At 46.3% G+C, this 129,824-nt stretch overlaps 3 protein-coding genes across 3 annotated transcripts; all 3 read right to left on the reverse strand.

Moving 5' to 3' along the window:
* Positions 1-13,712: 13,712 nt before the first annotated feature.
* GORAB (golgin, RAB6 interacting) lies at positions 13,713-22,768 on the reverse strand. The gene is made up of 5 exons (XM_014874815.2): positions 22,612-22,768; positions 21,227-21,572; positions 19,747-19,848; positions 17,899-18,039; positions 13,713-15,425 (listed from the first exon to the last, which is right to left on the reverse strand). Exons 1-5 carry the CDS (start codon positions 22,673-22,675, stop codon positions 14,972-14,974), a joined length of 1,107 nt encoding a protein of 368 aa, XP_014730301.2. The 5' UTR covers positions 22,676-22,768; the 3' UTR covers positions 13,713-14,971.
* Positions 22,769-43,255: 20,487 nt separating this feature from the next.
* LOC148222875 (uncharacterized) lies at positions 43,256-95,680 on the reverse strand. The gene is given in 9 exon segments (XM_088170383.1): positions 43,256-43,291; positions 43,348-43,377; positions 72,336-72,434; positions 72,437-72,597; positions 75,529-75,663; positions 76,104-76,165; positions 76,824-76,885; positions 92,665-92,782; positions 95,634-95,680. Coding segments are annotated over 9 exon segments (750 nt in total).
* Positions 95,681-99,006: 3,326 nt separating this feature from the next.
* Positions 99,007-117,910, reverse strand: NTMT2 (N-terminal Xaa-Pro-Lys N-methyltransferase 2). Its single transcript, XM_014874842.2, has 4 exons — positions 117,623-117,910; positions 110,109-110,284; positions 104,534-104,783; positions 99,007-102,286 (listed from the first exon to the last, which is right to left on the reverse strand). The coding sequence occupies exons 1-4, from the start codon at positions 117,864-117,866 to the stop codon at positions 102,021-102,023; spliced, it is 936 nt and encodes a 311-aa protein (XP_014730328.2). The 5' UTR covers positions 117,867-117,910; the 3' UTR covers positions 99,007-102,020.
* Between the last annotated feature and the right edge of the window lie 11,914 nt (positions 117,911-129,824).

Here is a 129,824-nt window from a genome sequence, read left to right on the forward strand (position 1 = left end):
GACAGAAACACCATTTCTTTAGGACAGAAGACAATGGAAATGTTTCCACTGATTCCAACAGGTTCTGAGTCAGCGGCTGCAACCAATTTTCCTCCTAAATGGACTTCCATATGTCTAAAAGAGTCTCACAAGTGCTGGAATTTGTTACAGAACAAACCTGTACTTTATTACTCTGCTCCCTGATTCCCAGCGTTTCTCCCTTTAAATTCCTTGGTCAGCCATTTCTGGGCTTCGGGGTTCTCTTCTGAGAAATGCATTCACTTCCAAAGCCAACATTTTCCACGGAACAGACACAGTGAAGTCTCCCCACCTCTGCTCCCAGATTTCACTTTGCTTTGCTGGCAACTTGTGCCTTCAGGTTCATCAGGAAATAGGTGACTCTCTGTGCAGAGGTGAGGAAATCAGCTCATCAGACCTGAAACCTTCTATACTTTACAGGTTGCTTCTGAAACATAGATATTTGGGCAAAAGTTGAGCAAAGCTGGTTTTTACCAGAAATTTTCCGTTTGCCGCATCTCTTAAAATAGAAGAGGTTTTGCCCTCTTTGTGGCAGGAATCTTTAAAGATTTTTCTATTTCCTTATTTCATTCGTTCAAAACAAAAATTGGCAAAATGGACTTTTTCCTTTTCATCAAAGGCTGCTTGTTATGGAAAGAGAGTCACTTTCCTGCCCATGACAGCATTGACTACATTTAAGGGGATTTAGGAACCATTGGACCATTTTCAGTAGTGGCTTAGGGACTACATGGGACACTTACATGACCTGCTTCATATGCAGATTTGAGTGCTATCAGTAAAGGTTAAGCAGTTAAAGAGCTTTTATCTCATCCTGAGGTGTCAATGAAAGACAGGCTTTCTACAATGTCTTGAAAATATGGCTCAAGTTTGATTAAGTTCCTTAAACTGAATATAATTTTCAAACTGCTAATGCTACACTGAAATGACCATAAACATTATAGTTTTCAAATTCATCTATTTAAGCAAAAATATTTTCTATTTCCTTGTGGGAACAAAAACACAGGAAGAAACTTTCAAATCAACTCCCCCAAGAACATCCCTAAGGCCCCGTTTAATTCAAAATTTAAAGAAGTTTCTCGGTTTCCCAAGTTTTTTTTTAGTTCATGTTAACATTAGTTTAAGGGTGTTGGTTCAAAATGAAATCTCAAAACTTTTCATTAGAAAACAAAGCCAAAACGCTTGGACTTCTTTTTCTTCCTTTGCCAAAACAGTTCGTCAAGCTGATGTGAATTCCCAAACATTTTCAGCCAACCTAAAGCACAATCTTTGGCAAATACATAATTTGCCTAAAAAAAGAAGCAATTGTCCCGTTCTAAGAGCAAGGATAAAATCCATCCGTGATTTTAAGTGCTCGGGCTGAACAATGATGGAGTATTTGCCCTGATGATAGGAAAAAAAAAATAAAAATAAATTTTGCTTATTACTTTACATATATATTTATATGTTTCTGAAATTTATATACACGCACGGCCCTTTCCGTCCAACATGAATATTTTCAACACAGAAAAAGTAAAGAGAAGAGATTTAGTGCTGATTAGAACAAAAGTCGCACTGTACCTTACAGATTTCAGCATGTCTCATTAAAACTGGGCTTGAAATATACATATCCTTTAATAAATAAAGCTTAAGGTACATAAACACTGCAGCGGATATAAATTATTTTAACCAAAGTATGTAGGGAAAAAAAAATTACTGGAACACCATGATCCAGGGCATTTTACAGTAAATTGGACTTCATCAGCGGTTTTGCATTTTTATTTGATTTTGGAGTTCCTCCACTAAAGCTGTAAGTTTTGTAGAGTTTATTTCACACCTTGTAATTTAAAACGTTACACTCCATCGAAATTCCTCTCAAAAAAAGGACCCGAGTAATTAATGTCTTTGGGTTCAACGTTCATTATATCCCACTAGTGTGAAAATTCATAAAAATAAGACATGGGATTAGGAGCTTAACAGCCTCACACATTTGCAGAGCTGCTGCATTGGCAAATATTTCCCTGCCCTTTCGGAGCAGAGCACTCTCCTGGCTGCTCTCATTTGTTTCACTGGATCATCCAAGTCATTAGGAAGTGCCTGAAAAGAAACTTCCATGTCTCACACTTGTATTTTTTTTCTTGGAAGCAGATAAATAAGATGGGTCTTAAAAATAAATTTCTTCCCGTGCTCTTCTCCTTTCTCCATTTGGCGTTTTCTTCATTTCACGTTTTAACTCCTCATGGAGACAATGGGAATTTTGGCCACGTGGAGCCAGGGGACTCCAGATGCCCTTGGAAAGGAAGCAAGAGCTGGGCTTTGATTGCTGAGAGCTGAATCCTTTCCTTTGTGCAAAAATCCTGGGTTCTCCTCCCTGGTTCCAACAGCTCTGGGTTGAATCACAGGCTCCGTTTTGCCCTGGGCAGATCCACAGATCCACTGGGTGAATTTGTGCAGCAAACAGTAATTTTGAGCAGAGTTTAATTTTGGAGGGACATAAACCACTCACGAAAGTTGGGCTGAATTTGACAAGCACCTTTTTTCCAAAAAACCAAACAAAACCAACCAGCCTAATACAGGAGGCTCTTTTTTAAACTTCAAAACATTTCATTCCAAAGTGTTTTCAAAGCAAAGGGGTTGACTTCATGTAGGTGTTTCTGAAATGAGCCTTTTGGAGCTTTTATTGAAAAACCCGACTTTAGAAAAAAAAATGAAATTAAACTCTAAAATGGAACATTGTGTTTCGGATCAAACACCATGTCCTAAGTTGACTCAGTATTTCTCGGTTTTGGTTGGTTTTTTTTTTTTTTTTTGTGACTGTTTTGGTTCAAAACAAACAGAATTGCTTCATTCCCTGCTCTCCTCCCCCAGGTATCTGAATCTGACCATGGCACAAATAATCCTTTATCCACCCAGGTCGCTGTCATTCACCCCAGAACACGCTGGCCAGAAACCCTAAGGAGCAGATTAGCCTGGCTTTCCCTGCAGCCAGGGCTGCACAATTCCCTTCCAAACCGGGCAATTCCCATTGTGCTGAAGTTCCTGCCACATCCCAGCCTCTCATCACGGCTCCCTCTATGCATGACAGTGAGAAATTCCAGCCCAGCATCCTCAGGACCAGCCACACTCTGATGTTCCAGAGAACCAAGCTGTCCAGTTTGGACTTGGAGATGTTTTAATCGAGGGGATTTGAATTCTGCAATGGATATGTTCTTGAGCAGAAATTATCAGTGGAAATTGCAGCTTTCATTGCTGCACGTGGCTGTGCAAAGGAAAAATCTTTGTCCAGGATCTATCAGCTATTGCATCTGTCCTGGAAATTGATCTGGAGACCTGCAGCAGCATTCAAGTGCTTCCCTGCTGGCTGACACGTTGGATTTACCTTTCTGCCAATATGCTCTCTGGCTCCAAGACACTGCATGGTCACCAATCCAAGGCAGGGGTTTTCAGGAAGTTCTCCAAAGAAGAAAGAGCATGCCAAAGGAAAGGCCCCTTAGATTTTACTCTGTACATTTTTAAGCAATGCAATTCACTTCTAGTATCCTAACTCAGGTTTGCACGTTTTGCCCCATGAGCAGTTCTTCTAACTGAATGTAGTTAACATACACTTTCAAAAAAATTTTAAATGACCCATGTTCTTTGAGCTTAAGGAAAAAGCTCCTATCTTCAAGCTTGATCTGGAGGATCTGCTGAAGTCTCCCTTTGCTCTTAATCCCTAAAGAGCTGTTCTGCCCTCAGAGCAACCCATCTTTGCAGCCAAAGGGCAAAGGGATTCTGAGGAAACATCAGGGCTCCTCAGATGGGTGAAAACTGGGAGATCTCTCAGCAAAGTTATTCTCTGGTTCGATCAAAAAAACCTGTCATCATATGCTGGGGCTGGTAAAGAGGTGATAAAATCATTCAGCTTTGGGACACGAGAACTTCTCTCAAATTTAAATCAGATGGAAATGGAGTCAATTTGTTTGGAGAAGTAGTTCAGCTCTCAGTAAGGATAATGACTCTAATAATTTTCCTGTAGCTGAAAACGGAGCGTGTTTCAGAGCAGTAAACAACCACCATACTTTCCTTATGAACTTATCTTGCATCATAGCCCTGTCCCCTCATGAGGACAAACCAGCAGGAACCTGGTGCTGTTTTCTGTGTGAGCAGAGCCTTGCTCGCTCTGAGGATCTCTCCATGAGCTGACGCACAAGCACGAAGATGAGTCACAGATGGCTCGGTTGCTGTTGGAATCTCAACTGATCTGAGCGAGTTTGGGATGCTTCCCACCACGAATTCTTCACTCCCTGCCTCACTGCAGAGCCTGCTGTGCAAGTGCTTTAAAGGGTGACACAGAGAAAGGGCTGTGCCTTGGGAAGAGAAAAACCATTCTCCTCAAACACAGTTAATGGGGAGAGAAGGGCCAGGTTCAAGTGCAGCTGTGGAGTTTCCAGTTAGACCTTGGGTTCTACTCAGCTTCCACTGCTGAGAGACAGATTCTTCATCCCTGCAGGAGACAGGAACTATCAGACAATTGCCAGTCAGGACACACAGGGTGGACTTGGTTGTGGCTATGAGTTAGAGGACGTGTTGAGATCCTTTCCAGTTCTGTCACTCCAGAACAGGAGATCACCCCAGCTACACCTTAATCTTGCTTGGAAGGTACACCCTGAAAAGACACAGGCTACAGGTCAAGTCCATGCACAGCAGCTGCTGAAGTAGCAGTGTGAGAAATAATCTTTCAGCAGGAGCAGAGTCATATTTTTCAGGGAAACATCATAAGCATAACAAATACCTGCAAAGCTGGGCTGTACTGAGACACAAAAGTTTGTTTGAGGGCACCCAGGACATGATTAAAACTGTTGTGATACCATGCAGCAAAATACTGATGGTCATACCACTCTGCCTGGTCCAATTTGTCCTCTGAATTGTCACAGGGTAACTGTGGTCCAACAGGATTTATGCCAGATGGGGTATAATATGTCTTCCTGCAGTCAGTGTAAAATGCAAAGCCAATAAAAACACTATATACCATGTTCTAGCTAATTGAACACAAAGACCAGTGCACACATGAGATGTGGAGCAGATTTGTCCTGCCAGGTGATTTTGCAATAAACAGCCTGAGTGTTATTGAGGTGGAATCCTAGCCCCATCTATTGTCCTGACAAATCCTCACCTTGTGTTTCCTGCTGAAAGAACTCTCCTGTCAGTTCAAGCTCATGTGCAGCATTCAGGGACATTAACACTGCTCTGACAGTGAGAGCCAAAATCTCTAAATGCAGCCTGTAGGGAAATCAGCAGAGATGGAAGAAGGAATACTGATGTTTGCTTTGTTAAGCTTTGGGCTTAACACCAGAGACTCTCCTCATGCCTCTTGGCCTTGAGATAAAGGAAAGGCCTAGAGCTGCCATGGCCCCATCTCCTCAAGGCAGTGCAATTATCAGCTGAAGGCTTGACTATGCTTGACTAAATTTCCACAGCAGGAGAGTGGCAGTGGCATGCTAGACCTTCCTTACACAGAAACACATCCCAAATGCACAGTCACTGGCACAAAAAATGAGTGGCCACTCATTTTAGGGTTAGCTGGTCATTTCTACCACAGAAATGACTGTGTCAGCATCTGCAAGTATTTAAAATTCTCAGGCTTTCTTGTTTTTTCTGCCTTCTGGGTTTTTTGAGGCTTTATGTCAGATGGTGCTGAGTTTTCAAGCTTTTCTCCACAGGGACGAGGCCATTGGGTGATCCACAGAGTGCAGAGCCAGACCCTAACCCTAAACCTAACCCTAAAACTGGGGAGTTGTGATGTGAGCAGATACAGTGTGGGGAGAAAGTCGCAGGAGGAAGAGGGAAGACATGGCTGGAGGGGGTTTAAAATGACCCTGAGAACATCTCTACATTTAAAGTTTGTCATAATGAAGGGTTGGAGGGGAAGGAAAACGTTAGACAAGAGGAGGAGGAGATCTGCCTTTGTGTCTGAAGAGACCACCTGAGCAGAGATGGAGTGGAGATGATACCTGAGCAGACACACTGGAGGACAGTGCAGCAGGTTTCCATCTGGGCTGTACCTGATCACCAAAACCCCACTATCAGCAAAACAAGGAGGCACAAATTTAGCAGAGGAGCCTGGGGAAGTATTGTCAGTATTGTATGCTAACAATGGCCCTGACAGGAAGTTTGGCATCTTTTCTTTCTGACATAGGTGAGAAAAGCAAACAGAAGAAACCCAAAGAAACGTCAGCTGTTCTTCAGCTCCAAAGCAGAAGCAGGAATCTACGAGGCCAAGCAGGACTGGGAAACAAAAGCTCTGAGTTGAATTAGCTCTGTACCAGTTGGTGCTGTGAGAGAAGCCAAGCTCCTACCTTGCACGGACTCCCTGTGCTCTGGTGTGCAGCTGAGCCCCGGCCGTCCACAGGGTGGATGTTTTAGTGCCTGGCTCTTTTTAACTGGCACATGTTAAGAGCTTTGAATTAACAGGTGCATAAAAACTGTCAAAAAACACTTAGCTCTCAAGACAGTCTGTCGGTTGTATTAAAAATATGGTTTTATGTAACCACATTCTCTCAACACTTGCTGGGTATTACGGCATGGGAAAGTCACTCGCCCTTTCCAAATGAAAGCAGAGATGTTTAAACTCTCCTGCAAGAAAAAAAAAAAGAAAAAAAAGAAAAAAAAAGAAAGAAAATGAAAAAGACTACAGTTCCTCTGATCTTTCCAGGGATTTGCTCCTGTTTTAAACACTAAAGGTCGATTTCTTCCAGCAGAACACGACCAGCCTAAAGCTCCAGACTAGGGGCAAGCACCCCAGCAGGTCAAAGGCCAGTGTCTTTCAGGCTTAGTGAGGTGGAAATGAGGAGGTTTTGACAACTGAATGGGAAGATGTCTCACTTGCTGACTGTGGAGGTGGTATTTACTGTAAGCATAGCCTGGGTTTTTAAAAAACCCCCGAGTTTAACAGGGGTTTAGAGCTAGGAAAAAAAGCCAAACTATTTGTGCCCATATTTCAGAAGAGGTTTAGAAATAGTTTTAGTTCTCCATCTTCCCTCAGTCATGAATCCAGAACATCTGGGAAACAAAAGCATCAGGTTTCCAGAGTGGAAAGAGCTCTAAGACACAGGTCCAGAAGAATTTTTAAAACTCTCGAAAGCATTTCTGAAATCAGTTCCTTTTCAAATATGTGGCAAACAGATTAAAGTGGGCTTTGGATTAGTTTTACTGCCTCTTGATAAAAGCCATTCGCACCTTTGATGTGTTTGAGGATAGCAGCCATCCCAAATGCCTTCCCCAGGAAGTCTCCTTCTGGCTCTTGCCAGGAATGCCCAGCTGGGTTATCATTTGTCACCTCCCCAGAGGTGACCAACTCAAACCAGCCACCTCTGGGGTTGCAGACATGGTAGGTGAAAGCAATGATTTCTGAGTGCAAGTGTTTAGGGTGTAGCAGTGAACATGGACAACTCCAAACCTGGAAAGAACAGCAGGGACATGAGCTTCTAAAACTGGCTGTGAGTTTAATTCTACTGAGTTTTAGTTCTATGAATTAAAGCATTTCCAGTATCACTCTGTGCTCACCCACCTACTGCTCAGCCTGGTGGCTCTGGGGTTATTTGCCTGGTTATTTGCCTGGCCTGGAGGACAGATGGCTCCATGAAGTTTCTCAGCAGCTGCTGGAAGTAGAAAGGGAAACCGTTTGAAAGACAGAAGGAGAAAACTGGTGGCTTGGAAGGGTGCAAGTAATGAAAGGCTCCAGTGTGGCAGGCAACTGGGGCAGAGGAGACTGACTAGTCCTTGAAAAGCAAATGGTGACTCCCTTCTCTGAAAAGCAGACAGAGCTTTGTTCATGTTGAGGCCAGAAGGAACACCATGAGGGCCCAAGTGCAACTTGCCAGGCCAAGGAAAGTATGTTCCAACAGCTTCTCAAGTTCTGCCAGCAAAAGCATCATCCCTGAGAGACTCACAGAGGGACTGTCACTGACAGTACCAGATACTGTCCAGGAGTGGAGCCTGCCTGCTTGGCAGTGCTGTTTTCCTGCAGAACTGGTTAATGTCAGTGAGACTGATGAACACTCCACAGTAGTTAAGGGATGCAGTGGGATGTCATGGAGAAAAGTCCACTGCTAAATATTTTGATTTGAGGAATGAAGAAAAGAAAACAACTGGCATTTTAGCAGATGGGGGAAAAGAGATCTGGAAGCAAGAAGAAAATCCTGCAGAGAATGAGGCATGACTTTTTAAAACAGCTGCAGGATGTTCTTCTTGGAGGCTCAGACAAGCACGTTAAGAAAACTCTGGAATGGACCTGGTTCTTCATGAGCACATCCTCACGCCAAAGAGCATCATCTTCTCCATGGAGCAAACCACCAAAACGTGGGAGCAGCTGCAGCTCACACAACAGCCAAGCCAGAGACACAACTTCTAGGAGAACATCAGCACCACAGACAATGAAATCTGCACCATCAGCAGCCAGAATCATCACCTAAACAGCTACAGAGCTATTTAAGACGTGATGCGGGTTTGGGTGATGCTCAGAAACCTACTCCACATGCAAACTGGGAAACTTTGAAGAAAATTATGTCTGAATTGGATTAACCCTGCCTTGGGACAGGGACAGAGTCTACACTGGAATGGGGAAAGTGACTTAAGCCTGCAAAGGCAGAGCTGTACCTAGCCCATGTGCCCAAGGCAGTGAGTGTACTCAGCAGAGATTTTGGCAGAGGCTCACAGCATGGCTCTGCCAGGAGTTTGTTGCCCAAGCTAACAATCCAAGGGACAGGCAGTTTGTGACTCTTAAATGCAGTCAACCCGCACATCTAGTGAGGTATCCTTGATGGGCGGATGTCTCATGACTTCCTAGGGCAGTGGCAGTACAAACGACTTACCTCCCACATGGAAAAAGGAAGGGAGCAAGGAAACATGGAGACACCATCTGCAGGATCCTACCTGTGAAGGAGTCACACCAGCAGGGAGGTGCTGGTACCTGCTGCCTAGGAATGACTCCCAGAGCTCTCCATCCCTTCACTTCTCCTGGGGATACAGTGGTCCACTGGAGGCAATGGCCAAGGTGGTCAGCTGCCCTTTAGCTCCATGGCAGGCAGCTGAAGGGCTCCCATTTCTGTCACTGCTGGACTTAGGAGTGCAGAGCAGCTACAGCCTCACTTGGTATCCATCACCAGCCAGATTGCTAAGCTTGTAGTTCATGGAGTGACTCTGTCCTTTGCTCTACTCCTCCTTTACTGGCTCGATGAAGGAGGAAGCTGTGGAGGTGAAACAACTCAGTGGGGTTTCCTTCAGGACAGTTAGGGACTAATGCAGAAGCAACAGAAGGTTCAACAACTGTGCATTTAGAGCTGCTCTGCAGCTGTTCCATTACAAATCCATTCACAAAGTATTTGAGGGCTCCCAAGCCACGGCAAGTTCAGAGCAATGCCTTCCCAGGCTGAGATTTGGGGCTCAATTTAGCCCTGCATAATCAGGAAACACCAGCAAACCAGAACAAAGACCAATTACTGCAGAGAAAAATGTCAGACATTTGAAGGGTGAGATTCAGCCCTGATAACATGAACACAAGAAGATCACATCAGATGATGTTCAGATACATCACCAGCACTTACCAACTGCTTCAGTAAAGAAACCTTGTGTGGGGAAGTTAAAAAGGCCCATCACTCAGGGATTTATTTATGACACGTTTCACTTTTATTACCCACAAAGTGTTTTTTTTTTTGTGGTTGGGTATTTTTGTCTTACTCACCTCTAGCCCTTGAAAGCTGACAGGGAGGGCCACGGCTTCAGCTTGTGCATGGTCTGGGGGAAGTGACACTGTTCCTTCATTCTGCCACATCCTCCCAATTCTCAACAGTGTAAGAGACTGAAGGGATATCCCCAACACTGCAGCTTTCCCTTGGAAGCTGACACTTCCATGGCATCACAAGTCATGAAATGGGTTCTTTCATCTCTCAGGGTTTCATTCTTTGCTGTGAGGAACCTCCAAGCTTTTCTGCCTGCAGAAATGGATCCCAAGGCTCCACCAGAGCACTGGGCTGAACTGGGTACAGGGCAACATATCCCATCCCAAATTTCCATCAGTCTCCTGAAAACAGCACAGTCCTTACATGGTGGAGCCAAGGAAAAGAAGTCATGTGTTCCATTACCCAGCTCCAGAGCTGCAGCTGCAATGTGTGCTTTCCAGTCCCAGATATCACATCCCTGCTGCTGCTGGACTTTCTGCACTCATGCCACCACCTACCCCTGCCCATTCAATAGGACACCATTCCCAGCCCCTGAAGGACAGCGTGCCTTGGAGTGCTGAGACTCTTGACTCTCTGCCACACCTAGGAGGTGTTTTACCTGCTTGCCCAAGAGCAATTTCTCCCCTCTTGCACTCATGTGCCAGGTGTGAAAACCAGTTCAGACATCAAAACCCACTGCTCAGCACTGGCAGCATGGAAAATTAAAATCACTGGCTGATCAGCCAAACAAGCAGGTGGGAGTGGTAAGGACAGAGGCAGGAGAGACAAGGTACTAAACCTGCCCAGTGCTCCCAAGTGCCTCGTTAGACTGATTTATGTTTAGCTAATTGAGAAAACGACCCTAACTACACAATCCAGGCCCTAATTCAGAAAGGCTCAAGCTTTTTAGTGTCTCTACCTGAGCCTTAAAAGGCATGATTTAAACCCTGTAACTAACAGGCTGCCAAAGGCAAGGATTTGAAGGATCTGATGTCCTATCATGCCGAGGGGGTGAGCGAGGCTTGGCTCCCTTCTCTGGTTACTTGGTCTTTCCCCACTGACGTCCGAGTTCTCTGCTGGGACATAAATCAGGGAAGCCATGAAGGAAACCAGTCTCGTGCCCCATCAAAGGAGCCAACACTCGCTTTAATGGGACCATGCAGACCAGCCTAAATAGGGCACTTAACAAGCATGTGGTTTCTATAATACCAGCCCACGTCCCTACACCCTGCTTGCACTGCCACTGGCAAAACCTTTTGTCCATTACATGCCACACCTGCTGATAGCCATGGAGTTAGGAAAGGGATCGCTATATAACACCAAAGTGCCGAACTTAGGATTTCTGGGATGGATCAGGCCTGCAGAAAAAGATTCAGCTATCTCTCAGCAACTGCATGAACCCTTATACCCAGCTATGGCATGTGCAGGAGAGGAGCACAGATACCCAAGACACTGTTACACAGAACCCCACTGAAGTACCAAGCTCGGTCCAGGTCATGCAGATGCTCAAAGATCCCACATAAGGTGCATCTGGTGAGGTTCCAGGCCCCAGGTGTGGGTGCTTAATCCAAACTTGAACCTTGACAGAAGGAAGTTAGAACTGTAAGTCTTGAGATCCTGCTGTCCTGAGCAGATAATACAGACTAGACAGAATCCCAGCAAAGGAGGGAATTTGACAGTGCTTTGCCCCTTTCTTGGGCTCCAGAACTTCCCCAGAGGTTAAGCTGCCATGAGCATTCCTCTTTAGCATGTTCCTAATGCAGCTGATCAGGAAACACAGTACCTCCAATCACTCTAGGCCAGTCTCTACATTTCTCTCTTGCTAGTTTTTCCTCATTCGGTTCAGATGGGATCCAGGCCCAAAGGAAAGACTCTACTGCATCACAGAAGGTATTAGGAAGAAAAATGGCTGATGGAGAACCCGGGTCCCTCCCCAGAAAGCTCCCCTAAGCTCAAACCTCTTGAGAGCCCAGCTTCATTTGGCTGGATGTACAATCAGATTGGGGGTTGTCCAAGTGTTTTACACCATGCTCCACACATCCATGGGAACCCCAGGCTGAGTCATGACCATCTGTGCTCATTTAAACATTTCTTGACAGAGGAGGGAGTGCTAATCCTGACATCCTGGCCAAAATGCAACACGGATAATTGTACTGTGCTTTGTAACATTCTCAGTGGTGTACATTGGTGTTTTCCAGTTCTTCCCATAATGGTAATGTGGTGATCCAGCACAGAAATTGCCACGTTGCCAGAGGAGAGTCCCCCGTGCCAAGCCCTGCAGTGTTACTGTCAGACATCACACATCTCTATTTTCCATGCCCCTGTAGGTGTTCAACCCCAGCGCGCTTCACACTCAGACTTTTACCTCCACCTGTGCAAGAGGTCCTCACTAAAAATCTGCCCACTCATTGCTGAGCTGTGCTGAGCTTTCCATTTTCCCCGTTCTTTTGAAGAGATACAAAAGTGGACAGCACACCTGCTCTTGGTGCACACCTGGGACAGCAGGACAAACATGGTAACATCAGCTACTACAAAGGTAGAAATGGATTTGCTTGAAGACCCTCAATTCCAACAGTTCTCTTTCCTTCAAGGAGAAACAAGAAAAAACCTCCAAGCCTTTTTGTTGCACCAAAATCATCTCCTGGCATTTCTGACCAGCACACATGTTGTTACAATTAGGACTGGACTGCTTGGCTCCGGCACAGGGGGAATTTTAAACCGGCACACTGGCACCCATCAAAACATTCGTGAACTTCCAAAGTGGAACTGACACCACGGTAGTGGTTTATATCACACGTCAGAGAAAGGCTTCACAACTGAGATCAAACAAGTTAACTCTTCAGCTCCCTGGCCAGCAAGAGCAGCCTGGTGCTGGGCTGCTATTGTTATTCCACAGGGCTGTTTCACGTGGCTTCCAGCCAGTCCACTTCACCTCGCAGGCTCAGAAGTTAAAGACAGACAGAACTGGCCAGAACTTCAACAAGGGACTTGTAAGAGAACAGGAACTGCTGATTGTAACAGCATCTTCCCTCTCAGGCAGCAACAGCTCCAGTGCTATCACAATGGTACACAAAAATGTTTCAGCCTTTGAACAGTTTTGTTGCATATAAACTTACTCCCTTCTAGGAAACTCTTAATCTTAAGCAGTTGTCAAAAAAAATCTTTGGACTTGGAATTTTTTGAACACCGTTTTCAGAGTTTAAACAATAATCTTACCTGTGACAACAAGGTGCAGGAATATTCTAACCACATGTTAGCCTACCAGAGAACCATAAATTATATGCAAAATGGTGTCTGTGTGATTTCTGTAAATACCATTTGCAATTCAACCCTTCTGTCAGAAGCTCTTCTGTGTGTCCCCGACGAGCTGAACACAACTGTAATGAGGAACAGACCTATCCTCTAGGCCTTTGAATCTCTTGAGGAACAACTGGGGACAGCTGCAGAGGATGGAAATGAGAATGGTACAATTAAATTATTACTGCACTTACTGGTATCCCATCCTGAAAACTATCAGCAGGTTGCTACAAGGTGTCCTGCAATAGCAGCGAAGGAAGTCAGTCACAATTTTCTCACAGTACCATGGAATCATCTGCTTTTAGGTTAGATTTTCCAGCAAAATAACAGGGAATGCAGTGTACCAGCAACAACACAGCAATGCTTCATATGCATTTCTAATACTACTTTGGAGTTACAATCTAACTCCAATTAGCCCAAATTATGAGCGGCTGCTCTAGGAGACATATTTATGCCACTTTCTCCTGTGTATGGAAGGCACCAGGAGAGATTTTCCACTGCTGCCCCAAGCCAGTTAGCTGAAAAGATTCCTGCCAAGCTCTATCCTGCCATGTCTTTACTTCATGCATTTCCATCTTTTGCAACAGCCTTTTTTGAGGTTTTATTTTCATACAGCGGAAAGTTGCCAAAGGACGTATCTGATTCTACCATTTATCATCTCCTGTGGAAAAAACAGGCTTGGATCCCTAAATTCGTCTCAGATATCACAACTGAAAGTAAACACACTGCGTACAAGATGCACTGATTTATTAATAGAATAAAACTGAAATGTAGTGACATGTTTTTCCACTGTTCAAGCCATAGAGACAATCACTGTCCCATTTATAGACTCGGCGGCGTCATCCGGCAACTCATTCATAAACTCAGACCCAACACGTCCAGGTCAGGTATTCCAGGAACCATTCCCATACTTCCCTGGTACCAAGAGGTTAACTGTGAGTGCAGTCCCCACGGTTTGCAGCTGCAATCAGTCTATGGGAGATTCTCCTATGTTCTCTTTTAATTCCTGAGGCTTTCTCCACCTGGAATAGCTTTTTAAAGCTTTTCAACAGCAATAGAGCAAACCAGCCGAACTTTTGTGGGGTACTAACCTGCTCTTCAGGCAAGAAAATGCATTAAATGTTCTACAAAAATAGGCTCGTTTCCAATATACTGTGGGGGATTATTCATTACAAGATGAATTATTGGCTAATTATGGCTAATTATTGGCACTTCGAGGCAACTACACAGAGAAAATCTCTGCCATGGAACAGTTTTAAATGTAACACACTCTCTTTTGTGTTTCTACTTCTACATTCTGCAATGTCTTAAACTGTAACCCATCATTTTTGTTGAACCCTAGCAACTGTGATTTCATAGCTAATAGTGTTATCAATGTACAGCCTCATGATTCAGCATTGTCTGAAAGGAACAGGCAAAGTGATAAATACGAGGTATTACAACTGACTCTGCAGTTTGCCTCAATATGCAAATTGTCCTTAAATCAGGAAAGAGTAATCTCTACAAAGGCAATTAATGTAAGCACTTGGGTTTCACAGCATGAGAAACCGTTGGAAACTAATCCCTTATGGATACAAAGGAAGACAAACATCCTACTGCAGTTGTCACAATATGTTCTGAAGCAGACCAAGGTTTCTCCTGTAGGTATCTTTGTCCTGCACACTGCTCAGAACAGGCATCCACGGCTACCAAAAAGCTGAAAATCTTTGGACAAACCCTACTGTTCACTTCCAAGTGTCCTGTTTCAGGAAGGTACAAAAGCCCATGAAGAGCTGGGCAGTAGAACACGAATGTACACCAAAATGATGATAGATAATGAACCCCAAATGCGTCTTGTGGAAAGAAAAGACCCTTTAAAATTTGAAAAGAATAAAAGAGAAATGAAGTGCATATTACTGGCACTGCTGAAGCCCAGATACAACATACAGCCACAAGCTTGCAGAGAGTACCTCATCCATAACCACGGGCTTGTCTGCATCCAGCAGTCATGTGGCAGAACAAGCTGGGGAGCTTCCTGAGGTCACATTTACTGCCTGAGTTTGGCTGTCCACGTTGGAGAGGGATTTGGTCCTGGGGTTTTGAGACTGTTCAGAAACTGGAGGAGAAGCAGCAGCAGCATGGTTGGGCTGCTGGCTCTCCTGCCCTGCAGCACTGGGAGCAGGGTTCTCCTGGGCTGTCCTAGCCTGGCTGCATTGTCTCCCTCCTTCTGCCTCCTGCTGCTGCAGCATCTGTTCCACCTCGATCTCGAGCTCCAGATTCTCCTCGTCTGCCTCCACGTCCAGCTGCTGCATTAACTCCTGCAGCTTCCTGGCCTTGCGCAGCTCGTTCTGCTGGATGATGGTGCACAGGTGCTCTGTCAGGTGCTCCTTGATCTCTGTCTTGTGCTGCAGGTCCAGCTTGGCCGCCACGTACTCGGACTCGGCCTTGTCGTAACGCTTCCTGTAAAACCACCAGCATTTCTGGAGGGTTAATTCTCACAGCACCTCACACCCTGACACAGGGACTTTAAGAACCCCTGGAGTGCAATGTGCTCTGCAATGCATTGTGCCAGCTGCTCGTGACACGCTGCCACAAGAGGGAAGAAAATAAGAAAATAAGAGTGAATTGATCGAAACTTCTCTGGACACGGGGGCTCTCCCGTTGTGTATTCCAAGAGTTAACATGCTCAGATTGAATCACAAACACCCATTTTTACTGCCTGTTTGAAGAGATGCATCACTGGCAGCAGAAAGAAGCCATCAGAAATTACAGTGTTTTCACACTTCTAATAAACACCCACTCAGGGAACTGAAACACCACAAAGCAGTCGGGTGTTTTTCTAACCAACCACCCCCCCACAGATACAGATGCTCGATGGAGCACGATGACATTTGGATCATGTGCTTTTCTGGCCACTCATATCCATGTTCAGAAAATCAGGGGCAGGACAGACTGATACAGCACATGACATCAGCACAGATGTAGGATTTTATTGCAAGCATCCGTCCCGACACTCACCTCCTGCCAATTTGCACTTCCTCTCACGACAAATACAGCCAAAAGGGAATATTCTAAGTATTTATTGAGTTAACACACTGAGACTACCTAGCACCTTAATGGCTGGTGTCCACATTAATGATGCATCTTTCACTATAGCAGTGAACCTGTGTATTAATTCTAATTAAAAGAGAGATGCAATCTTGCTCATCAGGAAAAGGGAACACAAAAGCTTTTGCAGCCTGACTAGCCTCATAAAACTACTATTAGTAAGGTGGTTTAATAAAGAATCCAGCTCTTTAATAAAACCAGATTCCATTACCTGCTTAAACAAAACAGAAAGGCAGGAGAGGTCCTTTGCTTAGTGAAACAGTAGGACTTAGAAAAGCCTCCTCAAATATTTTTTTTATGTAATAACCACACGACTTTTACCCAGCTGTAAAGGCTATGTCTGCAGTGGGCAAAAGATGCCCACTTATGCTTCCCTCTCAAAAAAGTCAAGATTTCTCTGGGTCAGATACCTGTAATGTTATGTTGCAAACATCTGCACAGCTAAACCTTTAGGCTGAATTCCCTCCTATCAGCCACACTGATATTTACAAAAATTCTATTCCACAGCAATTGTCAAATGTTGCTAACTAGGTATGTGCTCAGGACTATTGAATATTGCACTTTTTGCCCCACTGAAATGCTTTGTGTTTTAGCCCTAAAACAGAAGGCAAATAGTAAGAAATTGCTTAAAAAGACTCCACTTAAAAGTAAATTTGGCTGATATTGCATAAAAACTACAACACTGGAAGTATCTACCTCACATTGCCAAATCCCTCCCTCAAGAAAACATCTAACACATTAATAAAAGTCATTAAGATTTTGATGAAATTTACCCACATGTCCTAATTGCATCTCCTTTTCTATTGTCATTAAAAACTGCTTTTCTAATGTCAAGAGCTGCTTGTGCTCTTTAGCCAGTGAGCATTTCAAATAAATACATTATTCCAAAACTTGAGTGAGAAGATTTCAGGAGCATTTAATGTTTTTAGAAACCAGATTAGACCTAAAATCCATTGAAATGTTTTTCCTCTTGAGGACATGCAATCAGCTATGCAAACTAGTTAGACATTTCAAATTATAATTACACCAAAGAAATCTTAATTTTTTTTAGCTACTACTGCTATTTTTTTCCAGACTAATTACCAGCTTTATTGGCCTGTGGTCATGATATGGCAGAAGTCAGAAGGAGAAATGAGCATTTAATACATTGAATGGTGAACCAAAAACCACGGGTGAACATTTCTGCTTTATGAACTGGCTGCACAAACACGCTGCTGTTTATCTACTGATGTTGTGGTTTACCCACAGCTAATGGGGTGTTCCCATTAATTTCTTGCCTTTAAGGAACTCATCACACCCAGAGTGATTAAAGGCACATTGTGGAAGGTCAAAAGCTTCCCTCTTCCTTCAGTTTTTGGTCCTAGTTGCAAAAATACTTCGGCAGGATTATGTGTTTTAAGCTTAACTGGTCCCATTGGTTCCAGCAGGACCAGAGCTGTCATGAGCCGGCAAATTTCCCTGAACAGGATTTTCATTTCAGGACTTTTCAAGAAAAAACCTCTTTACCCCTGAGAAGAAGTAAACAACCTTGAAACAATAAAGCAGGGCTTATGGACAACTGCACACTTAAAGCAGGACCTGTGTCTTGTGACAGCAGTCTCCGTTCAGAAAATCTGCTTCAGTTCCCAGATTCCAAGGGAAAAAATTAGGAAATAAAAAGCATACTTTTACTTCCAGATCTGAAAGCCCCCCAGACTGTGACCGCTTCAACTACACATTATTACAGTGACAGGACTTCATTAGTGCTGCAGCGAGAGGAAACAGCATTTTCCCCTCCCCTCAGGCAGGGCTGCTCCCTGTCCCCTCCTCCCCGGGTGTCACTCACCGGGCATAGGAGTAGTCCAGGCTGGCCTGGTCGATGCGGTTCCTCAGGATGCCGATGTCAGCAGACACCATGTCATCCAGAGCCTGCAGCTCCTTCTGGATCCTCTTCAGTTTCACCGTTTCAGCTTGAGTTCTTTTGGATCTGCAAAAGGAAGATGATTTTTTTGTTTAATCTCCTTTTCAAGCCTCTCTTCTCGATACACTGGGCCCCATTTCACTTGCAGAACAACTGACTTCTTTAGGACCTATTCAGAAGGTTTCTCATTTATGGTGTAGGGCTTTTGATCTTTTTTAGCATCCACAGGGATCTAAAATGCCTGCTATTAAAGGACTACGGCAAAATTACGTAATGACTATAATCAAAGTGCCTAAAGTGGATTGTGTTTCTTCACTGTGGAAACACACAAGAAGCTGCTGTATCTAAGTAGTTCTCAGTGTAAGGAAACAGGAAATGGCTTGGGGGGGAAGCGAGAGGGGGAAGGGTTTTTAGCCCTGCAAATATCCCCTTTCAAAGAAGCCCAGTTAGTAGGGGCCAAAAAGTCACCTAACCTAAGCTTGATTTCCATTTTGTAAAATTATTCCCAAAAGGCCCAGCCAAATCCCAATGAAGTGAATGGAAAGTTTTACATCAAACACAAAGGATTTCAATCAAGCCTTATGAAACCTTTTTCAACTAGGCCATTCATTCCTAAGTCCTGAAAACGAAATGTTACTATGGGCAACAAGCTTTGATGGATTTCACTCCCAAGCAAGCCAAGTGTCTTTCCACCACGTCACTTTGCCATCATTCATCACCACCAGCAGAATGATGCTTCTCAGGCTCTGCTTTACACCCAAGGCAGGTCCCTGAAAGCAAGACTAGGTGTGCAGGCAGTGCCAGCACCTCTCCTTCGACCAGCTGATGCAGGTGGAGGGTAACAGACATCCTGTGGTATTGCTGGGAGCCCGAGGAAGCCCTTTGAGTGACACAAGTAACTCCTCAACCGTCACCTTCTATTGTCTTGGCTGTCCTCAGGCTTTGTTTCCAGGAGGAAAACCAAACCTGGTGGCCACACCCATGTTTGATGTCCTGCAGTGACTCAGAATAAAGGTGCACGTGTTTTACCTCTGCCTGGCAAAGGAAAATGAAATTTTCAGGACTTTAGCACAGCACAGGCTATGTTCAGCTGTGCTACCCAAGGGCTCTGATGGGCAGAACATAACACAGGCTTGGGAGAGCACTGCAAGGCTGAAAACTTCACACCACTGTCCTTGACCCAGTGCTGTCAGCTGTTCCAACATCTTTCCTTACAAACTTTGCCTTCCCTGGAGTCTTAAACTATCTTGGTGCCATAAAGCCTGGTTCCCTGAGGAGCAAGAGCTAACAGCTGTGAGAATATGTGCAATTTTAGAATTTCTAGTCATCCAGTGGTGGTAAAACAGTACCTTCTTAAAGCTGATCATCTTCTCAACATTTTCACACACTAAGGAGCCAAAAGTCCAGAAAGAAATAGCATCTCCTCACAGGTTACAAATCAAATAAACTTCCCTTACATCCAGCAAAAACAAATTGGGACCAGAACACGGACAAGCAGCTGAGCACCCCAACTTCCAACATGACCTCACTAACAAATTTCAGGACTTCAGCTAATCCTCCAGTTGTGTAATAACTTTTCCATCTGTGCACAGAGCTGCAGCTTGGGAAGTGTGAAAAGCTTAGTCACAACTTCTTAGCAAGCACTTGTCATCCCAGGGAAACGTCCATCACAGCTGCTCACAGAGCACAGAGAAGAGGAGAAAGTGAAGTTTCATTCGAGATATGAAACTGGTTGCAGATGAAGAGTAAGCCCTTGCCCAGGCTCAGCCCCACCTCTCAGCAATGGCTCTGGCCAGGAGTGCCTTCTTGCGTTTATTCTTCTCTTCTATCAGCCGCTGCTCCTGCTGGAGGATTTCCCATCGGGATTTCTCCTGCCTGCTCATTGACAAGAACATCACAATGAATAGAAAGTTCATTTCTCTCCCTGCTGCCCCATTGACAAGAACATCACAATGAATAGAAAGTTCATCTCTCTCCCTGCTGCCCGTACTGTAACACAAATATTCACCCTCAGATATTCTGGAGCAAACTCTTAAAAAAGTCGAATGAAAAATAAAGAGGTTTTGGCTCTGAGGAAAGAAAAATCATCTGCAAGAAGCCATTCAGACCAATAAAACATTTCTAGATGAAATCTGCTGATCAGAAGTAAAATATGCATAACCAAATAAGCTGCATGGAGCACTTTCTCAGAAATGGGTGGAATTTTTCATTAAAAAAATGAAAATGTGCTTCCCTATCAGGTAGAAGCAGTATCAGGTTTCTTACTGGCTGCTTCAAGTTCAGCCTCTTTTTTGGAAATGTTTTTCCCCATTAAACAATTCTTTCACACGTCTGCTTTACAGTACAGCTCCCAAATAATTAAATGGATACAAATGAAAGGTTGGTATGAGGTATAATAAAAACAAGCAGCAAGGAAGAACAAGAATTCACTTTTGCCACCAGTGAAAGACTGATATCGATTCCATTTCCTGGGCTACATCTCCTAAGAGATACAACCATCCCAAAGGATGGAGGGCCAGGTCTCAGGTGAGGAGGCACAACCTGTGGCAGGATTTAGGAGAAACAAGGAACTGTTTGCTGCTTTCCACCCCACCATGTTCTTCATGCTCTCACTCAAGGAGCCCGAATTTAAAACTAGAGCTATAAAGAAACGTTTCTGCACATCTCTTCAGATTTGTCCTCATCACTCTATTCCTAAAACCTCACATACAGAAATATTTTTAGTAAGATTTAAATTCAAGCACCCAGGCTGGGAAGAATCCAGTAGATTCAGGAGGTGACTTTTGCAGCTAAATGTCATTTGCTTTCACCAGTGTGAAAAAATTCTCAGTGAAGCTCCAGCTGTTTTCACCCCAAACAGGCAGTGTCTGTGTTTTTCCCCATCACAGAAATGAGATGAGCAGGCAGTACTGCTGGTGAGCTGCACCCACAGGAGGAATCTGAGCTCTCAAAGTGCTGCTGTCCTGGTGCAGGAAGTGCAGGCAGGTGATCCCAGGAAATCACAGGCAGCACAACCACCAGCCACAGCCTCTCAAGGCCCATCTCTGAAAAACAGAACCTCCTGGAGCCTTCTGAGTTTAAAATTTGAGAGAAGCCACATGCTGCTTCTCCACACAGATGCTACCTCATGGAAAATGGAATGATTTGATCTCTCAGAGCTGCCTATCAGACACACAAAAGTTGACTTCACAACCAAAGAATGAATCGATACAGAACAACAAACTCCACCCCTTGATTTTACCAACTTACTAACAATTCCACTTTCTTTCTCTCCACTTGGCTGTTGGGCTTTGTAGGGCGGGGCTGGGCACTGTCCCTGCCATTACAAGACTCTGCCGGTGTCACTCCCTCCTGCTGCTCTTGGCTGTCCCTTTGCCTCTGATCCCCAGCTGCTGGCCCGGGCTGCTGGGGGTGACAAGGTTTGGGTTGTGGTGCAGAAAGCAGCTGCTCTGGAGTGACAGAGGCTGCTCCTCCCTGCAGCCCCAGCTTCTGGCTTTGCTGCTGGAGGGCTTTTTCCCGCTGCAATTGCTTCCGAGTCTTGGGCACAGCCTGGGGGCGAGGCTGCTGCTGCTGCTGCGGCGGCGAGGGCTCGTACAAATCTGTCGGTGGAGAAACAGGATTAAAAACAAATCTCGGTATCAAATACAGGCTCTGACAGAGCTGTTCTGGGCAAGCAAAAACCAAAATAAGGCAAACACAGGGTGTCACGGGAAGGCAATGTGGGAGAAACCTTAGGAAGCTGTGAATGTTTTGCTAGCCTAAGATTCAGGGATTTTCAATGATACCGCTATCCCTAAGTGAGGAGAGGGAGGAATAAGAGGCCTGGACTGCAGGCCTAAAAGAGAAATCGTAGGTGGGAGTGAGGTGACTCTTGGGATAATCATGACGAGGCAGATCTGGGGCTAAGGAAGGGTCCCTGCCAACCTGGTGGGCAAAGGGAGGTTACAAAGAGGAGCCTGGGAACATGAGGGGGGCGTTGGGCAGAGACCTGGGAGCAGGACAAGGGGCTGGAGAGCCCGGGATTTCTGGGATTTTTGTCGGAGAAGCTGCGTGTGGAGAGAGGGGCTGGATGAGGGCAACAGGGGGAGATGGCGCTGGATTGGAGGGACCGAGGGGCTGCCGGGGACAGCGCAGGCGTTTGATACGGGGATGGAGCGGCTGAGCTGAGGGCATGGATGGCCAGAGGTGTGCAGGGGCTGAGGGGCGGGATAGAAGGGAGAATGGAGGGGCTGAGGGGCAGGATGGAAGTGTGGATGGAGGGGCTGAGGGAAGGGATGGGGGTGTGAATGGAACGGCTGAGAGGAGGGACAGAGATGCGGGAGGGGATGAGAGTAATGGCAGAGGTGTGGATGGACAGGCTGAGGGGAAGGACGGAGGTGCGGATGGAGGGGCTAAGGGGAAGGACAGAGGTGTGGATAGACAAGCTGAGGGGAAAGACAGAGGTGCGGATGGAGGGGCTGAGGGGAAGGACAGAGGTGCAGATGGAGGGGCTGCGGAGATGAGGCGCTGAGGGGCGACAGGAGGCAGGTGCAGCTGCGGGGGCTAACGGGGTGCCGAGGCCCAGGCTCTTCCTCCGCGCCGCTCCGGGCCCCACTGTCCCCCGCTCCCCGGGCGCTCCCGGCGCGGTCCGGTCCGTACCTGGGCGCTGCCCCCGCAGCCGCCGCAGCTCCTCCTGCGAGAAGCCGGCCCAGGCCTCGGCCATGGCGCTGCCCGCTCCTCCCGCCGCGCCACCGCCGCAGGCAAACGCCGCGGTCAGCCCGCCGGGGGCCTCGCGCCGCCGCGTCACCGCCGCAGGCGAACGCCGAGGACAGCACAGCCGGGGACCTCGAGCCGCCCCGGCGCTGGGGCGGGGCGGGCAAGATGGCGGCGTGAGGCGGGGGTAGCAGGGAGGCGTGGGGAATGGCCGTGCTCCGGGGAAAGCTGCCCTGGCTGGCACATTCCCGCGAAGCTAGTGCCGTAAAGAATCACGGAGTCAATTAGCTTGGAAAAGACTTCTGAGCTCATCGAGTCCAGCCTGTGAGTGAGCAGGGCTCAGTGGATCCCGGCTAAGGAGGCTGAAGTGGAGAGGGTGTGATAATTGATATAAGATTTGTGTTAATCACAAAAACATTGGGGTTTGTATAATCCAGAATACTAAGCTCTGAAGTGAAGCATGGACACTAGATAAAGGAAATTATACGATAAAATAATTCTGTTCAAAATCACCTTGTTATGGTATGTTATTTTATGTTACAATATATTATGTTATATTATGTTATGTTTTCCAAATAAGTTGTATGAGCTACCAGCTTGCAAAATCAGACTTCCCTATAGCCCTTCCTGCCTTTGTTTGATCAATACTGCTTATCTCAAGGACCAAACTTCCAGAACTTCTCTGGTGGTTATCTACAAGGATGTTTATTCAACCACCACTGCTTATGACTACAAACAACCAAAAAATATTGATTACAACGAGAACCCACAGTATAAGAAGAGGCTGCAAACCAAGGTTGGGTGGAGCGTGGAGTGGGCGGTGACCCCTCACGTTCCCCAGCGCTGCTTGCTCTGTCTATATCAAATACAGCAATCTAAATTTTGCTGAATATCGAGACTTTTGTCTCTCATTTATAACGAGGGGAAGCCACTCCCGAAGAAAGCAAACAAACTATAAGGAAGATGACACGTATCCCCATGCAATTTATAATTTGTAATTAGGTAGTTGTAAGCAGGTGAGATCCTGCTCCAGCGTGTCTAGTAAGTTAGGATGACAACACTGTGAGGAAATCAGGGATTCCCTGAATGCTTTAGGTTGCAAAGGACTTTAAAGTTCAACCAGTTGCAAACCCCTGTGATGGGCAGGGATATCTTCCACTATCCCAGGTTGCTCCAAGCCCTGTCCAGCCTGGACTCAAGCATTTCCAGGGATGGAGCATCCACAACTTCTCTGAGCAGCCAGTGCCTCACCCCCCTCACAAGAAGGAACTTCTTCCTAATATAATATCTAGACTCAGTCTCTCCTCTTTTAGTTTAAAACTGCTCCCTCTTGTCACATCACAATCTGCCCATGTAAAAAGTTACTGTCCCTCTTTTCTCTATAAGCACTGGGAGGCTCTCAGGGAAAAATATTATTTTGCCCATAGTGGTGTTAATTTTAAGATCTGCCTTGACCATTGTGCACAAGAGTGCACACACTCACTTTCACCCTTAGGTACAAACTGAAAAGACCCTACAATTTGCAGCGTTATCCCTCAGTATCCATGAAAAGAAACATTTTCCTGCCTGTCCTCAACTCTTGTGGCTGCTGCAAGCCTGTCAGAGGCCCTATGGATGAGTTCACCTCCCACTGGGGCACAGCCCATGGGACCAAAGGCACGAGCCCCCAGCTTAGCCAGGGGCCTGGAGGCTTAAATAATATACTTAAATAATGCTCCCTAAATTAATTATGGGCTGTAAACGGGCATGTTTTCAGTGCCACATCCCTGCCCCACTCCAATCTGGGAGGGATTAGTCAAGCTCCAAAGCACTGCTGCCTCCCCGAGCAAATCCATGACTCCAGAATCTGTGTAGGATTCTGCAATTCACGCTGCTTCCAGCAGCTCCCGTGACTAACTCTTCCCATAAACACTGCTCAGGGGGGAATATTCCCTGAGCTGGCAGGCATTCCGTGTTTCTGATGGGATTTGAGTGCCTTAGGAGAACATGAGTGCCACCATTTTTCACCTGCAGCTTAGCCTTGGTGCCAAGCAGAGATGCTGATCCAGCAAAGAAGGAGAGTGTGGTTATCTCATGCAGGAAGTCCTTCCTGGGTAAGCCTGGGAAGCCTTTCCTGGCTTCTCTGGGAAATCTGACCAAGCACAGGAGACATCTGAATGAGAACCATAATCCAACCTTGACTAAAACACTCTCAAACTCTGGGGAATCCAGATGGCAGAACCAGGTGTCAGCTTGAATTTTACAATGGAACAGTGTTGGCCAGCTCTACAAGGCTTGGCTTACAACAAGGTATAGGCACCTAATTCCCTTGGAGATGACTATATAAGAATCATGAATCTAAATCTGGTGTCTAAATCATAGTAATGGGCTGTACCAAACCCAGAGATATCGACTGATTGTGCTTCACCAAGTACAAACACCAGATCTCACCTTGAACCTCAGCTGTTCTTTCTTCTTGCAAGTTTTAGCACTACAAACGAAAGTGAAGCACCATATCCACTTTATTGCTGCAGATATTCCAGGCACAAAGCTCCCACATGTTTTATAGAAAAAGTAGAAAGAGTTTGGAGTTGTTAACTCCGATGCTATGGGCAAAGCAGCAATCCCTGTTAACAGTTTCCATCAGCCCAAGGTTTAATTGCCAGCCCTTGGGCCAGCTTGCTCCAGGAACAATTACAGTGAAGTCATTTCACGGAGCATTTACCAACAGCAGGCTCAGAAAACAGAGGCTGGTCATGCTCAGAAAACAGAGGCTAGCCCTGCTCTCTGGCTGATTAAAATCCTGTGAGCAGAACATGGCACTGAACGTTTGCCATCTAGCAATGAAGTTTTTTCCAGCACAGGCAAGATGAGGAGAAAATAGCAACTTTTCCCACCTTCTGGGCTGATATCCCCAGGAAGAACACAAACCTTCCTTTTACATCTGGAGCTGGATTTGAGTCCTGTGTCTTTTTGTGCTTCAAGAGCTGCTCTCTCACGAGCAGGCTGTGAGACCTCCGTGACTGCTGCATCCGTTTTCTCTTGGCCTAATTGCCCTGGAGTCTGGTGAGTAGAAGCAGCCAGCACCAACAGATCACAAAAACATCTTTTCTTGTGCAGCTCCCAAATCAGCGTGGAAATGTCATCACGGGCTGGCAAATTGGACTGCCCAGGTCAGAGCTCAGGGTCAGACCTCAGATGACATTTCAACCCAGGACAGGAGCAATTTGTACCAGGGCATAACATCAATTTGCATCGGTTTCATATTCAAAACTTGTGGGGTTTTTAGGAGCCAAACAAGATCTTTTATCAGGGAGCTCCCTGAATTAGATGTGTATTTAAAACTTCATTATTGCACTGCTCTGAACGCTGCCACCATCACACACCAAGCAACATTTTCCCAGTAAAGGACTGAGCCCGAATGTGAGAAAGGGAAAGGCTTGCTTAGGGAGGGAGAGTTTCCTTTCTGTTTCCATTTCAGACCCTATCATGAGCTGCCAAGGACTCTGGCATGTCATTCAAGAGATCTAGGGGAAAAAAAAATCCTGAAAATAAGAGAGCCAAAGATTCCTAAATGGATTTAACCCTTTTTCTAACAAGAAAAGATCTATCAAACTGTATCCATGTCAACACTACCCCATCCTTTACCAGATCTTAACACAGGCTGGCTTAGGAAGAATCACCATGTCTGATAAGCTGTGGTACTGTATGAGCAAGGAGCAAGTCTTTTTTTGTGATAATAACTCAGGATTTAATTTGTCCTTTAAAATCACTTTTGAGATCCATGAAAATTTATGTTGCTGATTTTCTGCTGGACTGTCTCAGACTTCAAAGCCTGAGATGAAGAATTTAATTTCTTAGCAGGAGACTAAATTAAAAAGTACAGCATTATTCCTTCTCCTCAGTTTCTGTTCTTTTTACTGCCTAGTAAGTGGGATTAAGTCAGCACTGTCATTTCTGGGACCAAGGCAATCTTTTGGTTTTGTAAGAATTTCATAGAGGGAAACCAAAATCCGCTTATCTAAAGAGCTACTGAGTGAAAAAAAGTGACATAAAACTCCCTGGTTTTTAAACAAGATAAACCAAAAGGTTTTCAACATCTTTTGATTTGTGGATCTGTACACATTTTCTAGGGAAGAGGCAAACTTCCCAAGGGTACTCTGGGCTGTCAGCAGCCAAATTGGTGGGAGATGTTCCCACAGGAACCCCAGCATTGCAGGGCTGAACCTGCTCCTCTCTGCATCCCGTGCAGAGCTGGGTGTTTTTACAGGACACTTCTCATTACAGTGACGCGTTTGCTTTGAAACTGAGCCTCAAAACTTCTCAGCTTTTCAGGTCCCCACCCCGTGTTTCCACGTCTCAACTTTTGAGCTTTTACCTTAAGCTAAGTTCAGCTTTCAAATCTAAAATCTGAACTGGAAGGAAGCTCAGCGTGCAATATGAATGTTTAAAAAAATATATAAATTCCTACTGACATTTTTTGAGTCTTTCTTTCTTCCTTGTGAATATTTAAGACAAATTTTCCACGCAGACAAACATATCGTGTAATAATCGTCATCCTAAAATATTTGTGTAAAAAAAAAACCCAACAGGATTAAACCCTGGCTAATTAAAAGCACCATTAAAAAAAGCTGGTAAAATAAAATAAAATTCATTACTACCAGAAATATCCTGAAGATTATAAACTTACCATTTTGGCTGGCACAACCAGAGCTGAGCAGTAAAACAAGTGGAAATGAGCAATTATTGATATATATATATTTATAGAGTTTATGAAATATTTTGCAGCTAATTCCTTTTAAGAGATATTACAAATCATTAAAATAATTCTTTTTATAACCCCAAGTTTAATATTTCATGACAGTTCTAAAATGCATTTAATTGCATTGCCTAATGTAAAAGTCATAATTCAAATCTTTATACAGAAAAACTAGAAAGCAATTGCTTTCATTCTAACCCTTTGTGTAAAAATTATAATCTAGCTGTCAAAACAGTTGATAAAACTAAAGATTTGAAGGAGAAATTTGCTGAAGGTTTGTTATCTTTGGCATCACTTGAGTGATTAGAACCACTGTGCTAAACAAATTGAGTATTCATCAAACAAACTTATTGTTGTTACACGCTCCAGAGAATGAACTGTGCTTGTTTAGTCTGGATGGGAGAGAAGTGTGGGGGAGAGGACATGATAATGGTCTTTAAATATATAAAGCACAGCTGTAGAGATACAGGGTGATGTGTTTTCAGGGCCTGTGGAGGATAGGTGAAGAAAAAAGTGAGACTCAGGCAGGAGATGAGGAGTCAGGGCAGCAAAACGTGGAGAGAATTGACTGAAGACCACCACAGAGTCTCCACCCAGGTGTCTTTAACAACCAACACCTTCTGGGCAAGGTCAGTAAAGCCCTGGGAGAGCGAGATGCAGGTTTTGGAGATTTTGGGTGCATGAATCCCCAGAGGAGATGGGGACCCACAGACTCTCCATGGGTTCAGGCTGCTCTGCAGCTTTGGACTTTGCTTTCTGCATCCTTCATGTCTTGAGCACTGGCCAGCCTTGTTCCTGTCCCTTCCCACACCATCCCCACCTCTTCCCACTGCTGGCACAGCCCCATCACCCTCCCCCTGGGCACTCACATCAGCACCAACAGCTGGACCACTCTGGGTCCTGAAAAAGTCTGTGAAAAAGAAAAGTTTCACCTCTGAAAGAGTCTGTGTGGGAAATTCTTGTGTTTTCAGGGCAAGACAGAAGGACAGATGGCTGCCAAACCCAAAAGCCAGCACTGCTTGTAAGATTTATTTGCAGTAGAGTATTATATGATGTGAAAATCACTTTATTACCATCAAGTGCCAGTTAGCTCTGACGTGCCAGCCTGGCATGGGTTGCCCAGTTCACGTCTCTCCTTCCAGCTGCACAAGGAGGGTGTTGTCCTCTCCCCTCTCCCAGCTCTGCAATACAGCACATTGGGTTGAGACAACTCCTTTCTGCAGGTGAAACGCTGCTGACCCTCAGGGAGCGGCAGGGATGCTGCTCCCATCCTGCTGCATCCCCACAAAGAGTCCCAGAAACGCTGCTGACCCTCAGGGAACGGCAGGGATGCTGCTCCCATCCTGCTGCATCCCCACAAAGAGCCCCAGAAGTGCTGCTGTCGCTGTCTGAATCAGTTCTGGCTACTTTGGCTGAAGGGACACCACGTGTTCCGTGCCAAAGGAGGACGTGTGACAACACCTCACCTGTCTGCAAAACAAGCCCTCACTTTTCCTGTATACTCACAGCAAGACACCCTCCACGAAGCCACGTTCAGAGCACAGCCACCCCGTTCAGGGTCTCTGGGGGTATCTGCAACACGAATACAAGAACAAATACAAGGCAGAAGAACCAAGGAAGCAATTTGGAGACGGCAGGCACCTCAGGACATGCACCACTTTGCTTCCCCTCCCCATCCTGCAGACACTGAAGCTGCACCAGGCAGATGTGCAGGGTTAGGATCTCTCCATCCCCGGGGAGGCCAGGTCAGCCAGGATATCCCCAGCACTGCTCAGAGACAGCCCAGCAAACTGTGTGCAGCACCCTGAACAAACTCTGCCCATGCCTGCAGGGGCTGTGCCCCCTCAGCTCCTGCCTCCATTGCATCCTCAGCCACCCCTGCTACAATTTGGAAGTCTTTAGGATGAAACGTTGTGTCTTTCCTGCAATAAAGTTCACAAACTGTCGATGCTTTGTCTCTGTAACAAGCGCGCAAAAAAGAAGATATAAAAGCCCACGTGTTTATAGATGCTCTCAGTGAACTGCTCTTTGCCAAGGCTGAATAATCTGTGCAGAGGTTTTCAAAGGATTGCCGTGCTTGGATCTCACCAAGGCTGTAGTGGGTAATTCCTTTCCATAGCTTTGGAAAATTCTCCCCATCACTTGATTGCTGCCTTTCACAATGTTTGTGTAGAAGCTTTTTTTTTTTTTTTTTTTTCCAGCACTTTCAGCAGAACAGAGTGTTTGCTTTAGTTTTTACTTTACTTTTTGAACAATGCCATGGCTGCACACCAGCTGACACCCACAGGCTTACCAGTGCCACGAACTAATGAGGGTTTCCAAGTGTTGGTGTCACTGGCAGGGTTTGAAGCAGAGCTGTAAAGCCTGCAGACAAGCAGGCTGCTGGCCAGGGAGGCTTAGCAGCTCTCTGGTGAGGTATCCGAGATAGTTGGAGAGAGATCTGTACCACACCCTGGCTGCAAACTCTGATATCACAGAGCTCAGCCTTCAACACATCGAGAGGGGAATAAAGATTGAAACAGGAGCAACCAAAATTAGAGCCCTGACTGCTGCAGCAGGAAGGTGAAAACAAGGATGACTGGTTTCTTCTAGCGGTGGAAGGTTCTGGTTTTGGAGCTGAACTAAGAGGAAAGACTTAATATAATGAGGAAAGCTCGATTCATTTTGGGTCAACCAAAAGCATTTGGCTTGACCAGTAACAAAATCTTCTGGTTTGCTTGGAGACTATTCCATCTTTTTAAAAAGTCAATGTAAAAAAACCACAACCCTTTTCCTTTTAAATTTAGGTCTATTGAAAATGAAAATAAAAAAGAAAGCGTCAAACTAAATAATATTCAATAAAGCAAACTGCTTCATCCTGAAAACGCTGAAGTGAAACATTTCAATATTTAAGGAAGTAAAGGAAGACTTCTATTGTTTTGTCTTGTCATTGACTGACTTCAGTCCAGATTTGTGAGTTATTTTGGTTGCCTTCATTTTCCCAGGGGACTTAATTTTTTATTTTTCAATTCATTTAATACTCTCTTCTTGTTCAGTTTGAGGTACAAATGGTCAGGTTCAGCAAAGGTTCATAAGAACACGACTGAGCTGACAATTTGCACAAATATCAGGCAAACTTCAGGGGCTTTTTTCCCCCCTTTGCATTTTAGTTTTCCTTTGAAATTGTACCTGAATTTCAAGAAGCTGGGGGGGGTTCTCAAGATCCCCAAAACATGCACAGAACTGTCAAAGGCTGTATGCTCTGCTGGGTAACCTGCACACCGCAAAAATTCAGATGCCATCTTCAGTCCTGCAAAATATTAAGACAGGCATTTAAGATTTACCCGAGTGATTAAGCATGAGCAGCTTGTAATTGTTTCCAGACCCCTCTCCTAGCAGGGGAAAAGGCTCTGCAATCCCTGTCCACGTGCTCAGTGTAGCAATGTGCTCACAGACAGACAAACTGATGAAGATGAGCTGGGGAGGACAAACACATGAGCTCTGAGAACAAGCCAGCATTAACTTGGAGTCCAGCATGGAGTGCCCAGCTCAGAAAAGCAGGATTATGGAGCAGGGCATGTCTGTGTCCTGCCTGGAGCAACACCTGTGCAGCAGCAGCTAGAAACCCCTCCTAAGTACACGTGGTCACATGCAGTCTGCAATTTTTCATCTGGCTTGGGAGTGTTAAGTGAAGATCAACTGCTGAAATCAGCCTCATTTGGGGAATCTGACTTTCCAGACAAGACCTTTATCCTCCAGATTTTAGAGGAAGCCCCAAAGATGGCAGACTTTCTGTGTAAGCCACAGAACAATCCAGCAAGCATCTGCCTCACATCCCAAATCTACGGATGGATTTTTCCCACAGACTGTTTGGTCATGAAAAGAGATCTTCCCCAACTCGCTCAAGGCTTCAGGAAACCTCAGAGAAAACCTCAGGAGCCCCAGCCCAAGTTTGAAAGCAAATTCAAGGGTTTGCCCTCGCCTTTGAACACAGCAGGGCTCTACTCCAACAGGTTAGATCTCAGGGGCCACCTTGCTCCCAGGATTTAAACCAGACCACATGTGAAATGGCAACTACCTCTTGATTTTATATTTTATTTTATTTTTAAATAGGATAATTTAGGGGCTATGGCTCTTCTTAATATTATACTTACTACTATTTTAATGGCAAATTCGTTGTGTTGCCTTCCCTCCTTAATGAAGGGAAGCAGAGATACTGACCAGAGCTCAATTTCTACTTCCTAGAAACAGTACCTACAAATCCTTTGTAGAAAAATAACCACAATTTTTCCCCCCTCTCTCTCCTGCCTGAGATGGGGTTTTCATCAGCTCAGACCATTTTTCTTCCACCACCTCTTTATCTTAACCTTTTCTCAGAGGTTACATTTATTTTCTGAGGTCCACAGCCAGGACGAGGATACGGAGGGTGCAGCTGACACTGCCTTTTGAGAATCACTGTCAGCACAGCAAGAGGCACAAGCCTGGGGGAAGGATGTCTCTGGAAATGGCCCCTGCCCTCACCCAGCCCATTTCTTCCAGTCAGGCCCTTCCAAAACAGCTGGAGTTGTTGCCATCAGAGCACGGCCCTGTAGCCAGAGCTGAGTCCTGCCCCTGGACTGTGCAATCTCCTTTTCTCCCCCTTCCCCAGCCCTGGCTATGGCCTGCACATCTGGTGGTTCCTCTGAACCTCTCTGCAATCATTGCTTCATCTCTGTTCAGCTCCAGGAGTTGTTCTCCCTCCCCTGGGACCTTGAGTGTGTTCTCCTCTCGTAACCAAATTCACTGTGCAATGGATCCTTCCATCTCTTCTTGTGCAAAGCCCTCTGTGAAGGGTCTTATTCCAGAGTGGAAATCTTGGCACACTCCTCAAGTAGATGATCTCAGATAAGCCCATGGCTGGGGAGAGAGGTTCACCACCCTCCATGGAAACTTCACAAGCTCTGGCTTTCATCCAGATGAGATTTTTTTTAAAATTTAAATTTAAGCAAAGTTGCTTCAATCTTTACAATGTGAGAGAGGAGTGAAAAAATACATCACTGCCATTATAATGAAGGGGTAAAGAAATAATTCAACCTGTCTTTGAAGAGCCCTGGTGCTGAGATAAACTTGTTTAAGTTATGAGAATGGTTCTTCTGCCAGAAATGGCCTTTGCTTGCCTCAGCGAGTGAGGGGCAGCATTTCTGTCTCCTGCCCAAGCCCATCTCTCCACAGGTGGGGTGGCTGGCCCCAAATGTGGCACTGACCCCGTGGAGTTCAGTGTGGAGAGAGAGGTGGGACGTGGCTCGGCCCTTTGAGATTTGCAGTAGCAACTTTCAACCACATTTACACATCAGGGTGCAACAGGGAGCTCTTCCATCAAAGCACAGCCTCAAGGTTGTGTTTCACTCAGTTCTCTATCTTGTGCATAGAGGAAGGTTTTCATTTGTGTGCTCATAGGCAAAGCCAGCTCGATTCTGGTTTGTAGAGCTGAGTCCTGGCCACGCTGTCCCTCATCTCCTGGTCCTCCAGGTCATCTCTGCCAGCCTGGGGTGCCAGCAGAGCTCCTGGGATGTGCATGGCCCCATCTGCACCACGACCCAGGGCTCACAGCTGAACGGCAGCAGCAGGAATTGCCTGCAGGGAAGATGTTGAGAAAGAGATGAGGGAAAAACTGCATCTCACCCCAGCCAAAAACCCAAGTCACTTCCACACACCCACCAAGCCTGAAGGGGCCACTCAGCCTCCAGAGCACCTTTAATTATGCTTTTCTAGGTTGTCACAATCCAGCCTGGACAGGAGAAAACAAATTCACGGCAAATCCCCTGAAAGCATCGCCTGCATTCCCCGCTGCCGGCTGGGCTGGGGGATCACTGCCTGCAAACAACATCGCCCACGGGAAAACAGCCCCAGCCTTGGAAAACACGAGGGCAGGGGCTCAGGGTTGTTCCAGCCCCGCCGAGGCGCCGGGGGTACCTGCGGCACGGGTTTGCCAGACGGCCCCGGAGCCCGGAGCCGGCTGTGGCGGCGTGGAAACCATTAGCGTTTAAAAAATACTTACAGGAATGGAAGGGTGGGAGAAAAAAAAAAAAAGCAAAAAAAAAAAAAAAGCAATGGTATTTGCGGAGGCCCATTCCTCAGCACACTTTCATGTGTGCCAAAGTTTGTTGGCATGGCTCTGAGTTTGATAGGGAACATCTGGGCTGCTGTTGCTGCCTGTGTATTGGCTGGGGGCAGCGAACAAAAGGGGTTTGTGCAGGAATGCGCGGGGAGGGACAGCTGCGAGAGGCGAAACGCTGCGATACTCCCTGAAGAAGAAAGCCTAATGCACATCCCATGTTCCTGCTTTTTAAAAGGGGATAAAAGCCTTCCTCCGCCCCCACTTCTGCTCTTCCCTCCCGGGGTACTGAAGGCGAGCGGGGCTCAGACACATCCGTGCCCTGCTACCTCTGCACATTCCATTATTGCTGCAGTCTGGAAAAACACTTGGGGCGGAGGGAGCAGGTGAGTGGGAGAGCAGGGGAGTCTGAACCCGACCACGAGGTGCAGCACCCAAGGCACAGCCACAGGGCAAGCACCCAGTGACAAAATCCTCTCGAGACCAAGTGACACAGACCCACCAAGAGCTGCACTGATCCAGGCTTCTTCCACTCCTGTTGGAAATGTGGGGGTCAAAGGATGAAAATTAACACTGGGGCCACTGGCAGCAGCTCAAAACCAGAGACTGCTTCCTACAGACACAGGGTCCCGTTGTCTGACACCAGAGGATGGCATGGAGGAGGAGAGAATTCACACCTGAACAAAGCTGGTCTGTTGGGAACTAGCTAAAATCTACAGGTCAGGTGCAACCCTTGGCTCTAAAGGTCACAACAGCCATGCTGTCACCAAGGAGTCACTGCTGCCTGTGCAGGGACACCAGAAACTTCTGACTCAATCATCCTGGCAAACAACATTCTTCCTTTTGGAGCTCCTTTCCACCATCCCACACCTGCAGTGTTGGTCACCCAAAGGTGTTTGTAGCATTCACAAATCTTTTAAAAATTTCATTCTCTTGAGTAAATCTCTCCATCAACAGGAGCAGCATTGGTGTCATTTCCTACTTCTGACACCTCTCTCTTCATTCCATTTTTGTCCAACTCAATACCATAAACAGCAGTTTTGAGCATTTAAGGGTTTTTTTGTTCAATCAGTGGAAAATTTTTCTCTTTTGTTGCTGGTATGTACATTTGGCCTGAATCCTCCCTAGCAGCCTATATCCCTCCTTGGCTCCAGTCTTCAGCAAGAACACACATTGGGTCTGCTACCTAGGCCAAGATTTCCTGTGCCTTTGGGTCCCCTTGGAGTTGCTCCAGAGAGGGTATTTGGGTAGCATTTGTGATACACAACTCTTCCTTGACAGGAAAACCCTCTGGAGAAGCCCCAGGGAGCAAAACCTAAAGACAAAGGGTCCAGGTCAGCAAACCCCTTGGGTCTGGCAGTGAAGGCAGCTATTTCCAGCTCTAATCTCCTCCCAGGTCTACACACCATCCCTTGGAGCTGACTTCACCCCAGCCACGCAACCCAGCGTGATTGGGGCTGGGGGTGCTGGCTCCAGGGCTGGGCATGTTTGCAGATAAGCTTCCCTCAGCGATATTTCGATTACATCAGTGTCAAGACAGCTTTTGGCCAGAGCCAAGCGAGCTCCCAGCACGCCAAAGAAAGCAGCCAGGGCGGGCCAGGGGCTGTGCAGAGCCCCAGGCTGGGGCACGGAGCAGGGGAGAGGCAGCCCAGCCCACAGAGCCACCTCTCTGCCACACACACATCCCCAACATCCTCCTCTGCGGGCTGGGACAGGAGCTGTGGGAATCCCAGCCAGCCTTTGGAAACTCCCCACAGCCATCACCGGGGAATGTGAAGCCCTACATAAATATACAGCCGAGTTTAGTGGGTTTAGAGAGGAGGAGAAGAATGTAGCTGCCGTGTTTAGTGTTCCTTGAGCCACTTTTGAGGACCAGGAGGGTTGGGGACAGCCAATCTAGTCCTGCTTTAGTTTGCCAGCCATCAGGGACAGGTCTGTGCCCCCATTCATCCTCTCCATCCTCATCCACGACACCTTCTCTCTTGGCTCTGCCTGGAAAACGGCGTGTCAGTGCACCAAGGGACAAAAAACATTGCTTTCCAGCCATCCTCCCACCTGACCTCACTGCTAGCTGTCCTTCCTTGACTGGCCACTGACATCCACCAGTCCCAAAAAAGCAAATTTCAAAAGCAGAGAAACAATCTAAGAACCTAAATCTCACTTTCCACGAGGTTAAAAGGCCCCATCAGGAGGAAAACTTTTAATCATCCTAAATGCTTTTGAAGGCTGCAGTAGAAGCTCAACTGTATCCTCAGTGTCCCAAGGGATTCCTGTGCCTTTGAAATCCCTGCTGAGGGACCACGACGGTGGTGGCTGGGAAGAAGGACAAATTCCTGGAGCCACAATTAAAATCAAGAGTCCAGGGGATCTCACAGTGGTTCAAGCTGCTCCTGCAGCTGTGGCTCCATCCCATTTGCTCACCATTCAATGGGCCAGCTGGAAAACTCCCTGTGCAATGGGCCTGGGAAGGGGAACAGTGGGAAAATGCCCATTTTACTTTTTGCAGGCAAGAGTGGTTTGGACAGTTGTTTCAACTGGGAAAAAAAGCTCAAACTCTTGTCCAGATTGTCCAAATGTTTGGCTTTTGTACTTCCTTCAGTGACACATCCCAGGGCTTTAGTTGAAAAGGTCTTCTCTCTTCAGAATTAAGCTGCTTATAGGGAAAAAAATCCTATCAAAACAGGAAGCTTGAAATTATCAAAGAAAAATATTTTCATTGACCTTAAAAGATCTTACTCTTTGGTTTTCTAGTTCACAAAATTTTTCAGAACTGACTCCTCATCCCCATGAGAGATGAGAAATACTATCAGTACCTCAAAAATGTTGCCAGAAGGGAAGAGTTATTAATTACCAACCTCTATTTTTAACCTGCAACCAAGAGTCACTTCTAATGGGCGACAAGTGGATTCCCTCGAGGCTCTGCCATTGGCTTCACCAAGGCTTTTAAATCAGAGATAGATCATTTTTTTTCATGGGAAATGCCCCAGGCACTCTGCAAAGCCCAGCCTATCCATTTCCAAAGCAAGCATCAGGTATCACAGGCTTTTGCTATCCTTCTCTTTAGAAAAATGATGTCATTACCTTTTCCCCCTCACTATATTCCGTTTGAAAAAACCTCATATTTTCTCCCCAATAACTCAAAAAGGGCTACATGGACTTTTTTTCTCAGAGTTTAAAAAAAAAAAAAATCCCACCTGGTTAAGGCCAGGCATGCAAAAATTTCAATGTGAAAAGTAAATGTTTTCAGAAGTTATGAGCTTATGAAAAGAAGGACTATAATGGAAACTGTTTTACTGCCATAATTATAACACCATGAACAGAGCCTGCTGTAACATATAACACTATCAAGCTCCTGTCAGCATTTAATAGAAGTCTTAATTAACTGCTGGGGAGGAACCTGGCAAAAATTTGTTTTCAGGAACACTTTTGGGAGCTGTGTAATTCTGGGCTTTTTTTATTTTTCAAGTCCATCTCAACTGGAGCCTTAGTAGAGTGTGGAGGACAGACCAAATACAAGACACAATTACGTGTCTTGTTGGCATTATTTCATGATAGGATTTTCCTTTCTCTTAAACATATAATCCAGAAAAACAATGTTTGTGTTGGGTCAGAGCCAGACATTTCAGAGCTGGATTTGAACCTTCCCCAGGTTTGGGGTTATCCAGAGCCAGGGGATTGATTCAGCTTTTTGGGAAGAGGGGCACATGTGTGACCTGTGGCATTGCCCTGCCTGTGCCATTTGCCTTCCTCCCCACCTTCCACCACCCAAAGATGCCCACACTCAGAATTTGGGGGAAGATCCTGTGTTTCCCTGCATGGCAGTGGCTGAGCTCCTGGGCTAGAGACCCAGGCACAGAGGAGAGGAGAGGAAGAAGAGGGAAAGGGCCAGGCACAGCAGCTGGAGGATCTTTGTAATAATTTCCTGCCAATGCTTTCACAGGAGAGAGAACCAGCTCAAAACCAGCCTGACCATTGTGTGGTTCCTCTCCCTTGCAAATCTGGGGAAATCTTGCAGAGGAAGGCTCCTCCTGCTGCAGCCTCATCCCCATGTGCATCTCCAGGAACCTCTTCCATCTCCCCAGCACACTCCTGGGGTCTGGCCCCTGCACCCTTTCTGGAGTCACCAGGCTGGGCTGAAGAAGGGAGTAGGGTGGCAAGGGAGGGCAAGCCCAATTCTGGGATGAGCAAGCTACATCAGCAGAAGGTTTTGGGGTGCCTGGGGCACAGAGCCATCTTTAAGGGAAGCACTTTAAGAGAAAGCTCTTCAAACATGCTGCTAAATTAGAGAAGGAGCACAGACACTGAGATAAGGGCTCTGCCAGGATTAACCTGGCTCTCCTCACTGCCACACCTGACCACATCTCACAAACATTCTGGCAAGCAGAGGGGCTTCTCAGCAAATGCCACCACAAACACTCCTTCAGTCTTGCCTGGCAGCCCAAGGTTATTTTCCTTCCCTTTGTGCCCCCTCCATCCCCTGGCCGGCCCCTGCTCCAGCGCTGCGAGCTGGCAGGCCACATCCATTTCCCTGCTAGCACCACTAGCCCGACAGCTGCTCTGTGTCCCTTTGGAGATTAGTTTGTTTTCCTAACACAATTACTGCCACGTGGCCCCGCGTTGTGCCGGGATCCAGGCTGGATGCAGATAAAGCAGCGATAAGATCGCAGCCTGTTCCAGACCCTTCCCGGCCATGCTCCTCGGCATGCCAGCACCCTGGCAGCGAGGTTCCTGCTGCCAGCACTGGCAGCCCAGGACAGCTTGCTGGCCCTAAACCCCAAGGATTTGTCACCCAGCACCGAGGAGTTGCTGTGTGATGTGGCTGTGCAGCCACACGACGCGATACGAAGCCGCTTATTGGTTGTAGCGCCCTGCTTTGGGCGAGCACAGCTGGCCAGCAGCTGGCTCCAAGCTGGCCTGCCTAGGCTCTTCCTCCTGCCCAGGCTTAGCCCAACTCTGCCTGCATATCCCACTGGGGAATGAGGCAGATTTTGTCCTCTCTGCTGAGCAGGGGCATCCCAGCAGGGCTCACACCTGAGGTCAGCGCCCGCTCGGCTCCAGAACATCCATGGAGCCACCAGAGCTCTCCACAAATGCTCTCCATCACATCCAGCAAAGGCTCTGCGTGTCTCCCACAGCCTCCTGTGGGAATCCTTGTGCAGGGAACAGCTCCTGAAAGCCGGGCCTGGCGTGGTGCACGCCGGGAGAGGACACTCAGGGAGCCTTCAGAGAGACAAGCAGCCTTGCCAGATGTCTCCCATAAAGCTGCAAGTACTTTATTTTAATAATAAGCCTTAATGTATTCATTAAAGGCTCCCAGTGACCTGGGATGAATTTCCCCACTATTGTAAAGGGCTGTGGGAATCTGGAAACCGCTGCATTACAGTTAATAACTTTAATTTTACAAGGCCCAAAATAGACAACTGAAAAAATACACAGACTCACTGTTTCCAATTAAGAAGGGATTTCTTCTAATTCCTCTGCCACCGGCGCTCTTGTTTAGCAAACAACATCCCCAGATATTCAACCATAGACAGGGGGAAAAGCAAACTGAGGGAGCTGCCTTTTGCATCTCCATTAAAAGAGCTGAGGAGGGAGCTGGGACCCTTCCTCCTCACTGGGTTATCACAGCCTGGTCAGCAACAACAAACCCAGCCCGGGGCAGCCAGAGATAAAACTTTCACGCCTGCTTCTTAAGCCTCAAGTGGCTTTGATCCAAGGGAGATGATTTCCAATCCATCTTCTCCCCATCCTCTCCCAGCTAAGACAGTTAAAGGGCTTTGGTGGGAGTCCTGGGGTGCTGGAAAACCAGCCCAGGGGCTGGGTGTGCATCCTGCTAGTATTTGGGGCTACTGGATTTCTGACTTTAAGGTCATGAAGGAATATTTATTCCCCACCCCGACCTCTATCAGCTTGGCAGAAATTGCCATTGATTTATTTTGCCAGTCTCTTTCTTTCTCTGTCAAGTCAAGGGAAAAAAAACCAGATCTGAGAAGCAAAACAATCCAGCTTGATTTTTTTTTCTTAAATTTCTGGGAATCCAGTGTTTAACAATCAAAATATTTTAATTTTTGGTTTGGTTCTTTTGGGTTTTTCAGTTAAAATTTCAGCTCTATTTTTTTTTTAAGAGAGGCCTGACATTTTATGTAGAAGCATTCATTTTTTGGCAGTTCAAGCCTTCTTGGGTGGAAAAAGGAGTTTCAAAGGCTAACATATCAGTCTGGCTGTGTTGGCAACCAACACCTGCCTCCTCATGCACCTCCAGATCCTCCTTCCATCCTCTTGAGGCAGGGACTCACCTCCTCTCCTTACCATCACCCCAGCATCAATCCATGCTAATAATCACCTCTCCTCCTTAACAGTTCCATGCTTCAAAGCAGATCCCAAAATCTTCCTCTGCAGACTTAGTCTGACACAGGGGAACACATTGCTTAAAACCCCACCAGGTTTTAAACATCAACCCGCAGGTGATTTCAGCTGGTGCTGACCCCAAAACCCTCTCCAAGTCACCTGAGAAACACAGCAGGTCCCACCCAGCAGGATGGAGCACAGAAATTTTGGGATGTCCTGCAAGAAGCAGGGAGTTGGACTCGATGATGCCCATGGGAACCTCCCAACAGAGGAAATTCTGTGGTTCCCTGCAGCAAACCCATCCTCGAGACCCTCCCTTCACTGCCCTCCTCTTGACCAAGAGCTGCCTACGAGCAGCACTGACTTCACCCTGGAGCACGTTGAGTTTTCCAGCCAAACTGATAAAAAAGAAAAATGCTTTTCATATGCCTGGACTCGATTTCCTCATAAATAAGGCCAAGATGGAAATTGTGGAAGAGGGTTGTCAGAGCAGTGGGTCATCCATCAGAGCCACAGTGATCCAGCCCTGCTCCAGGAAAGCATCTCTATTTAGGAAAGGCAGCAGGCACATCCCTACTCTCTGCTGAAACCCCTGAGAGCCAGGCACTTTAAGGATATCTAAATGCCTAAAGGGACAGATAAGATCAGCTGGCAAAGTAATTAGGCAAACTGTTTTTAATGGAAATTAAGAGCTTGCTTTTGTGGGCAGGATCTTGAATTGCCTTACAAAAAACCCAACAAAAACATTCCTAGTGGCTTTCCTGAAGAGATTCAGGTTGTGTATCAGTGCTTGTAAACCTTCATGTTGTCTCAGAAAACCCAACCTCCAGCCTGGTTGTGGTGTCTCCACTCTAGACATCCCCAAAACCTCTAAAAAATGTGGAAAATCCAAACTGCTGTGCCTCACCTACAACACCAACAGACCCACAAGCAGCACAGACCTTCCCCAACTCTCTGAGCACTTATTTCCTACTCCTACCTTTCTCACATCAATACCCTGACTATGGCTGCTTGAAAAATTTCCATCCAAACAGTTTGCAGCAGGTCATTTTTCAGTCAAAAGCAGATTTATTTTTTTTTTAAAAAGAAGCACAGAAAATATTGTTGTGGAAATTTGCCTGACTTGTCTGAAATGTCAAAAAAAACTGGGGGAAAGAAAAAGATAGAGTTTTGGTCTCAAGCTGCAAAAATCTTGGTTTTAAATAAAAAAAATGCATTTCACATGTATTTTAAGTGAAAATTAGACTTCCAGAGAGAATGAATTCTGTTGCTCTCATTCAAAATGTTCCTGGTGTGATGGGTACACTCTGATTTTCAGAAAACTCTACCTCCAGGGATTATTAAGGAAATTAGTCGTTGTGCAAAAGGGAAGGAACTGGTTAGAGCCTGGCAGAGGAGCAGAGCAAGGATAAATGCTTTGTTTCCAGCCTGATGTTATGCTCACAGCCAGGCATCCCACAGCTCTGCCCCAGCATTTTGTTTTTTTAATGTATCAGTGTATTTATCAGTGATCTGGGTGCAAAACGAGGTGGGCACAGGGGACACAAGCTCATGGGGGCTCAGGGGTGCCATCAGCCCAACGTGGTGTCCTGTCTGATGGCCCAGGGGACACAGCTCCAGCCCTGGCTCTGCCTCCCAGGAGTGCTTTGTGCATCACCCAGTGGAGATTCCCTTGCTTCTGTCCCATGGGAGTGTTTGGCTGTGGCTCCATCGCTCCATGGTGCCGAGAATCCTTTCAGGCAGTGAGGAGACATCCCCCCACACCCTCTCCAGCCAGAACCCTGCCCATTTGGGGGGTTCAGCCCTCTCACCCAGCGTGGGAGCAGGGGATCCACACGCCCTGGAGGCTCCAGGCTCCAGCACCCATCTGGGTTACAAGTGAACATGAACTCTCCCTCCCCATCTGGAGCCCATGTACAGCAAGTGGCAAGATTTATATTGTGCTGAAGCATTCCACAGTTTTGAGCACAGAAATGATTGAACTCCAGATGTTAACAAGATGCAGGACCCTTTTTTTATTATTAAAAACGTGATTTCTTGTTTTGCTCATGACAAAACCCATCAGATTAACTGATTAGGAGCGGAACTGCCATCAGGCCGCTGGGAGTGGAGCCGGCTCCGGCTGCCTGGGAGCTCCCTGGAGCACATGGGAAGAGCAGAACTCCTTTGGAGACAGCTCTGGGCAGCCACTGCTCTGCCCTGCACCCGGAGCAGGACACAGGTGATGCTGCTCCACATGCACTGGCACTGCAGGGACATTGGATTTGGATGAGGCTGCAGGGTGTGTGTTTGCTCAGGGCTTTCCCTTCCAGTTCTGATCAACATTCTCCCTAAGGAAAGGGGAACCGAGGCACAGGGACACCAATCTCCTTGCTGAAGTAGCAGAGCTTTTCCTAACAAGCACCATAGCCCAGGAATGGAAGCCTACTCACACTCCTCAGGCTTCTCTGTCCACTCCCAGGAAGTGCTGGATCCCAGAAACCTGGGATTTTTGAGCTTTCTGGCACTGACCCCCAGGAGAACACTGCTTTTGACCTGAGGCCTTGGAGAAGGCTCCAAATTTGAGTGATGGAGTTAAAATCACTGGTGTGTAGTGAAATAGAAGTGTGTGATTTCACATGGTGATGAGTTATAAATTTGAGGTTTTTATAGTATAGTAATAGATGTGGGACAAAATGGAGGATTTGGGGTGGTGTCTTTTTTGGTGTTCATCTTCCTCTTCTTCATGGTTTCAGGCAGTAATTTTTGGTTGGACAGTTAGTGCTGCACTACAGGACACAGGAGTTTGGTTATTGGGTCAAAAGTATAAATAATATAGGTGTTAATTCTCTATTGGACTGTTTAGCTTTAAGAGACCTTGTGGCAGCTGGATCTCTCTCCATTTTGCTCACTTTTGGCTGGTGGCTAGAAGTGTTGCTGAACTCTCTGTACTTTTGATCAGATTTAATAAACAACCATGCCCAAACACAAGAAAATCTGTTTCCTTCGTGTGTTTTTTAATCCAGGCTCTGAGTGAAGACAGAAGAGACTCCAGACAAACCACGAATTAAGTGGTGTAAAACTCCACCACCGTTACAAGGAAGGGGATCCAGGATGGGGGGCTGGCACAACTCAACATGCAGCTCTCAATTCCCCATTCCCCTCAGGGAGAGCCATACAGCACCTCACAGCACCACAAACTCCACTTCCCATCAGAAAGGAGACCAATTTCCAAATAGCTCTGCAAGTCCTGGATCCTCTCTCCTTGGTGAAGTTTTGCTGGGAGCATCCACCAGCAGTGCCAACATCTGTATCCCAGAGCAGGGGCTGGGGCCTGCCTGGAGCTGTCACATCTTGGCTGCTTTATCACAGGAACTTTATCACAAGCTCATAGCACACACGTCTTTGCACCACGAGATCAAACAGGTACGGGATGGCAGCACAGCCTGCTGTCACAGCACGGCCCCCAGCAGCTTGTGCTGCTCCTGCTGTGAAGACAAAACATGTTGAGGCTGCACGATGGAGGAGAGCCACATATGCTCACCCTGTTCAGCCAGACCAGCACAAAGGCAGCCTGTGGACACACACATTTAGAGAGCCGGGGAATTACAGCTTGGAAATTCTTTTTCAGGCCTGGATTTCTCCTGACTCTCAGCTCCATTCCCAGGCTGACAAGCTGACTGCAGCTTCAGTTAGGGAGGAGTCTCCCAAGGTAATAATATGGTGACAAACAGAGTGGAATTCATAATAAAGATTAACACCTGGTGTCTTTCCCGTGGGATACATCCTGAGGTGCTGTCCCAAGGATGTTTTTCCCAATTGTCCAATGAGCTCCTGTCCTGTCCTAGCTGCACATAACACACTTTAAATACAGACTGTAAAGTTGGCCTTTTTTCCCCTAAAGAAGTCCGTGTGTGTTGCTGTCCTTTCTCTCTTTTTAGCACAGTAACCACAGCAGCCTCTCCTGCTGATCCCTTGGAGGCACAGCATCCACACATTTCCACTTCCCCATAGCACGTGGCAGCTCTAAGGACAGTCTGCTCAGAGGCACAAAAACATTTCTGGGGAGTCCCAGTGTCCTGCTCGGCCAGGCTGAGCTGGGGACAAGCCAGAGTGATGTGGCTTCTCTGCACCCAGCAGCACCTAGAAAAGGCACTGCTCTGTCCCTCTGCCACACATTTCCCTCCTGACCTGCTGCAGGGAGACACAGCCACTCTTCTGTCAGTGCCCAGGACAGCAGGCACCAAGCACTCACCTGTAGGACAGCCTGCCCAGACACCTGCCTTGGGGTCAGGACCACCCAGGTGTGCTGCAGCTCTCCAGCAGCATCTCAAGAGCAAACCCACCATCAAGAACCACTTCCTCCACAGTCAGGGCTCAGGAAAAGCTTCTTCAGATCACAGCAGTGTTTATTCACCCAAAGGGGCCTCTGAAACAGAGCTGAGAGCTTTGTCACTCTGCCTGACCTGGTTCTATTCCTTCCTGAGTGGTTTGAAGGGAGATTCTTCCAACCTAAACCTCTCCCAGCTAACTGTGCATTAATATCTCCTTCACCTCTTCCTCACAGCCTCCTGTTTAATGCCACATCCCCAGGCAGAGCCCTGGGGGTGCCACACTCCCTCTTGAGCTTCCCCTAAATTGACCGAATATGGAATTTTTCATTCCGAGAACAAGAGGATCAGGTGGAAGGAAGAACTCTACTCTTCCACTTTTATGAGAAAAACCCCATAAACCTTTAACCCTCCTCCATTCCCCAAAATCATTCATCATCTAGGAGAAAAAAAGTGAGTGCAAATGTAGTCAGGCAGTGCTGTGAGTGAGCACAGGACATTAGCACCACTCTCGGGCAGCAGCAGCTCTGGAAAAGCCCATATTCACCATCTCATATTCACCATCTCACCTGAGCACAGCTGCTGGATTTGCCTGCAGTGGGCAGGTCCTGCCAGATTCTCATCCCCTTCCTGGCAAGGCTGAGTGGTCCAGCGAGCTGGGGCTCTGCAGCATCTGAGACTCCCAGCCCTGCTGACACAAATAATTTCTCCCCCTGTTCTTGGCACGGTGTGTTCTGCTCAAACACACTTCAAAGAGGCAGCTCTGCAGCAAGAATGTTTCAAAAAATATAATATTTCCATCTGTTATTCCAATAGCTTATGCTGTGGGAGTCTCCTCATGGACTATTTGCCTTTCTCTGCTCCTATTAGATATAAAAATTATTAAATCAGCAAGCCCTGGGAGCAGGCAGGCAATGCCTAACAGGTCCTGTTCCCCTGCAGCTCTGCACCTCAGTGCTTCTCCAGGGAGGAAGGTGCAGGCAGGGAAGCAGCTTTTCCTTAAAGACAGTCAAGTCCCCTGGATCCACCAGCTTTATTTCTGCCTGGAGAGCAAAAAGCTCCTGCCTGTGCCCACGGGGATGCCCCAGCCTTGCAGAGCAGCCCAGGATCCCTTCCCAGCCCCGGCTGCACCCAGGGATTGTAAAGCACAAGCAGAAGAAGGCACAGGGCTCCTGGGCTCCCACACCAGCCTGTCCTCACTGGGGACATCCCCAGCATCACTCTGCTCAGCTCCTCACAAACCTCGACACCCTCTGCTTGCTGCTGGGTGAGACCAATCTGGAAGCCAATTACTGGGTGGAAAAGGGAAAAGCAGGCAGGGAGCTTTCTGCAGGATTCACTTTGCTGGGAAGGCAGACCAGAAGCACCACAAGCACCTTGAACGCTGACTTTACAGCACCAGCAGGCACAAAACAAGTGTTTTATAAACAAATGAGGTTTTAATGCATCTTGGGGACACCTGAGGGGCAGCAGGAGCTGGGTGCTCCTTCCCTGGGCTGCACAAAGGGCATTTTAATGACATTGCTGTTCTAGATCTTTCCTCCTTGAAGGCTCGTTTGGTCTGGTAGGGTTTCCCAAGCCCTGTGAAGCATCAAGGGCTGCTCCATTCCCCCCTCCCTGCAGCCCTTTGCCCTCTGGTGACCAAGGACACTCCAAGCCAGTTGTTCTGGCCACCCGAAGAAGCCAGACCCACAGGGAAGGTGTGCATGAGAGCAGCAGAGCCTTACCCTCCACACCACTTGTGGGCAAGGTGCCCTGTTGGATGGTGCTTGTCTCAGCCACCTGCCCTATCCCAGGAGCAGCAAAGCCATGGGAAAAAGCAGCTTTGCCAAACTTCCCAGCCCCACACAGCTGCCACAGCCATGGCTGTCCCATCACAGCTCCCTGGTGAGCTGGTTCAGCTCAGTGTTCAGGAGATTTCCTCAAGATCCATCCTGCCCCCTCAGAGAGTCACAGAGGGAGAAAGTTTCTCAAGACACAGATTCGGGCTTCACAGCAGCAGCACACAAGACCCGAGTCCCCTCCTCATTTCCCATTTAATGTTCCACACTGCCAACACAGCAAAGGATTCCCAGCCCCTTCAGAGAGCTGGAGAGATGAGAACTTCCACTTGTGAGCCACAGCCAGAACAAAATGAGTCTTTATTTTTATCTGGCCCGTTATAAGTCACTGTTTAGTGCTCCCAGGTGTCCTATATCATCAAAGGCACATTCCTTGATAAGCAGCCACCAGAGGCTGCACTGTGCCATCCTGCATGCAAACAGAGCAGAGGGATCCTGAGACCAGCTCCAAACCCCAAATCTCATCTCCCTCCAAGGCCTCCTGGGCCCAGGAGGTCATGCCCCATCTCTGCACACACCCCAAATGAGAAGCACAGTGTTATTTCCCCCCAAACTCCACAATCCAAAGTGTAACCCAATCTACTCAGCTGGAAATGGAGCTTTTATTGCATCCTGAGTCATTTCGAGCTCCTTTTTATAAAACCAATATTCTTTCCCCCCGCTTCCACAATTTAACAAGCTCCCAAATAAATATCTGCTCTCCTGACACCAAACCTTTCCCAGCAGATCCAATGGAAAGCAGGAGCTCATCAAAGCTGCTCCTGGGGTACCAGTACAGACACATCAACCCCACTTCCACAGATTTCACATCAAGGATGATCCCAACCTTAAAACAGTTCCATGGTGATGGCAGAATGAGGCCACCACACTCTGTGGCAATGTCCCCTCTGTCCCTGACACATCTCTCTGTGCCCTTGCAGTACAAATCTGTCTTAAGAGCTGCAAGCTCTTGAGACAGTGTCTGCAGACTTGGGCAAACCAAAAAAATCCCCAAACCACACAATAAAAGTTGAGTTCAGAGTCTGTGAAAGGTGTGTTGGCCACTGGGGGTTTCCTGTTTGTCAAGGTTAGGGGGGATGAAGGCACTGAGCAAGGCTGGCAACCTGGAGAGCCCAGTTATTATTTTTAAATGAAAGCTCAGGTTTGGCAACATATGAAATCCATCATGCCTTTAGCCACATAAATACATCAAGGGGTCTGGATACTTGAAGCCCCTTTTCTCAGTTCAGTAATAGAGAAAAGTATTGCACAGTGGCACATATAGGGAGCCTGCAATTTCAAATGGCTCTCGTTCAATAATTTTGTCAGCATTTGTGTAATAGTCATCACTAACAGTTAATATAACTCACAGTAAATACCAGATTGATGTTTAACAGTGTTAAGATGCAAACTATAAAACATATGCTTGTGTAATTATACTGATAAGTTTCCAATCAGCAACAACAACAAAAAAAATCTGTCCACAGATCCTTACACAGAATTGAAAAGATCCCAGCAGCCAAAAGGAAGATTTGCAGAGGCTCTTTAGGAGCAGAACACAGAGAGGCTCAGAAGGGAAGATGGGCACTGGCTGCAGCTCAGGAGCAATAGGATTTTGTCTCCATCCTGTGCCAGCCTTTCCCTCTGCTTGACCTTATGCCAGCCTCTGGAATCCTCTCACCTGCATGAGCAAAGGCAGACACAATGCTGGGATGAGAACATCCCAGATATTCCCTTCATTCTGGAAACTGATACCTAGAGGGACCCAGATAGGTGCCCCATGGGACTGGGAAATTTCCTGATATAAGGATGGAGAAGGCTGTCTTACACATTTCACCCAACTTGGTGTTTGAATAAAATCACTGGAGCACTAGAAATGCCCCAGCAGAGCTGTTTGCAAATATTTTCCTCAAGGAATTCTTTAAAAAATGCTGTATTTTAAAGAGTAAGCATGCCTCAGAAAGGCCAGCAGCCTTCCTGACAAGATCTGGGGTTCTCTCACTTCACTGCACCTTCACTGACCTACACCAGCTGCACCCAGAGAGCAGCAGGTCCCATCCTGGGACAAAGAGAGTGCTTGGAGAAAAAACATCCTGCAGGATCACTGCCCAGGTGAGGCACCTCCCAGCATCCCCACTCCTTCCCAAATAAACTCTCCAATTGTGGCAGACTTGCACAAAGTAGCCAGTGAAGCAATGGCACAGAAACCAGCCAGCACTTACAGCCCAATATCCAGTTACACACTGGCATCATCTGCAAGCAATTAGAAAATATAAACACTCACAATGAAACTTGGGTTCCTATACTTAGAAAGATTTTAATGGGCTTTTCTTCAGCCAGAAAAACCCTATTAGAGTGATAAATTATTAGCCTTTTTTTTTCCTAAACCAGCATGAAACCTTACAATGGAAAAAGGACAAAAGGAGAAACATGCCCGTTTTTGGCAGGGAAGAAGAGGAGATGAGGAAGCAAGAGCCAGCCCAGCAAGCAGAGTGGCTTTTCCCCAGTGTGCCCTCCTCACCCAGGGCTTCTCAGCCCATGTCACCCATGGGCACAGCGTGTCCAGTGTGTCCCTGAGCCTGTCACCAGCTCCAGCACAGCCGTGTGGCTCTCTCTGCTGGCTGATACAGCTGAGCTGGGCTCAGGAGCCCCCTGCTCTCCAGCAAGGCAATCTCCCACCACCCCAAAAGCTTGCTGGCTCCCAGATCCCTGCCAGCTGCAGCCTGGGCTGTGCTCCTCTGGAATAAGGAGCAGCAGCCCACAGAGGGAGCAGGGTAACAAACAGGGTTAACAAACCCAAAGTCTGTTCTGGGATGAAATGGCCTCACTTTGTCACGGAACAGGGAGGGAGAGACTGCAGGTGGGTGCTGCAAGCTGTCACAGCCTGGAGAGATGGGACCAGGAGCCACTGATGCCTCCACACACATCCCTGCCTGGGCAAACGGGTGCCCCTGGCTGGCACTGCCCCATGATTTGTGTAAGATTGCACAGGCATGAGGTCGATGGAAACTAGGAAGGAGCTGCTGTGGTTTGGCTCCCAGAGGCAGCCAGAGAAGTGTGATCTTCCCTCACCCCAAAACAAGTCAGGGAAATTCATGAGAACAGCCTTTCTTGTGGGTTATTCTGGCAGCAGTGGGGCTGGACAGGACCAGGAGTAAGATGACACAAGGTCATAAAACATGTCAGAGCAGCAGCCACACGATGAGAGTCTCTGTGCTGGGTGCTCCAGCCTGACCACAGCCTGAGTCAGCCCATCCACTGCCCTGCCTCCAGCACACTCCAGCCCAGTGCCATTAACCCTCTCCAGCCCGAGGGAAGGCTCAGCATCTTCCACACCTTTGGGGCCACCCTCTGCTTCCAGCTACAGGCACCAACCACCCAACAGAGCCACCTCTGGGCGAGCAGAGCCCACCTAAAACCACCAAGATCCCAGAAATCCCATGCAGCCACCCCCCAAAAAAAATCACTCAGCACTCCAGACCCGCCCTTTCCCATGTCCTGCACCTTTCAGCCTGGACCCACCCTACAGACACGAGTCCCCCCAGCATCACTGCTCCCCCCAAGCTCTGTGACAGAGCATTTAATGCCTGAGAGGAGAACAAATGAGTGCCAGGGGAGAGGGAGATGGTTTGCATCACTTAATCAGCATCCCCAATAAAGCAGCTCTGCGGAGGGTAAGACAGCAGAGTTCAGCAGATTTTATCAATAACATCACGGAGCCCCGCTGCGTGCCTGAGAGAGTTGCCATGGTTATTGTGACAGATTTACTATCATTGTAACTTAATGCACCATAATAAGGATCTGCATAGTTATTATTGTTTTACAATGATAACTATAATTCAACCGCAGATTTATGGCTAAATTTGTAACGTTACTGCGATGTTCTGGGAAGAATTGGGAGCGGGGTAGCTCACATGCTTTCTCAGAATATAGAAGGAAAAAGAGATCTTGGTCTGTGCCCTTTTCTTGCCTTTTAATTGCTTCTTGGAGAACAATTTTTGTGGTCTGGTTACTGTTGGTTTGGGAGAGGGTGCTCTGTCAGAGGCCATGCAGAGAGGTAGCTGAAAAATGGGATTTTTCCACTGCAAAATTGATCCTGGGGAGAAAAAAAAAATCGCAAAGTCTTTCAACAGAAAGTTGCAAAAAAAATTTCCCGAGTGTTGCCAACTGGGAAGCAGACACAAAGCACAGGCAAGATGAACAAAAATGGTCACATTTTGTTCAAAAAGAATGACTCCAGCAGCATGGGGAGGGCTCTGCAGCACCTTAGAGCTGGGCAAAGACCATGGAGCAAAGCCAAGCACCTTCTCCCAGCTGTGGGGCTGCAACCCCATAACCTGCCCCAGGGGTTCCTCTTGGAACAACTCAGCACAAATGACTCCCCAAAAACTTTAAACAGCCTTTACTGGTGGATTAACCTGCTCAGACATGGAGTGATTTGAGAAAGCAAAGCTTCAGACAAGACTTTTTGGCAATTCTCAGGGCATAGGACCCAGATCAGTGTTGTATCCCCAGCTGCAACAAGTCCCACCTGGGCTGGACCCCAGGGGAAAGCAGAAGAGAATCCGAGCCTGAAACCCAGCCAGGGTTTCCATCAGGCTCCCTGGCACCCTCCCTCCCAAAGCTCTGCCCCGTTGGAGGGCTTAGCTCCTGCTTGGATTTCATCACAAGTGCAGTGCTGCCGATTACCCCACACATTTACAGGGATCTCTGATGGTTTCCATCCCTTTTCCATTCTGCCCAGGCAGCCCATTGCCCCCAGGAGCCGTGGCGTGGTTAACACCCCCCGCATGCCACAGGCACCTACACTGGGCAAACTGCAGCAGAAATGGGGCATTTCCCCAGCCCCTTCTTGTTACCACTGGGGAAGGGTCTCAAGGTTTTCTAAGGAAGGAAAACCAGTCTGTATCCCCCCATTTGGCCCCCATGGCAAGTCCCCAGCTCAACATCTCCTGCAGCTACTCCAGACTCAGCACACCTTGGTCTTTGTAAAGACACACAGACACAGCAACAAGTCACACCCCTCTGGTTGAGCAAAAGCTCCAAGGGGGCTTAGGTCAGCAATCCATGCTCTGGGACGTGGAACCTTTTGAGTTCCCAGCTGCACTGCTTTCCTGAGTGATTTATGAGCTTTTCCCATTCCTTATCCTGACTGGAGCAGGGATGGAGTTTTCTATAGTCCCCCCACCCTCATGCAAGAGCATCAAATGCCCCTTCCCGATTCTCCTCGGGCAAAAGCTGCTCTGCCTCCACAGAAGTGTTCCTTTCTGCATGGAGAGGCCCAGAGCTTCCCTGGAGCTGTGGAAAAAGGTGGGAAGACAGGCAGAGGCTGGGTGCTCACCCTCCTTCCCTCCCTCCCTCCCAGCAGTGAGGTGTGTCAGAGCAGGTTACATCACACTCCCCTGCCACCACTGCCTCCTACTCTCAGGGCTGATATATGAGAGTAGATATAGGAAAATCTACTCATAAAATTAATGGAGGCTGCATGAACTCACAGATCATAAACTCAGAGGGGTTTGCAGCTTGCCTTTTGGGGAGTGGGGAGGGCTCAGAAGCAGCAATTTAGCAGAGGGGACTAATTGACAGCAGCTGCCCCAGCACATCCCACACCCCCCTCCCCATTGTTGGGGGGAATTTAGGGGAACACAGCACTGCAGTCTCAAACACAGGGCTGGAGCAGGCACCCATGAGGTCAGACCCAGCATGGCTGTGATGCTCTGTGTGCTCCCATTGAGGGACCGAGATGCTCTCAGCCACAGACCCCTGCCCAGAGCACACATCTCACCTGCTGGAGGCCAAAGCACAAGCAGATCCATCCCATGCTCTGGGGTTGTGACAGCACAGCACCTCTCTTGGTGAGGGAGAGGACTGGGCCATGGTCCCAAGCTCCCCAACACACCCATACAGGGGACAAGGCTGAGGGTGCTCCTCTCCAGCCCAGGAATTCCCCTGAAACCCTCTTGATATAATCAGGAATGTTTTGAGACCAAGCCTCCACCTCTGGTCTCCCAACACATCCTTAAAAGCCATCCTGCCACCCCAGTGTTGACAGCCACCAGCTCTGCCAGAGCAAACATCATTTCCAGGACCTGGATTCTGCTTTCATCCCATTCCCAACCCACAGAAGACCTTGGCTCACTGCTGGGCCCTGGACCAGCTCCACAGCATCAGCAGGGCTGGTCCCTGTGTTCAGGCACCTTTGCTCTGTGCTGGGTTATTCAGTGCATCTCATGTCCTGGGATTTTCATGGCACAGCCAAGAGTCTCATGCAAAAGGAAGAAAATAATCACTACTGCTAGAAAATCTGCCCCTACATCCCATTTCTGTGCAGGACGTTGCCTGGTTAAGGGCCAGCCCCAAGGAAGCTTTTGCCACACCAACACCAAGGCAGCTCAGGACTGTCCAGGCACCAAGACCTCCCTTGGCCACCAGCCCTCAGGGGGAAACCCAATCATCCCAGCTCCTAAGCAGCCTCTCAGTCTGACCCTGCTCAGGTTTATTCTCAGTGCCAAATGCAGGGTTTTTTTTCTCTTTTCTGTCAAAAATCATCTTGGCCCCCAGCTGCTGCCCCAGCAGCTCCAACAGTGACTCACAGGCTCTGCCCCAACCTCAGGCTCCCACTTGCCTCCTCCTCTGACTCAGGCAGCCATGAGCACCAGCCCTGGTTCCTTTCAAGTGGTTTGGGGATCCAGCCAAGGCACCAAAGCAAAGGGATTTAGGCACCATGCTTCCTGGAGCCTCAGGCTCAGCCAGCTCAGCTCTGGGGCATCATCTGGTAACCAGGTTGTGCCACCAGGAGCAATCACCAAACAGTAATGGGGTCCAGGTACACCACCCCACACGCTTTCTGCCTGCAGCACAGCCGGCTGGCCCCCTTGGTGCACCCCCACTTCACACACCTGCATCCATCCTCAAGGCATCCCTGGGGTGCCCCTTCTGCAGGCTGGTGGAGGGAGATTACAAACAAAACTGGGTCTAGACAAGGGATCCCCTTCCAGAGAGGCAAAGCCCACCAAATGACACTGGGAATAAGCCAGGTACTGCCCTCCCTGGTGGCGCTGGCTGCAGCCCTCCTCACTCCATCTTCCCCTCCCTCCTGCTCTTGCTGTAGCTAAAGGAGGGGAGAGGCTCCTCCCTTCCCTTTCAGAGCATCCCTCAGGTGGTTCCATCAGCCTCTCCGTGCTGCCTGGCTCAGGGACCAGCCAGTTTAGTCCCCAGGTGGACTCGATTCTCAGGTGAAACCCCTGGGACAAGGACCCGCAGCTGCTTTGGGCTCCAGTCCCAAAACAACATAGGCGAAAAGGAGGAGGATGGATGGGCTAGCACTGAACCAAAGCTGGGGCTTGAACAGAGAAAACCAGACCTGCCCCCTCCCCAGAGAGGATCCATAAAGCTGTGAGACACCTTCCCCAGACCCCCTCCATCTCTGCTTGCAGGCACCCATGGAAAGGGGAGCTCGCTGAGGCTCTGGGCAGTGCAGAAGCCGGCAGGGAGACATCTGTTCTCCATCCAGCAAGCAGTGTCTTCCTGATCTGCCTCTTAAAAATTACAAGGCAATTTGGAGTTTCTATTTTGTACTTTTGATTTGCCCAAACACCTGAAACATGAGCTCTCAATCCAGGATCAAAGGCTGTCTCTGGAGCAACACAGACGGCGATATCCAGCGCCGTATTTATGCGTGATTGGGAACGCCTGCATCCAGGAGGGGATTTGGCAAGGCTGGACGTGCTGCAGAGCCTGAAACTCCATCCCTTGGAGAGGGAGGCTATCGGGGTCGAGGGTGGTCCCTGACAAGCCTTTTTAGGGTTGGCAGATATCAGGGCAAAAGTGGCAAAATAAAAGAAGAGCTGTACGACGACCACGACTTAGTGACATAAAACACTTTAATAATAATAAAAGTAAATGTGGGATAGGGCCCAAAAATCCAAATATAGTAACCAAGGGGACAAGGTCTCTTTAGGAGCCAGTGGTCGAAGACAAAGATAAAGGGAGGTCCAGGGTATAAATATGGGGCACGAGATGGGGTGGAGTTGATGTTAGGGTCTAATGGATATAGGGGAAAGTGGTGCAGAGGTGGAGTAAGGGCAGGTAGGGCCCAATGGGGTAGGTTGGGTGGAACACTGCATCAACTGAGGGCCAATGGGGATACAAGGAAGGGAGAACATTCTGGGAACTGGGAGTGGTGATAATTAACTGGGAAATGGGGGTTAGGTATATGTGTGAGGTATTAACGTAGGCTATCCCATAACTCTTTGGATCTTTTTTTTCGGGGGTCACCACAACTTAAACAAATGCTTCTTAAGGTTTAGGGTTGGGATATCAGCCTGGTTTGGTGACAGTTGCCTGACCTGGAATACTGGTCAGGCTGACTCCCACAGGAGGGAATTGGGGGGTCAGGTTTAATCCCAACCCCTTGGGCAGTCTCTTGCAGAGAGAATGTCTCTCCTGTGTCACTTGTGACTTTTCACTCTTGCATGTAGGACTGAGACCCACCCAGTGGCAGGTAGGATGTCTCATCTTTGCTTTGCTCTGTCCCTGGGGTAGGTGGACACACAGGATGCAATCCTGGGTGCAGAGGGATGCTGCAGTGTGGACATGATCCTGGTGCTGGGGGATGAAAGGCACTGGGAATGATGCCAGGCCATGCAAGGGGTGAGTGGTAATTAACACAGTCATTACTGAGCTGGAGGGGAGGGGTCTTCCCAAGCTCTGCTGCTCTAACTTGTCCTCCTTTGAAAAATCCCAGACCCTGGACCCCTGTGGGCTGGGATTTTGCATCATCTAAATAAACTGGGGGAGGTTCAGGCCTGTGAACAGATGTGGCCAAGCCCCCTCTCCCATGGATGAGTGTGGCTGAGTTGCTGTAAATAACCAATTTTAATGGCAGAGGATCTGCCCCCTTGTCCAATACCACTGACACGAGGGCAGACTTGATCCCTGGAGAGACCCTGGCTCTGGATCTGTGTGTCACATGGGTTCCTGCTTCCTGCCACTGCAAACTGCTTCAGAAGAGCTGGATGGGGTTCCCAGGATAAGGGAATAGCAGCAGGACACACTGTTTATGGAAAAGCCAGCAGTAAAATCAGGAGGCTGATTTTAAAGAAAGCTGCCCTTTCACAGGTAGTGGGCCAGAAAACTTCCTCCTTGTGCTGAGGTGTAAATAGTGCCAGTGATGGGGACATTTGGGGATAACACATGTCAGGATCATCACAGAGCCAGCCCCTGTGGGGATCTGCTCCCTCCTGCCATGGGAGAGAGCAGCAAGTCACCCCATCACCCCAAAACATCCATCTGGTCCCTCCTGCCATGGGACAGAGCAGCAAGTCACCCCATCACCCCAAAACATGGGCACCAGGGTGGGCAGGAACCCTCAAGACAGCAAAACCTCCATGAAGTCTTTAAGCAAGCCAAGCTGCTGGAGACAAGCCCCACCTTCCCCTGGGATCACATATCTATTTATAATCAATAAATTTCCATGAAAACCTCTGAAAGTGCGTGTGATGCAACCCCGGTGCTCCTTTACTGGAAAATTTGTTGTTTGTTGTTTTTTTGGTTGGGTTTCTTCTTTTTTTTGCCACAGTTTCTTCACACATTGAGGCACCTTCAGAGAAGTGCTGGGAAAAGCTGTCCAGGAGCTCTGTGCAAATCAGGGTGTGCTCCTGCCCTGCCAGTTCACAAGCATTTAGCACTGGGAATGAGCTGGGAAGAAAATTTGCCACAAATATCTTGAGCAAATTACGAAGTCTTGGAAAAAGCAGATTTCAGTTCTACTGAGAAATTGATGTTTTGACAGATGTTTTAAATATTTTTAAAAGAATTTTATTTTTTTACTGAAACTGAAGGAGGTCCTGAAACCAAAGACTAGGCCAAGAAAAGAAACCTCAGAAACATTCTGCTTTGAAAACGTCTCAGTAAAACATTTCCTTTTTCCCCTCTCCCCCAGTTCGACAGTTTGGGGAATGGAGATGAATTCACAGAATTTCATCTTCTCTGAATCCAACCCTTTTTGCCTGGAAAATGTTTTGACAGAGAAATGCCTTTCCTGCCCCACTGAGTCCAAGTCCTCTGAAGGTCTAAGAGAGAAGAGGTCTTCTGCCTCCAGCATCCTGGTGTGGATTTACATGGATTTACTTCCATGTCTGAAACCAGAGATTTCCAGAAGGTTAGAGATTTATAAAACCTTTTTACAAACCACTTCCCAACTGCAGAGCAGCTCCCAGGGCAGTGGGAGCATCCACACTCCCCATCCCTGGGAGGAGGAACCAACACCACCATCCCTGCCTGGACCAACCTGGGTTGTGACTGGGCCAGCTGCACCCTGCACTCCCAGCTTGTCTGGGGTTTGGGGAGCCCAATAAAAGTACTGAGGTGTCAGTGATGCCTGGAACAGAGGCTAGACAGTGTTAAAGGATTAAAGTAGGAATTTATTAAAAAGCCTTCAAAGGATTCACCTTGGGCAGTACAAGAGCCCGGCTGTGGCTACACCCAAGGTGGATGATGGGTCACAAATTTTCACACTTTTATAAGTTTTGGTCCATTTCCATCTTGGGGTTCATTGTCCAATCCCAGCTCCAGGTTCTGCAGTCCCATCCTCCCAGATTCTCTCCTCAATTCCCTGTTGTTTGCACCTTTTGGGGCTGAAGCTGCAGCGGTGTCCTTGGTTGTGGGGCTGGCAAAGGATTGTTTTGTGTGCCTGAGCTGTGAGGAGAACTTGTAACACTTTGTATGAAGTGCAGAGTCACACCCCAATGCAGTGCAGAATCTGGAAAATACGAAAGCTCAAACTTCAGGCATCACCAAGGCAAACCCAGCAGCTCCTGAGCAGCTCCTGCACTCACTGGAGCAGCACACGCTCCCTAAGGGAAGCTTTTACAGCCTGCCACTGGAAATGGCACAATGGGATCCAGTGGGGAGCTGCTTTCCTTCAATGAGCCATAAAAATCCCATTTGGGATTGCTGATGCATTGCTCCCCTCCTGCATCCCATTGCTTTTTAAAAGGGTGTGTCCTACCCAGTCAAACACACGCAGGAAGCACCGGGAGCTGCTGAACCTTAAAACAACTGTTATTCTTTGGGATAATGCTCCTTCCAACACTAACATTATTCTAAGATGCAGGTAACATGTGGCACATTTTCTTTAGCTCTCCAAAGTACAACACCCTTCCCTTCTTCTATCCCTCCTTACCAAATATCAATCATCAGCAAAGACAAGGCAAATGAACTTTTAATCAATAACAGCTACTGTTTCTTGTACTGGGACTGTTTATGATTTAAAAGGGGGGAAAAAATTAAATCAATCCTGATGTGAACATTTTCCCACTTGGAAAAGCAGCCCAAGCCCATATCAAAAGGTTGGGGGGTTTATATGTTTTTAAAAGGTTTAAAAGCTAAATTAATTTTAAATTGTTTTTACATATCTTGCCTATAGACAGAACCACATCACATGATGAGGAAGGGTGGTCCGTGGTGTATTAATGTTCCCAGTAAGTGCTTTAGCACCAGTCTGTCTGCTTTACACACATTTAATGCTGTTGCCATCCCAAAATGAGGACTACTCTAACCACAGGGTGTCTGTCCAGGCACTGTAGCTGGCAACTGTCCCCTTTCCATCCAGACCAGGTACAACAGACAGCTTTGGGTCTGTCTGCACTGTCTCCATCTCAGCCACCAGCATCCAGGAGGTACCTGAGACTAAAGGATGGTTTTGGCAAAAAAGCACCAAGAATTGGCCCAGATCCTCCTGGCTGGTCAGGACAATGCTGAATAAATGTCCTAAGAAAATAACAATAAAAAACTGAATCAGGAACTCATTCCTGGATCTAGGAGTCCATAAAGACTCTCACAGTAGTTGGACTTATGTTTGTGGATGTGGACATTGGTACCTAAAAATGGTGAGGCTGCGAGTAAAGCTCCTAACTTTATTCTTCAAAAGCTTTCTATTCCCAGGGCCTATACAGCCAGGAGAGTGATAATTCATTTTCATCTTCATATGCTGCAGCACTGGGAGTAGCTCAAAGGGCAGTGTGCTGGTTCCAGTCCAGATTTATCTGAACCTGCAACACAAACCCAAACCTGCATGAAATGGCATCCACTGAGTCTTTCATGAGCCTCAAACAGGGCTCACTTCAGCCCTCTGCAGTGCCAGGCTGCCCTGTTGGGAGTTCCTCTGAGCTATTTGTGCATCCATCCACAGAAGCCATGCATTCTCTGCTGCCTCACCTTCCCCAGCCCAGGCAGTTCTGGGGGTCCTCCTGCTCCTTCTCTTCAAGTGTTGAGATATCCCATGGCCACATGCAGCTGGCTGTTTCTGCCCAGTCTCTTCCCGTGGCTGATCCTCTGTCAGATTTGGGACAACAAAGAGAGGAGTGTCTTTCTGTCAGGGTGATGGAGCAGTCCAGCCATGACTGAATCCGTGCAGGACAAGCCAGGAGCTCTGGACACAGCTGTGGAGGCAGAAGGCAGAGGGATGCTGCGTGTGGATGTGCCTGAAGCAGAGCTGCCAAGGTTCATGATGGCAAAGGCCACGTGAGGATGACTTGTGGGGACAGGATGCTCCCCAGATGGCCGAGGGGAAGTGGCTCAGACATCCCTGAGGGGCTGAGCCACTGGCCAGGGATGTCCCAGCTGGAGAAAGCAGGACGTGGCCAGCCTGGCCTGGGGCACAGTGTCAGCTCAGCAGGGCTCACAGCCCTCCCTGCTCACCATCAGCACATGGCACTGCCCAGACAGAGACCCCAGCAGGGAAAATTATTTGATCCCTCTATCTCCCTGAGCTTATAAACCACATTTCCTCCTGGATTTACCAAGTAGATCCCCTCTGCCACCACCATTATACAGTTTTTGCCCCCACCCCACCATCCTGACATGCTGGGGGATGGGGTGTGTGGTTTGCTTGGTGGCACAGATGTCCATGGGGCTGTGGCCATGCCCGAAGTCCTCTCCTGCCCCACCTGCCCACCAGTTCTGCAAACCAGCCCCAGGAAGCCAGGAAGGTCCTTTCCTTAGTTCATGCCCAAAGGAGAGTCAGGAGGGAAGGCAGAAAGGGGAATTCTGATGTTTTCCTTCGTACCATGGGATCAGTGGCTGAACCAGAGCAGGGACTTTGTGTTTTTTCATTTCCTGCTTCCTCCACAAGGCCTCCAACCCCTGGGAAACATCTCACACTTCTCTTCTCTTCTCTTCTCTTCTCTTCTCTTCTCTTCTCTTCTCTTCTCTTCTCTTCTCTTCTCTTCTCTTCTCTTCTCTTCTCTTCTCTTCTCTTCTCTTCTCTTCTCTTCTCTTCTCTTCTCTTCTCTTCTCTTCTCTTCTCTTCTCTTTCTCCTCATGCCCATGATGAATGCAAACACATTCCAGATGCACTCTGAGGTGAGAGCCCACCATTCCCCCACTCTCTCCTCCCAGCTGAGAATCAGGCAGCTTTTTAGGATCAGGAGAGAAGAGAATAGAAGTTTCTTCACTTACAGTTTTGCCAGACTTTAACTGGGCTCCAATTTTCCATGCTGGATTCCTGCCCTGGGCAGGCTGTGTTTTGTTTTGTATTTGTCAAAAAAAAAAAAAAAAAAAAAAATTCCATGACTCCATTTCCACCAGCCCTTTGAACCAGTTTTAGGGAGGTCTTTCCTTTCTTTATTTTTTTTCCCTTTGCCCATGCTAAAACATTATTACAACCATTTTAGTGGGAAGCAGCACTGCCTCCAGGCCTGGCAAGAAGTGAGAAGACCTTTCTCCATCGCTGTGACAGCGCCTGGGCTCGGTTGGATCACGAGCCTGTGAAACAGCAGAGCCTGGTTGGTGTTTGGCACATGGACAGAGCCCAAAATCCGTCTGTGCCGAGCGCTCCCCATCTTCCAACAGGCCTCAATCAACAGTTCCACAGCAACACATCGGCCAACTGTGTAAACACAGTTAAATAGAGTCCTTGCCTTGGTGAACAAGCAGTGCTGAAAGAGAAGAGCATCTCGCTCAAATAAACAAAGGTCCCGCCGAGCCCCGGGGTTTGGACCAAGGTCAGAGGAGGGGAGTCGTGATAGGGGAAGCTGTCGAACCCAGAGGCACACACACGTTCTCAGAGATGGATTCTGTCTGCAGGGAAGTGCTAATTCAAGTGGACTGGACCCCTCTGTGGCTTTGGGCTGAATCCAGCAGATCCGAACGGTTGCAATGGGAGAAGAGAGGAGGAGATGGGGAAGTGAGGAAGGCCAAACCAAAGCACTTTGTTTGGGGCAGATCGATTAACCTGAAACCCCTTTTTGTTTGCTTCACTGGGAAGATGGATGTGTTCTGCTGGCTTGGCAGGGCCTTTTCTTCTTCAAGGCTTTGGCTCCACCAGTGAAACTCAAAAACCCCATCATTATCCCAGTGGCTGCAGCTGCAGAATGATCCAGGTAATCTTCTTGTCTGCAAAACCTGTGGGGCCCCATGGAACCATCAGCCAGGTCTTGTGCCTGCAGATCCCTGAGGATTGTACAGACCTCCAGTGTAAATGTTGTAACTGTAGCACTTAATTAGTGGCTTGTCTTAATTTTCTTCTGTCTGCACTCAGAGTCAGGATTAAAAACACGAAGGAGACGAATTTTCTCGTGTTCAGGCTTGGTTGTTTATTAAATCTTATCTAAAATACAGAGAGTTCTGCTCTGTTCTAGCTACCAGCTAAAAGTGAGCAAAATGGAGCTGAACCTAGCTAGTTACAAGGTCTTTTAAAGCTAAACAGTCCAATAAAGAACTAACACCTATATAATTTATACTTCTGACCCAATAACCAAACTCCTGTGACCCACAGTGCAGCACTGACTGTCGAACCAGAAACTACTGCCTGAAATCATGAAGAAGGAAGAAGACAGAAAGGAGACAACACCCAAAATCTTCCATCTTGTCCCATACCCATTACTATATTCTAAAACCTTCAAATTCAAAACCCTTCATCATGTGAAATCACACACTTTTATTCCAACTACACACCCATGATTTTAACTCCATCACTCAAATTTGGAGCCTTCTCCAAGGCCTCAGGTCAAAAGCAGTGTTCTCCTGGGGGTCAGTGCCTGGCAGCACAGAAAGCTCAAAACTCCTAGGTTTCTGGGTTCCAACACTCCAGAAATAAACCCCTGGGATCATGGGGGTCAGACCCCCTGGTACAGCTCCCACTGGATTGAGAGTCTAGTTTTGGTTGCAGGAATCAAGGTCTGAAATTAGAATTGCCTGGTGATGTGTAACAAAGAGGAAGAAAAAGGCAAAAGCAGCAACAGCAGACAAACCAAGCCCAAAAATCCCAGCTTGGGGGTGCAGGAAAATGAAAAGGGAAGAAATGTGCCTGCCTCAAGGGAGGCTGAGGGAGGGCTCTGAAAAAGCCCAGCTTGGTGAGACCTCTTCTGAGGAGTGAACAGAGGAGGACAATGGAAGCAGGAAAACCACAGGGCTTGGAGACAGGCTCCTGTGCAGCTGAGACCAGCCAGGTCCTAGAAAGGAGGGCATCCTCTGGCATCAGCCCCCTCCCTGGGGCTTGGTTTCAGTCCAAAGGGTCCCTGCTGAAGCCCACATTTGACAGTGCACAGACAGGAATATTTCTCCACTCTGCTGGAGAGGTTGTGAGGTGCCCAGAGAGCAGGAAAAGCCAATGGGTAAAACAGCTGCAGCCTTCCAGTGTGCAGGAACACAAGGTCACATCGTGCCTTTAGAGCAGATTAAATGTAAGACCTGTCAACCTCAATGGTGTCTAGGTCAGTTTTATTCCTCTGCATTGACAGGGAACAAATTTGAAGCCCTGAGGTGTCATTTCTGCACATCATGATTAGAGTTGTTCCTTTACCATGACAGACCTGCTCCTTTCCTGAGGATAATCATTTTTCAGCCAAACATGTGGTGGTTCACATTCCTGAGTTATGGAGCACACAGCTCACCAAAGGAAAGGGAATTTGGCTTCCTGTCCTGATGACCCCACAAATGCACCACAGGGCTGGATGGTCGTGGCCACCATCCCCCAGGAATGACATTGCTGTGGGCCAGGCCATTCCTTGAGGGAAGGAGGGGTCACCTCCAGGACCCCCAGGGAGATGCTGTGCTGGGTTAGTCACCTTCCTCTGACCCCCAAGCTTTCTCCTTGCATTTGCTCCCCAGTGTGGGCAGACGTGCCCCAGCCATGCACAAAGTGCTATCTCTAAAATGTCAAACCCATTGATTGCCATAAAACGCCAAACTCACTGATTTCTACTCACAACTATCACATTATCCCTTGTGTATTTGTCATCAACATCAATATGCACTTCACTGCCACATATTTATGCCCAAAATGCTATTTATCAATGTGTGTGTGTGTATAGATATATATATATATATATATATATATATATGTTAAACCTACAAAACCCCCAGGCTCAAAGGCACTGTGTAAAACCCGAGCTGCTTCCCAGCCTGACCTTCTCCATGCCCTGCAGGGTCAGCAATTCCCTTTTTTAGACCAGGGGCTATGACCTGTGCCCCACAACCTAGTCAAGACACTGCAAACCACTCCCACAGTGAATAAGGAATGAGAGTTCATATCTGCTTGGCAATTACATGCAGATTAGAAATGTCCAGAGGGGGTCTTTAATGCTCATGAAAAAGATTCAGAACTCGAAAAAACACGGTAAATTGGAAACAACAGAGCTGGAATAACTGGACTCAGGTTCCATGAGGGTTTGTCTCAGCATTTCAGCCCATGTGTCTGGGTGTGAGCACTTGATTGTAAATAACTGCTCTGGTGGAAACTTGGCTGGAGGGGACAGACAGACTGAAGGGGACAGACAGACAGACAGACTGTCACACACTCTGCAGCAGAGACAATCCTTATCAGGGATGAAAGGATGCAGGGCCTGGCTGGGACCAGCTGGTCTGGAGCAGCCCCAGGAAGGATGCACAGCCCTCTCTGTCACACACACACATCTTTGCTCTGGCTGGTGGATCCTGGAGCTCACGAGCCCAAGAGGCTGCTCCAAGGATCTGGGCTGGCTGGCTGGCTGTGATTCCAGCTGGCCAAACCTTCCAGCTGCAGAAAAGCCTGCACACAGCTGGGCTGAGACACACACTGCTGAGGGGAGTCCTCCTGGCCAAGGGACCCAAGCTGTGCCTGGATGAGGTTATCCCAGAATGCTTCCCAAATCTCACATCTAGAGACATGCTTTGGCTGCATCCCAGCTCCAGACTGGGGATGTACAGCAACCCCAGAGCCTCGGAGAGGGGAAATCCAGATGGGATGGCAACAGCTCCCTCCCCTGCAGGGGCTGGGGACCACGACACAAGGGCTGGTGAGCACAGGCAGAGCTCAGGGACCTGCCTGCCCATGCAGAGCTTCAGCCCTCTCCTGACTGCCCACTCCTCCAGCAGTGACCAACCCTCATTCATCAGAGCCCTGCAAGGTGTCCCACCAGAAAATATCTCCAACTCAGTTACAGGGCAGTAAAACCAATCCCAGTGGCACTAGTTTCATACAGGGATGATTTTTCTCCCTTTTTTTTCCCTTGAGGTGCCATGCCAATGTAAGCCAAGGATCATGCAAAAACCTCCATGGATGATGCCACCTTGTAAATTAAGGTCATTACCCCATCACAGACAGTAAAAAGTCTTTATTTTCTGCAAGCTGCAGCTGATGGATTTTAATTATGCAACATGCTGTGAGTCCATATGGACTGTGTTCCATAAAGGTTTTTCTTATGATCATTCTTTCTGGATCCACGTCCTGCCAGCACCACTTGTTTTCATGGCCCATCTTATTTACTGCCTTATTAGTCTGGTGTTAAGATTTTTCCCCCCAGTCCTCTGGAAGTTCCCCAGAGTTCCCAGATTTGTTTAAAAATCGACACTAATGGTTCAGAGAGCTCTCAGGCCAATTTGTTTATCCTTTGATGTGAGTTATCTGATCCTGCAGAATGTCTCACTTTAATCACTGCTCTTTAACGTTTGGCTTCATCACTGGTAGAACACAAAGTTTTTCATTATCTCCATAAAGTATGGTTGTGTCATTCCACTTCTTTCCAAAGAGAAAAATAAATGTTGAACAAATAATTTTGTCTCTTCTACACACAGGATGAGCATTTTCCCATTATTGTCTGGGATCTCATTACAGAATTTGGCTTTTCTTGATACATTTAAATAATTATCATTAATTCTAGTGGCAAGAGGCTTTTCTCTCCTACCTTCAGCTTCTCTTCCCAGGCCCTCACTTATTTCTACTCAGCACTAACTCATTCCTCCTTTTGTATTTGTCATCAACATCAATATGCACTTCACTGCCACATATTTATGCCCATAATGCTATTTATCTATGTGTACATATATGTATATAGATATAGATATAGATATAGATATAGATATAGATATAGATATAGATATAGATATAGATATAGATATAGATATGTTAAACCTACAGTACTCCTGCTTCCACCTTCCCTCCTAGCTGGGCTGGTTTCTGCAGAGCAATGTTCAGGCTTCCATGATCTTAGAGCATCTCACCAAACAGCCTCAAACACTCCCCCATTATCATCCATTCAATTTTGTTCAAATAATTCCTTCCACCCCTTAATTGTGCTCCCAATTATTTTCAGCCCAGGGAAGCTGTTCTTTTTTCCAGAATTGGGGGCTAGAGCTGGGCACCTCTGTGCTTTTAAAAATCTGGTCCCTGGTCACTTATAAATAGCTCTGGTCAGAGCTTTTCTGCGTTTGCACATAGTGTGGGGCTGGCTGGCAGGGACACAGCCTGGGAAGAGGTTGTGGAGTCCCTGCCCATCACGGGACTGGAGACTTGCATACCTAAAAGACAGAGGAAGCTGGCTTGAGGTTATTTGTGGGGGGATGTATCCCTTCTCTGCTCCCAGGCTCACAAGAGGGGAAAAAAGCCACTGGGGACCAAAGACAGCTTTCATCAATTGTGATGTTTTATTTTGTGTTGGCTTTTTTTTCCCCCTTAAACATCCTTTGTTTTCTAACAATAAATCATATCCTGAGGCAAAAAGCCTTTAAAGAGACTGGGCATGGAGTCTGCTTCCGTTGCCTGGCTGGTGAGGCAGGCCACCAGCTGACAGCAGTCATCAATCCACAACTCAGCGATCCATCCATCTTCCCCCGGCGCTGCGGGGACGGCGCAGGAGGCCCCCGGCTGTGCCAGCCTCTGTGCCCTGCCATCCCTGCCAGCCCTGCCAGCCCTGGAGGCACCCAGGATGGGCACCAGGGCTACACCCTGTCCCCCTTGCTGCCCATTCCCTCTGAGCAGTGTCCCCTTATCCTAGGCACCATCCCCAGCTGAGCCAAGTCACCCTCGAGGTCTCTTCCCATGATCCATCCATCCTGCCCTTCCAAGAAACAAGCAACTCTAAAGAAGGCAACAGCATCTTTTCTAAACAGAGGGTGCACCAAGAGCCTACTGGGGGATAAACCTTCCCAGGAGATTTCACAAGTCCCAAGCTGTTGGCTTTTTTTTGCCATCAGTGGATGGCATCATCTCTGCCATCAGTGGAGGTTTCCACCTGCAGTTGTTTACTGCTTTTTAACGTTTTTAACACCCAGCAGTTTATGGTGGCACCTACCTGTTCTGTTTACCCTCTTAGCAGTGCTCCCCAAAGATGTTCTATTAAAACCCTCTTAATGGCTCTACCTTGTTTGTTATCTGGAAAATGAGTTGCTCTCCCAGCGAGATGGAGGAGGTCCAGCTCCTATGATCCCTCCACAGTGCTCCATGACCTGCAACACTTCCATTCCATTCCACTTTACACTTTTTGCCCCTTGCTGGTCTCCTCCTCTGTCTGCTTTTGCTTCCCAGATGCAAGGTGGGGTCTTGCTGCCGCCCGTCTGAACTTTCCTCTCCTTCCATTCCCTCCTGACATCCCTCAAGTTCTTGCTGATCTGAGAAGTATTTTATGAGGCAATTTCGCTCATGCCAAGTGTGTCATAACCAATGGATCCCTGCCTGCAGTCATCAGAGCCCTGCTCAGCCTCTGGGTGGTGTGTGCTGTGCTGGAGCCAAGGAGACACCACACAGCCCCCTGTCCTTCTGTCCCCTCTCCTTCTGGGAACAGGATTTGCATCTGCCTGGCACCCTCTGGTCCATCTCCATCACTCGTGCTCATACTCCCCTCGAGTCTGCAGGGATCAAAAGGGGCCATCAGAGACTATTTGGGAATAACAGCATTCCAGGTGTCAGGAATTTCAAATACTCCAGTTCCCTCTCACAAATTCCCATAGAACAATGGCATTCCAGGTGTCAAGAATTTCAAACACTCCAGTTCCCCACCCAAATTCTCATGGAATAACTGCATTCCCGGTGTTGGAAATTTTGAACCCTCCAGTTCCCCCTCACAAATTCCCATGGAATAATGTCATCCCGAGCATTGGGAATTTAGAATCCTCCAGCTCTCCTCCCAAATTCCCACCAAAACCATGGAATTACAGCATTCCAGTCATTGGGAATTTAGAATCCTCCAGTTCCCATAGAAAAGTGGCATTTCGGGTGTTGGGATATTTGAATCTTCCATATGCCCTCTTAAATTCCCACAAAAACCTTGGAATTACAGCATTCCAGGTGTTGGGAATTTCGACTCCTCCAATTCCACTCCCAAATTCCCACCAAAACATTGGAATTATAGTATTCTGAGCACTGGGAATTTAGAATCCTCCAGTTCCCCTCCCAGATTCTCATGGAATAATGGCATTCCCAGCATCAGTAATTTTGACTTCTCCATATGCCCTCCCAAATTCCCATGGAATAACAGCCTTCCAGGCGTGGGGAATTTGGAATCCTCTAGTTCCCCTCCCAAATTCCCATGGAATAATGACATTCCAGGTGTTGAGAGATTGTTTGTGTCTCTCTCATGCTGGTCCAGGCTCAAGAGCTGTTGTATCTTGGCCACTCTTCAGTACCTCGTGTACCTCCAGCAGCACAGGCAGAGCTTTGGCCTCTGCCTGCAGGTTTCCATGCAGCAAGGACAATGTGGTGCTTTGCTTTCTCCCTGCATCAGGGTCCCTGCTTGGCCTCCATCCTGGGAAAATGGCCTCAAAGCTTTGGGGCACGTTCCCCTGCTCCCCTTGCACTGCTGGCTGATGTCACCTCCCCAGCCACAGCAGCCAAAGCCACCAGGGCTGCATGTCCTGGCCAGCCAAGGGATGCCCCAGACAAGGTTACAGCAGACAAATCCCAGGGGCTCCACGATGATCACGGTGCCACGACTGAGATCTGTTCCTGCAATCCTCTTCCTCCCCTGCATCAGAGCAGCTCTGTATCCCAGGTGAGGCCTTGGAGATGATGGGGCAAAGAGGTCTGGCCTATTTCACAGCCCCAGGAGAGGGACATGGCCAAAATGAGGTTTCCTCTGGCATTTACTCTGTGCCAAGGCTGGGGAGGATTCCAGTGCCACAAAAGCACCTGATCAGGGAGGGCATTTCAGAGCTGGGGGTGGAGGAGTGGAGGTGACACAGGGATGGGAAGAGAGAGAGAGGTTCCTTGAGGAGAAGGATTCACCTCCAACCTGGGAAACCCTTTTGTTCTGCCCTGCACAGTTTGGGGCAGGCAGCAAGGCCGTGGGGACCTTGACATGGATTCGCCTCAAGCTGACATCTCAGCCTCTTTTAAAATGCCCTCAAGTGCTTGGATTTGCCTCAGATTAAGTCCAGTTGCCCGGGCTGGCTTGTACCCATACATGGGCTAAATGAGAACCACCCGTCACACCTCGTGTGCCCCCTCCTCCTCCTCCTCCTCCTCCTCCTCCTCCTCCTCCTCCTCTCTGGGCAGGTTCATTAAGCCTTCCCCAGCGAGAGCAGCCGCGTTTCAGGGCGTTTGATATTTTCCACTCTGCGTGTCAAGGGCATTTACAGTCGGCGTCAGGCTGTTCCGTCAGTCTGAGGGAAGCACTTTGAAGTGTTTGTGGTAGAGGCCACATGTGCACTCAAGATGTGCCTCCACTGCCTCTCTCTCTCTCTCTCTCTGTGCTGCCTCTGCATTCCCAGCACCATGTGACAACCAACAACACGGCTTAACCCCTTCACACCACAGCTTGGGGATGGGCAATGGAGTCCTCATCCCTCTCGCTGTTCTGGTGGCCCAGGAAGCTGCAGGGAATTCCAGGGAACGAAGCTTGGGCAAACACAGCTGGTGAAGGTGCCAGGATGGAGCTGGCAGAGCTTGAAGCTTGAAGCTGCTGCTCCCAGTGCAGGATCTGTCTCTAATCCCCACGAGTGCTGCCAGAGATGAAATGAAAGCATCGTTTGCCACAAGCAGCTGTGGACTCAGTCAGCTTCCAGCCTTGCCCATCCTGCAGAGGCTCCCAGGGAAGGAAGGAGTGGTGGAAGGAGTCCCAGTGGCTGTGTCACCCCACAATGACATTACTGCCCGTCCCTCCAGCGTGATGGATGGCACATGACAGCATGGGCAGCACTGGGGCTGTGTGGCTGCTGCCCAGGCACCTCTGGGCACAGAGAGAACAATTGCAGCTGCTTCCCCTCGGAGGCACTGGTGCAAGGCTGGCAGTGTTTTGAGGAGCTCTCCACGGGGGCAGCGGTCAGGGGTGAATCTCATTTCTTTGCACAGTAGCCATGTAGTGCTTTGCCATAGCTACAGGCTTGGGGTGTTTTCATGCACCCAGAGGAGCTTGCTTTGAAATGCAACACGGGGATCAGCAAGCACAGCTGCTCTTTGAGGGGACAGCAGCAGCCACCCAGGCATTCACCTCTCCTCAGCTCCCTAAAAAGAGTGCTGGGCCAGATGGAGAAATTAAAGACATGTGGTGTCACCAGGTGATGATTCCTTGGTGCCTCTCTGCATCCCAATAGGCAAGAGGAGAGTGGCCTTCTCCAAAGAGCCCCTGCCAGGCTTCAGTCCCTGTGGATGGATCTTCCACCTTCTGCCAGGACTCCTTGGATGGTTGTGGGGAGCCAGGCTTGGCTTGCATCTTTGGAAGTCACATAGGATAGAAAAACCCCCCTACCCTGACTCTGCCAGGGGTTGAGCTGCAGCCTCCACGGGGTGCTGTTAATTCTGAGCAGATTCCCTGTCTGATCCATGCAGCCTGCATGGAATAAAAAGCACAGGGAAGGCAACGGGGCAGGAAAGAGCACAGCAAAAAAGGCAGAGCTCAACGAGAGAGATGTGAGCTGCAGACAGGCAGCTCCCACCCTTTGCTGCTGTCTCCAGCACAGCAGTTTTTGGGGGCCAACGTGGAGCTGCCCCACTCAGTGCATTCCTGGAGCTGGGAGCACAGATGGCCATGGCAGCACAGATCCAGGGCAGGAACGCTGCTCTGGCAGCTCCAGGGTTAATGTGTGGCACAGAAGGAATAATCTTCCTTTTCCATGATTGCATGACAGTGGGTGGAGGCCTGGGGGAAGGGTGTCATTGTGCTGGCCCTTGTTTGGCAGGGAAAAGATGTCTTCTGGGCTGCAGCTTCCTAGAAAAGTTGAAGCCAAAGCATTATCCAGCGTAACTGACCTCTCCTTCTCCCATGAAAGCCCCCTCCCTGCAATTAATCTGAGTCATGGAAACCCCTGCCTTCTGCTCTGATTTCCCAGTTCCCAGCAAAGTGTCTGACTCAGCCTGCCTCTCTGTGGCCATGGCTCCTCCTTGCCGAGGTGATTGACTCCATCACCCAGGGAGGGTCCAGCAAACAGCCCTGGACTTGTATCTCCACATCTCTGTGTGTGTTTCCATGTGCTGAGCTGGCACCAGGAGGAGAGGTGCTAGGCAGTGTCAGTCTGTTCTGATTCACCAGACCACTTGGAAATCCCAAATCCTCTAAATCTGAAAGGTCAGAGATAGACGAGTGACTCCTGGCTGCCCCTGAAGCTCCACCCCTGCATCCTGATAAAAAAGTAGGACCTGTCCACAAAACTGCATCCATGCAAACATCACACACTAAGCCTAAGTTCACCATCAGCCCACTGGTGAGAGATGAATGAGGGTGGTTACATCAGCAGGGAACAACTGCCCAAAACAGCCTTGCAAACATCAGCGAGCAGGAACTTCAGGTTTTTTGGTTTGGGGGATCTTTCTGATTAGGCTTGCTTTCCATTTGCTGGAATTACCACCTGGGATAGAAACCAGTTTCTTTAGAGATTCTTTTTTGCCCCCATTGCCCCAAAGCCCCTGCACTCTGATGACAAATTCCCAGACCCAAGGGCAGGCAGATTTCCTTTCCCCTCACAAACCCCCACTGGGGCTGATTTCGTAAGGGCTGAGCGTGCCATGGACCCCAGCTGTCTGTCACCCTCCTGGGGTGTTGAGAGATATCCATCCCCATCAGCCTGCCAAGCCGGGCTTCCATGCCAAGGATATGTGAGATGGAAATGGGGAATGAAGACAGCTTCTCCTTTCTGTGCCTGCTGACAGCCCCAAAGGCACACACAGCTTTGGGCTGACCTGGTCACACAGCCCAGCTCTGCTCAGGGCAACACTTCACCCCAGGATAAACCCTTTACTCCGAGGATCACACAGGGCTTTGCAAATGCCTGCTTATTAATGCTCACCACAGTCCTGGGAAGAAATAAGAGACACAGGGGGATCACCTCATTTGCTGTGGAGTGGGGTGAAACCGAGGTGTCTAACAGATGAGAACAGTGCTGCTCCATGTAACACAGCCAGAAATTAAATGGAAGGAATTAAAACCGTGGTGATTGAGGGGAACTTTAGGCAGGAACAGTGTGATTAATCACACTGAAACTTGGCTGAGACAGCAGTGAGAGGCACCATGTGATTTTTCTCAGGCTCCAGGAATACTCCAGTGTGACAGGTAATGCAGCATCCCAGAACGGGCTGGGATGGCAGGACCAGTGCTCAGCTTGGGAGGGAAAGAGCTAGACAGAACTTCCAAAAGCCACAGCATGACAGATGGCTGGACATGGCCCACAGGTGCCATCAGGCTCAGTCACTGCTTGAGAAGTTCTTGCTCCTTGTGACTGCAGGGACAAGTGGCTCTGAGCCCAGAACCCAGGACACTGTTGTCACCTGCTCTTTGTGCCACACACCCCTTGCCCCGAGGTGCTTCTTGCCATTCCCACTGCTGTTGTTTCAGGCACACAAGACAAAGGCATGCCAGGTCTGTATGTGCAGGTTTATTTTTCCATTTAATCTCTGTACCCTGTCCTCTCCTCAGAGATACCATTCCTTTGGAAGCTCCTCAACTTCCAATGTGCATGAAATCAGTGCAGGCACAGCTACACAGCCCTCTGTCCTGGTGATGACTCCTGGTGCTTCACAAATAACCCAGAAACTGCTCATCTAAGTGGGATCATCTGAAAACCAAGCTCCACTCAGTTGCAAGCAGCCCAGATGACAAAACTTGCCAGGAAGAAAAGGTCAGTAGAGCTCATTTTCTCTCCAGGACTTCAGGAGGCAAGAATTTGCCAACCCTTCCATTCTAACAACTCATTTTGGAGTGGGTTGTACAAGACTGAAGGACACTGAAAGGGACTGGGCACACTGTGTGAACACATCTCATTTTTGCTGTCCAAGATGACTGCAGGAAGATGAGATTATGTATGAATGAAGCAAGAGATCACAAACTTTTTTTTCTGGGCACTGATAACTTTAGTAATTACCAGTGCCAGCTCTGCCAGCCCTGTGCCTCCACCCAGCCCACACAGCACTGTGAGGTGCCTTTTGTATCCTCATGGCAATGAAGGATTTTATCCTGCTAGGGTTTATTATTCTTTTATAGACTGAAGGGCTTCAGCCTAATCTTTCAACAAATAAAAGGAATCTTTCAACATTTCAATGCTGTTGTAATTGGCTCCAAAAATAGCACCCTCAGAGCCACATTTTTTAAACTTCTCAAGTCCAGGGATTAACCTTTTTCAGAAAAAGCACAATAATCAGAAGACCAACTTGTATATATTATATATATAGAATCAAATAAACGAAAGACTAAAATTTGAAAGCTAATCTATAGTAACTTTTATTTTCTCCCATTTTGTTTGTGTCCACACTTCTGTGGCTGATGGAGGGGAGAGAGGGGGTCTCCCATTGTTTCATGAGCCACTGCTGGATGTTTTATTGACCACCAAAGGCCTGTGGATCAGGAACACTGCTTTAGAGATAAACTGGCTCCTGACTGGCTCTGTTTGTGCCACCCTGTCCTGTGTACCTTCATTTTATACCCCTGGATTCTGTGCTTTCAGTTTATACCCATAGATCCTGTGCTTCATTTTATATCCCTGGATCCTGTGCTTCAGTTTATACCCCTGGATCCTGTGCTTCATTTTATATCCCTGGATCCTGTGTTCATTTTATACCCCTGGATCCTGTGCCTTCAGTTTATACCCCTGGATCCACACCCTGCTCTGTGCAGCCCACCCAGCTCAGCTCCATGGCAAAGCACCATCACCCCAGGGATGCAGAATAATGCCAGCCTGTCCTGGATGTTAAAACAGACAGAGAGAGGATGAGTGGCCTCCACTGCTCCTCCATTACTGCAAATGGCTTTTCCTGCCAGGAAAACTGGCCTCGGAGCAGCCCTCTCTCTGACCCCCCTCCAGGTCTCTCCAAATTTTTCAAGCAGACACCTTGGCACCTCCTGCTGCCTTGGGACTGTGTTGGTGTTGGCTGGCTGGGAGTGACAGCTTCCATCTTCTTTCTCCTTGTTTCGTTAGCTGTCACGTCAGGGGTTTTGATCTTCCCTGGAGCCAAGCCCAGATTGATTCCCACATCATTTCCAGGGAAAGCTATTGTAATGACCAAGGCAAGGAAATGCACTGGATGCACTCAGGAGATGGTGTTCACATATTGTACTTTCATAAAGGTACAGCAATGGAAACATTCCCTATTTTGATTGTCCCAAAGCCACAGGAAAAAGGGAATTAAGGGAATTGATATGTCTGGGAGAGATGCCAGCTCTGATTTACTCACATTTTTACCCTGATGTGAAATACCTTGGTCAGAGCTGGAAAACTTTTATAGAAGACATGAACCAAATCAGGCCCTGCAAGTGCTGGTATCCAGCTAAGAGCTGCCTCAGCTGGCACGGCCAGAGAAACACTAAAACAAAGGAACTGGGACTCAAATGGACAACAGCAGCTCTGTAAGAAATTTCTTCTCTTCCTCCAGAGGGTTTGGACATACCCACATTTGCAGTCTGCCTTGTGACCACAAAGTGCCTAAGGTACCAGAAGAGCAGTGAGTTAGGATGTAGGGGTTGGCAGGGCTCCTGGAAAGGGGATGTGCTTTATCATCAAATCCCAGCATGATCTGGGATGGGGAGGCACAGAGCAGTCAGGGCAGAGTGGTGAGCCCAAAGCAGGGCTGCCTTTGGAAGCAGCATAAAAAGAAAATATCCTTGCTAACATAACCTCGCCTTCCAGTTTAACCTCCGTGTTCCCTCAGAGAGTGCAAACATGCCTGCACATATTTTAGGCATAGCAACCCATTTAGGAAGACTCAGATGCAGGCTAAGTCCAATTAAAGCAAAATGGAATGAAAGTCCCAAATTATTTCAATGTGTCAGAGTGAGGAGTTTGCAAATCCACTGGTTATTGCAGAGCTGTTCTGGGAAAAAATAATTCCTGTATAGATTCCACCCCACTTTGCTGAATTCCATGGGAATTTTGCCATCAACTTCAATGGGAGAAGGACCAACACATACTGGCAAACTTTAGGCAATGCATTAATTATGCTTCAGGCCAAATGAATTTGCTCTTACTCCCAATCCTGCAATGAATTTTCTGTAGAAATATCTCTGCCCCTCCAGTGGTGTCCACTGAACTCAACACCAGCAAGATCTCATCTGACTGTCCAGAAACCCCTAAGAACATAGATCTGCATTAATCTTGCTGAGATTAATATGAGTTCAATTAAGGGCAGAGTTTGATGAAAATATTTCATAACATATCAAGCTGGAGGGTAGATCAAAGCTGCTTTTTTTTTTTTTTTTAGCTCACTAATAAACCAAAACAGAAATAGCACAGCAGAGGAAGTAGCTCGTTTGTTTGTGATGGCTCCCTTCTTTGGGAAGGTGACTACAGAAACCACAAAATTATTACTGCTGAAATAACCAAAACAAAACACAAACGTTGGCTGATTTTAATTTTTTTTTTTTATTTTTGGTTAAAACACAAAATCTTAAATTAGGCAGGATACCACCATAATTCTTGTTAAAATTCCCAAACACCAAACAGTGGGATGAGGTGTTCTGCCCACATCACTCACCTTTGCTCTCAACCTCTGCCCAGAGCAATGCAAAATGATTTTTGAAGCATGTAGGGGATTTTTGCATTTATTTAAATTTTAAAAGGACCCCCCAAATTCTGGTAGCATAAACTAGATTTCCAGCACCTCAAAATATGTGCCCATGGTTCCTCTAAGGTTGTGCTTTAGGCTCTCTAAACCAGTTACTAAAGGGCAAACACTTGTTTTTTTTTTTAACTTGCTAGAAAGCCATTTGCTCCCTTAAAAGCAATTTATGTCATTCAGCTAGAAAGTTTGTTTTCAGTATAAAATACTTTTTAATCACCTCTGTTAAGTCTTTCTACTTCATCTCATCTGGTTCCTATGGAAATGGCAAGTCTTTCAGAACTGCAAATTTTGTTTCCCAGCCAATATTAGGAAAACTCTTGGTCTTTTCCCACTACCTTCTGAGACAGTATTTGCATATAAATACTGTTCAGATCTCAGAAATTACTTTTGAAATTATTATTCATTACACTGCAGACCTTTCATGATTCCACAAGCAGCTGACTTATTTTTTCACCCCTTCCACATAAGCAAAAAAAAATAAAAATTCCTGTTTGCTTCTTCATGAATCCTCACCTCCTTTATACATGCAGATCTTCTTTACCTTTAAAAAAAAATAAAATAAAAGCACCAAGCCCAAACTAATAGTGAGAAAATAAGAAGAATTGGCACCTTTTTTGCCAAAATTGCACTTCCCACCCTTGATCCATGGTTGGCTGGCAAGGTTATAAAAGCCTGTAATTGGTCTGGAGAAGCAACTATTTTTAAAAGCTCTATTCAAAGTTGAACAATACAAGTGTAAGTGCTCCAAAAGGCATAAAGAAGGTTGTCAGGGTTCTTTGCCACAGCTTGGGAGCCTCTGTGCTAAGGAAGAGAGGAAGGGCTTGGTGTCTGTTCTCTGTGTGACAAGCTCCAGTGAGCTGAACAAAGAGGGGTGGATTCCTTGCCATGGAATTCCTTGCCTTGTTGGATTCCTAGAGCAGGGGCTAGACAGAGTTAAAGGAATAAAGCAGGGATTTATTAAAAGGCCTTCAAAGGATTCACCTTGGGCAGTACAAGAGCCTGGCTGTGGCTACACCCAAGATGGACTCAGAGTCCCAAATTTTCACACTTTTATAAGTTTTGGTGCATTTCCATCTTGGGGTTCATTGTCCAATCCCAGCTCCAGGTTCTGCAGTCCCATCCTCCCAGATTCTCTCCTCAATTCCCTGTTGTTTGCACTTTTTGGGGCTGAAGCTGCAGCAGTGTCCTTGGTTGTGGGGCTGGCAAAGGATTGTTTTGTGTGCCTGAGCTGTGAGGAGAACTTGTAACACTTTGTATGAAGTGCAGAGTCACACCCCAATGCAGTGCAGAATCTGGAAAATATGAAAGCTCAAATTCAGGCATCCTGCTCGTGGATCCACTGGACATCCTGGGCTGGTTGCTGGTGCCTTTTCCCACCTCTCCCATCTCTTTGCTGTTCCCCTCTTTCATTTCAGGGCTCCACCTGACTACTGTGCCTGCATTTGGGATGGCTCTTCCAGGTGTAAAATGCAGGAAGTTTTCACCATCCAGTGGGCAGTGAAAGAGCAGGGCATGGCTGCAGACTGGCAGTGAGAGCACTGTTCAAACCTCTGCCTCCAAGTCTTGTGAAGAAGCTCTCCTTGGAATGAGGACCCAGGAGGTTGGAGCAATTTCTTTAGTCTGGGAAGTGTGGAAAACAGGATTGCTCCTGCTCTCTCCCCTACAGATCAGTTTTGGAACCCCCACTTGTTCTGACACTGTCCCAGGCAAGGAGCAGACAGAGCACAGTGCCAGATGAGAGCCACATGCTGAGATCAAGTGGTGAAAAATCTTCTCTGTGTCTCTCCATTGCTCCTGCAGGGCACCTGAACACCAGATTCATGAGCAAAAGAATTTGCTTTCTCAGTAGGATCATTCTTGATATTAGCATAGAAAGTGAGCAACAATATAAATTTTAGCTGTCCCCTTGTTACCTCCTCACGCACCTTGGAACTCTCCAGGATCTTCTCAGCTGCTGACAAGGAAGTTCTCCTTTAAAAGAAAAGAAAACCATGATTTATTACTGTTTTCACCAGGTTTGTTGCATATACACAATTCTTAATGAGATCCTCTCTCTCCCTATAAAGCAGCAAAGAGCCTGTGTCTTTTCATCTGCTTCATGAGCTACATTTTAGAAATTTTCAGGACTTCTGCAGCTGGGAGATGGCTAAAACAGTGCTGAGAAGGGCCATGGCCCTCTGGGTTTTGCAGCCACACCAGCCATGGAAAGAAGACCTGCCACAGATGCTGGCAGCCATGGGCAAACCTTCTTCCAGAGGAAATGGAGATGTGCTGGGAAGCTCCCAAGAGAGCAAAAGAATGCTTCCAGACAGTCAGGTGGAGCAGCCTGCTGGCTCCATCAACCTGATGGACTTGGCAGCCTCCCCTGCTCCAGCTGGCCAGGATCCTGGAGTCTGCAAAGCTGCAGGCAGGGTTACTGAATTATTGGGAGAAAACAGATACCTGCATAAGCTTACACACACACATAGAGATAGATATACACCCAGATGCATTTATACAGCTCATGGAGTGAGATTTGCAGGATAGATGAACCTGCAGTAATATTCATACTCATATATCCCATGATATATATCCAGTACTCATATATCCCATATTGCAGGATATATGAACTCCTAGCAGGACAATGCTTTATCCTGTCATGACTAAGCTGGTCTCTGTGTTAGGCATATTAAGTCTGTAGGAGAGCTCTGACATCTTCCTGGACAAGATTTCAAGATGCATTTTTATTAGCTTTTCTGGAAGGAGCACTGACTGACAGCTCCTGAAACTCGCTCAACAACCTCACATCCCTGGGTTCCTCTAGTCCTGAGCCCTCAAAGTTGTCACAGCAGAGGCCAAATCCCTCTTCCAGCTCCAGTCTGGCACCAGGCTCTCTTGCAAGGCTCTCGACTGCTTTAGCCCAGAAGAGTTTCTGCTTACGTCAGCAGTAGCTGGCCAGGAGAAAAAGAGAACAATACAGCCTTTATAGATTAACAATATTTCAATTTACTGTAAATGATGCAGCATATAACATGGCCCAGAGGAGTAATTTGTCATTCTTTTGGATCTTTGCTTTCTCTCTCTCATTTCTTTCTCTTCACCTTCACCTTTTCACTTCTCCTCCATTCCACTTCTTTTTGCCTCCTTCTCTCTCTCCTTTCTGCACTTCCTCCCTCCCAACAGATCCCACTGTTGCTCCAATCTCTGCCTCTATGTTAGATGCCAAAATCACTGGCAGCAGAACACCTAAGTGGAGGTGCATTCCAGGGTCCTGGAAAGGGATGTGTAAAGCAAAGAGAGCAGGACTTGAGGGAGCAGAGGACTGGGATATGCAAGAAGGGTTACAGGCAGGAAAGAGCTGGGGTACATCCTTTGATGCAGGCAAAGTCAAGAGCTCACCCCCAGCAGCAGCTGATAGAATCATCTACAGCACTTCTATCTGAAATAGTCAAAAAATATATATATTTCATAGTCACAATGATAAAAAATAAATAGAAGTGTATCAGCTTTGGGGTGCTGGATATTTGATTTTATCTGGAATGAGTGTGTGTGTACATGTGTGCATACACCACCCTTGTTATTTTATTATGGAGTGCTGTTATGAAACTTCCCATTTTGTATAAATCTTCCTTTTCAGACCTGTGGTCACTGGTTAAAGGAATTTTTACTGGGAAATGCTTCACTTTTTGCAGATCTGACTTTTCTTGGTTTCATTCTCAGGACTCCTCAGCATAACCAGAGCCTTTGCCACAGATGCTCCAGACACTGCCTTAAAAAAAATTATCCTGACCAGAAATTGGTGCTTTGGTCTGTGTGAGCTGCTAATCATCACCACAAAGCAACAATTAGTCTGTTAGCTACTTACAATCTTCCCCTGATGTTCAGGTCACATGGAAAAGCAGAGTTACACACACAAAACGAGCACCCACAGGTTGCTGTGTTTGTTCCAGCTCATCCTTGGTTCTCTTCCAAAAGCCAACCTCCCAGCTGGCACTTGAGGTGCTGCTCTCCTCACCTGGATGCCTGCTCAAAGAAGGAGAAATCCCTTCCCCACAGCAAGCACAGGCACTCCTCAATTTTGTCCAGAACTTGAATCTCCAACACTCTGGAGTCAAACTCCTCCAATCCTGCAAAGTCCATCCCTGGATTGGCCATCTGGGACATCAAGGAGCTGCTTCTCCCAAGCCAGGACCCAGAAGATGCTGGGCAACCTCAACAAATCCCAACTGGCCCAGCCACATTCCTGTCCAGCCACCACGGGGCAGCTCCTGCCTCCTTAAGTTCCTGTTCTCTCAAGGTCACCTGACAAACAAAAACACTTCCAGAAAAGAAAACTCCCTTGAGCTCATCCCTCCTGTTCTTGGGATCAATGCCAGCCCTATGTCTGTCCTATAAAGACAAAAGTTCTTTGCCCCTCATTATCCATAAAGTCATGCTTGCAGGTCCCAGAGGACAGCACAAACACACACGGACTTCCTTAAAGGAATCTTCATTAAAGGTATTCTGCAAAGCACAGAAAACCTTTGGGACAGTCAGAAGAGATAGCAGCAGGCAGGATTAACCCCACAGTCTGCATTCCCCAGGCCCTGAGTGCACTGCAAACTCTGCAGCCTCTCCCCTGGCCTTGGGGTTTGGCTGCCTGTGCTACCAGCACCAGCTCTGGCTGCAAGCTGGGATCACACTGCCATGAAAAATAACGTGAAATAACATCCAGCAGCCTTTGCAGGGCTGCCTATGAACTTGGGCTCTGGGTCTTGTAGGTTTGCCTGTGCTCATGGACCCTGTTGATCCAGATCATGGATGTGGAGGGTGATTCCCTGGAAGCAATCAGCTGATGCCCACATCCTCATATCAGCACACTCACCCCTCCTGCTGAACACCAATTCAAGCAGCCCAAGACAAGTGGGTGATGCTCTTGTCCTTCCAGGCACAACTGTTCATGACACAAACCACCTTACATCTTCTCCAGTACAGGAGTGAATCAAAGATCAGACAAAACCAGGGAGCCACGTCACAGCTAATTCACATGAAACTTAATTTCACCCTTATTCTTCCTAAAATCACAGGGCTCTTTGTGCCAATGTTATGTTTTAGCATAATTTTCCTTTCTTTACAATTCTCTGTTCAGCACAAAGTGATATGAGAGCATCGCTGGAGATAGTGAAAGCCTTCCCGGATCATCTGTTTCAGAGCAGGTCTCTCTCTATCCCCCCAGTTTTCACTTGCTGGAAAGTTACCCAGCCATATGTTTGCAATTAAAGTCTCAGTTCCTCACAGGCTCATGGCAAATAGTCTGCTTCACCTGGGTCACATCTCTGAAGGGAATTCCCCCAGACTGGATTTGCAGGCTGTATTCGGTGGCAGCTCTGACACAGGTATTAGCCATAATGGAATCCATGTCAATTATGAGTTCATCCATTCGTTTTTCTATCCAGGCCTCCCACTCAAATTTCAGAGATCTCCTTCTAAAATGCAATTTGACCCATTTTGGAATGGAGGGAGTTCCTTAGTCACTCCATTTGAGACCAATTAGCCTGTTTGATTTGGGATCCTTTATCCCTCAGCGCTCTTAGCCTGTCTGTTCCAATAAATGTTGCAAAAAATCCCAGTGTCTGAAATCCCTGCATGCTTCATGGACCCTATTTCCTACCCAGTAACTGTACTCCCTTTCCTCCCCTTTCACCAACCTGAGTCAATCCCAGACTCTGGGGTTACTTTGTGCCATCTCCTTGAAATGCCCTTCAAATGTGTGCCTGTGGAGGCCATGAGGATGAGGAGGCACAAATGACTTGTAACACATTCTCCTGGCTGAGGAGCTCAGAGCAATCTCTTTTGAGGACAGCCCAGGATGTGAAAAAGCTCTCAGAGTTCAGGGTTCACTTTTAATCAACCTCCCTGGTTTGGTTTGAGATGTTGATCAAATCCTAACTGCTTCCTTTCCAACGATCTGATGGATGGTCCAGCCAGCCCATGGGTTTGGGGAGAGCTCCAGCTTTCAAACCAAGCATTAATCACAGAATTGCTGTGATTATTTGAGCTCAAAGCTTTTGTTTTACGTGTCCTTCCTGGATGTTTCCAGCCCCCTCATTGTCCCTGCAGACAAATCAGTGGTGTGGATTCAAGGCTGATAATGGAAACAAGGTCACAGGTTGTGAGAAGACATCTTCCTGCTTTAATTCATGATCTTTAGAAATTCTCCACCTTCCAAACCAGAATAGGCTGAAAGGTTTGTGAAATGAGGCTGCAACCACGGTAGGAAAATAATTTAAACCTGATATAATGTAAACTTTTGATGGAGGAAGGAGCCTGAGCACGTATTAACTCAAAGAAGACAGCTTTCCTCATTAGGTGCCCAGATGAGTTGTTAGGGGGAGAAGGGCTGGAATTGGCTCTTCCCTCCTGAGCCTCTGGGGTCGACCCTGGACTTTTAGCAAGGGGGATGTGTTTCAGAACCCAAGCCTGGACCTGGCTCTGCAGTTGGCCACTCACCCCCTCTGCACATGGCAGCCCCAACCCAGCTGGAGGAGGGGAGTTCAAAACCCAGATCTGCATTTTCCAGCCAGGGACCATCCCCAACTCTCCCAGCTTCAGAACCACAATTCCCCTTGCTTTATGGCCCTTGCCTGTTGGCTTTGGGGGAAGAAAATAATATTATGGAAAAAACCAACCAGTAACAATCCAAAAGCCAGTGATGCTCTCCCAGGAACACTCTGCCTTGCTCAGCAGGGAAGAAGAGAATTAAGCCCAGCAGAACCCACATCCTCAGCCCTTTGGGCCTCACAGCATTTCCTCCCTCTTTCTTCTGCCTTTGTTTCGGGGGTTTTATTTCAATTTTTATCACTTTGGCTCGTGCTGCCTGAGAGGCAGGGGACCTCGATGGTGTCCTTGAAGTGTTTACTCAAGAGTGGAGCACACACAAGAGGTGGATTCAAAGCTCCTGAGAGTGCCTGAAACCCCACTCCAGTTTTTTTTTTTGTGGAAGGGGGTGGCTGCAGCTGGCTCTGCAGAGCTGGGGACAGGTTGGCCTGCCAGTGACAGAGAGGTGCTGGGGGTAAAGCACATCACCTTCATCCTCCTCCTTTGTCTGGTGTGTGGAGAAGTCACAAGTTGGACTCTGCCCCTACTGTGGAAGATCTCCAGGCTCCCTGCAGTGCACAGGAGCAGAGTTCCTTGGGTTTCCTGAGCTCTGATCCCATCCCATGGAATCCAGACCTCTGTCTTGCTTGTGGTCTCCAGTGACCCAGGACAGGGAAAGCCTGTGACATGCACATTTTACAAAAATCTTTAGCACTTTAGTTATTTTTTACAGTAGGTTGCATAAAACTTTAAGATAGATCCAAACAGAGCACTACATCAGAGTTCAGCACATCCCCATTCTTGTCATCCCATCCTTGCACAATCTCTTGAAGAACTGTCCAGATTCATCCTCCTGTGCAGCACTTCTGCACACCAGGAAATCTGTTCTGCAAGGCAGCTTGATCCTGCTTTCTCCATTTTTCACCTAGGTGGTTCTTCACTGAATGTCCTCTGTTTCCTTCCTAAAGTCTTCTCCTCTGCTTCTCTTCATTGCCATCTCCCTTCCTCTTCTTTCTGCTCCTGCATCTCATGAGCTTTTCCCATGATTTTGGATTCCTTTGCTCTTCCAGAGTGGATAAGAACATTTTATATTGGCAATAAGGTAATATTTTAGAAATAAGCTTCTCACAATCAAACTAAATAAGCAGATATATATGAGTGCACGTGTTTCAACTGGACAGTGGTTTTCTGAAACATTAAAAAAAATATAAACAAATACATAAATAAGAAAGTTCAGGACATTCAAAAGCTGTGGAAACAGAACTTTCTCATGTTTCATTTTGGGAAAAGACTGAGTTTTCTTTGCTTTTCTCTTCTCCAGAAAACAATATTCAAACCAGGTACTTTTTAAATGTTTGCACAAAAAAAAACCCAACATGTCTTGTTTAAAAAAAAATTCTAATGAAAAATATCCAGTAGGTCCCAGAGGTGTGTTCATCCCATGGTCACAAATCCTTTTGATGGTGCTGAGGTTGGTTACCCTTGCTAAGGGACACAGTGAAGAAGTAACAAACATCCTTTGGCTGTTCCTTGCTTGTCCCAGCTCTCCATTCTCCTGGCACGGGGCAATGTGGTGTTTGTTTTTAGTTTCTCACCGACCCATGGAGCCTCATTTCTCACTCAGCCTGCCAGGACAATCCCAGGTTCTTGTGTGCAGATGAAATATGGCTCTGTTGGTGCAGGCTGACAGGGGCAGCTCGCAAGGAAACTCACCCATGGCATTTTGGCACCATCCTGAGCCCATTAGCTCTGCTCCTGCTGCTTCTGCTTCCTCTGGCACTCTCAGCATTGCTGTGGGATGAGGAGTGAGCCCCAGAAGAGGCACAAACCTAGGAAAGTGTCCCACCACTGCTAATGACTCCTGACACTTGGGCTTCCACACCTCCAAAGAGGTGAATGGAGTTTTCTTTGTTGTGCAGAAGAGCTCCAGCCCATGTCAGAGCAAAAGGGAACTGAATGCTGGTGATATTTGGATCCCAGGCTGGAGCTCCTCCTTGGATACCAGAGCTTAACTCCCATCTGCTCAAACAATATTTGCTTTCTTCCCACTGCAGTGTGCTGTGCCTCCAAGCCTACCTGGTATTTCAGGATTACTACTGAATGAGGGGGCAGCCGTGAAAAGGAAGAGAAGAAAGGAAAAGGGGGAAAAGAACATGAAATGTGTTTCACGATTTTATTGAATTTCTAGGTTTTGTTAGGCTTTCAGGTGCAGTTGTCTCACTTTGCTGGAAATTTTTCTGTAAGATGGGCAAGGAATGTAACCTTGAAAGAAGAAAACCTGAGAGGTTTGAATAATCACGTCCTGCCAATGACTAGTGCCCCAAACCTGATCATCAAATCAGTGTCACAGGATGGTTTGGGCAGCAAGGGACCTCAAAGATCGTCTTGTTCCAATATCCTAACATAGGCAGAGACACCTTCCACTAGATCAGGTTGCTCCAAGCCTTGCCCAACCTGGCCCTGAACACTTCCAGGGATGGGGTAGCCACTGGGCAACTCATACCAGTGTCCCACCAGCCTTGGGGTGAAGAACTTCCTCCCAACACCCAATATAAATCTACCCTCTTTTCGTTTCAACCCATTCCCACTTCTCCCATCACTATTGCCTCTCTAGTTCCCAGTATCAGGACCTGTAATATTTCCCCATCCCAACAGTGAAAAATATTTGCTGTTTGCAGAGCAAACTTCCATCCCTGAGGTAAGAAGCACATCTTAACACCAGGGCTGGGAAACATTTGTCAGCAATGCCTCTTTTAAATAGAAATCAGTATGCTGCAGCAAATGCTGCAACCATCTTGCTGAAAAACAAAATGATTAATGACACTAATATGTAATAATTAAACAATACTCATGGAAATGGATTGTGGGCTGCTCTTTACTTGGGTAGGGTACTGCCCAGTTGGATCAATGGGATATTCTTTAGAGATGCAGCAAGCTACAGGGAGGTCCTGGTCTTTGAACAAGGCTGTGACTCTTTTGTAACAACAAAACATCACAAAAGTAATCACATCTGAGCAAGAGCTCCAGTTTTCTGGTCAGAAAAACTAAAAATCCAGAGCACCGATGGTCCAATTTCCACAGCCACCGTGCATCAGCTTGACTCTGCTCCCACTGTAACACTGGTGTTAGGAAGAACAGCCAGAGCTTCTGAAAATCCCCTCTCTCAGATTTATTTCAGACTTTTTTTTTTTTTACAGCATTTATTACATGCTGCAAAATGCTGCTTCAACTCTTATATCAGTCTAAACTTCAGCCTTCTTCAGAAATGGCTTTGTTCTCCATTCAAGCTGTGTCTCCCAACCACTGGAAACATGGAAGCAAAGTGGTCTTTGGTCATGCCTGCTCAGATTTTGGCTCAGAGCAGATCCCTTGCTCCACCACGAGGCCCCAGCAATGTCAGCCAGCTCACCCTGCCTGCCTTCCTGATCTCACTTGCTGCTGCTTTCCGTGGGGCCAGGATTTCACACACTGCATTTAAGCTACCACCGAGTCCAGGTGTCCTCTCAGTGTCAGACCAAAGCCCTCCTGAAGAAGACACAAGCTAAGGAAACTCAGAAATCTCAGCCTTTGCAAAACCAGCGGAGGAATTTTCCCTTAGCAACAAACCCCTCAGCATCTTTTGTTTTGGAAAGTATGAAAATGTTTCCATATATTTTTTCCAACACGCAGCCCTCGAGAGTCTCGTGTTGCTCTGATGCTGAGAAATCCCTCTGCTTGCCCCAGAAAAAGAAGAAAAATTAAAAAGGATGGCCCGTGGAGGGTCTGAAAGATGGCAGCATCCTCAAGCATCCCTAAGCCTTGTTATCCCTGTTTTCATCCCAGGTTCCCAGGGCTTTGTGCCAGCTTGTTGGGGGTCTGGCATCTCTGGGGGTTTTGTCTGGATTCTAGGGCAATGCTCCCGAGTTTCTGTGGGCTTCCTGTCCCACAGCAGGGCTGAGCACACACAGGGGCCCCAAGGGCTGGAAAACACGGCAAACGCCTGGCAGGAGCTCGAGGCTGGGCTCACCAAAACAGAGCCACTCTCGAGGGTGTCAGCAGGGACAAAGGATGACTTCCTTCAGTGAGGAAAGATTTCCATTACCCACATCCCAGACTGTCCCAACACAGAGTCAACAGGGTGTGCTGGCAGAGGGGGAAAAGTCCTCTGTGCAGCCCAGCAGCCACACCACCAGAGCTCGAGGCTCAGGACCCTGCCCCAGGGCTTCTCTGGGCAGACTGGCACCTTTGCCAAGCATCCTACTGCCTGCCCAAGCCCTGGGGTCAGCTGTTGTTGTTGTGGCTCCCTCCCTGCCCCTCTGCAGGGATGCTGCTCCTGGGAAAGGAGTCACACCTTGCAGAGAGGCTGAGGAGCCCTCCGGACGTGCTGGGTGTTGGCTCAGAAGGAAGGAGATGTGTGTGCTGCCAACGCCAAATTTTCCTTATGCAGGGGCTGTGCTGGGGCAGTGCTGACCCCAGGGAGCAGAGGGTGCCCAGCCCATCCAGCCCACAATGGAACAGCTTTTTCTGATAGCTAGAGAGGCTACCTAGAACAGAGGCTAGGTAGAGTTAAAAAGGAATTAAGTAGGAATTCATTAAAAATACCTGTATCCTTCAAAGGATTCGCCTTGGGCAGAAAAAGAGCCCGGCCACGGCTCCATCCAAGGTGGACCCTGAGTCAGGAGATTTCACACTTTTATAAGTTTTGGTGCATTTCCATCTTGGGGTTCATTGTCCAATCCCAGCTCCAGGTTCTGCAGTCCCATCCTCCCAGATTCTCTCCTCAATTCGCTGTTGTTTGCACTTTTTGGGGCTGAAGCTGCAGCGGTGTCCTTGGTTGTGGGGCTGGCAAAGGATTGTTTTGTGTGCCTGAGCTGTGAGGAGAACTTGTAACACTTTGTATGAAGTGCAGAGTCACACCCCAATGCAGTGCAGAATCTGGAAAATATGAAAGCTAAAACTTCAGGCATCATTTTCATTTCCTTCCCCAGCTTTTCCCCACCTCCCTGCCAGCCTGTGCTTGCACATGAAGAGCAGGGCTGGCAGGTGGGTCCCCATCACCAGCAGGGCCAGACTCCCAGTTTGAGCTCATCACAGAGGGGCCTCAGGCTCCCCCAAGAACCAGGAGTGCATGTGGGCAGCAGCCACCCCATAGAGAAGGGAGTTTGCTTCCCCAAACCCATGGCGATCCCATAACCAAAAGTGACGGGCCAGGAACCCCTCCAGGCATCTCGGGTGGGTTTTTAATGCAACACTCAGGCAGAATTCTTGTTCCAGGTTTTGCTTTGAATTGATTTCTTAAGCACACAGGCATCCAAGCCTGGGCCTCCAGCTTCCTGGTCTGTGCAAGAGCTCTTTTGCCTGTGAAGCCCCAAAGTCCATGTCACAGCTCTTCTGCACCGTACGTGGGCTCTGCGCGACGCCTGGCAGACAGAAATGGCACAAAAAGTGTTGATAGATCATCTGTGGAAGGCCTGGACTCCAGCCAAGACAGATAAAAATAAAAGAAATTAAAATAGTTTTGTGTGTGTGTTTTATGAAGGGAACATTTATATTTTTAAACTAGGAGTAATTGTATTCTGTATCTGAAATGGCATCTGAAAGTGATTTAGTGGAACAATGTGGTTTCTGATTGGTGCTTGAACTAGTTCCAAAACATTTTTTATAATAAGCATCATAAAGATCCCAATTATCTGATCCTTTTCCCTAACATGGTCAGAGAGGATGTTTCCAAAGAAACGGTTTTGGGTTGTTTTTTTGGTTTTTTTTTCATTTGTGACACTGATCCTGCAAACATTTACACACACTCTTAATCCTGTGAGTAGTCCCAGAGAAATGAACCAAGGCAGCTCTCAGCAGCAAAGCTAATCACAAAGTAAACTACTAATGTTCAGATTTGCTAATCAAGGCAATCCTTAGCCTTTCAGGGAAAGGTCTGCTTGTTATTCTGAGAGCTGTTCAGGATGCATTTACGATCCAATAAAGGAGGCCCCAGCATTACCAAAATAATTACTTACTCAAACAAGCCTGTAAAACTCAAGGACTGCCCCAAATAAAAGGAGGCTTCCCACCCCCCCAATTCAGTTTAATAACATAAATCTAGTGAAATGCATCTTGCTGCCATAAAATCAGTTCTACATGCCTTAGAAACCATTGATTTACTAAGTGGGCAGGGAGGTCAGATCCTGCAAGGGACTCGGAGAGCTGAACAGATGGAGAGAAGTTTTAAATCTGAAAGTTTTGTCCACCCACAGAAATGGAGAGCAGTTCATATCTTGTAATTTCACTCTCCAAAATGAGACAAAGCATAAAAGCAACGCTGGAGATTAAATGGAGCCGTTTTGATGACTGCTCAGTAAAGGGGATAAATAACAACCCCAAAACCCCACTCTACCTTTTTAGAAACACCTCTTCCACTTTTCCCCTTGCAAAAAAAAAAAAAAAAAAAAAAAAAGGCCCTTCTTTCCTCAACTTCCTGGCTTTGGCTGGGTCCTTCCTGCCACATGCCATCCTGGATGTCAGGTTTCTGTTCTCCTTTCAAACACCACCTCAGTTTTCCTCTGCTTTGAGCAGCTTGGGGTTTAATGTGCTGCAGAGGACAGCTGGGTGCCACCCTAACAGCACATGTGGTAGCCAAGCTGCAGAGGTTCTTGTGTCAAAAAGGGTTCTTCTGTGTGTGACATCACCCTCAGGGTCATCTTTCTCCACCTAGTTCTTGCCTGGTAGAAGGAAACTCTCTTCTGTGTAACAAAAAAGAAATAGCCAAGCAGAGAGCAAGGGAAATTGCTAGACAGTTGTCCTCATTCAGACTAGCTATAATTTGGGGAGGTGTGAGGGATTAAGCAGCTTGTTCAGCCTCACACAGCAGGGCAGCAGAGCTCCAGCAGCAGAGTTGCATTTGTAGTCAGGAGGAATAGGAAAACAGCTTTTAAAAAATGCCTGCTGGCTGCTTGTGGCTATGGGCTGATAGAGACCATAAACCACTCCTCACAATGCTGCTCCATGCTCTTTGCAAGCTGACTGTGGTTTTGCAGTGCTCCAGCCCTACCCCACACCCACCTCACCTATAAAGTGCAGCCAGGAGCTGCTCCACCTGTGCAGCCCCCAGCAGTGTGCAAGGATAATTAGCCTGGGTGTTTGGGTGGACCTGGAAGTGTCACCCAAGTGCAGCAGCCACCTCGCTGTCGGGTGCCCGACGTGGTGGCTTGGATCATGTTCTGATGATGTGTGAACACAGAGGTGGCCAAAAATAAATAATGGAAGACGCCTTACTCCCCTGAGCCCCGAGGCTCTCTTGCCAAGAAATATTCTCCCTTCTCGCTGCCTCTTTTTGTGGTGGTTTTCCTGAGACTGAAAAAGCTCCTCCGCTGCAGAAGATGCAAAAAAATTCCTGCTGACCTCAGCACTGAGTTTCATCTTTTTGAAGCTTTGTTGCGCCTCTAAGATAATTTATGAGGTGTCAGGATTTTCCGACCACAAACGTCTTGGACAAAAACCGTTTTTACACTACAGATGCCATGAAAAAGAAGCAATTTCAGTCTGTTTTTTCTACAGCACTGTCTGTGTCCACAATGAAGCACGGGTTCAGAGCTCCTGGAGATTATTTGTGTAAGAGTTGTCCGGGCCAGAGCTCCACTGAGACTCAGGCTGGGTCTGATTCCCCACCTTTGCCTCATTGCCCTGATCTTCTCTGTTGGGAGGGGAACTCCCATTTCCTGGTGCTGTGCCACGAAAACACGAGCTTGCCAAGTTATTCTCTGTATGTGTGTTTGTGTGTGTACGCCTCGAACAAGCCAGAAGCACCAGAAGGAAGAAAAAAAAAAAAAAAAGGACCCATTAACAAACCACATTTTTCAACATCCACCAGCATCCCCAGATTTCTCATCCGCGCGCTTCTCTTCCCCCTGGCTTTAAGTCCTCGAGGGGAAAGAGGAAACCAAGGGAAAAACACACGGGGCCAGCTCTAATCCAGCGTGCACCTCAGTCTCCATGAAAGTGTTCTTGGGACGACAGCAGTATTTCCCTTGGCTGGGATGCCCAGCCTCCTGGCTCCTCTCGAGCTGCAGAGCTGTAGACATTCCGCTGAGTCGTTTGCAGCCCTGCCTGCCAGGAAAACCCAATGTCTCCGTGGAGAAATCTCAGCGGAGGAGTTTGATACTCAGCCGGGGGATGGAAAAGAAGGGAGTTTGTGCCTCCCTGAGACTAATCCCTTCCCTTAAAATACAAAAAAAAAAAAAAAGAAAAAAGGTTAAAGCAAGAAGGGAAAAAAAGAGAAAACTGATCATATTCGTGCAGACATGCCAGTAGTGCTGGTGTGGGGTGTATTGCTTTGTGGCAGTCATGGGGACTCGGGCCAAGTGTCTGTTTAGGTCAGTGGGAGTCTATCAGCTTTGGATCAGGCCTACGTTTGGATCTGGAGCTGAACTTCCAAAAGTCTGGGCATGTTTGCATCTTCTGGTGAGGGGGAGCTTGGTTTGGCCTGATTTTGAGATAGGAACCAGCTGCAAATGTGGGCCTCCAAACATGTTCTAGGAAAGAGGTTATAAAAGAGCTCCTTCTTGCTCAATGCATTTATTCCCCATGGGCCAGATTCTGACATCTTCATTAACACTGAGCAGAACCTCCCTCCAAGAGCAGTTATATTGACTTGAATGGAGTTATTCAAGGAGTCAGCAAGTACCTCATGTCAGCAAGGGCAGCACCACCTAAGGCTCACAGCTGCTTGCTCCATTGACATCAACGAGTTTTTTCTCCTATTTGCACACTCTGCTGCAGACAAAGCACGTCGGGTTCCCTTCCTCCTGGCACCTCCCCAACAAAATGCTGATTGCAGATTCTTCCTCGGTGCTAGTGTGATAAGAAGCAAAAAGTACAGGAGCTCAGCTTACAGCTCCAACAGCTACAAAAATCCTCCTGTGATAAAAGGAAGCTGTGATGAGAAGGTCAGAGTTCCTTCCTGAGCATTGCTCTAAACACTTTTTGTCTGCTTTTCCTCCTGGCTTTGAACTGGGCACTTAAGCTACTGGGCAGCTGAACAAATCCCACATTTAGATTTAGACAATCAGGTGTACCTGATTCCCATGACTTGGAAGCTCTGCTCCTAACTCACATTCAGTCTTTTGAAAATCTCACTCACAACACCCAACACCTGCTCATTCCATTCATGCCCTTCCAGCACAGTGACCAGCTCAGAAATCCATGTTTTCTCTACTGAAAAGGAGGGGAAGAAACTTCACCCATACAATAGTTGGGTTTCCTCACCATTAGCAGCAGTTGGCATGATTTTGAACTCATTCTGTATAAAACTCCTCCTCTCCTGCCATTTCATCTCAGATTTATCCTATGCAGTGCTCTCAGTTATTACAGCAGGTATCCAAGTCTTTTCCAGCAGGCACTTCAGGACTTTATGTGGGCAGCAAATTCACTGAATCTCTGATCTGCCTCAGAAAACTGATCTGACATCATAACAAGAGTAAGTGTTTGTTGTTTGTTAAGAAAGACCTTCTGGAATACTTTAAGAAGAGGACAACCACGGTTCTTTTGGCTTCTATTCTGAATGGACTGATGAGCAGAGAGTTGCCAGTCCATGCAAACAGTTACAAGTGCATGGAATAACATGGTCTAAAAGAGAACAGCTGAGTTCTGGAAAAGTGCTGGCAGCAAAACTGGAATTATTGGTCATTTATAGGTTGGGAGGGAACAAAGTGGCAGGACAGGGAAATTGGTGGAATAGTCTGCACACATTTCACACGCAAGAATGAATTTTATAGGAGCAAAATGCCTTCAGGGGATGGGTCCTGCTTAAGACTTGAGACCTGTGCCCACTTTAAGGGATATAGAGGAATGGGATTCTGGTGTTAAGTCCTGGCCTGATGCTCCCAGAGCCCAAAGGCTTTGCAATGCAAGGCCTGAGTGAGATGGAGACTGATAGATGTAAGCACAGGAGGTACTGGAGCACTTTCTGGAGAGGGGGAGCAGGTTGAGCTGTTTTGTAAGATACAGCTAATGAAAGACCATTGCTGCCCCAAGGAGAATGTATTATTTATGCATTACAATTGCAGCCACAAAGGCATAAACAAAGCAACTCGCACAAAACCAGACAAAGGAGGTTGCTGCAGAGTCAGCAGTTCCAACTCAGGTTTCCTGTGTCCCAAACTAGGACTTTAATCATCTTCCTTCTCTGAGAGAGACATGAGTATCAGAGAACACAGTGAGTCTCCACATTTTTCCAGCCCAAGACAGCACTGTGTCCATTGTTGGGACTAGCCCCCCTAGGAGGAATTATTTCTATTCAGTTTGTGTGTGTCACAGCCAGATAATGCACTGGGTGGTATTTCCCTCTCTTCCCCCAATCTTTCTCTTTTATGACCACATGACTTCACCCCCTCGTGTGAGTGACAGTACCCATTAGACTAGACTCTGATGCAAAACAGCTGTGTGCAGAGAAGGGGAGGAAGGGAGTGGGGAACAGCAATTTAGAAAACAATTAAGAACATCAATTCCAATTCATTTGCTTGGCCAGGATAAGTAATTTCTAAGAGGTAACTTGATCTGTAGCGACGGAGATTAAAGGCGCACTCCATTATCTCTAGTTTACAGTCTGGAGGAATTTGTTTTAACTGGTTACCAAGGAGGCTGCATGGAAAAAAAATGGGGAAAAAAAAAAAAGAACCTTTGCCTAAAAATGTCTAAAAATTCCTCCTGATTTCTTTTAAAGAGCTCACATGGATTTATTAACTCTCTGGAAGTATGGTTGCTTTGTGTGGCAAGAGGAACGGTTCAGCTTTTGGAGACAGAATCCCTACCTGCAAGAACTAGCAGGTATCAAAACCAATTATGCCAGTTCTAAACAGCAGTTCAGATTTTGGTGTTGAGATAGACCAGAAACATGAGCCATGGGGTACAGAAGCAGATGCAGCAGAGGCAGCAGAGGATCTGGAGGAGAACACAGCAAGCTGAGCATCAGGCAGCCTGGCTCTGACACTGCTGCACTCTCTGCTGTGAAAGCTGATTCCCTGCACTGCCTTACCACCTGAAAAAGAGGTAATTAGCTGTGAAAAAAAAGGGGCTGAAATTTTTGGACACCTCTCAGATGTGCTGTGAGACTCCACCATTAAATACCTCAATGTCCCTTTGAACACTGGGACTGATCTTGCCAAAGCAAGAGCTTGTGACCTAAGAGCACAAAGTGTTCTGTGTTCAGTCTTGTGCATGGGATGGCACCAAAAAGGGAGTGTGTGATGGGAGAGCCACTGAGTCTCTGCCATGGAAACTCCACACTCTGGAGCTCTCCCTTTCCATCCTTCTCAGCCCTCAACACTTTTCCACAACCCTGTGTCTGGTTTTGCCCCAACTCCTGTGGACCTTGAGCCTTCACTCTTGTTTGGCAAAATACAGTGCTGTAAAGAAACCGAGATGCCTTGCAACTCCAGACCATCAAAATGCTGCTCAGACCATTGGAGTTACCTTTTGGGAAGCCTTGGAACTGGTGCTGGGTATTTCTTCCAGGAACCCAGAAATGACAGCCCTTGTCCTTGCAGGAACATAGAGGCCACAATGTGTCTCTGGATCTGATGTGAGGAGCTCATGGCTGGGGTAAAAGCACACGTGGAAAATACCAACCCTGAGCTGGCTCAAAGTTCAGAGCTGGCCTTGGATCTGCATTTTCCTGGCTGGACGCAGACTTCTCCCTCTCCTTTGTTTGTCTTAGGGACAAATGGCACCGCTGGCATCATGAGAGGGCCAGCCTGCACTTTATACAGCTGCATCCCTGTTAGCTACCTAAGGCTCTGGGGTGATGTAACCACCTCAGTGCAAATGGGAGCTGAAGAATGTGATGTGACAAATTTTCCCGGACCACCAAATAAATTAAAAAGCAGGCTCCCAGCCCAGAAAGGTTACCCTTCCAAATAAACATGTCCCAGTCTCCCTGCCTCACACACACTCACCTCCTTGCAGCCCAGGAAGCTGAGCTGCTCAGACTCCATTACAGACCCAGAATGAACAGGTTCTTCCAGCCACTCGGCATCTCCCACACCGTAATTGCTTTGGTATGGGCATCTGAGAACAAGACACAACTGTATATACAAGAAATATTCCCTCTGCATAAACTTCTCAGTAGACTTACTTTTGTCTTGTTGCCAGGAAATGTATTTGGAGCCTCTTGCTAACCTCACATTTCTTTGATTAGAGGGGCATGGCCAGTTTGTTCCAATAGTTACAGGGGGGAAAAGGAATGAGAAACTAGAAAGCCCTCTTGAAGCACATCAGCTTTGCAGCAGAACACGAGAGCACCCCATTCCACCACCCTTCTTGTGACAGCTGTACTTCTAAAGGAACAGTTAAATTGAAAGGAAAGGAATGAGGGGAACCCATCTCACAGACTCCCTTCTCCAGAACAGGGAATGTCACTGTAGGTGAGTTAGAGCCTGAGATCATTTATGCAGCACAGTGCAGTGAGCTCCAGGCTGAAAGAGGAGCTGCTCCACAACCAACGGGGACAAGTGATGGGAGGAATCAGCAAATGGTCAAAACTGCTTGGGGGGGGGGGGGTGAGGCAGGAATATCAGAAAGTAAAAATTTAGCCAGCCAAATTGAAGTGTGGCCAGGAAACGTGAGTTAACACCTTCCATCTGCCAAACACAGAACACTGCTAGGTCTGTGTGACAGTGAATAGCCAGTTTGGCCTCACAAACTGCTTAAAGACCTGCAGGGTGGGAGATGCACATTCTGTGCCCAATTCAGGTCAGAATTATTTTGAAGCATGAGACAGGCACTTGGCTTCCCTTGGTCCCAGCTCTGTGCACAGCTCCTGGGTGAGGACTGGCCTCCCTCCTGAGGCTCAGCAGTTTGTTCAGTGCCTGGCTCTCCTGAGAGGCAAGGTGACCAAGTCAGTGCAAAGCACTGTATTTTTGTCCTGCAGCAGTCATCCTCCTCAGAGTCACACTCATTAAGAGGAGCAGCCATCATAACCCACACTCCTTTGATGGAAGTGGGGAGATTGCCAGAGGGAGGATTAGCTGATGGATGTCTTGAGCTGCAAGGGTGTCTCAGATGGATTTGTGCAGGATTTTCACCTCAGCTGTCCTGGCTGGAGCTCCTGTCCTACCATACCAAGACCCTCTCCTTGCAGTGCAAGGCTGTGGCCAAGGGCTGGTCCTGTGCTCTCATTTCAGCTCCTTTGGGAATGAAACCTGTGTAGTGTGCCCATGAAAACCCAGCCCTAGCCTGTGAAAAACGGATCTGTGGTACACATAAGGAAGGAGCAGCTTTGTTTGGAGGCAGGATTGATTCAGGAGGGACTCCCAGCTTGGCTGATCTGATCTGATCTTGATCTGATGCTCTGGGCCATCATTTTCTCTTCCACAATAAGGATTCCTTTTGCTTCTCTCTGCACTGCACCTTTGAGACCCATGTATGAAATCACTGTAAGCTACTTTGTGCTTTTAGGCCTAGCCTTAAGTAACGACATTTAGAAGGCACAGTTCCCAAACATATTCCTAGACTATGTGATAGACAGGAATTTTCTCACTATTCTCCAGGTAAAAGGAGTAGCACAGTCTTGTTTTCCACATTTGTGACACTGCCTCTTCCTCCACCTTGTCTTGATCTTTGTTTTCTGCCACTGTGCTCGTATGGATACATCAGGCTACTTGTGTGCACTCAGAGTTATGGGACAGAAAGGAAGGACAGTCTAAAAAGGCCAGCTGGATCCACTCCTGTTACATGAGAATTTTCATTTTGAAAGAACAATTTTCTATCCTCCACCATGGAATTAAGCCTTGAAGGGTGTTAACTACAAACACAAGACAATAATTTTTAATAATGTTGTTATGCGAAAGCCATTATTATCATAGGGTGTAAAAGATCTAGGGTTAGGGTCCTTTCCCACCACCATATTTGCAATTCACACGTGGCATGAGCCCACTTTTTCTTTCTGACTCCTAATGCCAGGGGATAGATGCTGTTATGTTCACTTTATTCCTCTGACTGCCCAGCAAGAGGCAAAGCAGGAGGGGAGTGAGGTATTCTCTGTGCTGTGTGCTGCCAGCTGCCCCAGAGCTTCTTCATTCCACAGGATTGCAAACCCACCCATGGGTGGGTATCCATTCTTTTGTCACAGCACCCAGTGGAGCAGGGTATAAGAGTGCTTGTAATGTTATTATCAAGAGGTTCCCTTGGGTTGTTTTTAGCAGAAATGTGAGTTGCTTGTTTTCCAGCAGAAGATCAGGTCCAAAAACAACACCAAACCAAAAGGGTTTTTTGAGAGCAGGGGCTCTGTTTACCATGTTAGTTTCAGGGAAAGTTATTTGGGAGGAGGGAGGAAGTAGTTAAATCCTTGTTTACTGTATTGGAAACTCAAATCCCCTTGGTTTACACAAATAAAAGAGAAAATGCCTCAGTGGCATGAGCACATGGCTTACTAAGGAGGGCTGGGTTTGTTCCCTGCCCTAACTCATACAGATTTCTGAGGCCCCTCTTCCCTCAAGATGAGATTCAACTCATCTTGCATTTCATCCCAGCTGAAGCCCAAACCACCCATCAGCAGTGAAAGACAGAATATTCCTAATGTCAGGTTTGTCCAATAGCACTGGATGTACTTGCAGAGGAGCTGGCTTTGCTTCCCTGATTGTTAGGCAGCTGGAATACCCCATTGGACTAAACAGCTGAATTAGCACAAGAAGAATGTACTCTGATTTTTGGGCTCCCCATACATGCAATGAAGCCACTTAGTCCTCCCCTACCTGACAGTGGGGTGGAAAATATCCTAATCATTACATCCTGCTCTAATGCTGAAATGCTAAAGGCCACAGAAGCCTGGCTGTAAGGGGATGTGTTTACCTGAGAAGGTAGTGGTGCAAAGTAATCCACTTCCAAAGGTTCCTAAATCCTTTCTGTTTGGTACATGCACCTGTCCTGGCTGTTGTGCTGCTGATTTGGATCTCCTTGGTGCTCCATGCCATCTTTTGTGAGGTGGTATTTCTCTCCTGGCTGTAGATTGCAGTCTGTTGGGGGAGGCAGGATGAAGCTGCCTGTGCTGAAAGAGCCCAGAAAAAGAGGAAATGAGCTCCTGATCCCAGCTGTGTTAGGGCCAAGGCCAGGTTTGCTCTGCCTGTGGAAATCAGAATTGCTTCATGTTGCAAACTGGAGGTGTTATCAGACATCAGCTCGAGGAGAACAGAGCCACAGGGGCTGAACCCTACCTGGGCAGTGAAATGATTTGGTGTAGGGTGAGAAAGCTCTCGTTGCTCAGGGTCCCTATATGCAGACATTTAGGGGTGAAATCAGGCAGGGAGCACACAGAAAGCAGAGGGACTCTGCAGACACCATCCAACAGGAGCCTCCTTGCCCTTGGTGAGTGGTCAGGGCTGCCTCAGATCAAGGCAAATATGGTTCCTGTGGGAACTCTAATGTTTTACTGGATCACTAGTTTCCCTTGATGAGTGCTGCTTCAGAGACTCAGTTGCCTGGATCCCAGTGGGGATTTTGTTGATGGGGGTTTATTGACTTCTTGTTACCTTGAAGTTCCTGCAGTGGCAGGAGTAAGAGGTAACTCCTGGAGCCTGTTTATTTTACAGGTTGGATTTTTAAGAGTTTGCCAATGGTACCCCAATTTTAGGGGAAGTCACTTGTTTATTTAGCAGTGCACTCACATACTGATCCATAAATAAAACTAGAGTGTTATTTAATAAGACCCAGCAGAAGGTCAGCCCTGGTTCATTGGTAAACTGATCAATCCAGAGGGCAAAAAGCACCTCTCAGGAAACTCATGGTATCTGTCTGAGGGAGGTACCAGCCAAATAACAATGTGATTTGCACCCCACTGAGTTTTCAGAAGTTTCTGTGCCCATACCTTCTGACAGGAAAATGCAAAAAGGTCCAAGATGGAGTAATTTCCAACAACCTTTACTTCAAACCTCTGGAGAGGCTTTCAGAGTTGTAAGATTTTTACAGCCAGGGCTGCAGATCCAAGTTTGCATCTGTGGGAGAAGGAACAGACTTGAGTGCACTGAAGTCTCACAGCAGGGCCCATGAATTTCCATCCACTGGAGCTGAAATTCACCCCACCTCTCTCAGACACCAAAGAATTACTTGTCTGGACCTAAGACAGTGCCCTGGGCTTCTTCTACAGTTGTGTGCATGGGATAACCTTGGGAGAACCATCACAGGAGGGAAGCAGCTTTCTGGGAGGAGCTGACCTCTCTCCAGTGACAATTTTGGGAAGCCTTAACCCCAGATGAGATTCTCTTTGATGTCCAAATGAGGTGAGAAGCACCTGGTGTGCCCTGTGAGCATGTGCAGCCATGGAGAAGGCAGCCACGAGGTGTGTCCCACATTACAAAATCCTCACATGACTGAGAGGCTTAAGACACAAGCAGCATTAGTTCCAAGAGGCTGGGACAGATCTGAGTGGGTTTTACCAGTGAGACATGTCAGATGTCACCCATGGAGTGCTGGGATGGGGCCAGGTTGAGCAGATGACATCCAGGGCTGATCCAACAACAGTTCCCTTGGCAGACAGGGAATTCCTTTGAGTGGCTGGGGACCCAGATCTCACAGCAGTCCCTGCTCCACTGCAGCAGATGCCTCGTGAGAAGCTGGCAAGAAACACATCTTGCCAGGAGCACAGGTCACCTTGGCCAGTACAAGCTGCATATATCCTACAGAGAGCTGTGTGCACAGGTGAAACTCTTACCATGTGTGTGCACACAGAGGGGAACAACCCAAGGAAAGATTTTGAACCTAGATCTCTGATTTTTGACTTGATGAGGGAGAGGGGAACAATCAGGCACAATGTACCTACAGATCAGTGCAAGTCACTCTCAAGAGGCACAGCTAAATGGAGATGCCTCTAAAGCCCTCAGTCTCAGGAGCCTGAAGACATCACAACAGGTTGAAATGCCTGCAAATTCAACATTTCCTTGAAGAGCAATACAGGGAAGAGAGACTTTTCACCAATTTTGTGTTTTTATTTTTGCTGCAGGCATACACTGGGTTGCTGTTTCCACTCTTTGAAAGGAACAGAAGCTGTTAATATTCCTGAGCATAATGTTCAGCCTGAGCCCTCTCTTTGGAGAACATTCCAGGTTGGGTTAAGCAGGCTAACCACAACCGTGCTGTTTCAATCTGTTCCAAGCACAGTTTCTGTCTGCCTGCAAAACATTCTGTAGCTCCTCTGGTGGCCTGGTTTGTAGAGCTCACTCACAGCTACCACTTGGGTAAAGCTGTAATGCTGCCCAGATCACCCTTCTGTGCCTCAGTTTACACAACAAACCCCATTCTTCATGGCCTAGGGGTGTATGGTGTCATACAAATATTGTTATTTATGGTGAAGAGAACGTGAGCTTTGTCTGGTCCAGTGGGCTGGGGGTGCCTATTTGCCATCATTTGGAAAAGACAGGAGTTAACCTGCATGTTGCTATTGCTCTCAGACAAACAGAATTGCCTCCTCTTAAAATCAAAGACAATCTGTTTTACTTCAGTGAGATGTAGTGATGTCCACAGAAAACGAATAATTTTTGGCAAGTGGAGGAGGATTTTCTTTGGCAAGTTGGAAGAAGCATCAAAGGAAGAGAAGGAAGGGATGCAGCACAATTGGTTTTAATCACATTAGAGTGAAGTTCCTCTGGACAGGTCTGCTGTCTGATATACCACTGTGAATGCTCTGGGGAGCCTGGAAAAAGAACAAGTGAATGGCACAAAGGTACTCAGGGCTCTTGGTGGGCTAACTGGCCAAGCTTTGGCCAGCTGGCACTGGGCAGTCCTGACCTGTGCCTTGAATGCAGTGTGCTGGCTCCATGACTGGTTTTCAGCAGAAGTTTGGTTATCCAAGTCCCAGCCACAGCTTCTCAGGACACACTGCCCTCCTGTTTGACATCACAGTGAAGGTGCTGAGCTGGCTGGAACAAGGATGCACTGTCACTGCACAGACACTGGAGACAGGGGAAGCCCTGACTTCAGCCCAGTCCTGCTCTGAGCTGCTCAGAGTGCTCTGGAGGGGGCAGCTGCCTCTTCTTGCCTGTCTAAGAGCCTCCAGTGGCTGCTTCCATCCATGCTGAGCTGCCTGAGTGGATGGGACAGGTCTGGACAAAGAGAGCTTGGGGACATGCTGGGCTGTTCCTCTTGAAATCAGTTTCCTCTGGAAATTACTGACTCGTCTCCCGAAATTTAGGGAATGTGCTGGTTTTATTAGTGTATTCTGTAGGAAACTGATGTTTCACTTCAGCTATTTCAACACCACATAATGTCATCTCACATAAGATGACAGTTCAAACTAGCTTACATAAACACCCAAACAAGAAAGTCAAGCTAAAAAGATCTGATACCATTTCAGTAGTTCTGAAACAAGACTATTTCAGCACATCCATTCAGCTGCACGTTTCAAAACAATGGTGCTCTCTTCCAGTCAGGAATGAAAAGACATTTGCAATATCTGAATTGTCTTTGGAACATGAACAGCTTGAGCTGTGATGGTTGCTGGAGCAAAATCTTCTGCTTGAAATTTGTGATTATTTATTATTATGATATACTATTGGTAAAATGCAGACAGCCCTGAGTTTCTAAGCCAAGAACGGCCCTCACCCAAATTTAGGAACATTTAAGGGTGGCCTGTACTAGATGACTGGGAGTTCTTGAATTAAAACATGCCTCAGAAAGGGAGGAAACCAAAATATTATTCAGTCTGTAGCCTTCTCATGCATTTAAGCTCCTGAAGGACTTGAGTTTCTTTACTCTTGAGATTCATTATGTCACCAGAAAAGCTTTACTATTTTCCTGTGGAAGCAACATAGCCATGAAACATTAATTTTCAGGAATGTGGAAACCATGAAATATGGGTTTTTCTACTAAATTAAGATTTTACTTTTCTCTCTTCTCACATAGTTAAGGGAACCAATTTTCATTATATATTTTTGTTTATGCATTCTGGAAATTCAATGGGAAAGATACACAAGACACAGGAAGAACATTTTTACACTGAAAAATGTATTTCACTGGTAACCACACCAGTCATTTATATTCCACTTTTCATCCTGAACCACTTTGTATTCTAAATCCACCCTGGAACCACGTCTCTCATTACTGAACTGCACCCACAGCTGATATATTGTGCCCTGTGAGATGTGGCAGCTGTTTAGATTTGTATCAAATTCTTGATTCCCCCCGTTTCCACAATGCCATTCCCTCACCATTGCAGTGACAACACCACTCAGACCTGCCTGGCACAGACAGGATCTCCAGCAGTCCCCAGGTATTTTACCATGGCAATTTTACCTATGTAAATATTCCTTTTTTTTTTTTTTTTTTCCTATAGGACTGATGCCTCTTTCTGCATAAAAATGTTACTCAATTTCCATCCAATACCAGCTGATCAGAATGGAAGAATTAGTCAAAACATTCCAGGAGCATCTGTGTTGTGGGAACCATAGGTTTCTGGGCTGTAAGAAACGCCAGAATATTCACCAAATCACCAGTGTGGTTTTCCTTAATGCTACAATTAGCAATGGAACATTAACAGAGGAGTTACTGGATAAGAGCTGATGGCAGAAAGCCTTCTGCCATAAACTGGTAATTCTCAACATGTGCAAACATATTGCCAGAGAAGATGAGTTATGCAATTAAAATCAAAATGGGAGATTTGTTATCAAAGGGCAGCAATGTGTACTAAAATCCAGCTGAGAGGCTCCCTTATCTTGTTATCTCCAGGCTTCTTTTTTAGTTAATCTAACCCAGCTGACAATATTTGACACAGCCAATTGTGCCTGCTGTCATGTGAGGGATGTTTTATAGAACTCCTTTCCACTAGCACAGAGAGATTTGTCATAGTGCAACTCTTTACAAAGTCTGAAAAGCTTTGCCAGGATTGCATTTCAGGGGAGTAAAATGTGAGAAAAATTCTGACAGTCAGAATGTCTCTAATGTTATTGTTAATTTCTATAATTTTGAACAAGCCTTAGTAACATTTTAAGCGCAAATTATGTTAAAAGCTCCATTCAAAAGAAACATTTGATTTTGTCTGGATAAATAATTTTAATCAACTTGGAAAACTGTGGTTATGTAGCTTTCCCTCATAACAAATTTTGAAATTCCCCCTTCACATCTTTAGAACGAAGCAGAATTCCAAATTCTGATTTTGTTTGCAAAATGAACTTCTGTCCTCCCACAGCACTTTCTGTGCCTCTACAAAGAGGACAAGAAGCTAAATGTGTAATTTCTGTGAGCCTTAAGGAGATGGGCTGCATGTCAGTATTTTCAAATCCAGGCTCATACAGCTGCTCTTTGAGTATAAATCACAGCTTTTGGGTTACACTAACACTCTCTGCAGTTTAGCACAGTTGTTAATTAATACAATACTGTATTAGTTCTTCTTACAGTCTAACTATTAACGCTCTGTGAAATCCCATTAGCTCTGCATATGGTGCCAGACTTGCTCTGAATGTGGGAAAGAAAGAAATGTACAGTGGTATGAATAATAAAGACAGGCTTTCAAGTGGTTTCCACTGTGAACATTCTGAAAAAAAAAAATATTTTCCAGAATGTAATATGTGGGGTAAGCTTTTCACAAAATTTCAATGCAAACATGCAGATATTTGTCAGCCAAGCTTTCCCCCGGAGTGTGAAATCCCTTATGCACCACTATTGTTCTACAGCAGAGACATCAGGAAGATGAAGTATCTCCTAAAAATGGAAAAATTAACCAGGTTGTTTTATTGTCCAAATTGACAGAAATGAAAAAAAAAAAAAGCCGAACCAAAAAACCCCCAAACCCCCCCAACCAAAACTGCCTAGCAAATGCCAACAAAAAGGTAAAACTTTCCTTATATTCTTGATTTAAATATTTTAAAGTACAGGTGGAGAGGACAGTCAAAATTTGGGTGAAGTTTTCCAGAAGTTACTTGAATTTCCTGCTTCAGTGATCTGTCAGCTCCTTCTTAAATTCCAAGAGGACTTAAGTGCCAAAGTAAAAACCAGGCTTGTTAATACCTCATACAGAACACCCCAAAATGCATGAACTGCTACTGAAACTGCACACCTAATTGTTTTCTATTAGCTTTGTACAGTATTGACTCCTTAACAGAAGAGAGATCTGACAAGGAGTCTGGGAAAGATTTAAGAATGGAAAGAATGATGGAGCAGGGAGGATTTAGAAGTTCCTGGGGGAAGCTTTGTCATTCTCTCCTGACCCTGTAGGAGATGCTGCCCGGGAGCAGGGCATGGCTAGGAGGATCCCAGGAGATGCTTTTCCCCTTTCCCAGCCCCATTGTTCATCCAGAGCCCAGAGTGTGCTGTCCCTGGGCAGTCAGGAGCCTTTCTGCAGGGCCAGCATCCACACGGGGACACACTGCTCAGGGAAGCCCTCCTGCCTCTCCTCCCGCAGGATGCTGAGCCCGCTCATCTCGATGAGGCTGTGCAGGATGTTCAGGTCTCGGATCACGCTGCTGTCCAGGCAGTCCAGGGTGCAGCCCTCCCTGGCCACATTGTCCTTCAGGATGATCACACCATTGTCCTTCAAGCCACCCTGGCAGCGGATGAGAAACTCCAGGAGATCTTTGTCTGTCAGATATCCTACAGGTGAAAAGATGGAAAATAGATCACTACTAACCATTCAGGAACTGTGCCTTGATCTGAGTCTCCACAGCAGAAAGTTTGGAAATCTTGGGCAAATCAAGGAGATCAACAAATACAAACTCCAGTCAATATTTAGGATCCATACTGGTAGCAGCAACAGAAGCCACTGAGGAGAGTGGAGAAAATAGTGGGTGCTGAAGGGTTCTTTAATCTGGTGGTTTAAGTCATAATAAGAATCAGTGGCAGGAAGCTGGAGCCAAACAAATTCATACAGGGAATAAGTGACAACTGTTTAACAGTGTAAGCAATTACCCATTGGAAACTACCAACAGAAGTGGGGTTTACCACCTCTTGAAGTCCTCAAACCAAGTGTGGTTGAATCTTTCAAGATATGTTTTAATTGAACACAAACTACTGGCTTAGCATGTGGGTAAAGGAACGAATAGAACAGCTTGGAATATAGACTAGGTCAAACTAGATAATCCCAGTCCCCTCTGTCTTCTACTGCTAAAAAAATCTCTGTAATTTTGTGTAGCACTTATCACTCCACCAAAGGAGGTCTAGATCAAAGATCCAGCAAAGAATGCAAGACCTTCCACAATGCCAATTAAACTCGTGTTACTCCATGGGATTTTTGCAGCTACTTGTATATATTTTTAAATAATGCTTTTTTCAATATGTTATTGAGATTCTGTTTCTTATCCTTCTTTCTCAAATATCAGGAGCTCTGTTGAGAACAGTGGTGTAGAGCTCAGAGAAGAGCAGAATGAGAACTCTCACATGTGGAATATCTAACAGGAATAAACAAAGACAGGTGATCAGAAATTGGATTAAAAACTTGGAAAAAGTAATCACCTTTACTTTCCAGTTAAACTATTTCATTTTCTTGATGGAAAAGTTAAACTTTTAAAAATGGAAGTTGTCATTTCAAAACCACATTTTGACATAGCATGTCAAGTTTCTTTAACCACTCCTAACAACAACAACAAAAAAATTAAAAAGAAAAAAGCCCCAAAACCTAAAGCTGAATACCTTTCAAGCTGAAGGAAAATGGTAATTTCTAGATGAAATATAAGCTTGCACTTTTCTTACAAAATGACTGCCAGGGTTCACATGCTTATGTGTGCATAAGACAAATCAAGATTTTATTGGCAAGATTCATTGACGGTTTTGAACACCTAATTTGGAACTTATTTTTCTCTTACTTGGATTTTAGTGTAGTTTCCTAAGAAAATGAGATCTTCAAGGTTTTGCTCTCTAGCTTACAGTCCTACTCTCGCTCCACCAAATCAATATTTCAGCCAAATTCAAGATAGAGGCAGAAGTTGGATTAATGATTCAGATGACTCCATATTTCCTTGACACTGATGGAGAAAGAGGATTCAGATCTGTGTCTATGCTAAGAATATGACAGGCTCCCTTAGTTATATCTGACCAGCACAGCCTTACATAGGTCTAAGCTCATTTCTGCACATTTTGACTTGGATTTGCTCAAAAGGTGAGGCAGGAGCTACATTTACTGCAATGACTCATTATTTAAGAAAATCAAAAATACAAAGGAAAATTATGCTGGTCTATAGCAATTTGTTCAGACCTCCCCTTGAATAATTCCTTCTGCCCTCTGAAACTGCACCATGGACACTTCAGTTCACAGATTAGGAGAAAATCTTCTTTCCTCTGCACAGAATTTTATTTTTCTTTGGTAAGGTACATTGCCCTCATTATCTGATTGCTCTAAATGCTGCAGGGTGTTCACTGGGGTGGCTGCAGGAGAAGATGTTTCTTATGTAGGAGGGGCTGCTGTAGGACTGATAAACATCAATGTATGTAATAAGACCAGATCTGATTTACAGGTATTGGTGATTCCACTATGGTTTTTTTCCTGATTATTTCCTGAAATAACTCCAAGCCTGGATAATCAGCAGATTCAGAAACTACTGTTCACAAGTGTGGTCAGCCCAGTGTATCTCTCTGCACCCCAGGCAACTCAGAAAGAGTATTTCTGCCCCAGAAAATCCATATATAAGGCACCTTTGGCTGCTCTCCAGGAGCTGGTACATTTCTCCAATATGTGACCTGAAAAAAACCAACTTGATTTGTACCCACTGTGCATGTGGCTTGGGGGAACTCTCAGAAGCCTCTTGTGATTATTTCAGGAGTAGTCCCAAAGGTTTGAGAGCCTCCTTTGAGCACAGGCTGCCCTTTCTGTGAGATGTCAGGCCAGAAGGATCACACAGAACTAACCTGAAACCCACTGAATCCAGATGACATCGTATCTTCGTGGGGCTGGTGTGAATTCCTGGAGGCTTTTGCAGTAATACATCTCTACTCTGTCCTCCTTGCCCTGCAGGTAGTTTGGCACCTCAGCCAGGAAATTCTCCATCATATCCACCAGCTCCACACTCTTGAAAACCGGCAGCAGGACGTGCTTGCTGATCCGACCTATCCCAGAGCCACAGTCCAGGGCACGGCTGGTGCCAGCTTTCCCCACCCCCTGTGGGATGCAAGAAAATTATTTTAAACCTGAGAAATACCACCTGAAAAAAAAAAAAAAATCACAGCAAGTGTTATCCCCTATGTGTCCAGCCAGCCTGGTGTCTTCTCGCTGTCACATTCCCAGTGGGATTTCTGCCTGCATTTACTGCTGTACAGGGAGTTTTTGCTCGGTTTAAGAAGAGACAAGAGTCTTTCACAAGCTCCTAGCTTTCTCAGAAGATCCACTTTTTGTGAAGTCCTGGCAACTTCAAGTGTTCACACCTCACAGGCAGCTGTGTGGTTAGATAAGCCTCACTCTGTGCCCTGTAAAGGCCTAATAAAAAAGGAAGAGTACACCAAATACTGCATGCAAGCAGCACAGAACTCCTGAGGTGCCCACGGGCATTTCTGCAGATACACAGAATCCCTGGGATCAAAGTGCAGTTCTCAAAACAAATTGTGTTTGAACAAAGATCTTGGAGTGGTGGGTAACTTCTGACAACTCAAGAAGTTTGGGCTGGAGCATGTACAGAATTTCTCTTTTAGGCATAGAGACAAGAAAGGTGATTGACTCGGTTTTGCTTAACTGCTCCTTTTTTCTTCATAAATGTCATCTTTGGACAGAGATCAGACATGAAAAAATGTGGCACAAAGGCTGTGCCTATGAGAAAATAATGAAGCGCTGTAAAAGAAGCTTTATAATGAAGGCTGCATTTCACCCCTAAAGCTTCCATTCTAGCTATAAAACAGCTCTTAAGAGCTTGCTGCTGTTCTGTAAAACAGAAATTCTGAGCCTACACATGCACTGACTGTGGGGTAGGAGCTCCCCTGGCCAAAGTTATCTGTTACACAAATACATTAAAAGCAAATGTAAACACCTTTTCCCTGTCCTCTGGAACTGAGTGTTGAAGTGAAAGCTGTGGGCCAAAGTCCCTGCTGCAACTTCACTGCACTCCAAGGCAATGAGCCCAGGAAGAGTCTTGCTCTTCCTGCTTATTGGGAGACCCCCCCTTTGTAATGAAGCAAGCATAAATCATGTAACTCACACTTTTTTGGCCTGGCTTCAGTGGGTAATTCAGGAGATTATTAAGGTCAAAGGACAGCACTGTCAATGACATGACTATGAATAGCCCAGGCGAGCATCTGATTACACGGAGTAATTGTAGAAAGAGCACACGGCCCTCAAGGGCTCTCACCAGTCTCCAGGGCTGCTGCTCCCAATTTGTATGCCCAGGAAGATTAATCTCCTGATGTGTGCACCACTCCACAGACCTTCAACCCTACTGGGCCCTGGAGAATACCTGTTTGTAGTTAGCCAGAAAATGGGAGCCATTCCTCACCCACAGGCTGCACGTAGGAGCACGTGGCTTTTACTGAGGACCAGACTAAGAGGTAAGAAGGAGTTCAGGAAAGGAGAAGGAATTGTGTCTTGGATCTTTACAAGGTGGATTTCCACATTGTTGGCTGGCAGATACATACAGGTCCACGCTGATGGGATTAACTGCAAATCTTTGAGAAAGCTACTGAGAAAACCGAGATGATTTACCAAAACCACCAACAGAATGAGACACAAAGCCAAGTAATTCCTCCAACATTTGTGTTTCACAGAATCTACAGTCACAGTACCTCGCTCAAAGCAGGGAATTCATCTCCCATGACATGTCACAGCAAGGACCTCTGGTGACACTTCTCTGTGTGCCATCCAGAAGAAGGACAGGGAGCAGTCATGGGAGATGAAGCTCGATCCCACACTTTGCTGAAAAGGAGTGAGAGCTTCGAGCAGTGAGCTGAGAAGCCCTGTGAAACACCACGGCTCCGTCCGTAATGAAAATGTTGACATAATTCCATGTTCAGCTAATATATTTTCAGTTTGGAAGTGCTCAGGGCTTTGACAGAGTATTAACATTTTCTTTGGAAGGCAAACATTTTCCCAAAAGTCTAATTGAGCTGAAAATCAGACTCCTTATTTAAAAAAATAGTATAAGTGAAAACTGTATGCCAGAACAGGCTTCAAAATTTGAGACTGACTGCTCCTCTGACTACTTGCTTCCCATTACTCAGAATCACTGTCCTTTAGGACACATATACACCCCAAAATTGTCCTCTAAAGCTAAATAGGGCATTCATAAATTTCATTTGGAATGAAAGAGCTGCAGGATATGTTCCTGGTCCTACTTCAGGTCTTGGAAGAGCAGAAAGGCAGTGAAGCCGTGTAGGACAAAAAAGAGAATCAGAGTTCAAGAAACAGATAAAAATGCCAGTGGTTTTCCTTCTAAATAAATAAAAAAAGAGCACGTTTTCAACAACATCTCTTCTATCACCCTGATCAAACTGGAGAAAAATCACTTTCAAGAAGTTTTCACTCAGCAACTAACCAATCATGCAGGTGAGCTGGGGGCAAGAAAGGGAGAAAGCGTTGAGGGCGGAGAGGAAGCTATAAAGTCAATATAATCTCCATCTGTAATATTTTACACACCTCCAGCTCACAACCAACGCCGAATTAATGCTTCCTTTGTTTTCTTTATTTTCTTTTTTTTTTTACTCGCTACCTCCGGATCAGGCACTTGGAAACGCAGTGGCTGTGTGGGCATGGAGGCATTAGCAGGCTGCCATAAATATGCAGGGCTGTAGCTGTGCTGATAACCCTGGAGCTGAGACAGCCTGGAGCTTGTCTGCAGAGCTCTGCTGGCTCAAGGCATGTTGCTCTTGGTTTGAGTTCTGCCCACACACACATAAAACCTCTTAACTCGAGCACAGTGGCACTTTCAACTCCGCTCGGCTCGCCCGCGAAGGAGAGGGGGCTAAAACACAAGGGAAGCCCTCAGTCCCTTTCTGTAATTCCTTCCATGTGCCCAGGCAAGATAAATTCTCCAATGGCAAAGAAATCTGTGGCTCAGTTTACAGTGGTGCTAAGAAATGCCATACCTGAAGGCATGCAGCATCAGTCACGGAAGGGAAATGTCACCGCGTGGCATTTCCACGCCGGCCAAACTGACCCAAGGGGGGTAATTTGAGTGGAACCAGGCAAGTGGTTTTTTTTTTTTTAGGGAGCATTGGTTTTGCCAGAATGTAAAGTTTTAAATGGATAAAGCTCTCTGTGAAACGGGTATTTCAAATCTAGAGAGTCGTCTTTAGCCCAAAAAACATGGGAAAGAATGTTGAAAATGTCAAAGTACTCTTTTCAAGGCAAAAAGAAACCAAGCTTGTCAACTTTTAATTTCTAAAGAGCATTTTTTATTTTGGAACTGACTTGAGCTCTTGAAAACAAAGGGAAAAGTTTTTCAGAGGGTGAAACAATTAAAAAAATTGTTTGATTGATCTGAAACAAGTTTTCCTATTTTCCAATTTTGTTAAACTTCTCTTTAAAATAGAGAAAGTATATTAGGGTGAAGCAGACTTTTTTTTCCATCTTGATCACCTTAGGGGTTAAAAAAATATTCATAGAGCCATAAACTTGGTAAGACAGTTCATTAGCATTATTATAAAGCCACTGCTACAGAAAGCCACTAAATATCTGTATCTGGTTGAGCAGGATTCAAATTTCAGCAGTAAGAAAGGAAAATAAACCATAAGTAACATAATCAATTGACTACATCTCAATAGAGGACAGGCTCTAACAAATTAAATCAGAATAGGCAAAAGGTGCAGAGTCTTTTCTGATGCTTTTTTTTTTTTTTCCTGTTTGATCTTGGCCATTCAGAGTATCCTTTCTATCCCTGGCTAATTCTAGGAGTAGGAACTTTGCTCTGGAGTATTTTGTGTCTGTCATCACAGCTGATGCATGGGGTATGATTCCTCTTTGGCATGTGGAACTCTGTCACACACTGTACTTTCCTTTTTGGGGTCTTGGAGAGGAGAAAGTGTAACAGTGTGACACAGACCTGCTGCAGGAAACTGCATCTAGGAAGGGTGAAGCCTTCTCCTGAGCACTCACTTATGCACCACTTGAATTCCACTAATGTCCTTAAAACAAGACTTAAATCAAATTTAAGGAATGTGCCTGGACTGCATTTCATCTTTCTTCTGAAAATGCCGTTTTCAGAAATGTCATTCAGAAATTACCATCAGGTTCAGCTCCTTAGTGAACTTCCTTTGTGTTTTCTCATTTTGTGGTTGTTGACAGCACGATACTGGGAGGCTTTTCTGCCTCACCATTTATACAAATGATTGTTAATATAGAAAAATAGCAGCTATTCACTTGTGTTCTGCTGGCTCACGGCCCCAAAAGTCTCCCTCTATCAGGTACAGCAAACTTTGCCATCCCTTGCCTTTCACTGCTCTGCATGATTTCCATCTGTTGTCAAGCCACACCCACTTTCCATCCCAATCCATTTAAACTGTGCCCTTTTCTTCCCCATATACAACATCTAATTAACCTATTGAGCTTTCTTCCCACAGTGGATCATTAAAGCTAAAAAAAGGTCATCTGGCTATCCCAAATTTGTACATTTGAGCAGAAAATGAAAAATCTATGGTAGCATTATATAGAACTAGTTATTTTGTCAGCAGGAGGACTTAACAAACTTGTTTGTGGATTTCTTAACATCTAATACTGTTGTAGAGCTGATTTAGTGGGCTCCTTCCCTGGGAAGAGGGAAAGGCAGTCAGAAAACCATCAGGCCACGCTTCTAAGGATTTTCAGATTTCCAAAGACAGATTCAGGACTCAACAGGATTTTCAGAAACATAAGGGCCAAAGTGATACTGCTCTTAAAATCCCACTTGGCACCTCCTTGCAAGTCAGGCCAAAGCAGACCTTTCAAGATGTTTACAGACCTTTAACAATGTGCCTGAAAAGGTATTCAGTGACACTGGAATGTTTAAGGAAAAATATTTTGCCTAATATGTAGCTTATTCCATATACTTCCAATGTGTGGGAGAGATGGTGGGTATGGTTGCAGCATTCTCAGAAATATCTATAAATAGGCAAACCATAAACTGGGCATTTAAGTCTCAGCTACTTTCCCAGCTGGACTGCAAGAATTTGCACAGACAAATCTGCCACTGAGGCCAACAAGGATTTTATCATGAAAGGTCCCAGAATTCATCCCTCACTCAAACCCAGCTACAAGAACTCCTTGCACAATCCTCGTTGCAGGCTGGGAGCATTAGAAAAGGATGTAAAACAGGAACATGATGATGTAAGACCAGGCAAAACGTGCATTCATGCTGATGAATGACTGGCAGAACACATGACAACATGACAACAATGGCAGTGGTGAGCTGTGACTGCAAATCCAACGTGACTCATGGTGCCATTTAAATCAGGCGTGGCTGGGCACCCTGAGCATCACTTCTGACACATCACCACCGCTTCTTGCAGAAGATGAGATGAAATTACTCACCCCAACAAACTTCCTGAGGAATTCCCTGGAGGATTCAACGTCTGTGTTGGAGAGCTCGATGTAGTCACCCATCATTCCCTCCTCCGTGGCAGGCACCTCCCGGTAGAAGTGTTTGGCCCTGGCGTAGAACTGCATCTCCCCGTTGATGACTTGACTTGTCAGAGCATAAAGTTTCACTGCAAGCAGATCAATCACCATTTTATTGTTAGTGACAGATATCTCTGGCTTGTTTTATTGTTAGTGACAGATATTTCTGTTAATTGCTCCGGAGGCATGATGATGAAGAGCTGTGAACTTGAGCTGAGCCTTCAAAACACCAAATCTGTTTCTAAAGCAACGGTGGAAGGAATGGTGTTGGATTGAATCCTACAAGACCTTGAAGGGATCCAGCCCTCCTCATGCAAATTTGGTGCTTTCCAGGTTCAGAAGTCATTTCAATCATCGCACCGTGTTTTCTGTCAGTGAAAAATCACTTCAGGTTTGAAGTGAACACAGGTGCCAAGGACATCAAGTGGTCTGATTTTTCCTGGAAAAGCTGTGGGCAGCATTTACTACTATGCAGGGTCATCATTTCTGCTATCACTGACCTAAGTGTTGTGCAGATTTCCAGATATGCTTTCCAGCTATTGATAGCTGCAGGCAGAGTGCACCAGGAAGAGAGTGGATGAATGAGGCACTTGCTCTGGTTTATTTTTAGTGATACTGTATGGTCTGGGGCAGTGCAAGTAAGCTGAACCAAGGAGCAGATGGTACTCTCAGGCCTAAATGAGTGCACGGAGGGGGACACAATTTAGAAGAGACTGTCCTAAATTTTCATCTGTCACAGGTCCAGGAGGAAGGTCATCAGTGGGTGATATCCTGAAAGGTTCCTGTGTGCCAGAGCCTTGGATATTTCTTTTCATTGCTTGGCTATGTTGCTGGTAAAATACAGCAATCAGTATTTTGAAGCTGTTTTAGTAAAACCTGGGAGTTTTGCTGGATAAAGGGCTATTTTGCCCTGTTCTTTAAAAACTGAGGTCAATCCTCCACATCCTGGGATTTTCTGTAGTCAATGTGCATCAGCATATCAAAAGTACGGATTCAAAGCCCAAAAGATTGGATTGAGGCTGGCTATAAATTTTGCTTGGAAATCATCACCTCTGACTGTCTCATGTGTGCACACAACTGCCCAGGCATTCTCCTGTGTGTGTGTTTGGCAGACCCTCCACCAAAAACACAATCCACGCCTGGCAGTGAAAGCCAAGCAGGGACGGAGGGACAGGAGGGACGGAGCCACACTGGGAACAAGGCTTTGCAAGCACCACCTTGCAGTGTGAGACCAGCTCTGCTGCAGCTTCCCAGAGCACCCAGGGCACTGGAAATGATCCAGCAGCAAACACCTTCTGAGCTTCACGACACGAGAGAGAGGCAGGGAGGGAGGGACAGCTCCCTGCCAGCTGCACAGAAGGACCAGGGAGCAGTTCTTTGTCCCTGCATCTTCAAACATCCATGGGAGCACTGCCAGCTGCTGCTGGGAAGGGGCTGAATAGGCTTGTGCAGACCAGGGAACAGGAATTATGCCCTCCACACAGAGGAGGAGAGAAGGCCAGAGGCCCTGAATATAAGCCTGGAATGTATTTAATTGAGGGCAAGCAAGCTCAGCGGGGAATGATAAGTGTGTGCCTGCCCATCCTCAGCAGGAGAGTGACATTTTGGAGGCAAATGAGGGGAGGACAAAGGAAGTAGGATAGGGAATAATTACCACCAAGGACCACTCGGAACAGAATAGTGCTATTGGGTTACATATAAGCAGCATGCCCAGCATATCCCTCATCCAACAAAAGCAGCATTACCAGCCCCTCTTGTCATCACCTGCTTAAGTCAACTGCTGAACGGATACTATTAAAGCTTTAATCCATTACACATTTATGTTATGCCTGAGAAATTTATACCACAAGAAGCACTGAGCCCAGCAAGGGTCAAACCTGGGAGTTTTACACACTCCACTGATTATATTCACATACTCAGAAGAAACCATTTAGCTGGAGAAATTAATATGAAGGGGGCAGCAGCCAATCTCCAGCACAGCTTGGCCAAGGTGGCTCCCAGAGCCTGGGAAAAACACTCCATCGGTGGCTGGGATTTTTCCAGTAAGGGATCTCTGTCCTTATCCAGAAGTGGCATCGTCTTGTCTTCTCTGTGTCTCCTTTTGCTCTATTCCAGAGGTCAGCCTGTCTGCTGAACAGAACTGAATCCCTGTACGTTGGCTTTGTGAGATCTTCCATATCAGGACCCAGTGATGATTCCAGGGATTGTTTTGTGGACCTGTCAAGGGACAGTGATTTATCCCATCTTGCTAGATTGAAAGGAAAGGCATTTATGGGCTGTCTGCACACCAGGACAGCATGAACAACAAATATTCAGAGGCCTTCTACTCAAAACATGAGCCTGACCTGTGGCAACACATGGGGACGATATGGTGTTCAGGATATCAGATCTGGAGTGGAGCTCTCACATTTCTCACTCAGAACCAATATCAGGCTTGCAGAATTCCTGCCAGGACTTGCATGCACACGCCAGCTGACTGCAGCTCCTCCCAGGCCATCTGGGGCCCCAGAGCCCTGCCCTACGTGCTGGCATCCAAAAGCAGCTCTGGGTGAGCATCCACAGGAGTTTCTCTGTGCTTTAAACCGTGCAAAGTTGTTTTCATGCATGTCTCCCACCCCAGGGCATGCAAGGGCATGGGCCAATGCAAAGAGGGGCACTGTACCCAAAATTTTCTCCTGTGGACCCAGAGCCTCGCTTGTACAGTGTGAGATCTACAGAGGTGATTTCCACCTCTTGCTCCCTCAGTGCTGCTGCTCCCTCTCAGGAATTTGCAGGGCTGCCAACTCTCCCAGTGCACAGCCCAGTGTTCCAGACACAGCCAATCAACCTCACCTCTGATCTGCCTCGCAGCTGTGCCTGGCATGCAGGCTCCAGCAGCAGCACCCCAGGCAGGAGGAGGTTTGCCAGCCTGCAGGAATCTACCCCAAAAGAGAAGCAAGAGCCACATGTGCTTGGTGGCTGTCAGCTTCGCAGCCATGCCTCCCCTTCATCACAGGACCTGCCTAGCCAGAGGCATCTCTCTTTCCATGACCCGTGTGGGACTGCCTCATGCATCAGGAAATGAAATACTTGTGAGGCCTGCTATGGGTACACAGCCTGCCTTCAATGAATTTTGTAAAGTAGGGCATGAGCAGGATAGAACAACTCGGGCTGCAACTTCCTCAGACATCACAGGGAAGGCAGATGTCTAACACATGAGGTTTTCAGTGTTAAGGCAGGTAACTTGTAAGATTTAAAGTCAGAAATGTGTTTCCAGTAAAGAAGAAACGTTTTTATGGCACACTTGTCCCTCAGCTGAATCTGCTGGCAAGGCCCAGGCGGAGGTGGTTGAAGCAAACCCACAGCTCAGGCAGGCTGAGGGCACGGACTGCCTCCCTAAAGGTCACTCCAGTCGTGAGACATCAATAATTATCAGTCACTGCAAGCACAGTCTGGGTGCAGAGTGGTGATCTACAGCTGAATGCCAACCAGTGTGGACTAGACAGACACTATCCACCTGAGCCTTTTGCCCTGCAAAGTTCAAAACATTACCTCTCATATTTTCTTTTGGATCAGTTAAAAATGTTGTTTTCCAGTGCATCTGGTCTAAATCTCTAAAGAAATGGACTTGCTTAATACGTCAGACCCAGTGCAATCCCAACCTGCAGCACACTGACTTACAGTTCTTGACTTCAGGGTTTCCTCAACTAAATTTCCCTGGCAGAAGTAAATGTTGCAAGTAATTTTTTTGAAGTTTTTATTTGTGAACATTATTTTGTGGCTCCAATTGCTTTCTGCAAGATACTGAACTAATTCCAGTTTGGCTGAGTGCTCCCTTTTAAATGCAACATCTGCTTTGTGCATCAGCTGAAAAATAGTTATCTGTGTGCATGGTAGAATCTACCTCTCTACTGTGGGCTGAGTATCATGTAAATTCTGTTTTATAGAGGATGAACATCATCCCACCCCCAAAGCAGATTTTACTTAGAGCCACGTGCCTCACACACAGGAATATTTGTGTCCAGGGATGGATCTTCTCAGTTTTCCAGTGCAGATCTCAGCCCACTGGCACCGAGTCCCCCAGCCCGTGTAAACACGTGCATAATTTCCAGCATCTGAGTAGATCCAATAAAGTCCACTGGGCTTAAGGGCTCTCACACACATTTAAGTACATTGTTGGATCAGGGCCTGAAGTTACTCATGTCTTTTATTTATAAATGTTAGCCTGGTCTGTAAAAGTGACATGTTTCTCTTAACAGGCTGCGATACCAGATACGCTCAGCTCCTAAGTAAACACGCCCAGAGGAGCTCCACCACTGAACCCAGGGATGGAGTGGGGGGAATGTGGAGCTAGCAGAGTTTGGAGGAAGCTTTGGACCTTGCTGACCCTGGGCAGCACTGCAGGATTCAGTGTGAGGCTTGGTTTCAGTGTTATTACTCCTAAGTAGGGTTAAGCACATGCTTACTGGAGCAAGAGTGTGGCTCCAGTCCTTTGACACTGTTTACATAAAGATATCTGGATCTAGTCTTGAAGCCTGAGAAGTTCAGCTCCTTTTCTGCTCAGGTCCACTCTGAACTGAGCTGGAAATTGTCATTATGCAGAGATGTTCAGACCTGCCACATTCTGTCCTCTCTATCAGAGACAGCACTGGATCATAGGATAATCCAAGCTGAAAGAAACCTAAGGAAATCTCTGGTCCAAACTGCTGCTCAAAGCAGGGACAGACATGATGACAGATGAGGCTCATCAGGTTTTAGACAGCTAGGTTTAGAAAGCCTCCAGTGATGGAGAATTGTACAACTTCCCTGAGCAACCTGTTCCAATGCCTGAGTGTCCTCACATAAAAGGATTATTTTTCTTACAGCCAGTCTGGACTACTTTTGAGCCCTTGTCCTCCTGCTGCAGATCTTAGCTCCATCTTATTCATGACCTTCCTGTAGGTACTAGCAGGATGATATATGGTCTCTCTTCTGGCTGAACATTCCCTTTGTCTGTCTTCACAGGGTTTGCTCCAGTTCCCTCACCACTCTGAGGATCTTCCAACTCATTCCATGTCACTTCCTGCACTGGCAGTTCAAGGCTCTACAAGTAGGGTAGGTAATGACTGCTGCAGGATAGGGGATCATCACTTCCTTCACTCAGCTAGCCATGCTTTTGTTACTTTATCCTGGCATTCTGGTGGCTGCCTTTGTTCCAGGACATTCAGCTGCTGCCTACCAAAACCCCACCAGGAGGGCACTCCGTGGTGTTGCTGCCCAGAGTTTTCCTATCCAGGTACATAACTTGGTGTTTGGGTTGGAATTGCAGTGGATTTAAAAGGCACTAGGTTGCTGCTGTCTGTTTCCTCCAGCCTGTTTAGGTGCCCCTGGATGGCAGTCCTGACTTAGAGCTTGTGGGCAAGTCCTGGAAGTTGGCTGCAATCTCTGGATAAAACAGTCCTTCACCTCCTCCAGGTTACTGATAAAGATGGAAGGGGGTTGAAACCAGATGAGCTTTAAGGTCCCTTCCAGCCCAAACCATTCCATGGTTCTAAACAGGACAGGTCCCAAGACAAACACTCATAAGATTCCACTGATTTCAACATTTGATCACAACTCTCTGAGCCAACCATCCAAACACTTTTTTTACCTGCCTGACTCTCCCCCATCCAGACCATCACAGCAGGATATGAAGTTCCCTGGATGTGTCCACCCTCCACCTGTCCTCATGCCCACTTTTACTTCCTGACAATAACCATGGAGTAAGAGACATGCTGCACATTCACGTGAAGGCTGTGCTCACAGTCCATCTTCCATGGAGCCAAAGTAATTTGGATAAGCTGGCAACAGCTTTGTAAGATCATTAGTTGAGTTTTAATGAGTCAGGTCATGAAAAGCCTGGCAGAGGGGACCTTTGGTCTGACAGAAACATTTTACAAAGCCTGTTGGCCAGGAATGGAAATTCAAATAAAATTCAGACAAGAAATAAGTATAGTTTTATGAGCAAAGTAATTAGGCCTGGAAACAGCTGAATGGTGACTGATGGGTTCTCAGCCATTCGAAACACTTAAACCAAGGTATTTCTGTGTTCATAAATGCATGCTGTGACTCAGACAAGCTACAAGCTGGAATTTTTACACTCAATTCTAGATTAGATGCACATCATGGTACCTTCTAACCTTAAAATGATACAGTAGTACTTACACTAACAGTTAACATCGTAGGAAATCCTGCTCAGTTTCTAATAAGTTGCGTTTATTTTCAAAACAAATGAAAAAATAACATTTTCATCAACTTCATGAGATTCCAACAACCTGTAATTGATTTCCCTTCTTTTCCATCTTTCCTTCCTTTCCATTGTTCACAGCTATCTACCACTAGGGATAGGAGTATTTATCTTCCATGCTTCATTTTAAATAGCTGCAGATATTGCTGCCTGTAAAAAGACACATTAAAAATACCAAGATAACATGAAAATGTTTTTTTCTATACAGGATTATTGAATTCTACCCTCTTGAGCAGAGTCATCACTGGCATTTGTACAGTTCACACAAAGAGGTAAGATATTCCTTTTGCCTAAATAGATCATTCAATTAGAAAGGAACTCCCAAGAATTCACTTAAGCAGATTACACAGGCTCATCCTTCCCATCTGAAAATTCTTACAGTTCTGACATTGAGTGTAGGCTGATTAATTCTGCTTAAAACAGGTCATGCTAACGTAATACAGACTCAAGTCAAATCTACTTTTTAGCTTTATTCTCACAGGGAAATTTTGTTTCTTATTGTGGGTCAAATTTTCATAAGAAATGAACATTATTTTTCTGCAACTTAAAAAAAAAAAAACTAAAAACCTCACCAAACCCTCTTGGCATTCTGTACTAGAGGCTGTCATCAAAATTTGTCTATAAACAAATTTTTGGAAGCATTTTCCTCCCAGAGAGCAAACAGTAGGTTAGACAATATGCTGCAGAGATCTGCATAACAAAGAACTTTTTATTGAAAAAAATTTTTATTCACTACCTTTCAAGCACTTCTCCAAAACAATACAAACACCAGAGCTAAGGACAACCAGAATGACAACAAAGCAGGTAGAAGGCAAAAGAAAGAACCACCTGCCAGCTCTACGAGTTCTGCATTTGTCCTTCCAAGCTCCAAACAGGTCAAAGCACGTTTTATTCAAATCATGGCAAAAATAGGAAAGGTCAGCCAGAAACCAAACTTTTCATTCACTCTTGCAAGTCTTTCCCTTGCCCTCCTCTAAGAAGCTGTGGGGTATTTGGGTGAAACAACAGGCTGCTGGATTAGAGGGAACTGGGAGACACAGTTCCACACTCTTTAGGGAGCACTGCAGCCTCCTGAGCCGGGTTTCTCAAAACTCCTCCTCCTCTTCCTCACTGTCAGCAAGGTGTTTGCCCCCCATCCATCTTCCCAGAGCACACACTGACACTCCTGCCCATGGCTACTCACCCAGGGGAAGCTTTTCCAGCAGATAAAGGTAACACTTGAAGAAGTCATTTTGGATTGCCTTGTGCAACACGAAGGACATGCTGTGCCGACACAGCTCTTCATCTGTCTTGTGCCAGCGCGACTTAAAGGCCAAATGTGCAGCTTTATAGGCCATGATGAAGATTTCTTTGGGGAGAGTGGGCAGCTGCTGTGGCTGGTGTTCTCTGGAGGACCTGTCCTTCCGAGGGGGAAGAGGCAGTGTCATTTAAATTGTGGCAGTGTGCTGTCATTCTATATTCGGGGTGTGTGGCAGGGGGTGGAGGCGGGCGAGAGGGGAGCGAGAAATGCTGGCTCTTGGCACTGCCTCACAGTTATCCCTGGAGTGCTGCCCTCTGAAACAAGCAGGTGCTGGAAAGTGGGGAAAAAAAAACCAACAAAAAACCCACCAGGAAATTGCTTAGCCAGAGTAAAAGTATATCCGCTTCAAAAAGGAGTGGCTTTAATTCAATTGTACTTTTCTTAATCTGTTTAGCTTTCACTCCAAAGGAATTCAGGTATTATCCAGAATGTCCCTCTTACATCTTGCAGGGTGATTTTGTTTCTGTGTCTCTCCCTCACTATTAGTTATTCAGTGCAGGGCACTCAAGAGGACGGCCAGAAGACAGAACATGGATGTGGCTCTACACAAACTGTGAACCCTAATAAACTGTGATTCCAGCAAGCAAACATTTCCCCTTTTCAAGCTGTTTGTTCCAGGTGTCTGCAGTACCAGTACGCTGCACTGCAGAAACTCAGTCAGGAAATGGGATGTTTCCAATACAAATGGGAACATTTGTACATCCCTACATCCCCAGCAGCACTGCAACCTCCTGACAAATGTCTGACCAAGCCTTTAAGAACAGCACAAGAGTGATCCAGCCTTCACCAAGGAAAATAAATCTCATTTGGAAAAATATACTTCGTTTCTTTCAAGCAGGACCAGTTCCCTGGTCCAGCTCACAGCTGACATGTGGGAATTCGTCACATGCCAGTCTGAGGGCTGGAACAGCCACCTGGGATGGCACAGGCTGTATCCATAATGCAGAACTCCCTGCTGCATGCCGCCAGAGAGGTGTGCTCCAGGAGGTAAAGATAATCCTGGTGTCACTCAGCAAAGTGAGATTTCCTCTTACCAGACACCATAAACCCCATAAGAATTGTTGGGCACGGTGACACACCCACACTTGTCTTCCCATGGGGCAGTTCTCACCCAAGACGAATGTGAGTTCTGAAATAAACACGATTAGTTTTTCAGGGTGAATGTTGGTCACAACTCTTTTAGATACATTAGTGGTCCTACCCTACACAAAAGGAGTGAAGATCTCCAGAAGGCTGCATAAACACTACTTCTGTTATTTTACCTGCATGTGATCAAATCCCTGTTGCAGCTCTGTGATCTTTGAGTTGCTGTGGACTCACCCTTGGTCCTCAGATCCTAGTGCAGCTGAGTGAATCTCAAGAGCACGGAGCCTTTTAAAGCACTTTTAAAGCAATTCCTACTGCTGTAAAAGCTTAGATCAAACAGATTTGTGCCCAGAACTGTGTGATAAAGAGCACATAATCAGCAGGATTGGGTTTGTTGGTTTGGGTTTGTTGGTTTTTTTTTCACAAAGTGAATGCATAATTTTCCATTTGTCAACAGCAGCATCTTAATATTTCCTGCTAAGAACAACTCACAGCTGGTTCACACTGTCACCTAAACTCATATTCTAAACAGGAGTAGCCAGAAGTTGTGAATAATTCAAGCACTACTACACATACCATATTTTCATTAACAAGAAGTGTGGGGTTTGAGTATGGGCACAATGACACCCATACTACCTGGGTGTCATACCATACTACATATTCCTTGCTGGGATGTGAGCAAACCCACATCTCAACCTTAGTTTCCTTTCCCTAATGGCCATTTGACTCTTTCTGAAGTTGAAGCCAGCTACCCAGCCTTTTTCTTGGTGGTAGGAGAATCCAGAGCTCTGGATAAAGTGGAGTAAATTAAACTAAGCTAAACTAACAGTCTACACATCCATAATTCCTGACACTCGTTGGCTTGAATAGCTTTTGGTCTAAAATAAGAATGTGCTTGTATTTATGTGAGTAAGGAAATAGTTCCTCTGTGTGACTTCCTTCCCATGAGATCAGGCAGTTCTGTGACGAGAGGCTTAGCAGAAATTAAAATAAGGGATCAGCTAGAGTGGCTTCTTGTTAAAACACCTGCAGCTCATCTCTGCCTAAGTAGCCCATTTAAAATAAGCTATCAGATGGTTTATGATGAGTTACTGCAAGACCCGAGGTGGATCTGCTTGTTGGAGTATCAGGATATTCAAAGAGGACTTGGACTTGCTTTTATAATATTAATAGGTAACCACCTGTCCCTGCAGATTTGAGCTGCACATGCTACTTCTGAAACACATCAGCTGCACAGAAGAGAAAAATAAAAACATGTGCACAAGCTCCACGTATCACATAGATCACAAAGGGTCAATGTTGCCTTTAAATGACCGTGTTCTGCTTACAAAACACCTGGTATGCAATCTAATTTCCACACAGACAAGCCATCAGGACTGCTGTAAGATTTCTCTTTATCTTAGAAAGGCCTCTATAGTCATTCTTCTCCCTCACACTCATGCTTGGCATATGCTGTCAGGAATAGATGAGGTTAAAGCAAGTAATTTTTGTTTTATCTTTGACAACAGGTTTTTAAGACTTCCTAAGAACCACGGGATGATGTCGACAGAAGAGACACGGGCAGAGAGCACACGTGCAGTTCTGAGGGCAGTGAAGAACAGCTGCAAGGTTGGATGGCAGCTGGTAACCTTTACAACTGCCTGGATTGTTCTGGCTGCAGCTTCGGTGGCTCCTTCAGAGCAGCAGTGAATGTCCCTGTCTGCCTGTCAGGCTGAAAACAGCAATATGACAATGGATGCACGAATTGTCTGACTTGCTGAGGTCCAGAACTCTTAGTCACAATCCTGAGCACCACTCATGGGTCCAATCAGACGTAGCAGTTTTCAAAATTAAATTTTTACTGTGGAAATAATTTAGTTTTGAGTTGACTGTGGAACTGACCAAAGAAAAAAAAAAGTACTTTGGGTTGATGAGAAACTGAAATTCTTCCCTTTTCTCACACACAAAAAAATATATGTGTCACGCCAAATAAAATGTTTTGGTTTGTTTGCAGGGCTATTTCCTTTCTAATTTTTCATTTGTTTATTTGTAATCAGATTCAGGTAGATTCAGTTTCAGTCTATCATTTACAAGTGCAAAAAGAATAATATCTGCAGCAGACTGGTCAGTCTTGCAAAATCACTCTGTGGCAAGGAAATGCAGAGCAAAGCAAGTCCTTGGGCAAAGACCCACCCTTGGGAGAATAAGACTTCTGATGTCTGGGGAGAAACCCTTTCTTTGAACCATATTTCCAAAGCAGAGTTCACTGCTTGTAGGTCAGGATGACTCACAGCCTTCAGGGCATGTCCTGCACAATTCCCATGCGCTTTCATGGGTGCAGTCACAGCAGCAATCTGTTCTCGTTTATACAATTGGAATTTAGCAATCTGGAATTCCATCTAAAGCAGCAAAACACAGCATCTGAGCCCTATGGGTAAATATATTAAAATTAATGTAACTGAAATTGGCCAGAGCTCTATCCCTATGGAGGGAACACACACTTCTTTCCTTCTAGCCCTAGTGCCAACACTAAATTACATTATAAAGGGGCTGAGTGAAGCCACTCTTGAGTAGGAGAGGCAGCTTGAAGATCGTGTCCCAGGCACAGTGAGAGTCCCAGCAGGAGCCTGATCTGGAGATGCACAACCAGTATGCTAACACAAACAGCAATATTTGGGGAAGCTTTGGGCGTGAGGATTTTATTTGGTTCTGGTTAGGGCCGCTCAGCAGTGATGAGGATGAAGGGAAGGAAGGGCAGGGTTCCTGATGAAACTGCAGCAGGGGCTGCTCTGTAGTTCTTGATAAGAAGCATGACAGCTGTGCCCACAACATCTGGTTCTCATTGAACCCCAGTGAGAGTTCCTTGCTGAGTCTCTTCCACCCCAGATGTGGTGGTTTAATTGATGGAGCCTGAGAAGGTTTTAGGTCCAGCGTGGAATGCTGCCTTTCACTGTGATATGTGACTCCAGATACAGTAAGGGCTGGGCTGCTCAGAGCCATCTTTTAAAAGCATTTCTTTTCAATATTGAATTTTGAGTCTATTGCCCTCTGTTGGCTCAAGCGCAGGGTAAAGCTCCTTTTTGAGGTGAAAGCTAACAAAAATCTCCTCCTGCCTGAGTGGGGAGGTTTGTGGGGTTTGGAAAATTCAGGATCAAGTCTGCTGTAGCCTTGTGCATGTGAGTGTGCACATTTCCTATGCCCCCACAGCTCTGTTTAAGAATGCAGGCACAGCTCTCAGCAAGGAGGAAGGGGCTCTGGAAACTGCCTGGCTTGGCCATTGAAGACTGCACATAAGAGGAAAGTTTTAAGGAGAAGGGATGAAGAGGATGTTGCACTCATGAATGAGCACAAAAAGCAATGCAGAAACTCCTCAGGGAGAAGTGGGCAAGTGGGAGATAAGTTAGCCTTAATGTCTTTCAGCTCTGGCATGCAACTGCTAGAAATGCTTTGGTGAAAAGTCTCTCAAGGATTTATTTTCAATTCCAAAGCAAAGGCAAGATGGCAACCCACACCATCAAAGCTCCCTCTGCACACAAGACTGCCAGAAAAAACATGCCTTTCCACTTCCTCTCAGCTGGATCCTTCCTACCTAAGGCATGAGACTGACCCATCTGCTCAGACCACAGAGCTACTGCCCAGTTATCCTGTGTCTCACAGCCACTGGCAGCAGATGTAAAGAACAGCCTAAATCCATTAGGTAGGAAGTGTGCTTTGGCCAGCTCTTAGCACTTCCATGCTGCTCCTGCACAGAGCCAGACCAGGTATTTTCCTGAACTCTTGGAAGGCCCAGGCATGGAGCCTGCCCAGGGTAGGAAAAACAGGGCACATGCTGGGGATGTGACATGAAAGTGGTGATGTCAGGAGGGAACAGCCTTTGTGTGAAGTGTGAACATGCTGACAAAAGAGAAACTCCACCCTGAGAAAGAAGAGGGTGCAATTGGTAACAACGGAGCTGTAGAAAGAAGTGCTGTGTGCAGACCGTGGAGGAGAAAGACCATTTAACCTTCTCAATCTGCATCTCTTTTTTTGCAGAGGCAGAGATGTAAAGATCCAGACTTTCAGATCTGCAGCTCTGTGGATCCCTCCCTGCTGTTGGCTCGGACTGCAAACATCAGACTGGGTTTCCCTGATGTGACACAGCAGCACAGCTCACAGCAGCCGTGGGGAACATCGTTTCAGTCAGAACTGTTAGAACTAAACTGGAAAATGAATTGTTCTGTGAGCCACACAGCAACGTGAGAGCTTCTTTTAGATGTGTCTTTCTGCTTCCATCTGAAATAAGCCCCATAGCTCCTCTCACTTGCCATCTGTTGGGAAAGATCCCCCTGGACAAGCAACTGCCTGCGCTGGAGCTGCTGTGGGACAGGGTGGCCGGCTGCTCCTCTGTGCCCTCTGTCTGTCTGCAGAGAGTGCACGGAGGGACTGACCCCTCACTGCTGCCAAAGAGCTGAACTCTGCTTAATTCTCCCTCAGCACAGTCAGCACCACAGGTCTCTCCCTCACCTACCTGGCAGCCAGAGCACTCAAACCTCTAGAAACTGAATTAACTTGCAGACTCCATGCACATCTTTCACTGGTGCAAGGTGTCACGAGTTTATTAAGAGAGGGGGGAGAAGAAACCTGATGAATGCACGGATAGGTAAGGCAAGATAAAACTGATTTCCTCAGGAAGTCAAAGCAAAACGAGCTGAAAGGAAAAAAGAAAAGCTGACTGTAGAGAACAAATATGACAAGTGACCTTGAAAGACCTCTGGCACCTATGAAACCTATGAGTGTGTGTGTGTGCACAGCAGAGATGAGGAGCTGTAAGCAGCATTTTTTGTGGCTCAGTGGAATTATCAGGAGTATAACATCAGGTACATTTCAGTGTCTGTGGCATTGCTGGCTTGATCAGCCTTCATCCTTAACCTGTCTCTGAGTTGTGTGGAGTTGCTCAATACTCCAGGAACTCGTCAGTTAAATTCTGTGCTCGCCTTGAAACATTAAATTTACCATTTCTGAAACGCTAAGTGATAAATATCAAGGGGCAAGAAAACTAGATTAAACTCAGCTCCTGGACAGCATAAACACACAGGAAGATGCATTGCAGAGACTGGAAACACACCTCTTTGTGTGAAATACTGCTCGTACACAGAGGAGTGCCTCAAAAATTGCAAAAACCACCTATGAGAACTGACGTAGAAACCTACATGATCAAGAAATCGTTTGTTTTGCATTGATACTTTCTAGATAAACTCTCAGATTAGAACAATTCAAAAGCCAAATGTATGTGTGTTGTCTTTTGGAACCAAAAAAATGATCAAGATGTGAAAGGTTTGAATGGTTAAATGTTTCCTCCAGAGGCTGGGAATTAACAGTCTGGGCAAGTAGCAGAAGAGGGAAATAAAAAAAAAAAGTAAAATAAAAGAAGAAACTCTTAAGTGACCTGACAAGGGAAACTTAAATCTTATTTTTAAGAGGTTAGGTTGTACTAAAGCTTGAAAAATTAAATCCACAGCTGTCTCCAGAGGACTATATCTCACTGAGAAAGCTTCAAGTAAGTTTATCATGTATCCAACACCTAGACATTGGACCTCAGGGACCACTAGGATAATATTTCCTCTGGATTAGCAAGAAAGCTAGTAAGTGACATTTGTATGAGACTAACTTTTAGTTTAAGGGGTTTTCTTATAAAATGATAAATGAAGAATGAGCACACTGGGAAGGTAAGTTCTTGCAGTTTGTAAATCTAATACATTCCCACTATTTGTTTAGAAATGTACTGTTATCTCCTAAATTAATTTTATCTAGTGACATCAGTAATTTGATGTTTTTATGTCTGTCATCCTCCCAGCGAGGATCAATGTGTTCTTTACAAGCAATATTTTTAATCTCATAATCCCCTTTATGAGAAATGCTTTTAATTTCAGAGACCACAAGCGCTGGCACTGAGACAATCTGTATGAAAAAAATTCTAGAACGAAACTGTAGGAAACACAGGATGGATCTGGCACGATCACAGCACTTTCCTTCTTCTGGGATTCTTCACTACTAGCCAATAAAGCCCAGGATATGTTGGAATGCTACTAATTAATTCACCTCACTATGCCTTGCCACGACAACTGATATGCCCCTGGGTTCCAGGGGAATTTCATGAAACATAAGAGATGCTCAGCTGGGTGAACTAAGGACAACTTTAATATACTGCCTCTGAAATCTGAAATCCAGTAGCAAATTGAGTTTTGTACACAATAAAACTCAGACTTCTACACAAATGTCAGTGTTGGAGTTTTGTAGCAAAAAGCACTTTTGAAAAAAATGGATTTCACTCTTTCTGTGTCTATATAAAATACACTGGTGTGAGGAACAGGCCAGCAAAATGCCAGCAGTCTGTGGATGGGTTACAGTAATGTAACATTACCTTGTTCTGTCCACAAAGAACATCAGTGAGAGTTGTGTTTTCCAGCTCCATAGAAAATCCTCAGTTACACACCTATGTACAGATGCACATGCAGGAGGTGGAATGAAGAAAAAGCACACAGAGCAAAATTAAATGGAGAAAGTGAAATAAGGGGAATGGCTAAAACAGCTTACAGATGGTAACTAAATTAGTTGAAAGCTGAAGGATTGTTTTTTCAACACACAGCTCAACAGCACTGTAAAACCTCCATTACTGTAACCCAGAAGCTCCTGAGAACCAGGAATTTCCAGAGCTGAACTCCTGGGCTCTCATATTTTCTTACTCATGGGCCAGCCAGACCAGTCCCTGTTTTTTCCTTCCCCCAGTGCTTCCAGGCTCCTGGAAAGCACAGCTGGGAGGGTGAAGGAATGTTCTTCACCCCATGTTCCCTTCCACCTCTCGGGTCTTCTGTTGCCACCCCACACCATCACCATCCTCCTGTGACAGCCTCTTCCAGCTGCCCCAAATGCTCTCCTGCTTTTCCCTCACCAAGCAGGGTGAAGGGGGCAAGTGCAATAAATCAAACCCAAGTTCAGCCTCTTCTTGGTTCCTTCCACAATGGAAATAAAACAAATTAGCATCAGGACGGACCCTGGGAAAGGATTTACTCTACACTCACCCACATTCTCTTTCTTAAACTCCTGATATAAAGACTGGCAATAATGGGGAAGCATCAACTCATAAATCCTAAGGTAAGTCATTCCATGTGTTAAGTGCTATCCCACAAAAATTTTATGTTTTTTTTCAGGTCTGAATTCATCTGACTTGAATTCCTCTTCTTGTGCTTCCACTCTGCTACACTCCTGATGTGCTTTGGCTAAAATTAGGTGAAAACAAATACAAAAATACTGTTATCTGTAAAAGTAGAATTTTCCCTGATTTGAAGACCAATGCTGGTGTTGTCCACGACAGTTTAAAAACTTAACAAAAAAATTTGGCTATACAGTGTTGTGCAAAATCTTCTCCTTTTAAAGGAAACAGCCAGTGCCTGAAGTATTTAGAATTAATATTGAAAAATTGATATTTCCTTCTTGAATCTACTTGAAATGAGTTAAGTCAAATGTCACCAGAGCAATACCACTTCAGCTGAGGTACTCATTCCTTGCTCTCCCTTTGCCTTTTTTGGACAAGACTGAAAAAAAAAAGGCAATTATTGTTGTGCAAAGTAGAAACCATTTGATGATCACATGCAGAATCCTTTCCTTTTGAAGGGGAGGAATTCCTGATTTATGATGAAATATAGACTTGTTCAAGTGTAAAAGAGACCCCTCCTTGAAAACACTTTAGCTAGTGCTCAGCTTTATTACTGTGGCAAAATTAAGCATGTGCTTGAGTGGTTGCAGAGTCAGAACCATAAAATGTCACAGCCTTTATAGCTATGAGTCTGCTTTCTGCCTGCTGCATCTAATAAACATTAAGAGGTGAAATTCTGTCCCCACTGGGGTCAGTGATAAACTCTCATTGATTTCAGCAGAACCAGGATTTTGCACAAGAAATGCCCCCCATTGTCATTAGGGGTCACAAGATGGCACGAACAGAGAGAGGCCAGCTGTTCCTTCTTGTATGGACACTTCTATATTTAATCTTTTTGGGCTGTTTGCCAGAAAATGAGGAGAAATGGAAAATGCAAATCCTAGTGCAGATACTGGCAGGCAGGTGTGGCACTTTGGGATGTGCTTTAGTGGTGGATTTGGCAGCTTTAGGTTTATTCTTGGGCTCAATCTTAAAAGTCTTTCCAACCTCTGTGATTCTAGGAGTCTATGACAATATACAGCGTGCTGTTCTGTGCTCCTCCCAGCAAAACTCCCTCTTAAAGGCCTGGTCTAGAGTCAGAAAGTCCATGTAGATGGTTTCTTTACCAAAACCCTAGATCCATCAATCCATGGAAGGCAGCAATTCTGATTTCAGTAGGCTAAAGGAGAAAACAGCACACTCTGCTCTACAGTGAACTCTCTATGGAGATATCTGCTTCTTTTCACATCTTTAGATGTTTATTTTTACATCTGAAACAATAGAAACCTACAGGTAATTTTCCTCCCTGGCTTGAATGAGTTGCAAATTGATGCATTTACTTAGCTCAGTAATGGATTGAATATATTATAAAACACAAATCAAGCTCTTCGTGGAGAATCTTGTTCTCATTTTTGTGAAGTCTCATGTTCAAGAATAACAAAAGCACCCAGGATTTGCCAGCACAATCATGTGTCACACTGAAAATGCCCTTCTCCTGCACAGATGTCACTGCTGATCAAGAAGGCATTCAAGAATCACCTTGATCTGTGCTCCAAGATTAATTCCATCCAGAAGAGTTAAGCCAGACTTTCCCTTTGCGTATCAGATTTTGCTTTCCTCGTCTCACTTCCTTCTCCCAGTGTAAACTTTTAAGCCCAGGGTTTATTACCTCCATTCCTCAATCCCTTACTGTGTGACAGCACATCAGAACAACATCATCTCCATCCCCCACTGAGCTGCACAGTCTAATCACCTAACATGTCTCCCTGGAAAGTCATCCTTTCAGAGTGCTCCACTTTATTTTAACTAATAAAGAGTCTTAAGGAGTTTTATGCACAGCTCCTTTTACAAAGTCCAGGCAAATGTCTCATATTCGTGATTTTTCCCTACAAAACCACGGAATTCTTTTTTTTCTGAGAGCAAGATGCAATCTTCAACGGATAGATTACAGATTTTGGGGTTGCTTTGGTTTCTCAACTCCACAAGACACAAGAGATTAGTCTATTACATTTAACAATTCCATTTTCTACAAAAAAACAGTGCTGGTTATTTTGGTTGAATTTTTTTCTCCACAGTGATGTAAAAGAAACCAGTCCCAATACATTTTCACCATGCAGCCTTATCATATACCAAAGACTCACTGAAGACAATGGAAACACCTTTTTTTAATTTAAAAATCACTGCTAGTATCAGTAGTTTTCGATCCTAAGAGAACAAACAAGAAGAAATAAAATCAAGATTACCATGAGTCAACGTGGTGGGTGTTGCTCCAATGTCACTGACTGTATTCTCTCCATCTGGTTAATAACATCTGTCTGTAGCTTGACCAAAAAAATATAGATTTGGGGGTTTTTGCATACAAATGTTGTTAATTACTCCATATGTGCTTATTCTACCATAAATTTATATATACATACATACATATACCATATGAGAACACTCCACAGCTCTGTCTTTCCTCCTGTTTTTAACCCACCTGCTTCACTCCTCTTGCCCAGCTTCTCTTCATGCAACTTCCTCCCCCATTCTCTTCCTATTCTGATTTTCTCTGCAACTCCCATGGGCTTTCACACCCTCCTTTACATTCCCTCACTACAAAAAAAAAAAAAAATCTCTTGTTCAACCTGACTCCATAACAATATTTCTTACAACTGTTCTATGAAAAAACCCTAAACTATCCCAAAATCAACCAAACAAAAGAAAAAAAAGAAGAAACACAAAAATCTTGTATATTCCAGCTTCTTCTTGCAGCTTGATCACCCTTCTGCCCCAAATACCACCCTCTCTTTCCCCCTCCTTTTATTTACTTCTACCATGCAGGTGAGGGGATCTCCAGAGTCCCATCCCATAAACCTCATCACACTATAAGGAAAGGAATGGAAGGAATTGTGCAAAACAACATCAGAAGCTCAGGGCTTTTGTAGAGTGAAACCTCAGGCAGCACGTGCTCTACAATTTATTTTTTGAAGAATCTGCCATGCAATACATGGGTTTGGGTGTTTATGCCATGTGGTTTTCTAAACCCAGCATCAGCTGGTTGTCACTGACCAACAACTGTCTGATCTTGGCAGTGCTGGTGGCTCAATACCTACAAAGCTGAGATATTTCACTTGGACTCTTTCAGGCTCTGCTGTCCCTTCAAGCAGCCCAAACATCACAGCACACTTAACTGGAATAAATGTTCTTTTGCTCATATTTTTCAGTTTTCACATTCTTTTGTATCACTCTCATCTTGCAATCTTTGGCCTGTTTTCCATAGGTGTCTAAAATTAGACTCCATTCTCAGGCATATGTAACCAGATAAATAAGATAAATTCATAGTGAAATAAATGGAGACTGTCAGGTACGTAGTGCTCAGTAAATATTAGACTATTTATATGGCTTCAGAGTTTAATGTTTGGATTATGCTTATCTGGAGAGCTGCTGAAATCACTGGAGAATTATCATTCTGATTAGGTAGCTGTATGTTTTTTTTTCTTTATGACAATATTGCTGTGCTAAAAATAGAATAAGCCTAGTAACAAAGGTGTTATATTCTAACCATGTTTTGTAAATTCATTGCACTAAGGTAGCACTTCATATTTCACAGGGTACTTTCTTTTTCCATTTTCTCTTAAAACAAAGGCAGGCACTGTGTGGATTCCACAAAATATTTTATTCTGCTGAGTTACAGATGATGCAAGAATAAAAATTCTTAGTTTTCTATGGGATCAGTAGACATTAAGTATTTACACTTAATATTTTGCCACAATAAAAAACAAAAGCTTTGTTGTCTATTACTTTATTCCTGCATTACCCCTACGACTCTGGGTAGACAGAACTTTCAGTTGTATGTTATGGGGCAGTAAA

This window comes from Sturnus vulgaris, chromosome 9 (assembly GCF_052056855.1).
Source record: "Sturnus vulgaris isolate bStuVul1 chromosome 9, bStuVul1.hap1, whole genome shotgun sequence".
Taxonomy (NCBI): Eukaryota; Metazoa; Chordata; class Aves; order Passeriformes; family Sturnidae; genus Sturnus; species Sturnus vulgaris.

What these genes read in the sequence shown, in the direction of transcription:
- GORAB (XM_014874815.2), bottom strand. Translation starts at nt 22,675, where the DNA reads ATGGCCGAGGCCTGGGCCGGCTTCTCGCAGGAGGAGCTGCGGCGGCTG. An exon ending in GCTGCGGGGGCAGCGCCCAG is followed by an intron (nt 21,573 to 22,611) that starts GTACGGACCGGA and finishes CTCCACCGACAG; the next exon opens with ATTTGTACGAGCCCTCGCCG. An exon ending in CTGGACTACTCCTATGCCCG is followed by an intron (nt 15,426 to 17,898) that starts GTGAGTGACACC and finishes GTGGTTTTACAG; the next exon opens with GAAGCGTTACGACAAGGCCG.
- NTMT2 (XM_014874842.2), bottom strand. Translation starts at nt 117,866, where the DNA reads ATGACACTGCCTCTTCCCCCTCGGAAGGACAGGTCCTCCAGAGAACAC. An exon ending in GCTGGAAAAGCTTCCCCTGG is followed by an intron (nt 110,285 to 117,622) that starts GTGAGTAGCCAT and finishes ATCTGCTTGCAG; the next exon opens with TGAAACTTTATGCTCTGACA. An exon ending in TCCTCAGGAAGTTTGTTGGG is followed by an intron (nt 104,784 to 110,108) that starts GTGAGTAATTTC and finishes TGCATCCCACAG; the next exon opens with GGGGTGGGGAAAGCTGGCAC.